Here is a 144179-nt window from a genome sequence, read left to right as displayed (position 1 = left end):
ATTCATGAGTAAAAGATACACAAAAGTTCTGAGTGTCAGAATTTTTTCAGTGTTTAGATACAATATTGAGTATACTGATGATAATGGTCATAGATATTTTTCATAAAGGACCATTAAATTCCCCAAGTTTCCCACCAAGGATTTTTGGATCACATTGTCTATGCACAAGCTAATTAACATATTTTCAAAATAGTGGGCATCCATAAGACCTAGAACAAGGAGCTAATTTTCTAACGTGTAAAATAATGCAAAACCAATACGAGTATGCACAATTATAATTCTTAAATATGCTGAAGAGGTGGAATGAATTATGAATTCTACTAGAGCAATAATGAGCAGTCCAAAAATGTATTAAGCAAACCTAGTATGTAAACTATTAAAATAGGTGCTATATGGAATTAAAGTAACAAATAGAAAATGTGTTTCTCTTGTAATTTTAAAAAATTTCAGGCTGGCCTTGAACTAAAGATCTTCTTTCCTCAGCCTCCCAAATTTTCAAAAAAGGGACATCAACCACCGATATCTAATTTCCCAAGATATTTTCCATATATTTGTATATACTAAATATGCAGAAGAGAATTTTAAAATAATCACCAAAAATAAAACCAGTATGTTTATTCCTACCAATACACTTGAATCTTTTAACATTGAAATTAAAAATTGTATCTTCTCTTGACAAGTAAATGCTTCAAATTATTGACATACTTATAGTAAAATTACTGTTATAATGAGCACACCAAAACAAAATTTGGCTTGGCAAAATAAAGTGGTTTATTTCATATTTTGTTCTTTTGCCACATGCCTGATATGATCAAAGAATGTCCATCCATGCAAATATCATGTTTAAAAGAGTCACTTTAAAGTGATATTTACATATATATGTATGGATACACATAAACATAGACATTACATTTATATATATTTTGCTATGTTGAGTCATACAAAATTAGCTGTAATGTTACAGAAGCTCCTGTGAATAACCACTAGTTTCTCCTTCCCAAACGAGTACTAATACCATAGCATTATAGTCTGGATGATAACTTCTGACCATGCGGGACCAGTAATGTCTTCTGTGTTCAAATACAAATATACACTGACTCATGATGTTTCAGCTGGAATGTGCACATCTTGCTTTTGGATTTTATTTCCAAATGTTTCTGAGTTTGTTTTTGTCCTAAAGATAGCTCCTAAGACCCATGTCTTCATTGATTAACTTTAACAATTCCTTGTTTCCCTCCTAGCCCTTTCAAAATAGGGGCCTCATTTTCTAAATATAGTAGCTGGCTCTACCTTACTACCAGGCTGTTTCCCAAATCTAACCACTCTATGACTCTTTGCTAACTCTATTGTTTCTCTTGGATCACCATTCTGCAGTGCCATTGTAGCAGCTAGGGAAGGGTATTCATTTAAAAACAAAAAAAAACAAACAAAAAAACAAACACTTCCTAGGTGAAATTGATCAGACGAAATAATACCGCCAAAAATAAGCAGAAAGTGATGAACTAAAGATTAAAATCTGCATGGAAAATACAATGAGGGGTTCATGCACATTTATGACAGTACCAAGATAAAAATACAAAATGGAACCACAGCTCTAATTATAACACACCCTCTAGAGGTAAGAAAGGAAGATTTCCTGGGGCATTTGTATTAAGTTTTTCTTCCATTTTTTTTTTTATTAGACATGTTAGAAATCTAGTTGCTGAGCAGAAAAAACCATGGCATGAAATGGATATAGCATACTTGAGCACTCACAGAAGGTAGAACAGTCTAAAAGTGTCTGGATGATGTGTTATTTCTGATAGAAGAAGTGAGAAAGAAACTAACGTTTTATAGTGCTTATTAAGCCAAGTACCACAAGCAAACTGCCACATCCTTCCTAGGTTTTCTTTTGTGGCAAAACCTTCCTCACATAAGGAAAAAAACACTGAACACTCTCCAGTCTTGCTACTGTGGCAAGCCCATGGAATCAGATAGTAATTTCCTGGGCTTTCCCTCAGGGGAGAAACACAAAGGCCCACCCTTCTGCTTTGAACCTTGTCATATTACGAAATGAAACCTGACTAAGGACAAAATAATCACAGAAATAGTAAGCCATCCAGCTACCAGCACTGACCTAGGGATTCGTTATCACTGCATTATTGTTCTTCAAGAAAAGTAATCTCCCTTGAGCAGCAGTCACTTTCAGTTGAGCGGTTTTGGCAGTCATATGCATCCTACCTGAGAACTGTACCACGCAAGTGCAGTAAGCAGTATCCACCCATTTTTAGAAATGAGGAAAGTAGGGCTCAGAAAGAGATTGCTCCCTGGTGTCACTCATACCTGTAAGCCTAGCTACCCTGAAGGCTGAGTTCCCAATGATCATGTTTCAAAGGTCCCCTGGGGAAAAGTCCAACAGACTTGCTCCCTAAAATAACCAGCAAAAAGTAGGGTTAGAAGTGTGACTCAAGTGGTACAGTGCCAGCTAAGCATATAGCTTGATTAATCACAAGGCCCTTAGCCCAAAACTATACTGGGGGGAAGGGGGGGAGAGAGAAATGGATTCCATATCCCAAAGCTTTTAAGTACTGAGCCAGTTTTAAATCTATGTTCCTATGTACAGAATAGCTTTGCATCTCCCATCCTCATTCCTTTTCTGCCATTCTGCCTCATCACACAGCTCCCCATTCACCAAGTATTTGTGGGCTAAATTAGAATCTTAACCTTGCTGGAAGAGTATAGGCTGACAGCTATGATTTTTTGATGGTGTTGTTCTAAGACTATGGAAAACAGAACAACTGAGGATTCATCATAAAGACAATTTGAGACACCTGTTTAAAAAATGGAAATGATTTCAGATGTAATTCTTTTAGAATAAGAATATATGCTTTGGACATAGATATTCGCAGTTATAATTGGATGTGAGTTCATAAATAGAATATTGGCATTGTAAATACTCCTTGGGAACTATGTGAGTGGAGTTTTGCTACATTTCCATCTTCATGAGAACTCTGTCTCCTGGTCCTCAATCCTAAGATGCCCACAAATCTAAAAGTTAATGGGGTGATTTCAACATCTGTTTCTGGCAAACAATGAATATTTTAGCTCTTCTTTAACACACAGAATTTCTCTAAAATCAGTGGGAACAAAAACAGCCAGGCAAAGAATGAACTCAGGGCCTGGGCACTGTCCCTTGAGCCTCTTTGTGCTCAAGGGTATACTGTACCACTTGAGCCACAGTGCTACTTTTGGCATTTTCTGTGATTAATTGGAGATAAGAATCTCACAAACTTTCCTTCCCTAGGCTGGCTTCAAACACAAATCCTCAGATCTCAGCCTCCTCAGTATCTAGGATTATAGGCATGAGCCACCAGTGACTGGCTTCAATTATATTTTTAAAGAGAGTTTCCTCAACAATTTCTATGAGGCCCTGGAAAGAAGGACCCATCTATTTGTCTTCTTAATGGTGAACCTTTCTGTAGATGAAATTTGAAAGCAAGGTTTAACCTTTCCTTTGTTCTCTTGGATGAAGCAACCATTAGCCTGAGTCCCCGAGCTTTTTGATCTGCTTCAGCAAAGTTCTCATTGCATAGTCACGCTCTGTGAGAATTTTTTTCCTAAATATTCTTTCTCATGTTGTCTTGGTTAACTAATCTGAACTGATGTGTCAATCACATAAGCATCTGTCTCATGTACCAAGCAGCCATAGGAAGTTTGGTGGTATGTCTGGAAAATGTAAAAACTGGGAAGTAAACAGGAAAAATACATTAGTATAAGTGCATTTTTAAATAAGAAATGGAACATTTGGAAAACAGTGGTTTAAGAAGAATCTTAATCAATGGGCAATGTAACGTGTACTAATCATGCCAGTCCCATGTGGGAGGTTGAGTTCAGGGGGATGGATCATAATTCTAGGCCAGTCATTAGCTCAAGCAGTAGGGCACCTGCCTAAAAAATGCAAAGGCCTGAGTTCAAAATCTAGTACTACCAACAACAGCCACAGTGGCAACAACAACGAAACTCCACAATAATGTTATTCTTATGCACTCACTTTAACACACACAAAAAACAACCTAGAAGGAAAACCAAATAAATTCACTCCATCACCATTGTTTTCTAGTCCAAGCCACCAGCTTCCGCTGCCAGCCATTCACACTACCTCCTCTCATTCTATTCAGAACTGCAGCTTAAATTCTCAAAAAAAAAAATGAAATTAAATCAATACTTTATTCTGCTCCAGGGTTCACCAATTGCTATCCTATCCACTGAAGAAAAAGGTTAAAGTTGTGACAATGTTTTTGACACCATTGTCTTCTTTCTTACCTGATTCCCTTTCTGTTCACAGCTAATACCCTCCCATGCCTTTCTGGCCATGCAAGCTTCCTCCTGTCCCCAGAGAACCACCAGGCACAACCTTCCCTCCTTCAATAAAATGTTTATCAGTAGTATCTGGTAAAGACTCCAGTTAGAATGTCCACAACTCTCCATTTCCTAAATACCCCTTTCCAATGCTCTGTCATCCTTTCTTTATTTTTGACTCCATAGAAAACATAACACGTTTTATTTGTTTGAATTGGTTGTTATTTGTCACTTTTCTTCTCACAGAACTATAAACTCTACATGGCTAGAGTTTTGTCTCTCTGTTGTATATATTTTGTTAATGCTGCATCAAAAATGTGGAACATGTTAATGTGTGGTAGAGAGAACCAACTGCTGTATATAGTGAGTAAGACTATTTTGAATATTATAAATCCAATTGAGCTACTAGAGGAATTTAGCCATATAGTGGTTTTGATGGACATCAGAAGAGCAGAAAAATCATCCATTGGAACCCAATCAATATTCAGAAATGTAAGAAACTAATACTAAACTATTGTTTGAACCATAAAGAGAAAAAACATTTGGGAATTTTTAGAAAAGATAATTAGAAAAACACATTGGAATGAGAATGAAATACTATAAAAAAGAAAAAAATGAGGGGCCAGAAATGTGGCTTACTGCTTGCCTCGTATTCATGAAGCCCCGAGTTTGATTCCTCAGTACCACATATACAGAAAAAGCCAGAAGTAGCACTGTGGCTCAAGTGGGTAGAGTGCTAGCCTTGAGCAAAAAGAAACCAGGGACAGCACTCGGGCCCTGAGGTCAAGCTCCATGACTAGAGAAAAAGAAAAAAAGTGGCTCAGGTAAATGAATAGGAATAAGAAGTTTGAGTTGCTGCACATGCTGGCAGTATGGTGCTAGCCATACCCCTAAGACCTGCCACGTTTTTTCACTCTGTCTCCATCTCCATGGAGAGGCTCAAAATGTATATTGTACACTTTATCTTTTTTTTAATTAAATTTTTATTGTCAAACTGAGGTACAGAGAGGTGACAGTTTCATACGTTAGGCATTGGATACATTTGTTGTACTGCTTGTTACCTCCTCCCTCATTCCCCTCTCCAACCTCCCACCTCCCGCCCCCCCCATGAGTTGTTCAGTTCATTTACACCAAACAGTTTTGCAAATATTGCTTTTGTAGTCATTTATCTTTTTACCCTGTGTCTCTCGATTTCGGTATTCCCTTTCTCTTTCCTAGTTCTAATACCAGTACATACGGCTTCCAATGTACTCAGATAAGATACAGAGATAGTGCAGGCACAACCACAGGAAGGGGATACAAGAGGATCATCAATAAGAGAAGCTACGGTTAAACATCACATGTTGAAAGTAATTACAATAGTGATTTAGCAGTCGTTTCCATAACATGGAGTTGATTTCACTTAGCATTATCTTATGTGTTCATAAGGGCTATTGGGCTGTTGTGATCCTCTACTGTGACTAGCCTAAACCTGTGCTAATTCTTCCCTATGAGAGAGACCATAGAGTCCATGTTTCTGTGGATCTGGCTCACTTCACTGAGTATAATTTTTTCCAAGTTCTTCCATTTCTTTTCGAATGGGGCATGTCATTCTTTCTGATAGAGGCATAAAAATCCATTGTGTATATGTACCACATTTTCCTGATCCATTCGTCTACTGAGGGGCATCTGGGTTGGTTCCAGATTCTAGATATGAAAAATTGTGCTGCAATGAACATTGTTGTGCTGGTGGCTTTAGTGTGTTCGTGTTTGTGGTCTTTTGGGTAGATGCCCAAAAGTGGGGCTGATGGGTCACGGGAAAGCTTGATGTTTAGCCTTCTGGGGAACCTCCATACTGCTTTCCAGAGTGGCTGAACCAGTTTATAGTCCCACCAACAATGAAGTACAGTTCCCTTTTGGCCACATGCTCTCCAGCATTTGTTATTGTTAGTCTTCTTGATAAAGGACATTCTTACTGGGGAGAGATGGAATCTCAATGTTGTTTTGATTTACATTTCTTTTATGGCCAGTGATGTAGAGCACTTTTTCATATGTCTCTTGGCCACTCTCTTTTCCTCATCAGAGCAGTCTCTTTTTAAGTCTTTAGCCCACTTGTTGAGAAGGCTATTGGTTCTTTGCGGTTTTGTTTTGGAGGAATGTAAATTTTTTTAGTTCTGCATATATTTTAGATATGAGGCCTTTGTCCATTGAATGGCCAGTAAATATCTTCTCCCAGTCTGTGGGCTATCTGTTTCATAGTGTCTTGATTTCTAGGTCTTTGATCCATTTGGAATTGATTTTGGTGCCGGGTATATATAAGGATATATAAGGATCTAGTTTTAGTTTGTTGCAGGTGTTGAACCAGTTTTGCCAGCACCATTTGCTAAAGAGGCTATCTTTCTTCCATCCTATTTTTTTACCTCCTCTATCAAAGATTAATTAGGGTTGTGGGTTCATTTCTGGGTCTTCAATTCTGTTCCATTGATCTTCAGGCCTGTTCAGGTGCCAATACCAAGCTGTTTTTATTACTATAGCTTTATAATACAGCTTGAAGTTGGGTATTGTAATTCTTCCAGCATTGTTCTTTCTGCTTAGGATTGTTTTTGCTATTCTGGGTCTTTTATTGTTCCATATGAATTTCTGGATTCCTTCCTCTATTTCATTAAAAAATTGTGTTGGGATATTAGTGGGCATTGCATTGAATTTGTAGATAGCCTTTGGCAATATTGCCGTTTTGATTATATTAATCCTCCCAATCCAGGAGCATAGGAGGTTTTTTCATTTCCTTAGTTCTGCCTTAATTTTGCTTTTCATGTTTTCAAAGTTCTCATCATAGAGGTCTTTCACTTCTTAAGTTAAGGTTATTCCTAGGTATTTTATGTTTTTTGAGGCTATTGCAAAAGGAGTTGCTTTCCTGATTTCAGCCTCAGTGTTCGGGTCATTAGCATATAGAAAGGCCTTTGATTTTTGAGGGTTTATTTTATATCCTGCAACTTTGCCAAAGTTTAGGATCAGTTCTAGAAGCTTGGGAGTAGAGTCTATGGGGTTCTTTAGGTATAGGATCATGTCATCTGCAAAGAGAAAAAGTTTAACTTCATCTTTTCCTATTTGGATCCTCTTTATACGTTTTTCTTGCCTAATTGCTCTGGCTAGGAATTCTAGTACTATGTTGAAGAGAAGGGGAGAGAGCGGACATCCCTGTCTTGCTCCTGATTTTAAAGGGAATACCTTTAGTTTTTCACCATTTAGAATTATGCTAGCTGTTGGTTTGTCATAGATTGCCTTTATTATATTCAGGAGTGTTCGCTGAAATCCCAATATTTCCAGGGCTTTTAGCATAAATGGGTGCTGGATTTTGTCGAACGCCTTTTCTGCATCCAGAGATATAACCATGTGGTTCTTTACCTTGCTCTGGTTGATGTGGTGGATTACATTAAATGACTTGCATATATTGAACCAACTTTGCATCCTTGGGATGAATCCAGTTTGATCCTGGTGTATGATTTTTTTGATGACCTGTTGAAGTCAATTGGCCAACATTTTGTTGAGAATTTTTGCATCTCTGTTCATCAGGGATATCGGTCTATAGTTCTCTTTCCATGATGAGTCCTTGCCTGGTTTTGGGATAAGGGTTATACTGGCGTCATAGAAAGTGTCTGGTAGTGAACTTTCTCTTTCTATTTCCTTGAAGAGTTTGAGAAATATTGGTGTGAGTTTTGTTTTGAAGGCCTTGTAGAATTCTGCTGTAAATTCGTCTGGACCGGGGCTTTTCTTGGATGGGAGATCACTTATTGCCATTTCTATTTCAATGCTGGATATGGGTCTGTTCAGAAGGTTTAAATCTTCATGGTTGAGTTTGGGGATATGAATATTTTCTAGGAAATCATCTATTTCTTCCAGGTTTTCGCATTTGTTGGCATAAAGGTTTGCAAAATAGTCCCTTCTTGTGTTTGGAATTTTGGTTGTTTCTGTGGTGATGTTACCTGTTTCATCTCTGATCTTGTTTATTTGGGTGTGCTGCCTTCATTTTTTGGTCAGGTTTGCTAGGGGTCTGTATATCTTGTTAATTTTTCCAAGAACCAACTCTTTGTTTTGTTGATTCTTTCAATTTTTTTTTTGCCTCTAATTCATTTAATTCTGATTTGATTTTAATTATTTGCTTCCATCGAACTTGGGGTGAGGTTTGGCTTGTTGTTCTCTTTCGAGGAGATTAAGGTGCTTCCTTAAGTTGTTGAGTTGCTGTTTCTCCAGTTTGTTGGTGTAAGCACTCAGAGTTATAATTTTCTTCTGAGTACTGCCTTTGCTGTGTCCCAAAGGATCTGGTACTTTGTGTACTCATCTTGGTTGAATTCCATACACATATGAATTTCTGTTCTAATTGTTCAATGACCCACTTATGGTTCAGCAGTGTGTTGTTTAGTCTCCATGTATTATAGGATTTTCTGCGATGGCTGTTTAAGTTAAGCTCTAATTTTATTCCATTGTGGTCTGAGAGAATGCAGGGAATGATTTTCATACTTCTGAATCTGTACAGATTTTCTTTGTGCCCTAAGATGTGATCTATTTTGGAGAATGTTCCATGTGCTGCCGAAAACAATGTGTATTCTGTTGTTGCTGGATGGAATATTCTGTAGATATCGGTTAAGTCTAGCTGGTCTATGCAGTTGTTTAGTTCTGTGGTTTCATTGTTCAGTTTTTGGCGTGTTGATCTTTCCAGAGGTGACAGTGGAATGTTAAAGTCCCCAACTATCAATGTGTTTGGGTCTATGAGTGTTTTTAGAGTCAGTAGTGTTTATTTGATGAAGTTGGGTACTCCTGTATTTGGTGTGTAGATTTTTAGGATGGTTATATCCTCCTGTGGGAGATATCCTTTTATTAGAATGTAATAACCTTCTTTGTCTTTTCTTACCATTTTTAATTTGAAGTCAATTTTATCCTATACTAGGATTGCAATACCAGCCTGCTTATGGGGGCCATTTGCTTGATAGATTTTATTACAGACTTTCACTTTTAGAAGATGTTTACTTTTGCCGGATAGATGTGCCTCTTGGAGGCAGCAGAAAGATGGATCTTGATTTTCGATCCAACTTCTGAGCCTATGTCATTTGATTGGAGAATTATGTTGAGAGTTAGGATTGAGAGATGATCATTTGGTCCTTTAATTATATCTATCTTGTTAAAAGCTGTGTCTTCCCATTTCTTGATCTAATATTCTGGTTTACTATTTAGGGTTCATTTCTCTGTCTGCATTGGGATCTTGATTATTTTCCCTGTATAGTACATCTTTGTGGATTTTCTGTAAAGCTGTAAAGTCTGTAAAGTTTGGTGGAGATGTATTGTTTCAGTTTTGTTCTTAATGTGGAAGGCTTTTTTTTTTTTTTTTTTTTTTTTTTACCTTCGGCTATGAAGGAGAGTTTAGCTGGGTACAGTATTCTTGCTTGGTAGTTATTTTTATTTAGGGTTTGGTATACCTCATTGCAGTCTCTCCTTGCTTTCATGGTCTCTGCTGAGAAGTCTGGGGTAATTCTGATTGCTTTTCCTTTATATGTAATTTTTTTCTTCTCCCTAACAGCTTTAAGGATTCTTTCCTTAGACTCTATTGATCCTGTTTTGATTACAATGTGTCGGTGGGATGTCCTATTCTGGTCTGGTCGGTTTGTGGTTCTAAATGCTTCTTGTATCTGTATAGACCTATTCTTCTGGATATTTGGGAAGTTTTCGGCTAATATTCTGTTAAATAATTTGCCTATTTCTTTAATTTCTTTCTCCAGGTTTTCCTCAATACCTATTATCCTTAAATTGGGCTTTCTGATTGTGTCTTGGAGCTCCTGTAGCGATCTGTTTTGTTGATTGGATTGGGTTTGTATTGGTTTTTTTATCTTTCTTCAGCTCCTGAGATTAGATCCTCTGCTTCAGCTAGTGGGGACTGTAGGCTGGCTACTTGATTTTGAATCTCTTTCCTTCTGATTGGTCTTTCCTGATGATTTTCATGTCATCTCTTAGGTCCTGCATGGAATTCTTTACTTCATTAACTTCATTAATTTGGTTTTGAGTGCTGTCTCTCAAATCTTTTAGCTGGGTAGCTATCTTTTCACTTGACTCTTGAAGTTCATTTATCTTTCTATTTGTGGAGGCCAGGAAATTCTCCATTAATTTTTGCTTTGCCTCCTCATGCTCTAGAATAGTTACTGAAGAGATTCAAACTTTTCATTTATCATATGTATCAGTAGACTTTGTAGAGCATTTTGAGGGTTCTCTTCTATGTCTTTGATTGACTGCTCTGCTTCCTGCTTGTTTTGAGTGGCAGATGAGACTCCATTGTTTGCCATCTTTCTTGTGTTTCTTCTGCCCATTTGGATTGGGAATGACAATCTACAAGCACCTGTGAGCACCATTTAAAACCCAAAGCAGACCTTACCAAGCACTGTTGTGTAAATCTTAGAAGCTCACAATTATAAACAGATACCTAGTATACCTATATATAATATTAAAATTGGTGTTCCTAAAGAATACAATTTTGATATAACTACCAATCCTGCGCCCTGCATTCAGTAGTTACAACCCTATGAGCAATTTTTGTTCATATATTAAGTTCTTTTTGGAGGCTGGCTTTGTGTTTGAACCCCTTGATTCACTCGGATGGAGCAGGGATACCCTCTGTCCAATAACCTGGAGTCAGTGGAATCTGGAGTTCCTGGAAGTAAGTCAGGAGGGTAAGTTAGAGGTAGTAAAGAGAATAGAGTAAAATATATGGGGGGGGGGTGATGATTTTGGTTTAGTTTCAGTGATGTGGAAATGTGGAGAAGAGCAGAATCTGTAAAAAAAAAGGTTAAAATGATAGACAATGGAGAGTTAGCAGAGAAGAGTGGAGGTGTTATTCCCAGGAAAGTAATTCTTAAAGAAAGAGAATGTGAAGAGAGGAATAAAGAAAAAATACTGGAAGACAAATGCACAAAACAGAGAAAAATTATTTTAAAAAGAGGAAAAAAAAACCAAAATGAACAACCAAAAAAAATAAATAAAAACAAACAGGTAAAAATGGAAAATAAAAAACTAATGACGTTTCAGAAATGGAAAAAAAAAAGCTTAAAAAATGTTTGAAAAAGAAAAAGGAGTCCTCCTTGTTTGGGTGGGCTTTCTACAGTCTCTGGTTTCCTTGGGATGGTCTGCAGTCTATTTTGCTGCTTGGCTGGTTTGACTTGCTTTCAGTTTTCAGGGTGTGGATCTGCTTTGACCCTTCTCCCCTGTTAGTGAAATCCTGGGTCTCTGTGGTTCACATAGTTTGCAAGTAAGACTTGGGTGTCCTTTGTAGATGGGGCACATGCACAGTTTGGGGAACTGTGGCTCCTCCCGTCTGCTGTGGGGCCTCTGCCTTTAACACCTGGCTTTGAATAGGCTGTGGACTCAGCAGGGCGGGGCGCCTCTGGCCTGGTTTACCAGGCTGAGAGTAGCTTGCCTGGGGGAGGTTCCTCCCTCCTGGGCGGGGTGGCCTCCTGGGCAGAGCTGGCTCTTGGATTCAGCTCCGTTTCAGGCTGGGAATTGGGATTCCTCTGTGGTGGGACTGTTTATCAGTCTCTGGAACTGTTTGTTCTCCTGTCTAGTTGTTCTGTGCCACCGGTAGCTGCTTGCCGCTTTCGCTTTTAATTTCGAAATTCCAGCAGGCAGGGCGGGGCACCTCTGGCTGAGCCGTAGCCCAGGATGTGCCTCCTGCCTGGGCAGGGGTCCTTTTCCTTGGCAGAGCTGGCTCTCACTGATTGGTCCCTCTTGTCCTTTTCAAAGATGGCCGCTTTGTCTTCACTTTCCCCAGGCCCGCTTTAGTTCCAGTCTGGTCTGAACCTATGCCAGTGTCAATGATGGCACTTTGCTCTGGCGGTGGGGGAAGGGCTACCTTCCAGGAGCTGCTCTGTGGGCACAAATGAGAATGTCTTTCGTGGGGTACTTAAGCTTTCTCTGCGATTTCGGCTAGTCCGTGCTCAGCCTGAGATCCACGTGTGTCTGCCGCTATCTGGAAGATTTCTCCCTGGTCGCCACTGTGTGCCTTAGGTGTGCAGAGAGCAGGGCACTGTTCCAGTCCCAGCACTGGCATGGTGGCATGACACCACCTGGAGCACAAATCTGTGTTTTCAGGCCAGCAAAGTAGATTTTTTCTTCCTGGCCAGAATCCCTATACTGTTGTAACTTACTTGGGCTGTCTTTCTAGGAGTAAGGTTTTCTCTGGAATGGTAAAACTGTGATGTCGGAGGGAGCTTAGCTAGGGCTCTGCTGCTCCTCTGCTGTCTTCCCAGAGGTCCTATACTTTATCTTACTTTGGAGTTCTAGTGATCTAACTGTACCCTTCTAGCTCATGGGCCATCACATCATCATTCAAGGATCAGGGAAGTCATCACATCACATTACCCTTTTAGATGCCAAGTGAACACTGGGTTCTACTTCCTACCAAATGTTGTACAATGAGAAACTCCTTGCCAAAAACCAAAACATTGCAAAAATATTTAAGTCCACTTTGAACTCATAACTGTGTATAGAATGTGATTGTAGATTGCTTTCATTTGTTTTCTCTATTGCTCTCTAAATTTTCCTAGTGATATAAATACTCATATTAGCTTACTTAATGACTTCTGCTAGAGGAAATTAACACTATTAACCACTTAAGTTAATGAAATGTTAGCTACACTTCTAATTTCCCCATGGGGCAGACTGATTTGTGACCTATCAGTACAAATACATTTGCATGAGATATGAATGAATTGAGAGGTCTTCAATGATATATCTGACTTCTTTAGTGAAAACTTTCAGCCAAAAGCTAGCATGACATCTGCTTTACAGAAAATTCCCATAATAAAATGAAGAGTGTCAATGGAAAGCAGATGATCATCTAATTGATTGTTCACTCTATTCCCCATAGAGAATGAGTCATGCATAATTTTAATCTAGAGTTCAAATTTATTACACAAGTATTTTTGTTTGGTGTGGGAATGATCCAAAGATGGGAACTACAAGCCTTCTCATCCTAGAGGCTCATTTGCAAAGTAACTTTTCAACATCTCCATCAGACAATTTCAAGTCTGATCTAGCCCTGAGACCTATTCAACTTTCAAGTCTTGTCAGTGAGAAGTTAAGCAAGTCTTGGATTTGACTTATTGGAAGTATGAGTTATCTAGTGAGGCAAACAACATGGATAGGAAATCCCTAGGAGAAGACCATAAACATGAAAATACAGGCATCCTCTAAAACAGCCAGCATCAACTTCTACACCTTGTGAGTGAGGCTGTCTTAGGTATTCCCTTCCTTGCTTTCTTCTTTCTTTTCTTCCTTCCTTCCTTCCTTCCTTCCTTCCTTCCTTCCTTCCTTCTTTCCTTCCTTCCTTCTTTCCTTTGCTCCTTCTTTTTTCCTTCCTTCCTCTCTCTTTCTTTGTTTCTTCATCTTTTCCCTCCCTTCCTTTTCCTTCCTTCTTTCCTTCCTTCCTTCCTTCCATCTTTCTTACTCTCTTTCCCTCACTGTCTCATTTTCTTTCTATCCTCTCTCTCTCTCTTTTATTTTTCCTCATTCTTTCTCTCCCTCTCTAAATCTTAGTCAGGACACAACACAAGATATGACCTCTTTACTGTATTTCATAAAGCAAGTTTTGTATTCATTATTTCCATTAGTTCCCTGGTTTATTTACACTTTCTTTGATTACTTTTAAAGCTTGAATAGTTATGTTAAAAAAGTAAACTAAAGTAACCTACTCACTTTAGTGAGGTAGCATCTTAGGAATTAAGGTTTGTATTTGAAGTGAATTTTTGTTCTCATACCTAGATGATCTTATTATCAACTCACCAACAAATTATCAGTACACAGCAACTACATACTAGTTCTGGAACAGGAAATGTGAAACGTTAGAAATATTAATTGTGATTCTCTACTAAAAGGCCTAACATTATTCAAAGGAGAAAAGACCTAACCAGGTTATGATAATATTTAAGATAAAAAGTGCCCAGCTTTAGACTCTACCCTGCCACATTAGACAAAAATTATTCAATGCCTCAGTTTCCTCTTCTACATTTGTTCCAAAAATCTGTGTATAGTACTTCAGAACAATCCTAGCATATAATAAATATGTATTATACATATAATAAATACATACTATTCCCTTATTGCTGTTATATGCTTTTAACCATTGAAAAGTAAAATTCTCCTGAGTAATTTGGGCTTAGTACTTTACATCTCAGTGTCTTCATCTGTGAAAAGATAGATTTCTACAAATGTCCTTTAGTGCTAAAACTCAATTTTATATATGAGTTTAAAAGGAAAACACAGGAAATAGTATCTAAGGCAGTTGGTATTACTCAGGATCTGTATTGTTAAAATAGAGGAAATTTAAACCCTATGCAAATTACAAAGATGCTCTCTTTTCAAACATTTTTTCTTTTAAAGAAAAACAGTTACACAAAAAAGTTTAATGAAAGAACTGAAATTTATGTGATTTTTATGTTGGCATGAGTGATTTGGGATGAAATGAATTAAGTCCTGAACATAACATGATTAGTGATTATATTGAGTTAAATTAGCAATCTAGTGACTTGCTTATCTAATGGAGACTTTTGTCTCTTAAGAAATACACCTATAATATTTGAACATAATTTTTTAGAACATAAGATAATATGCATCCGATGCTGGTAGCTCATACCTGTAATCCTAGCTACTGGGGATGCTGAGATCTGAGGATTGTGGCTTAAAGGCAGCTGGGGCAGGAAAGCTCATGAAACTCATCTGCAATTAACCACCAGAAAACTGAAAGTGGATCTGTAGCTCAAGTGGTTGAGCGCTAGACTTGAGCAGAAGAAGCTAAGGGGCAATACCCAAGACCTTAGAGGGAAAACAAAACAAGATGAAATGCTATAGATTTCTTAGTTACTCCAAATTATAATTTTTAATGTTATTATATTAAACAAATTTATAGAAACTGCCACTAATTAAATGGACATCTTAAAAAGTGACCTATCAAGGGCTGGGAATGTGGCTTAGTGGTAGAGTACTTTCCTAGCATACATGAAGCCCTGGGTTAGATTTTTCAGTACCACATACACAGAAAAAGCCAGAAGTGGTGCTTTGGCTCAAGTAGTTGAGTGCTAGCCTTGAGCAAAAGAAGCTCAGGGACAGTGCCCAGGCCCTGAGTTCAAGCCCCAGGACTGGCAAAACAAACAAAACAAAACAAAAAACTAGTGACCTATCAAAATAGCTGTATTTACATACTGGCTTATTGGTTCAAGTTGTTCTGTGGCAAATTCATCTTAAAGAGGGAATTACAAGTTTACACAGTCCATTAACTCTCATTCATTATGTACTTTTAAGAAACGTTTTCAGTCCTTGGTGATATTATTGCTGTCATTAATCTTGGTCTCACTAAATGAATAAGTATTCCTTGCCAGTACCTGCTTTGTTATAAATATGTCTACTGAACAAAGAGTCATTGTTCATAACTACTTGACAAAATCGTTTTTATTTTTTTACCTGACATTGTTTGCTTTTATATGAATAGTCTACCTTCCCTGATAACTGTTCATTTTGAGGAATGGGAAAGGGAAGGTGGGTAATATTTACTTCACTGTATGTTCAAATTGAGCAATGGTATGTTACCATTGTAAATTATCAGAGAGGTTTTCAGGAAACAATATAAATGAATCACAGATTGATGAATAAACAACTCTTGTGAGCTCAAAGCCAGAGGATTGTAGCCAGGCATTCTAAGTTATAAGAGAAGTCTTTGAAGTTTTTCTATCCTGGTAAGCTGTTGAATCATATTTTATCATAGGAGCAATGTGTTTTGATCAGATGATTGCTCTATTTTATCAAAGGTTTGAAAGAAATAAGAACCATGGGAAAATATATAAGGAATTTATTCAAAATAAATTAAACAATAAAAAAACTCACACAAGAGCTATGAGTCTGTACAAATAAGTTAATATGAAACACTTTACTTCTCTTTAAAAGAAAAATCAAACAAATTTAAAGCAAATCTTTGAAGGAAAACTGAGAAATTAAATTTTACTTCTAGAATCATGCAGCATTGTTTGTCAAAGGCGTTCTAAGATTTAAGAATTATATCCTCTAACTTTAAAGCATCATTTGTAAAAATTGTTTTAAATATTGAGAGTAGCATTTGTATACATTTTGGGCTTAGTCAATTAGAATAATACAAAAATATCTGTAACTATTCCAGGCACCAGAATCTCATGCCTATAATTCTAGGTAATCAGAAGACAAAAATCTGAGAGTTGTGCTTCAGAGCCAGCCTAAGCAGACAAATCAAAAGACTATTATCTTCATTTAGCCAGAAAAATCCAGCATGGCTTAAATGGCACAGTAATAGCTGTCAGCAAACTATGAGCAAAAAAGCCAACTCCCAGTGTGAGGCCCTGATTTCAAGCCCCAATACCAGCAAATACATATATACATAATTCCATATAATATGGACATATTTTTAAATGATAGAACAGTAGCTTTAAAAATACCTCTAAATTTATGATGAAAATAGACTGTTTTATAATAGCACTATGGACTGTTAGCCACATGACTGTGAAGTTCTCTTATTTCAATTTTTTAAGGATATCTACCACGTTATGTAGGCAAACAGATCAATGTAACCAGTTTTACTTTTTTAAATTATATGTAAATTATTTTAGAATATTGTTCACTAGTAAATCTAACTATAATATTCTAACTATAGTTATTTTCTGAAAATCTTCTGAAGTAGTTTGATTTTACTAGAAATGAAAGCAGAAACATTTTGAATTTCCTTAAGGAGCAAAAACAATAACATTCAGATCAATAAATGTTAATTATATAAGAAAAATGTGATATTGATTCTTTAAGGTTGTCTCCATTTGCTGGGTTGTTTAGATAGCTCTTCTTGCTCAATCAATCTGAAACAGTTCTGCTACTTTGCTGGAGTAAAGTTCAGCCTATATCTATCTTGAGCCTATAGCAATACTCTTTACTTGGCTTTTAAAAAAAGAATCAATAGTCTCTAATTTGTTAAACCTGGGAGAAGCAGCTTTGACAGTAAAACATCTTTATTATGGTAGATTGTTTAGGCTATAGAAGCAAAAATAAAACAACTCTAGTTTAACTCTACAAAAACTTTGGTAAGACATCAGTACATCAATACGCCATCTGGCTTGAAAGCGATTATCTATGAAATAGACTTCCAGAAACACCACTACTCATGTTCAGAAGTGAGTGAACATGGCAAAACATATGAAGCAGTTCTCACCATGGTGCTTTGCAAGGTTTTAATCTAATCTCAAGAAAGAGTCCAGCTTACACTTCCATTTCACAAATATTTGCTGAGCCTAGGCATTCAATATTTGTTGAACAGGGAAGCCAGTGCCCTGCTTTGACAAAAATTCAAAAAACTTTATTTAACTTTGGGTAAAACATTTAATAAACCTGGACTTCAATTTTTTCATCTACAAAATAAAGAGGTTAGATCTAATAATATCAAAAACTTGAAAATCCTGTAATTTTCTGTATAGTATAGTAGGTTAACCTTTGCTTTAAACTTCTACCCTTCACGAATCATGTAGAAACTGAAAATGAAGCTGAGATTCCATTTGATGAAAGGTTCATTAGCCATTGAAAGAAAGAATGTGTTCAGGGCAGGTAGTGGTACAGGGAGGAGGCATAGGTTAGGGGGTAGGACGTCCTTGAGTGGGGTTTTGACACATACATATCATGTGATTTAGTGCAGTTACTTTGCCTTTTTGAGCTTTAGTTTCATCATTAAATGGGGGCAGTAATTGCATTTATCTTATACAGTTGTAAAGAAGTTTCAGTGGGATTAGCTGTTCTTATTCTAGATAAAGACACAAGGAAAGATTTCAGTTGTTTAAAATTAAATTCATGTACTGAATTCATGAAAGTTACATACTTTAATAAATAGCAACCACCTCACAGGATTTATATATAAATAAATATCTGTGTCTCATCTGCAGCAGTATCTTACATAAAATATGTAAAGTAATAAACAGTGGACCCAACTACTACCTAATACAAAGTAATTTCAGTAACTCAAAAATTGTGAAATGGGAAAAAAATGAAAAAGTGTTGAGCTTCATACATACCAGGTTTATATATTTAATTGTACAGTTTTTCAAAGTAAATATTCAGGACAAGAATTTATAGCCTTTAGAAACATACATAACATGTGGAATATATTAAATAGGAATATATTAAATAATTGTTTGTGTTTACTGCTTTAAAAATGCTGTTTTGACAAAATTGGAGCAATCTTCCTTGGCTTCTATTTAAATCTTAATTTTGGTATATAAAGACATCATTCATAGGGTAGTAAATTTTTATCTGATAAGCTTAAAGGAGAAAATTGTTTCTCACAACACAGCTACAACACTGTCACACATATGACATAGTAGCTTAATGGATTAAAGGACAGTTAATTATTATAGCTTAATAAAATAAAACTCATTGGAATGGAAAGCTATTCTCATTCAATTAATTCATTTAATCAATTGAATCCCCAGTAGAACAGAAATGAGTAAGTGGCAAGCACTTCTTCCATGAAAATTCTCTGTAGCCACTATAGAAATCATTATCACTAAGAAAATTCATTTTGTCTAAAATTGGAGTTCCAAGTGTATCAAATTATTGTCTAAATCACTGTTATCTGTGAACCATCATGTGAGGTAATGAGAGCAGCTGAGTATTAAACTCAATTAGTATATCTTCGGAGGATGTATGTGCTATTGAAGTGGGTTCATAACTTACACTTGTTTATAAGTAGGTTTGACATTGCTTTTTTTTTAAAAAAAAAGTCTTCATGTGACTTCTATATGAAATACTTTGTTTAACTATATATGACCTGTTGGCTAATTATCTCAGGAAAAATCTTACGAGGAATTGCTACAGGTGCACAAATAGATACAGACATTCAAAGGGATAACAAACAACTGCTGCATCTACAAGTTTTTTTTAAATCATTTTTATTTCTTTATGTCTCCATATATGCTTTATAATGTCCAGTAGACAATATGCAGCCACATGAATAGTCAAAACCAGGAATTCATCTATGTGTAATCTCTTCCTTTTCCCATGCTAAGCAAATTAACCTGCTGAGGTGTTTTTTTTTAATGGCACAATTGGAGAGAATTTTTACCTTTAGGAAGGTAGAATAATAAAGATTAGATTTACTCTCCTACTTGAAACTGCTTTGTACAAAAATCCCTGACCCCCCCTCCCCCAAGAAACACCTCCCCCAAACAAACAAACAAAATCCAACAATAATTGTTAGGCATTGCATATCGCTCTGGATACCAGTGCAGTACAGTGATCTTTGAGGGAGGGCCAGATGAGCCTATGGCTTTTTCCTCTTGTGGCCTAGAATAAATTTAAAGCTGCTGTTGTCTTGGCAGATAGAAGCAGAAGTCTGCAGAATGCAAGCCAATTGAGTTATAATAATAGTCACCTATAGAGAATAAAAGACAACAATAAAAGAAATTTGTCAAGATTTCTCTTCAAGTTATTAGCTCAGGGTTAATCATCTTCTAACAGGAAATTTACTCAGTATTATGGATAATACCATCCTATAGGAGCAGATGGACAAACCCTTGGTACTTATGTAAGACCTAGGAAAGTTTGGGTCTCCATTAGCCAATTATAAAACTTCATCACTCACTCTTTATCAGGTAATTATAGGGTCTTGCTAGGACAGTGATACAAAACCAGATCTGGAGTAAAGAAACATTTGATCCTGCCTCACAAAGCTGTGAAGCAAATCTTTGAGCTTCAAACTATTTGCAAATTCTTTGAGCTTCAAACTATTTGCAAACCCCTTAACTAAACCCTAGAACAAGACATAGACAAATTTATAGGACTACAAAACACATCTACCAACCACAAGTTAAAATTCAACATTCCTGGAACCCAATAAAAACTATCAGCTATGCAAACAAGGGGAAATAATTAAGAACATGAGGAAATATCAGTCATAAAATAAAGCCAGAAGTCACACAGAAGGACATTAAATCTGTTACTATAACTTCTTCATAGAGTTATATAATGTTATGTATGCTTATGAAACTAGATAAAGACAAGGTGTGTTAAATCATATATATATATATGTATACACACATACACACACACGAAAGGGGATCTAGCTTAAAGATTTGAAAATGTAAAATGGCAGTGTCTTTCTTAGATACAATCATCTAGTTAAACAGCAACTTAGACACTGTACAAGAAAAGATTAGTGACTTGAGTCCTAACAATAAAAAGTATCCAAAATTAAACACAGAGCACTAAACTGTTGTTGGGAACATACACATTCCATATATACATAGTAGAACTATTTGCAATAGCCAAAATGTAGACTCAATCTAAATCCATGCTAATCTTGCATACACAAAGACACACATACACCCCATACACACATAATGGAACATTGTTCAGCCATAAAGGAGAATAAAATTATGATATTTGCAGGAAAATGAGTACAATTATAGACAATCAAATTAAGTAAAGTAAGCCAGATAAAGTAAACTATCACATGTTCTCTCTCATATGAAGAATATAGTCCTCAAAATAATGGACAAGAATTCAAAACGTTCTGTTTGCCAGGTAACATCTAGGTGAAGGAGGATGAAAGAAGAAGGTATGGAGGAAGGGTGAATATAATCAAAGATTTTTTACACAGGTATGAAAACAAAACAATAAAATCAGTTGAAATTGTTACAGGAGGGGAGGGGGAGCAAAGGAAGTGATAGTAGCCATGTGTTTGAGAAGGACATATTGTATGCATATGAGAAAACACCACCGTGGAACCTCTGTGTATGACTAGGCTTATAAAAGTGGTGGGGGGAGGGCACAGACTGAAAATAAATGAGTAGAATACCAGAAAGGTGTGGGACAATTTCAAGCAACCTAACATATGTTAAATTGGGTCCTTGAGTGGAGAGAAGGCGGAGTGAAAAAGTATCTGAAGAAGTCATGGTCTAGAGATTAAAAGTATAAATCATTAGATCTCAGAAGGTCAGCATATCTCAGATACAAGAAACACCAGGACAAAAATAGTACACCAAAACCAAAAAGTTTAAAAGGGAAAAGTCTTAAAGCAATTGCAGGCAGAATAAACATCTTGCTTACAAGGAATAGAAAGAAATAAAACAATATATTTTTTGTTGTTAGAAATATTAAGAGCCAGAATATGGTAGGAAAATAAGAAGAGTGACATCACATTTACATAGATTTGAAGAGTCCAGAAAATAATATTGTAAGTATAAAAAGCATTGAATGCTAACTATTCAGGAGACTGCTGTCTCTGGATCAGCTCATTCAGTCCTGAGACTTTAAGCTTCAATTCACCAGCAAAAAAAAAAAAAAAAATGAGAACTGGAGCTGTAGCTCAAGTGGTAGAGCACCATCCCAGAGCTAACATGCTAAGGGACAATGCCCAGGCCATGAATTCAAGTTCCAGTAGCAGCACAGAATTATTTTCAAACTATCTTAAAAAAATCTACTTGACTAAAGAAAAAGCAGTATATTAATATGGTGAGGCTTAAAGCACATATAATTAAGTTGAAAATATGCTTTTGTAAAGTTCATATATAAGAAACTGACTTAAAGGTAGATGATAAGATAAAAATATAAGCAATAAACATAGAAGTCATCATTACAAAACAAAGCAGTAGAAGATTATATTTAACGTTAACAAATGAGATAAAATAGTGAGGATATATATGCATAGATCTATACATACATACATATATATATATAGAGAGAGAGAGAGAATGAAGTTTTATACTCATGAAACAGTTTTCAAATAACATATAAGTCCTGTCTATTACTTACCTCATGTGCATAAGTCAAGTCATTTCAAGGAATGTCTAGTTTAACATAGGTATGTTTAGCATACCTATCTTGTAAGAAGTCAGAAGTCTTTTTCTCCTTCTAGCTGCCTCCATAGAAGTGCAGCCTTTACAGGAATCCTGTATGTGCAATGCTAAGTGAGTGAAATCACTATCTCCTTTTCCCAATAGTCTGTCTTCTGTAGCAGCCTAGCTCAACAGCAACAGACATTGCCTTTCTTCTTCATTAAGCTCAGTCAGCACTTGCACACTTCCTGTGTGTTTCAGAAGTACTATATATTTCTATGAATGGATAGATGTCCAGTACCCACCCAGGCTTCTAGTTCATCCTCCAGAGAATCTGCTTCTTGACTGCTTTATCGGAAGCATCTGTGCTTCCCAGGCCAACTTTTACAGAATCAGACACAATTTTTTTCCTGGTTTCTTTGGGGCACACAAATCTGTTTTCCAGACTAGTGTTTTTATGTGGATTTTAATTTTTTATTTGATAATCTAGTGATAAGCCATTTTTGTGATCTTCTATACAGCAGCCATTTGACCAGCAAGATATTTGCCTACAGGACCAAGGCTGTTACAGGGGTAAGAGGAGGGGGGAAAAAGGAGCTATAATATGTTCAAATATCATTTGCTTCCTAGAAGTAGCTTTGAATCTGCTCTAATACACATGGCAAAGTCAGTTACCCCCTTAGCTTTCACTATTACAAGCAATAAATTAGTTATCATATATCATATGCCTAAGAACCTAAATGCCACATGGAAGTTCTGCCAGGTGGCATTGGAGATGTGTGTTAACACAGACAAGGAGAGATTGGGACACAACTTGCATGTTCCTGTGATACCATATCATTTGCAGTGACCCTGAATTTCCCTGGAAGATACAGTTGGACTGATTCAACCTAGAAAAACTAGAGGTGATCTGTTTTATTGTTGAGTTATAGCTCAGTTGTGAACAGCTTCATGAAACAATTTCTGACCGTGACAGTTGGAAATGACTTTTTTTTTTGCATGTTTCTCATAGTGCTTATCATACACTGACTTGTAGTATAGTCCTTTACATAGACTTCACATTGTGGTATTGTGGAAGCCAATGGAACGATGTTACTTAGTTATTCTTCTGTGTTTCCCACATGGCTTAGTAGGGCTCAGAGGAAGCTGGTTCTGACATGTGTGATGAGATCACTCCTGCACTGCTCCAGAGGCTCCAGTTATCAGACTCCCTTAATCTCAGAGGGAATTCAGTTATGTATTGTCTTCTCATTTGGGGGAAAACAAGGAATCCATACATTTATAATCAAGGGAGTGAAGGTATGGCTCAGTTGGTAGAGAGCTAGCCAGTGAGCACAAGTGTCAGGTACTGAGTTTCAGTTACGATCTTGGACCTAAAAAAGAAAAGAAAAGAAGCCAATGAAAAGAATAAACCTCTAGTGGTAGTTGTCAATTAGTAGTGATATGGAAAAATCATTTGAGGGCCAAAAAATTGTTGGATTTGTGCTAGTGTAAAGCATGGGGCCACAGTTCTACCCAAACCTTTGTGATTTTCAAGCTTTATTCCCAGTCACTACTACAGTGTCTACCTCCCCTATACCTCACTCCTTTCTGATTTGATCACCATTCACTGAATTGACACACAAACCTTCTGTTGGCTAGCTTATCTTTGGAGGATGTGTGAGCATAAGTGAATAAAGTCAGTGGTGTTGCTGAAGAGACAAGAGAGTGGACTGGAAGAATTATCAAATATATTGCGCACAGCATGAGAAGTACTGTGAAAATTTTGTAAGAAACCATAAAAAATATTCTTCACATACATCTAGTGAAAAAATGATCACTTTGACCAAATTTTGCAGCTAGGAGTGAAAGGTAGTGGGGAAACAATGCCAAATACAAATAGTGTTTTTTGTTTTGTTTTTGCCAGTCCTGGGGCTTGAACTCAGGTCATGGGCACTGTCCCTGAGCTTCATTTTGCTCAAGGCTAGCACTCTACCAGTTGTGCCACAGTGCCATTACTGGATTTTTCTGTTTATGTGGTGCCGAGGAATCAAACCCAGGGCTTCATGAATGGAAGGCAAGCACTCTACCACTAGGCCACATTCTCAGCCCAACAAGCCACATTCCCAATGCACAATTAGTGTTTTTAATTAACAAAAGCAGAAGTCATGCATATTTTTTTCATAGAGATTAAGAAGTCTGGGATCATAGTCACCAGTTCTGTGTCTGGAAATTCTGTCTGTGGACTGTGGTTTCGAAGTTACAGATGACATTCTACTCTAAAGTGGCCTCAGACTTCTGAGCACAGCAACATAGTAAAGTAAGCAAAATTGTCTTCTGTGCACTCCCCCTTTATTATGAAGCCCTTTCCAGTATTTATAGGTAGTTGTCTTTCTGAACTAGCCCTCCTTTGGTTCAGTTCTCTGCTCCAAGTGGCAGAAAAGAAACCACTAATGCGTTCTAAAAATGAAACTTCTCTGAGAATTTGTAACCACTGCAAAGGTAGTAACTCAATACAGTAAATAGTAACACATGATTGATGGGGATATTTCAATTACTGTGGCTCCGGACTAATGAATCATTTTGGTAACTTTACTATTTGGGAAGCAAGTTGAACCATTTGAATTGTCAAACTTCCTGCCTTCCCATCTCAAGTGGCATTGGTGAGCACTTCAGAGACAGTAGAAAAACACTCCTCCACTGTCTGGCTACATGTGAGGAAATGCACGACCCCAGATTGTATCCCATGTTAACTTAAAGGTTGAAATGTTGCTGGTGGTGAAGCAAGATGATTAGAAGTTTCAAAGGTGGTTCTTCCTCAGGAAGAACTGAGGCTGCTGCTGACCTTGCTGCTGACCTTATTGCTTTCTCCCAGTAGGTATTGCCTGAGTGGACTTTTGGCACCCGGATATGAAGAAATCATATAATCAATTAAGTAATCAATCAACAAATATATAAAGAACTTCTGCCATTTGCAGTTTGCTCTGAGGCAAACTGTACATGAGACCCAGGGCTAATTTATGAAGCAATATTCTTGCCTTTAAGTAATGAAAGATAACTATCAGAGAAGGAATGCACATGATATTTGCTACAGGAGTCAGAAGAAAAAGCAACTCCCATGACTGAAAAATCTATTGTTCCATCATTCACTATTATTAAGGTGCTAATGAATAACACAACAGGAGAAAAATAGAATCCTTTTATTGAATATTTTCTTTGTACTGGGCAGTCGTGTTGAAGTATTTATACACATAATATATACTTGACTAAATGGCACATGATAAATTCTCAGTAGTGTTACTTATTTTTCTTACTTTTATGTGTGTCATGCCATACCCTTTCAATAACTTCCATATTATCTACCCTATTAGAGTTGAGAAAACAGAGGCAAACCAAGGTTATTTATTTTAAAAAGAAGTAAGAAAAATCACATACAGTGACTCCAGAGTTGATAAAACTGGTAAGTCAAGGCAAAAATAGGAGATGAAAGGATAGACTGGGGGAGCGGTAGAAGTTGCTGAACAGTGATGACAAAGTCCATACCTTGTTCAGGAGGTTGAAGACTTTACATGAGTAAAAAAAAATTAGGATAGAAAAAAACAACTATGAGGTATATGACTAGAAATATCAGAACAAGTTGTGATACGATTTAAACCTTAAGAGTAAGATATATTAAGGGAATTTCAGCTTCATCTTCTAGATTTCTGGAGAGTCAATAATTCTTTATTTATCCATCTCCCCTCCAATAATATGTAATAAAGTTTGTGATGATAGAGCTCGGGATACTATCAGGGTCAATTTATCCATTAGGCATACTAGTTATAGCGTATAGAGTCCATGGTAGATGCTTTAATTTTGAACATGCATGGTGATGCATGATGCTAGCTCAAATACTGCAGAGACTGAGAAAGAAGGATTATGACTTCAAGGCCAGCCTGAGTTAGAGTAAGAATCTGTCTCAACATAACTGAATGAATGATTAATAATAAATAATAAAGTTTAATTTGAATGAGGAGAAAAAAATAGATTAATAGATAAAAATGCATGGATCTTGATTTATACTCATCTTTATACCAACAGTATCACATAATTTATTATTTTTTCTCTTTAAGGGGGGGACAGGGTATAAGTGCTTATGTCCCACAAAAGTCATGCTACAGACCTAGTATTTTGCTGAATCATCTTCAGAAGTGACTAGGCATAAATCAAATAAGGAACTACTGATATCATTATGTATGAGATACTACAGACTTTGCCTAATTTTGTGGCCATGATAGTATAAAGAAAAACAAAGATATTACAAATAAAGAGCTCAGAAAATCTAACTACCTCTGGATGAACAGATGTATGATAGAGGTGGAGTTAGGACTCGCAGCTTGACTCAAGACAAATTCCATGCATGTAGTTTCTATGTGTTCCAATATTTCTTAAAATAACAGAACCGATACATTTTTCAAAGTCCATAATGCTGAAGAAAGGAAACGCTAAAGCTACAGCCTAGATAGTATTTAATTAACTTAAAAGGAAAAACAATCAAAACTGACAAATCTGAAACAAGCCCAGGAGAAAATTTTAGGATTCAAATCAGAATAAAGTAACCTACAAACAGAAACTACCCATGAGGTGGATAGTGTAATTATTAATTTAAAATGAATAATGAGGTTGCAAAACAACCACATCAGTCCTGTATAGGGTAGCTGGTTGGGATGCTTATGTCCAGGATATAAACCATATGATAATAGTTTTAAACACCGTGTGGAGAATATTCTGTGCCATGATGGGTTCAGATAGGTGTCAAGTAAGACAAGTAAAATTACAACATGATCTTGATGATGACCAAAAAAAAGTGCTGCAGAATTTTTATTTTCTTCTTTTTTTTTTTTTTGCCAGTCCCGAGGCTTGAACTCAGGGCACTGTCCCTGAGCTGCTTTTACTCAAGGTTAGCATTCTACCACTTGACCCACAGCACTACTTCTTGCTTTTTCTGTTTATGTGGTCCTGAGGAATCAGACTCAGGGCTTTGTGCATGCTAGGCAAGCACTGTACCACTAACATTCCCAGCCTAGCAGGGTTTTTTTTTTGTTTGTTTGTTTTTTTGCCAGTCCCGGGGCTTGGACTCAGGGCCTGAGCACTATCTCTGGCTTCTTTTTGCTCAAGGCTAGCACTCTGCCACTTGAGCCACAGTGCCACTTCTGTCCTTTTCTATATATGTGGTGCTGAGGAATCGAACCCAGGGCTTCATGTACACGAGGCAAGTACTTTTTGCCACTAGGCCATTTTCCCAACCCTCAGAATTTTTTTGACTTGGCTTTCAACGCACACATAACAGTGAATAAAGATTGAGAGAGGAAATGGTTCAACACAGAAATCCTATTTCCTCTTATAATTTAGCATCTACAATTCCAGCCTTGCTTGGCAGCTTTCTGTGCATGGACTTGTCAGCCAGTATACTTTGCCTTTCAAACTTCAGAATCTAATCAGAGCTCCCATCAGGACAGAGAGACTTGCAAGGAATCAGACATATATGATTTCTAAGAAAACTTACATAAGCTACTTGTAATATCAATCCCAGGTTTTCCTTTGCAAATCTGTAAGAACAAGAGGATTTCCATTGAACAGGTGTTGAAGCCATAAATTAAGTACAAATTTCTAGAAATAAAAACACAATCACTGAATTTTAAAGTTCTTAGAAATAACGTACATTTGCAAAAAACAAGCAAACACATATACATGCATACATAGATACTGGGTCAAAGAACAAATCAGACAGAGCCAAAGACAACATTAATGATGTGAGCAATAAAATCCAAATAAATAGAGAAAACAAAGAGATAAGAAGTATTGCTAGAGAATTTAAGAGCCATGATGGATACTGCCAAAACTCAATAAGCCAAGAATTTGAGGAGTGGCTTCATAAATTGGCTACAGATTTCCTAACAAAATTTTTGACATAAAGTTTTTTCCAATACTGTTATTGGCCAAGTTCCTAGATAAGGTTCAAGATATAAAGAAAATTCTGCAGTCTCACTAGGATTCCAAACAGTACATAGATGAAAAGATTTTCTTTTCAGTGACTAAGATAAAAATCCCATATATTTCATTTCCCAAATTCATTTGTGTGTCCTTTGGTACATGGGATATATAGTAGTTTTGAGTATATTCTCAGCTTCTTGTAGACACTTGGAGAGGTTATTGTTCCTTTGTTTTATATTTTAAGAAGAAGAAAAGGAAATGCTAGTACACTAATCCTAAACATACCTGGCTGGCTGCAAAATAATTCTTAAACCAAATGCTAGCAGAGGTGAACATAAGGAAGCGCTCAACTTTTTCAGCCTAAGTTACTAACAGCATTACTGAAGGCTACCAAAGGGAATTTCTAAGACCAACAAACACTGAAAGGGTATTAAAATGTTCAGAATGAAGTGATGACAAGCTTAGTTCTAAGTATCTGGAAAAGAGTTTAATTATCTGAGACTCTCTTAAGGAAGATCAAATCTTCTGTCCTGAGAACATGAACTGAATCAGAAAAACAGATCAAGAAAGATGAGCAAAAAAATAAGAAAAAAAGAACTTGGAATTAAAATTAAACCAGAGAAACAAAAAATGCAAATGTAAAGACTGTAAAGACTGAGTCTAAAGCAATATTTGAGCACATCCTATATATAAAATAGATAAAATAACCTTTATTCTCCTCATGCTGAATTTAATTTCACTAAAAGGGCATTTTTATTTTTATTGTTTTGAAATATTAACAACAAACTCTTTCCACAATAATCCCCACAGTTATTTGACTCCTCTCTATATCTTCTTAAAATGTTTCATTTTCGGCACAAAATGTAAACTCATTTGTGCCAGAACAAACCATTCCTGTACAGATGTCTGAAAAAAATCTAATTAATGTGGCCTAGCAATAGAGGTTTATCTGAGCTTTTCCATATTCTGAGAATAGAGAAATGAACCAAAGACAAAGTGCCCTTATTGTAGATTATGTAAGGCAGGATGAACATCATATGAATAATTACATTAAGGAAATGTAAAGTAACAATTCTTGCTATGAAGTAGAAAGAGCAGGGCCAAGGAGAGAAAGGTCTTAAAGACATGGGAGCTGGTTTCTATTTCATATAGGATAGTCAAAATATCCTTTTTATAACAACCAATAGAGTAGTCATCAAAATAGAGATTTTATGAATGGTGCATATTGAGATGCAAGCTTGCATTTTATTTTTAGATTTTTAAAATAAATTTTATCACAAAGATGATATATAGAGAGGTTACAGTTACATAAGTCAGCTAATGAGTACATTTCCTTTAGAACAATGACACCCTCTCCCTCTTTCTCTCCCAATTTTTCCCCTTCTGAATCCCTCCACTCCTCACCTAAGTTGTATACTTCATTTCCAAAATAGTGTCTAGTGGGTTTCACTGCTGAATTGGTTCACCCTTTGCCCCACTGTTTCTGTGCTTCCCTTTCCCCAAGCAAATCAGATAAACTTATATACAAGACAAAGGACACAGAAATTAAAAAAAAAGAACAAGAATCTATGCTCTTATCAGAAAGGATGATATTGCCCCATTTGTTTATAAATTTGAAGAGTAGTCAGATTTCACTTTCTTCTGTGGTCATCTCATGGTGTTCTTTTTGCTGTTGACCTGAAATGCTACTGTCATAAGGACATTCCAGCTTTGTGAACTTACAACATAAGTAATGCACCCTTTCTCTTTATTTTCCTTTTATGCAATAATAAATGTATTTTATTTAGTAGTTGCCCAGGCATTCGCTACATTTTCCAGCCTTTCTTGCAGAGATGGGTAGATATATGTCTATGATCTTCCAAAGAAATAAAGAGGCTGAATGTCTTTTCCCCATTTTAGCCAATTTCACATCAAGTTGCAAACCTCAGTGACTCCTTTTCTGCTGTCTAAAAGGGGACAGAAGAGGGTGAGCTTGGGAGAAACTGTTGAAGATAGCAGAGCCTATGCCAGCCTAGGATCCTTTGCAGTGTAAAGAAACTTACAATGCCCATCCTGTGAGGAAACACAGAATATGCATTCTGTGTTGGATTTCAAAGAGAAAGAAGATTGTTGCTATAGTCATTTTACCTTAAACATACACACCACTATGTAATGTATTTGTTTAACTACTAACCAAAGAAAAATAACATTAATCTTTAATCGGAGTAGAATTGTCAGTCTTTAAGCAAAAGTGCTCACAAAATACACATAAATCATATTGCAAAAAACAGAATTTTTTTCCTTGATAATTATTTGTTGATTTATTAAGGTAATTAAGTTCATTCAATGAACAGGTACTAATTATTCCCAGTGATCAGATCAGGCTCTAGATTCTGGCCATAAACAATCAGATAGAAAAGCATAGTCCATAAATAACTTGCTATCTCTGTGATCAAATGGCTCAAAGTTCTGTGATGAAGCTATAGATAAGCAAATTCTAACACATGTCACCTGTCTAAAGGAGAACACATAAAAAGCACTTAGAGCAATCATTGAAACTGCAAATAAAAGGAAGTACTTGAAATGTATGTATAAACAAACAAAAAATCTTCAATCGATTATGTATATGTAGACTTAAAATAAATAAATGAAGTTTCTGGAAAAAATCAATTATGAATACTTAATAAAGGAAAGTAGTTCTCATGAGTTCAAACTGGCATGGAAAACAAAGTAATGTGAGAGAAAAGGTGGCAGTATTGTTTTGTATGGCATGATAATTAGTAAGTCAGTGGGATTAAATTTAATCAGGAAACCTGATTAGCCCGAGGAAGACTGGACAGTCAGGTGATCAAACACTGATTCTGTTCTTGGGGGCCTTCAGAGCCTGGGCAAAAGCCCTTGTGGGCAAATTTCATCTGCCTTAAGGTAAGAGGTCAGAATAAGTGATAGCCTTGTCTAAAGAGGATGCAATGAAAACTTTAGGAAGCCTAAAAAAAGTACACAATAATAGCCACTTGGAATATACAACTGAATCTTCAAAACAGCTACAATGCTAGTCCCACTTTACAGAAGAGTAAATAGATCCTGTGAAAGGAAGTGTCCAAGATCAGACCAGTAAATGGGAGAAGTGAATTCAGTTTGACCCTCTGATGCCTACATTCTTCCATTTGAGTCTCTTACTTTGTTTTCAAAAAACAGTTTCTTGTGGGAACTGGTTAGTCCAGCTATGTGAGGTTGAACAGAAACCTCATTTAATCTCTCCCTTCTCTTCTGTAGAATAAGTATCTACTGCATAGTTATATTCTATAAAATAGAAAATAACTGAGCATGGGGTCTCATCCTGTAATGCTATTTCAAAGGTCATAAAGTTCATGTTCAAGGCCAGCCTAGACCAAAGAGTCCATGAGATTCCCATCTGAACAAACAAAAAGCTAAGCATAAAACCAAGCACCTGTGCCTCATGCCTATAATCGTAGCTACTCAGGGGGCTGAAATCTGAAGATTCTAGTTTGAAGCCAGCTCAGGGAAGTAAAGATCGTGGGACTCTTATCTCCAATTAATCACAGAAAAAGCCAGCACTGTGAGCACTGTGGCTCAAGTGGTAGAGTGCTAGCTTCTAGCAAAAAGGAACTCAGAGACAGTGGGCATGCCCAGAGTTCAAGACCCAGGATCAGCAAAAAAAAGCGGAGCATGTTGTATGTCTGTAATCCCAGCCACAGAAGAGAAAAGAAACAGGGGAACATGGTCCTGAGCAAAAAGGCAAGCCTCATTGGAAAAAAATAAAAATAAAGCAAAAAGTGGTAGGGATGTTTCAAGTAGCAGAGGACCCACTTGGCAAGTACAAGTCCTAAATTCAAACCTAAAAATTGCCCAAATAAAAATATGTAGAACAGCTGGGAATATGGCCTAGTGGCAAGAGTGCTTGCCTCATATACATGAAGCCCTGGGTTCAATTCCTCAGCACCACATATATACATAAAGGCCAGAAGTGGCACTGTGGCTCAAGTGGCAGAGTGCTAGCCTTGAGCAAAAAGAAGACAGGACCAGTGCTCAGGCCCTGAGTTCAAGCCCCAGGACTGGCAAAAAAACTAATAATAATAATAAATAAATAAATATGTAGAATAATCCTGACATAAAGTAGATTTACACTACACATTACCTACTCTTGGCTGTTAATATAGAATAGATATTTCCATGAGTTTAAGGCCTTAATGATTAATACTTAATTTTCAAAAACATTTTCATTGTGATGTGTTACTCTGCATAATAAAAAGCAGAAACTGGAACTCATTATCTAAGAAGCTGGAAATATTTTTAAAGATGATTTTAGTGTCCAAGTAAAATATTGTGAAACTATAAAGCACAGATGTGTGAGAATGAGTTGCTGAACACTTACACGTTTGTCTTTAAACATTTGAACATCACATGGCATTTGGAGTGTATTACAGTCATGCTTCTTCTTTTTTTTTAAACTGCACTTTTTCATGGGATTTAAAGCTTTGATAAGATTAATTCTGAGCTTATTTTCCTGTGTTAACTGGCCAACAGAATCAAAATCCTAAATCAAAGCCAGCATTGATTCTGTTGTTTATATTTCTTAACTATTCTATCTTTTTGTGTGTCCTCATAACTCATCTTTTCCATTGTTATTTAACAATTTCAAGCCTCAACTCTTTCCCACCTCTCCCATTTCTCCTACTGCAAATACCCACATCTGTTCATCTTGTGTCTGGACACTGTTCATTGCTCTTTGTAGCTTTCATCATAGTCTATACATGCGATTCCCTAGAAGAAGTCATAGGCCTGATGTGTTGCACAACTCACATTAAAAAAACACCAATCATTTGTCAGCCTTAAATTCCCAAAGTTAAGATGTCAGCTAAAGACTATGTGTTTGCCTTTTGGCATTTAGTAGTAACACTAAGTCTGTCTTCTTATCCTAAGAGAGCTAATAGTAAAATGGAACAGCATTAATCATACAATGACCATAGGTAGAAATAGAATTTTCTTGATTGTCAGCAGTAAAGGAATCATTCCAGTGCTGGGAATATGGCCTACTGGGAAGAATGCTTGCCTTGTATACAAGAATCCCTGGGTTTGATTCCCAGCACCATATATATATAGAAAATGGCCAGAAGTTGGCTCAAGGCAGAGCAAAAAGAAGCCAGGGACAGTGCTCTCGCCCAAAGTCCAAGGCCCAGGACTGGAAAAAAAAAAAAAAAAAAAAAAAAAAACAGGAGTCACTCTTCTAGACTAAGAATTGTGTGTTTTATTTCTACGTCTCATTCTTCTTGCCTCTTTGTGTTCTGAAGCTGTAAATATATATTACCAAATGCCCATGATCACAGTAAGATCTAAGAGAATCATAAAATTCAGCAACTCATAGAAGTTTTTTATTTGGTTCTTGACTTAAAGTCACATTAACAAAACTAACTTACAGCAACTAATTTTGTTTCTAAGAGTTTATAACATTTATAAGCCAATAGCTTAATCCTGTGTATAAACACAAATAAAATAGGTACATATGCTCATACACATGTGTGAGTATTCATATCAAATTCATGTCCCAAACTACTCAAATATCTATTAACAATGGAACTCATAAATAGTCTTAAAAATATTGCACAATGGAATGCTATGTCACCATGAGAAGAAACAAACAACTATATACACACAAACACAATGAGCACGAATCTTGCAAACATAATGTTGAGAGTAAGATGCCAGACACAAGTAATGATTTCACTTACATAAAGCTCAGAAAGAGATACAACTGATCTGTGGCATTACACTAGCCCATAGTTTCCTTTGGTGGGCAGTGGCGCCATGTAAGGGGGCAGTGAGGTATATTCTGAAGTTCTACTAATTTTCTTTGAGTTCCAGATTAAATGGAAGTATTCAATTTGTGAAATTGTGGCAATTCCTCATTATCTATCCTCATATTTTGTGTGTATACTTTTTAATGTCAATTTTGTTTTAGTAAAATTCCAAAGATGTATAATGGTACATAATGTAAACTGTATATGTGTGCATATATGTATATGCTTATATATATGGTTCTATATTATATGTTATAATATACAATATATGGTATATATTGTGTGTGATTGGAAATGGACTGTGCCTGCTCCTCACCCATGGAGTCATATCTCTTGCCCTTTTTATGCACTGGTTATTTTTTAGATAGGGTCTCGCTTCCTGCCCAGGCATGGACCTTTCTCCATGCCTGGACCACTCCCTACTTGCCTAATTTGGGAACCTGGATATAACGGGAAACCAGGCATGCCACCATACTTAGCTGAGATGGAATCTGGTGGACTTTTCTACCCTGGCTCCTCTTGAACCCATGATCCTCCTCTTCTCAGCCTCCTGAGTAGTTAGGATTGGAAGATAGAAGCCACCGGTAGCTTATTTTGACTAGCAATTTTGAAGAACGGAATCCTACATTTCAAAGTTTACATTTCTAACATCCTAAAAGGTTCTCACAGACCAGCCTCTTTTGCCCCTTCTATCTTTCCATCTTCCTTCTCCTACCATTTGGGTGGAATATTTGTTTATATATTTATAAGAGCAGCACATTGTTGTTACATGTTAACTCATTTAGAAGGTGAGCACCCAACAGGCAGCAGTAAATATTTCTGATTTTTCTGTGCCAGGAGACCTTAAATGTAGGCAGGAGATGTGTGTGTGTGTGTGTGTGTGTGTGTGTGTGTGTGTATGTAAGAATACATCCACACTAGATGGATATCCAACTCCATTTTCCTATTGGTACATTTCAAAAATGTCCATAACCACCTTTGCATGCTTCACTCAAGATTGGGGAGGGAGAAGGCTGAGGTGGAGTGGGAAGAAACAGGGAGTTCAACCTACTGCTATTAAAATGTCATCGTTTTTGCTGGGGTCTTGAAAGCCTCCAGCGCTTGCTCCATTTGCTCCTCTGTGAAGGCATCTCTGGCGCTCCTCTCTGTCAGCTCCTCTGGTTCACTGGCTGCCTAATGTTTCTCCTGGAAGTGATCTCTTCATCTCTTATTACTGTCAAAATACTATACACACCCCCTCCTGGTTTGTTTCCTCAGGAGTTGTGATTGTCTTCCCATGGTCCATAGCAATCTGTGCAGCACTGTGGAAGTTTCTCCTTGGGTGACTTTTCATAGAATTTCATCTGTGTACCTCACAGGCAGTCCCCATGCCCTTTATCTTGTGCATAGCAGCTGGTGAAGTATCTGGGTTTTGTTATCAACCACTGTTAGGAGATGACTAGCTGAGCACAGTTGGAAGGCAGGTCATTAAGCTTTGATGAGCAGAATTGGCTGGGCTTCAAGGATTTAATGGTTTTCTCTTGCCATTTACTTTTGATTTTGACACTAGTGAAGAGGGTGGAGCCTCTGTGGACAAGCATGCAATGACAGTATTTTTTGGTCTTCACTCAGATTACATGGTTCTTGATTTAATTAATTACTTGTCCAGACAAGAATTGTTTGTACTGATGGTGGTGACTCTTGAGTTGATTCTATACCTTGACAAAGTGCTGAGAGCTTTTTTTCTGCTTGACTCTAATGTAGGTTTGTTTAATGATATGATAAACATTTGAGCTTACCATGGAATTTGTAAGCACTTCGAAAATAATTGCATAGAAAAAAAGGCTTAGTGAAATTTTACAGTGGAATGGTAATCTCAGTATCTTCTTTCACTCCAGCCTAAAGTTTATTATTTGAAATTAATATAAGGCCTTTATATACAGCAGACCAATTCATTTAGTTCCCCAATATGGGATTAAATAATATGCATTTATTTCATACTAGTGCTCAGAAAATCTAGATTTTCCTAAAGCTTGGCAATGGCCATTGAAAAAAAGCTTTTCATTTCTAATTAATTCTCCCCCTTGGTTTGATTGTAATCGTGAGGCACTTATTAAGCATTCTGAAAGTTGCATTTCACGTAATTCTCCTAATGAAAATATAAGGAAGGCAGTATTATCCCTCTTTGGAAGAAACTCAGCCTCAGCTCAGGGACAAATTTGTTCAAGACCACACAAGAAATAATTAGTAAATCTGTGATTCAAGCATCGGTCTCCTAGTGACAAAGCTAGAGTCTGTTGCCGCATTTTATCTTTTACAATTAGTGTAGTAAGTTGAGTGAAAAAGGGTAACTTTCTAATGAGCCTCTATCACTAGAATTAGTTTGCTGCTTCAATGTTTAATAGGTTTGGAGGATTCAAAAATTTAATTTTTTCATTCTAGGTATGGTATGGTAAGCCTGTAATGTGAGGCTTGGAAGATCAGGTATTCAGGGGTGGTGGCCTTCCTCGGTCTCCATCACAGTGAATAGCTGGTGTGGTGATGGTAATGTGGAGTTATACAGAGGAAGATCACAGTTAATCAGACTAGGAAGGAAAAAGAGAAACTTATCTTAAGAATAGCCAACATAAAAAGACTGGTTGAGTGGCTCATGTAGGAGAACATCTGCGTAGCAAGTGTGAGGCCAAACACTGCCAAAAAATTTAATTTTTCCTTCCTCTTCAAACTTTCAAAGCAACACCATTTTCAGCATGCTAATAATATCTGAAATTATTTTTTTATTTTATCTGCCTTTTGTTGCAAATCTGTTTTTACTTTTTCTCTTCAAATATCAAGGTGTAGTCATTTGCCTAAGGATCTTCTGAAATGTTTAAGACTGTTGGGTTAGTATTATCATGAACACTGCAGTTTGTACTAATAATTAGACTGTAATTCTAAATTATACTATGCTTTTCCCTTTGATGATCATTCCATAATTGTACTCGGGTTGCTATTTCCTATGTAGTCATTTATATATTTATATAAGACCTTTGTCTATAAATGTAGTAAAACTGTTTCTCTGAAAAATGTAGTCCCACCATATGGTTTGATGAAGATCAATACACCTGTTCTCCTTCATAGCACATGGTGAGACTATTTATTTGCCATTGTTTGAAATCAGATGTGGCCATGTAACTACCATTGGTCAGTGACAGCAAGTACAATGGCCATGTAGTCCCACCAAGATCCAGAAACCATTTATATTAGATGACTAGGATACAGTATCCATCTGATCCACATGAGTCTAGGAAGAGGGACTAGCAGGATTATAGTCATCTCCCAGCATTCATTCAATACGCATTCATTAGTTCTAACTACACCAATTGTTAGTTAGCTTCATTATTACATGCCTACAAGAATGAATATTTTATCCTGCTTGGAGTATAAACTTGGAGTATAGTGATCATATTAAATTTTGGTGCTTAGATATAAATGGGAATTACATTTCTTTGCTAATAGACATCCTTAAAAAAGCTAAGGGTGCTGTTATGTTTTGTTCTTTTTCAAAGCTTTCTAGAAAGCAGATCTAAAGCTTCAGCTGCCTTTTTGACCATGACATGAATTTTGGGCCATATGCATCATTCTGTAGTACAAAAATAAAAATAACAAGATAAAAGGATCCTAGGTCCCTAACAATGTGAAACATCCATGCTGTTCTGGAAAGCTTACTCTGACTTTATTTTATATGTATGAGAATTACAGCTGTAACTTACTATTTTTGAGATTTACTATTCCATATATGTTGGGGTCCAGCCGTTGGACTTGACGGGGATGGGCATTGGGAGCGCTCCCAAGACGCGGCCCTTCCCCCAGCCCTGGGGAGTGCGGAAGCAGGCCACCATTCTCTGGGTCCAGAACCAGAAGAATCGGCTTTGCAAACAGCCCCCAAACTTTCTCGCCAGCCCATGCGACCCCAGTCTCCCCCGGCCTGGCGCTTTCCGAGTGATGTTAGCTCATGAGGGGGTCATATGGCAAGCTCGTAGCCCCCCACCCTAATAAATCAGATTGCTCACGAAGCGTCTCCGAGGTCCGCGTACGCCTGGCTTTCTTCACGGGTAAGGAGGGAGGTAAAGCAATCTTGTACGACCGCATGCACCTGAGGTCTTTCCTGGGCCCCCCACTCCACCCTGGCCTTACCTGAGGGTCCGGTGACCAGGGGAGAGGGTGAGAAAGGGAGTTGTTAGAAGCATAGCAGAGCCTTGATCCTCGCGCCAGGGGAGGCGACGGGAGCCCGGCACATATATATGTACACATACACATATATATATTATCTCATGTATGTGTGTGTCACTATTTTTGAGATCTACTATCTCATATTTGGAAAAGTAGCATCTCTGCTTAAAATTATTTGCAACCCAAAAGTCTGTCACTAACTAGTAACGCCCACTGGAGGCAATATCCTTCCTAAGTCTGGACATTTCTCCTCCCTCTCTAAGAGATGCTTACAGGTTTTGTAGCTTGCTGTAGGTTATATATCTTCTGGGGTGGGATGTTACTCCAGTGCATGCCAGCCAGTTTTCTAAAACTATAGTCTGCATTTTCCAAGTCACTTGCCAGATCATCTACTTTAAAGACAACACTGGTCAGCACCATGTCAAGAGTTTATGAAGGATTGCCAGCTTCACTCAAAAGCAGCTGGAGTAATGCAAAGTCACCAAAGACCTATGAGCGTTTCATAAAGGAACTTCGATTCAGCGAAGGAGCACATTTTTTTTTTTTTGGCCAGTCCTGGGCCTTGGACTCAGGGCCTGAGCACTGTCCCTGGCTTCCTTTTGCTCAAGGCTAACACTCTGCCACTTGAGTCACAGCGCCACTTCTGGCAGTTTTCTGTATATGTGGTGCTGGGGAATCGAACCCAGGGCCTCATGTATATGAGGCAAGCTCTCTTGCCACTAGGCCATACCCCCAGCCCAGGAGCACATTTATATTTGGCCCTCATTTATATATTACCAGTTCATAGTCATCAGCTTGAACAGACACATTGCTCTTATGGTACTCTATAATCATCACCTCTTCTACAATTTTGCGATTGATAGGGGATTTTGAGTCCACAGAGTTCCACATCTAGAGTTTATATTTCAGAAATGTGCATCTTAGAAAGCCAGAATGACACATTAAGAACCATCCAACTGTGCTCAGACTAAATCCAAGGGCCCCCAAACTATCAGCCACCTTTCTCTAGGTTATGCTCCCAAAGCCTATTCCAGATTACATTCCTCTATTTGAATTTTAATCCTAACTCTACAAAATGTAGTCAATGTTCAGAGAGATCTTTCAAGTTGAACCCAGTATGTGTGCTCCTTCCAGTCTTATCTCACTATTTCTCTCCAACAAGTTTGTAAATGTCTCCCTTGATGTTTTCCTCTGAACTCTTGAAATAAAGGATTTTCTTCCTTTTCATGGACATCTATAATTCCTCTCAGTGAATTGCTTCTCTTCTGATTATAAATATACATGTCTTTCCTATCTTCTATAACCTATACCTTTTGATGTTTTAAATAAAATATACTGCACCACTTGAGCTTTCAAATTCTTTTTCTGAGAAGCTTTGTTCTGAGATGTTTACTCTAGTCTTTTGTGGCCTTACTAATTCCACTCTATACTTGTCATTCTACAACTCCTCTTTTCTCCTTGTCTCTTTTACAGTTGAAATGAAATATTCTCATATACCGAGTGACTAGCATATTGCCTCAAGTAATTCACTGTCTTGGAATTATCATGAATAAATAGTCACAACAATCATGAAAACTATTAGAAAATTTGGCTCCGCATTAAATATTCTTTTTTTTTTTTTTTGGCCAGTCCTGGGCCTTGGACTCCGGGCCTGAGCACTGTCCCTGGCTTCTTCCCGCTCAAGGCTAGCACTCCGCCACTTGAGCCACAGCGCCGCTTCTGGCCGTTTTCTGTATATGTGGTGCTGGGGAATCGAACCTAGGGCCTCGTGTATCTGAGGCAGGCACTCTTGCCACTAGGCTATATCCCCAGCCCCGCATTAAATATTCTTAATTGGGAAAAGGGACTACATACAAGCACATACAAAGAAGAAGCTTAATAGCTTCAGTTACATGCTCACTATGCAGGAGGCTTGTGTCGAAACCCTTTGTATGGCATTGCCTAATTTAATAATAATCATACAGTTCATCCTCAAGGTGAAACCCTTTATGCATTTTTTATTTTTTTTTTGGCCAGTCCTGGGGCTTGGACTCAGGGCCTGAACACTGTCCCTGGCTTCTTCTTGCTCAAGGCTAGCACTCTGCCACTTGAGCCACAGCGCCACTTCTGGCCATTTTCTGTATATGTGGTGCTGGGGAATTGAACCCAGGGCCTCACGTATATAAGGCAAGCACTCTTGCCACTAGGCCATATCCCCAGCCACCCTTTATGCATTTTCAAGAACTTCTTCACAGGAGCTTTATGAGATAAGCATTTCATTAACCTAACAAGGACATAGAGGGGAACTATAGTTCTGTATTCAGAAAGCAGTGCCTAGTTGAGTGAGGATCTGAGCCTCAGTGTTCTGATAATAACATCTTAACATTTCATGCCATGCTGTCTACTTAACACCCCGGTTGCCCAAGTATGATGAGCACTCTAAAAATATATTCTAACTCTCACCCAGTGGATCATTTACTCAAACATCTTCTTTTCAGCTTGAATGGGTTGTGACTGAATTTTTTTTTTTTTTTTTTTTTTTTTTTTGGCCAGTCCTGGGCCTTGGACTCAGGGCCTGAGCACTGTCCCTGGCTTCTTTTTGCTCAAGGCTAACACTCTGCCACTTGAGCCACAGCGCCACTTCTGGCCGTTTTCTGTATATGTGGTGCTGGGGAATCGAACCCAGGGCCTCATGTATACGAGGCAAGCTCTCTCGCCACTAGGCCATATACCCAGCCCCGAATTTTTAAAAATAAATATTTGTTCATAGGTTTCATAGAAGGCATTTGAAAATTAGAAAAAAAATTGAAACTCATAAACATGTTATATATGCTGAAATGATACAAGATCTAACCAATCATTAGTATTTTAACAGAAAATTTTCAGACAGTTATTTTGTGACAGTCCTCATGAGAGAATAGAACATGATCTAGCATGTTGAGTTTTGAGATATTGGTAAGGATTAGAGAATCTCTAAAGGTTAAAAATGGAGGAGAGAAAAGCAAGATTGATGGTTTCATCCAGAAAAGAGAAAAAGGGAAGATTAGACATTTGGATAAATTAGAAACAATTTGAATTTGCCCTTATCAAACTATTTTTGCTGCTTAACTATTTCATTGTCATCCAATAATAACTGTTTGATTATATTCCTTTTATTTTAGATTACATATTTTATTTAGGTTGTACCGTTGGGACAAATACTTTCTTTTCCTAGTTCTAGCTGTTTTTAGTAATATTATTTACAAATATAATTTAAACAAAGTTCTTTTTCCTGAAGAACCTGAGAAAATAATTTCCAATTACATAGTATAAACTCAACAGTGAAAGCTTTGTCCAATATATATTTTGCTTTAACAATTACATTTATTACTGTCACAACACAGAGTCTTAATGCTTCATATCCTGAATGATAGCCAATCTTTAATTCTTACTCAGTGTCTGCTAACCATGTACAATTTAAGCTTCTAATAAAAAAACAGTTGAAGCAATTCTTTACATAAGGGAGCTGATGTTACTTGCTTTGTAAAGATACTGAATATCGTTTGTGATTGATTTTGATTGTATAAGGCTTTCAAATAATTTTTGCTTCTCAATTGAGTATGATTCTAAATGTGTAATTAGACATGAATTCTATATTTCTCTTGACAGTTCAATGCTTCTGAAATTCTGAACCTAGGTAAAGCATGGCTCAAATCATAAATCTCCTTAATCTGCATGACATATACTGAAAGTGGAAAGTATTAAGTCAACAGTAGTAAATTCCATATATTTGGGAGAATGATTTTTATTAAGCACTTCTGTAATCCACAGCAATTTGTAGTTGTATAAGAATTTACTTCATGGGCTGTAGGAAGTAGAACTTTCTGTAGAAATTTCACTAAGTCAACAGCCTTAGTAAGGCTAAGATTAGATACTAGATAAACAGTTTTTCAACCACTGCAGTTAGATAAAGGAAGTTAAATCTATTTCAGAGGGATTTTAACTTTTATTTTGTAAGGCACTGTCAAGGAAACAGAGTATTTAGAAAACAAGTAGCAGGAGGTCCAAATATGTCCTTTCCTGCCTGAGAAGCATCAAGCCAAAGCCCCATTAACCAAGAAAGTAAATGTCAAGTCGTCTAATATTGATTATTGTATCATTTAGGAGAGACTAGCTACAAGTATCACTAGGCCAAAGTAGAGTGGTCGAAACAGATAGAGACTCACCTGTTTTACATGGAAAATTCAAGCAGTAGCCATGCAAACCTGTGAGGCATCTCACTGAACTCCACAAGGACCATCCATATCATATTAGCCTTTCTCTTCCTTTTTATGGCATCATTATCATGAAATATCCATGTAGATTGAGGATTTTTGCTTAGTCTTTGGGCATAAGCAGAGGAGCTATACCAACTGAGAATGTTTTGTATTTTGGTAATACAGAGATCAAAATTTCTTCCAAAATTTCATGCCTTCTTTTCATCATCCTGGTCAAAACTGGGCCACACAAGCCTAAGAGACGTTACTGTGAGACTATAGAGGACGGAGGACAGGAGTAATATTAGTGTAATTCCTGTCAGAACTGTGATGGGCACCTGCTTGCTCTATAGAACCATCCTTGGCATGATAGTCAAACTCTTCGCATTTCTGTTAGAAGGAAAGAAGAGAGCTTGGATAGGTAGGTAATTGATAGATTATGCCTTAATTTGCCATTATTTTTGGGTTGAAATCCCATTGCTTTGCAAACTTTAATATTTCACTTGTGTACCAGATCCGTGTGAAATAGAAATCAACTTAATATGTATTTGGTAAATATGGTTCTAATATGTTTCATATTTAAGCAACTATAAGATTCAAAGAGTTTTTTTTAATATACTGTTCAGTTATTTTTCAGATGCAAGTATAAAACAAACATCTATAGTATCTGCTTCTGTTGTGGATAAGCCAAAAGCTATTAAATCAGTCCCACTTTGGAATTATAAATTCCTTTGGAGAGAAGAAAAGGTTCTCCAGTGTATGAGAGATAAATTCCAATCGGAAATTCTTGGTAAAGACAATACATCATCTTCATGATCAGGGAAAGACTTTAAAGACTTTCAGAAGTAGGATACCAATCCAAAAACTATTGAACATAACACTGTAAAGATCAAGTCCCACTCTTTGGTGCAAATAAGAAAGACATAGGCCAAAGAGAGAAGATTAGGCATGTTGCCCGAGGTTGCACAATTTTTAGGGGAGGTAGACTGAGACCTCACACCTCCTCTTATCTAGTATGCTTTAATCTCTATCCCTCTGAGCCAGAGACAGTGCAACAATTTGGAAAAAGGAAAGAATAAGGAGTTGTTCTAGCTCCTAGGAAGAAGAGAACAGACTGGAAGTGAGAGAAATTCCCTAGAGTGTGTGACCTTCTGGCCTGGAGAAAAGAAACAGAGCCAAGGAATTTTTATGCTGCAAATGAAAAGATAATGCAATGTTTGGTTTTATATAACAAGAAAGCCTTTAATTTCTGAATTTGTTATCTCTTTCCCTGGCTGTTTCTTCCCATGCTTATTTATTTATTTATTTATTTATTTATTTATTTTCTCAGCATCTATTTTCTAACTGGTACAATGGGGCATAAACTATTGTGTTTTTATAGAAGCTAGTTTTGAAAATATACTACTAGATTTTACATGTGAGCCGAATGCTGCTAGCTTCTCTTCTAGGGTTAGAATGAATTTCTTCATGTCTTAGAATAAAGCAAGAGGCTTTTATTTAGGGACTGTGATTGTCAACACCTATTCCTAAGCATTTGAACCATATATATTGTCATGAGACAGTGGGATAAACAAATCATGACAATTTTCAGGTTTAATTAGCAACATTAAATTTCCTACAAAAAACTACCCAACCACCTAGATTATTAAGGAGAATGGTGAATCACCTGCTTACACTTTTAGTATGTCTACCCTTCAAAGTTTAAAAAATATTCTTTAAATTGAATATTCATGTTAAATGCATTATGCATGGAACACTACTAAATATTTAAACTGGTGTATGTGAGAGACTATTACTTGATAGAATTGTATCCCAATAGCATATGAATTGCTAAAATCAGCACCAGTTTTAATCTGGAGTAGAAAAGGTCAATTAGGAGATACAAAGGATTATTTATAGATCTATTGTGAAAATGACAATTTATTAGGAGATAAATAAAGAGGAAGATATCCCTTCACAAATATTGTACACCACTTAAACCTTTCCATCCTTAAAATAATAAAATGAGGGTTTTAAAAAATATTATCTCTAGTTTGCTTGAGTAGAAACAAGTCAAACTTTTTTTTAACAGGGTCACATTTTAATTCCTGAATTTTATAGTTTAGTATTAATATCACCACATGTATACAAATGGCATAAAACAAGTACAGTGGTATTTTTAATACAAAATAAACATCTGTTTTATGGAAAAAACTATAGTTCATATCTACACAGACAGCCCCTCTCTTCCAAACAATAGTCAAAATTAAAATTAACTACAAGATTTCCAAATAGGGGAAACTGCTTCAGTTTAAGCTACTCTAGGAAAATGGACCCATAACACATTACAAAAGGTGCTCTATAGACTATAACTGGAGTTACTATTTTTTAGATTTTTTTCCCAATGTGCATTGTTAATTATAGTTTGTGGACAATTTTTTTTTAATAACAGCATGATCTTAGCTCATTTTAGTTGTGTAAGAAAACAAACAAGGCTTCCCAAGTCAAACTTTTCTAAGATTACACAATTGTTTGGTAGTGAAGCCAAGATTTGAACCATTTCTTATGAATACATAATTTACTTCATCAGTTCCACCGCCCAGACAGTGCCTTCTCTTGCTCTTCTCTTCTTTCCACTGGTCCCTTTCTTTATCTCAAATAGTTCTCCTTCTAGTTGCATATCATTTAAAAAAACTTCTAGGTTCCACATACAAGAGAAAACATGCAATATACGTCTCTTTGAATCTGGCTTATTCTGATTAACCAGTTCCATCTATATTTCTGAAGATTATATATTTTCATTCTTCTTAATAGCGGAAGAAAACTCCATTGTTTATACATACCAGATTTCCCTTGTCTGTTCATCTGTTGACTGGCACTTAGACTGATTCTATAGTATGCCTACTGAGGATTGTGCTGCACTAAGTATGGGTGTGCAGATGGCCGCTAAGATTCCTTCAGGTAATATACTCAGGAATGGTATCGCTAGCTGATTTTTTAGGACTTTCCATACTGATCTCCATGGCAGCTGGACTGACATCCTGGTAATGTCAGAAGCCTATTCTTCATGACAACATAGCTAATGACCCAATGTATGAAATTCCTTTCTTCTTGTAGGAGAAATCATTGTAGGAGAAATCTTCATCCTGATATCCAGACAGAAATAACTTATTGAAGTCATCCTGAGAAACTCTATGTTTAAATTTAAAGACTACTCTGGGTATGTCTTCTTATTCTAGCAATCTTGTCACAATATTCATCATCAAATGTCTGATCCTTCTCTTACCAGATCTAAAATCTACTCCATGTGTGTATCAAAATCAAACCAACTTGCTACCTTCACATTGACTTTCTTTTATTTTGCATTTAATTCATATGATATTATGATATATAGAGATCTTTGTTGATAGTTCTTGGCTTATAACACCTTCTCCAAAGTAAGCCACAGAAACTTTAATTTCCCCCTACCCTTCTAACTTGGAGTTAGCCATAAGGATATTCTCTAATCTACTTAGTTTGGTGATAAATCATAAAGCATCCAGCCTTATATCCTAGAAGATTCTTCTCCCAATCACAAACAATTTGAAGAGGCAAATCTTCCTGGGTCCTTCTTTCTCAATCTGCTAGTATTACATCACACTCTTTTTGTCCAGTCACATTTTTATATGAATCGCCCAAGCTCAAATCAGAAACTGTCTTCCAGGGACAGCCCTTTTACATAGTTGAACATGTGGTGACTGACAGGAAAGTCCTGTCAGTCAAAGTGAGCAAGGACTGATCCAAATTCCTGGATCATAGAATATTCCAACTCCACAGAAAGAGGAGATCCTGAATCAGGACCTTTCAAGACTTCACTTTCTATATTTCTTCAACTGGCTATTTAATTGTATCCTTTAATAAAATAGCCAAGTGTAAGCAAATGTTTCCCAAAATTGCATGTTCCATTTTAGCAAATGAATGGAGACTTAAGAACTCAATTTGCAGTGAACTGGTCAGAAGTTCCAAAGGACTTGAGCCTGGTGCTTGGTGTCTGATGTGAGAACAGTCTTGTGTGATGGAGTACTCAGCCTGTGGAATCTGGTTCTCTCTGCAGGTGGTAGCATTTGAATTGGATTGAATCAGCGGTCACCCTGTTTGTAGCCACCACAGATTTCCTGTATATCTTGAGATGACAAAAGCAAACATATAGGAGAAATTGTGCTTCATGTGTAAATAGTTTTTCTTTACTTTGCTATTGTTATGAAGTAATTGCTCTAAATCCTAGGCATGATATAAAAAACAAAATACAATTTCAAACAGATTGTTCACATTATACTAAGCACTATAGTTAATCTAGAAATGCTTTAGGGAATATGCTAGAAAACATGCCTAACTGATATGCACATAGTATGTCATTGTATAAAACGGTCTGGAGATCCTGTGGGTTTGGGAATCTGCAGGGCTCCAGAACTAACCGTGGACGCGACTAGGGGATTACTATATGTGATTTTTACCAACTGTATCTTGATAAAAAGAAAAACTAAATTCAAAAGATATATTCACTACCTTTGGTTATGGTCATAGAAACTGCCATTATGTATGATTAGTGCTATGCTAGAGACATAAAAAATATTCTCAGAGTAATATAAAATGACTGAAAGCTTAGTTTCTAATGTCAGACAGATTTGGATTTGAATAACTTCCTGACTGTATTCTTTCATAGAGCTGCTGCAAAAATGATTGCAATTTGGGAGACATAGAATAGAAGAACTGTATTCTCTCAGATTGGCAAGCCAGACATTGAAATTGAAGAGAATTATCTGTGGTCTATTCCTTCTTCTCAGAATTCTCAGAATGAATCTGACCCATGAGTCTCCCCTAGTTTCTGGTGAGTTTAGCAATTTATGGTCTATAAATACATCATTTCAGTTTTTACCCTCACCATCATTTGTCCTTCTTTTCTTCACATGGATTTTTTTTACAGATTGTAGTCACTGGTTTTAGGCTCAACAATTCTCTGTGACCTCATCTCAAACAATTATTCCTGCTAAAACTCTATTGCCAAATAAAATCATATTTGATATAGACGTGACTTTTTGTGTGTACCATGTAACCCAATATATTCACTTATCAGTTAGTTTTATGAGTTAAAACAAGAAAATAACTTCTATATACCTCATCTGTGGAATGGGGTTCATAATGGTAGCTATAGTAGCTACCCTTTAAGTTGTTGAGATGTTTCAAGAAAACATATTAACTTTGTTCTTGGCACAAAATAATCGTTGAATAAACACTCATGCTCACTAGTAGTAGTTCTGAGAGTTGTAGTCCGGTTCTTTCTTGTAATAATTCTTGCTTTGCTCCCCAAATATTAGTTTGAGAAGTGTTCCAATTTTTTCAAACTCTGTGCTATCTACCCAGTTAAATAGTTAAGATTGCTTTTAAAACTTTGCAGCAGAACATTGTTGCAAGCTAGAAAAAAAAAACTATCTAAGGAGTGTTGGTGTGCCAAGTATTTTATTATCAAAAATATGATGGTCACAGTCCAAGAACGTCTGCTATTGAAAACTAGTGGCTTAACTTTGATCTTTTGAGGATGTTCACAGTCCAGAGAAACAGGGGAATCTGTGGGGAGCAAGATTTGTAGTAATATTTATTTTCTATTAAGTAAAGTAGAAATAAAAAGGGTTTCAATTCTCTACTCCTTCTCTCTGACTGCAGCTGCAAAGGCATGGGTGGTGTAAGACTCTTCTGCCAGGCACACTTGTTTCTGGGCAGCTGCTCCTGCTCTAAGTGTTATTGCTGGAGACATTTAGAATTCTTCGGCTTGAAGAGCTGAGGCTGCACTGTCCCCCTAAAGATGCTACTCAACCGCCTAGCAGGTACAGCTGGAAGTGCAGTTTTCACAGTGCCAATGCCTAAAAGAGACACACCACAAGGATGGCCTGCCAGCTGCACCATGCCCCAACCCTAGGCATCAAGATGAAATCTGCATCTCCCTTTTGGGGAACAGAGGCCTGTCATTGACACTGAGTACTGTCTTGGTTTACCCATTGGTAGAGGATCCCTACATGCCGTTGTGCATAGTGTGTGCCATTGGGCTAAGTGATCTTTTTTTTTTTTTGCCACTCCTGGCCCTTGGACTCAGGGCCTGAGCACTGTCCCTGGCTTCTTTTTGCTCAAGGCTAGTACTCTGCCACTTGAGCCACAGTGCCACTTGTGGCTGTTTTCTATATATATAGTGCTGGGGAATTGAACCCAGGGCTTCATGTATACGAGGTGAGCACTCTTGACACTAGGCCGTATTCCCAGCCCCGGGCTAAGTGATCTTGATGCCATAGGCAATACTGACTGTAACATGATAATATTACTTAGTGCCACAAGCCACAGTATGCTGGAGAAAGAATTGGGAAGAGATTAATCCAAGGCATTCAGGATGCCATTGAGGAAGGAGGGGCACTCAGGACTGGAGGACAAACAGTGGTTAGCCCGAAGATTGTCATCAATGGAGTTGGCACTGTGGTATGTTAAGCAAATGAAACCATCATGCCTGACCCTGCAATGTTGAGAATGGGCTGATGTTAATTAAACTCTTTCAAGCCCAAGTTGCCCATCAATGCATGTCTGCATCATCTTGTGAGATAGATAACAATAAAGACAATGTTCTTCAGTAAAGGGGTAGAGATGGCTTATCAGGGAGCCTTGTTCAAAGTGACTACTCTAAGCAGAAACAGTAATAAATTCAGCATGTACTTAATTCTTGGGCAGCTATAGTTATCACAAGCTTTGGCCTTTGAGGACTTTCTCAGAACCTTGTAAAACAAGAGAAAGCCCACTGATTGGGAGAAGATCTTTACCGGCCATACAATCGACAAAGGCCTCATATCTAAAATATATGCAGAACTAAAAAAAGATAAATTCCTCCAAAACAAATCCTCATAGAACCCACAGCCCCCTCAACATGGGCTAAAGACCTAAAAAGAGACTTCTCTGAAGAGGAAATGAGAATGGCCAATAGACACAGGAAGAAGTGCTCTACATCACTGGCCATAAAAGAAATGAAAATCAAAACAATATTGAGATTCTACCTCACCCCAGTAAGTAAGGAAAACCAACAATAGCAAATGCTGGAGGGGATGTGGCCAAAAGGGAATCTTACTACATTGTTGGTGGGAATGTAAACTGTTCAGCCACTCTGGAAAGCATTATAGAAATTCCTCAGATGATTAAACATAGTGCTCCACTATGACCCAACAGCCCCACTCTTGGGCATCTAGCCAAAAGATTACAAGCAAGAACACACTAAAGCCACCAGGAAAATAATGTTCATCATAGCACAATTTGTCATTGCTAAAATACTAATCCAGCTGCCCTCAGTAGATGAGTGGATCAGGAAAATGTGGTACATATACACAATGGAATTTTATGCTTCTATCAGAAAGAATGACATTGCCCCATTCATAAGGAAATAGAAAGACTTGGAAAAATTATACTAAGTGAAGTGATCCAGACCCAAAGAAACATGGACTCTATGGTTTCCCTCATAGGGATTAATTAGTACAGGATTAGGCTAGTCATAGCAGAAGATCACAAGAGCCCAATAGCTCTGCCCTTATGAGGCACATAAGATGATGCTAAGTAAAATGAACTCCAAGTTATGGAAACGAGTGTTAGATCACTGTTGTAATTACTTTCAACATGCCATGTGAAACTGTAGCTTTTTTCTCTTTGTTCCTCTTGTATCCCCTTCCTGTGGTTGTGCCCCTGCTATCATTGTATCTCATCTGAGTACCCCGGATACTGTATATACTTGTATTAGAACTAGGGAAGGGAAAGGGAATACCAAAATCTAGAGACAAAGGATAAAAAGACAAATGACTCCAAAAGCAATACTTATAAAACCATTTGGTGTAATTCAACTGAACAACTCATGGAGGGAGGGAGGGGGAGAAGGGAAGTGAGGGAGAAGGTAACAAATTGTACAAGAAATGTACCCATTGCCTTAGGAACAAAACTGTAACCCCTCTGTACATCACTTTGACAATAAATAAATAATTATTCATTAAAAAAATATCCTTTGTCATTCACCGTCTGTCAATCACTAGCAAGATGGCTGTCATCTTGACAGTAAACAAGGTTGGATTAAATGGCCAGGAGATAGACTGGAGTCCTTCTAGCAACTGAAGGGGTTTGATGATTTGTTTACCAACAAACAACTTGCTTTTATTCTGCCATCCAATCTTCCATGTGTGAAGAATATGGTCAGGTGTGGTGTGTTTGCATTTTGAAACAGGGGAAAAGGACTGCCCAGATCACTGATTCTGTCTCATGGAGCTCACACTACTATTGCTCTTGGTCCTTGTTGGGGTCCAGCCTTTGGACTTGATGGGGGATGGGCATTGGGAGCGCTCCCGAGATGCCGCCCTTCCTCCAGCCCTGGTGAATGCAGAAGCAGGCCACAATTCTCTGGGTCCGGAACTTGATTCCCATGCCAGGGGAGGCGAACCGAGCAGGACAGGTCCTGACAATTTCATTGCCTCCTGTATGACTAGATCATGAAATGGAATAGTAGAAGCTGTTGTAATTTTACAACCTTTGTATACAATCACAGATGATTTTTCAAATTGACTTTAAGAAATAGTCAACAAAGGAAGCATACATAAAGTTGCCAGGTGCCCATTCTAGACTCTTTGAATCAGTTGATGTGCCTCTAGGTACATTCCCAGGCCAGAAGTCAAGTTTTGAACTTTTGGAGAAATGTTTGATCATCTGCTGGGTCAATGTGGAGCAGAAAATCTTTTATTTTCTCATTTCAAAGAAAGATGAAGACTGTTTTTCTTTGCATTACTTTGCCTGTCCCCCAGGCCCCCCCCCTTTTTTTTTTGCTTTGGAGTAAACTTATTCATTAAAACTATATAGTGCCAATGTCATTCTTTCTGATAGAGGCATAAAATTCCATTGTGTATATGTACCACATTTTCCTGATCCATTCATCTTCTGAGGGGCATATGGGTTGGTTCCATATTTTAGCTACGACAAAGTATGCTGCAATGGGGGCTGGGGGCTTGCCTAGTGGCAAGAGTGCCTGCCTCGTATACACGAGGCCCTAGGTTCGATTCCCCAGCACCACATATACAGAAAACGGCCAGAAGCGGCGCTGTGGCTCAAGTGGCAGAGTGCTAGCCTTGAGCAGGAAGAAGCCAGGGACAGTGCTCAGGCCCTGAGTCCAAGGCCCAGGACTGGCCAAAAAAAAAAAAAAAAAAAAGTATGCTGCAATGAACATTGTTGTTCTGGTGGCTTTAGTGTGTTCTTGTTTGTGGTCTTTTGGGTAGATGCCCAAAAGTTGGGCTGCTGGGTCATAGGGGAGCTCTATGTTTAGCCTTCTGAGGAATCTCCATACCGCTTTCCAGGGTGGCTGAACCAGTTTACATTCCTACCAACAATAAAGTAGGGTTCCCTTTTGGCCACATCCCCTCCTACATTTATTATTGTTAGTTTTATTGATGTGGGACATTCTTACTGGGGTGAGATGGAATTTCAATGGTGTTTGAGTTGCATTTCTTTTATGGCCAGTGATGTAGTGCACTTTTTCTTATGTCTCTTCCCCATTCTCTTTTCCTCATCAGAGAAGTCTCTTTTTAAGTCTTTAGCCTACTTGTTGAGGGGGCTATTGGTTTTCTGTGGTTTTGTTTTGGAGGAATGTAATTTTTTTAGTTCTGCATATATTTTAGATATGAGGTCTTTGTCCAGTATATGGCCGGTAAGGATCTTTTCCCAATCTGTGGGCTTTCTGTTCATCTTGCGAGCTATGTCCTTTGCCGTGCAGAAGCTCTGCAGTTTGATGCAGTCCATTTGCCCATCCTTTCTTTGATTTGTAGCCTTTCTGGGTCTTTGTTAAGGAAGTTCCGTCCTGTGCCAAGTGTACCCAAGTGTTTCTCCTACTCCTTTTAGAGTTTTCAGGGTATCTGTTTAATTTCGAGGTCTTTGATCCATTTGGAATTAATTTTGGTGCAGGGTGATATATAAGGATCTAGTTTTAGTTTGTTGCAGGTGTTGAACCAGTTTTGCCAGCACCATTTGTTAAATAGGCTATCATTCTTCCAACTATTGTTTTAGCTCCTTTATCAAAAATTAAGTAGGCATAGTTGTGTGGGTTTATTTCTGGAACTTCAATTCTGTTCCATTGGTCTTTAGGTCTGTTCCGGTGCTAAAACCAAGCTGTTTATGCCTCTATGAGAAAGAATGACATTGCTCCATTTGTAAGGAAATGGAAGGACTTGGAAAAAATTATACTAAGTGAAGTGAGCCAGACTCAAAGAAACATGGACTCTATGATCTCCCTCTTAGAGAATAATTAACACAGGTTTAGGCTAGTCACAGCAGAGGATCACAAGGGCCCAATAACGCTACCCATAAGAACAAACACATAAGATGATGCTAAATGAAATGAAATCCATGTTATGGGAACAACTGTTTTATCACTGTTGTAACTACTTTTAGCATGCTATGTGAAACTGCAGCTTCTATTGTTGATGATCCTCCTGTATCCCCTTCCTCTGGTTGTACCTGCACTATCACTGTATCTTTTCTGAGTACATTGGAAACTGTGTATACTGGTATTAGAACTAGAAAAGTGAAAGGGAATACCAAAATTGAGAGACACAGGATAAAAAGACAAAGACTACAAAAGCAATGCTTGCAAAAGCATTTGGTGTAAACCAACTGAACAATTCATGGGGGGAGAGGGAAAAGGGGAAGGGGGTGTGGGGAATGAGGGAGGAGGTAACAAACAGTACAAGAAATGTATCCAATACCTAACATATGAAACTATAACCTCTCTGTTCATCAGTTTGACAATAAAAAAAACTATATAGCACCAAAAACTTACATAAGGAAAAATGTAGATCAGGGTAAATTATTTTGAATCAATACTGTTAACAAATCTACACTGTCGAGAGAGAGAAAGAGGTCCTCATTTGAATTGTCTTTAGTCTAGGCTCTTTTCTACTCTAGGCAGCTTTTTAATTCCTGGAAAATGAAGACTTGAAATCTCCTCTTTTAATGTTCTTTCTTACTCTAACCCCACCCAGGACTAGGAGAGGCAGAGCAAGTGCAGTCAAGGCCATGGTAGTCATTATGATGTTTAAACTTGTGCTGAAAATTCCTGATGATTTAACTATAAAGAGTAATTCCTTGCTATGAAAGAAAATGTACTTTGTTGGGAATAACTTAATATTTAAAACTTGGACAAATATCTTTAACTCCTCTCGTGAACTTCAGTTGATGAAAACAAGAACTCTTTCAGTCATTGTTCTCACGGTGATTACCTAGTAGCTAACAAGCTTCAAGTAATAAAAAATCTATAAATCAACCTATAATGTCTGAAAGTTATATTCTGATGGAAAAAAGAACGGACAAAGATAGGGAAATGAGGAGACAGGCATACTCTCTTATATAGGCTGAATGGAGTCTTATGTGGGATACTTAGGCATGGAAGGAAGCAAAGGTCTGGCTCTTCATATATCTGGGGGAGGACATTTCTATAGAAAGAACAAGATCAAATGCTCTGAGATGAAGGTTATAATGTGGTTCAAGTAGTTGTGTACTTGCCTTGCAAGTGCAAGACTCTGAGTTCAAACCCCAGGACCATCAAATACAGAGATGAAGCATCTAGAGTTTTCTGGAAACATCATTGCCTAAGAAGAGACTTTGAGAGCATCTTTGGAGGCTGATGGTGGGAGAAGTGTAGTGAACTAAGAGACATTACATTAAAAATGATTGAGGCCTGCTGAAGGGTATCCTGTGTTATTGCATGACAGGTACTTTCTGACTATGATAAGTACAATGGGAAGTAATCATAAGGTTAAGAGTTAAGAGAGTGATCATGTATGTGTTTTGAACTTTTATTGGGTGCATAGCATTCATAGATCCTAGATCATTTAAGAAAAATTATGTCCATAGTACAGTACACTATTTATACTATATGATACAGATGCAGTAAGAAAAAATTATGGAAGATTGACAATAGGTTGAATGTGTTATATTAAAACAAAACAAGAAGAGTTCAGATAAAATACATTTAAATAAATATTACTCAAATAGGGCTGGGTGTACAGCACAATGGTAGAGTGCTTTTCCAGTGTTGATGACCAGCACCATATTAGAATAAATATTTAAAAGAAATTGGAACTGAAAGTGTGGTCAAGTGGCCTTGAGCAAAAATGCCAAGAAAGAATGAGGCCCTGACTTCAAGGTACTCGTACTAAATAAATAAATAAATAAATAAATAAATAAATAAATAAATTCAAAATTAGTTGGAGCTAATTGGTTAGATTGTTTTAAGCAACTATTTCATTAGTACTCACTGTGTTTTAGGCTGCCCACAGAATGGCCATAGTTAGTTAGTGTAGTATGACTGGATTTATTTCACATACATGGTATATCTAAAGAAATACTGTTAATAATTTGAAAAATAATGAAGCCGACTCAAAGAGATAAGGAAGTTGCTTAAAGTTACATAATTGTTAGCAAGCAGAGCCACTATTTTAATTGAGACTTCTCTTTTTCTAGAGTGCATGCTCTTATGAATCATATTAATAATTTATTTTTGAAGCATATTCTACTCAGTTTTTCTTTTATTCACTCATTGTTCAGTATAATTAGAATATTCCTCTTGCCATTTTATATATTTGAGAAATACATTCCTCTGGTTCCTGGGTTCAAAATAGATGTTATGAGGATATACCTCCCACTAGAAAATTATTAGTTTTTTCATTTATCTATACTGCCTCTACTTCTTTAAATATAAAACATGAAATTTTAAAATCTTAATATGCTCATGGCTTGCAAGTGTTTGGTTTAACCAACTACTAAGTGATCACAAATTTGTTGAGACATGTATGTACTAAATATGATCTGAAAAGATATATCTTCATTTCATAAAAGCATAAAACTAAATTGATACAGACAGCAATGTATAAGACAAAGAAAGGAAAGAAAGCCAAATAAACTTACACAAATAAAAAACAATATAAAGAAGATAAAAAAAAGTCCGTTCTTAGGTTTCAAAATAAGCCAGGCACAAAAAGAAAAGAATTCTCACAAAATAAATATAGCAACATAACATTCCCAACAATACCAACTATTCTACATGAAGCTTATTTTCTTAAAAATTCAATGTTAATAAAAGCCTGCAAATCCAGCCATTTCTCATGGTGCTATGTTGAACATCAGCCTTGACAAATTATCACATAAATATCCATAGTCAAACACATTTGGCCCGTGAATCTAAATCAAATCATGTTTTTGAAGGATGTATGTTATTTCCTACTACAAATTTGCAATTTCATTGAATCTTTAGACAATTCAAAGTTTCACTGAACTTATTCTATGCCACTAATTGTTTGGTATCTGAAAAGCTGTATTCATAAGTTCAGCTAGAAAATATTTATAAGCCGTATGGTGCCAGGCATTGGCAAAAGTCCTTCCCTGGACATGTACTGGAGGGAATAAGCCACACAACTGCTTCCCTCCCACATAATCCCTATGGTTCACTGGCACTGGATGACCGTCCTGGGAACTCTTTACTGTGGCCTGTATGAGTGCCAAAAGCCTGAGAAAGCTTGCTGGGTTGTTCTCATTCAAACATTGAGCTTGCTGGGTTCTTATTCAAGCATCTTTAGACACACTTCCTTCTTGCTCAGCAAAACTGCTAATTGGCACAGGAAACATCCCAGCTTTGTCCATTTTCTATAGAAGTTGGAAACCTTTCTACCTGACTATGCTGACAGAATTACATTTTCAATAGTATGAATGCCCCAGACATTTCAATGACAACTTTGAGAACAAAATAACACATATAATTCAGCTGGTTAGTCCTAAACAGGCTCTTGACACAATATAAATCATTAGAGGCAAGAATTCTTAGAAACTAGAGGCTAAACATAAATGGATGTTTGGGATATATTCATTTAAATTTGAGGGAAGCTACACATAGTTTCGTTCTGTTTCTCTCCTCTGACCTTACTTGGCCTTTATAATAATATATGTTTACTTTGTTTGTTACTTATTCTAACCAAGAAGGGCCATTGTACTTGGTTTCCAAAGAATGTTTTTCCATCACCTCAAGAAAGCTTGTTGCACTGCCAAGAATAAAGAAAAGTGTCCTTGTACTTATTGTTGACCAAGAGCCCAAGTTTCACATATATCTGAAGGTGAAGACAGTAAAAGCCTATAATCTGTATTTTTCTATGTCCTTCTTGATTTTCATAGACTGGTGCCAAGCAACAAGGGAAAAAAGGAAGTGTAATTTTTAGTGAAAGCATTTCATTTAGATTAGGTGTGTAAATTATTGAAAACTTTTGAAGGTCAATATAAATTTTCAATGTTTACACACAACTACTCACAAATAGCTGTCTTAAGTTATTTGCCTATACCTTTCTATCTTTGAATTAATGTAGATGCCTAAAGTTGTATCTGAGGCATTGCAAGCTTTCAATAAAGAATACTGATACTCTTAGTGATCTTATTGCGTGCTGTACAAGTCCATCAATATGATCAAAGCACATACTCCATTCAGAAATAGCTTTTAAAGATAGAAGATTATTGATATTTTGCTCTTTTTTCTATTTGCCTATTCTAAGTTTTTGTACTGTTCACTGAAAACCACATAGCAATTCATTATGTTATATCCTGTGCTAAAACCATCGTGCTAACACAGTAACTAACTAGATAGCTAATTATGTGTGAAAAACCCTAATCATTGCTGCTTTTCAGTTATAAGAAGCTCTAGTTTCCAGTGTGAAAAATTATTTAATTCACTGAAACTCTATGTGCCCACAGTATGCCTGGAACTATAATAAATACTTCAATAGGTACAAAAGAAGTCTCCTGGAGACTTTCTAATTCTTGCTGAGTTGTTTTGTGGCATTAACTTTGCAGAGATGGCTTCACAGGGTAATATGTTCTACCCCTCCACCTGCACTTTACAGATTTATTCATTTGAGAAGCTATACTAAAAACCATTTTCAGGAGCACACTGAGTCCAGGAAGTCAGTGGGATTCAGAAGAAATAAAATGATAGATATAACAAGAATTGACAGTTACAGAAGTAAATCAAATTACAGATGGGGATTTCATGTGTGACAAAATTGTTATTTTAAACCTGTGTGTGTGAGGGAAAGATCAAAAGTTTAATAGACAAGAGCAAGACAGCTGGCTGTCCGTGTGGATAAAGACCAAGCTGAGTCTGTAGCGTAGAAGCCAAATAAATCCTTGACAAAACAGTAACTTAATTATAACATCAACACTAAGAATAATAAAAGAAGCTATAAAATTAGGGGGAAAAGTGATCAATTGTAATTGAAATTTATGTGTAAGCAATCCTTGCTTACACAACATCTATGTTTTATATAGGGGAAAAATAGAAGAGTTGACTACAGCAAAGACTGCATACAGAAAATTTATATAAACAGGACTATACTGCAGCAATTTTCTAGAAGACATAAAAAAAAAAGAAAAACATGTTTGTTGTGCATGTAATAATGGGCTAATTTACTAGACAAATAAACAATATAAACCAACAAAATAATATTGCTTTGCTTCTGAATGAAAAATTAGGAAAAACTATACAGTCCACAAAGAATCATAAGTAGCCAATAATCATTTATTTCATAATTATGTACTAAAAACATATGCCTGTCATGCTCAACGTATACATGCAAGTCATGTAGGCATTAAGGAATTTGAACTACTAAAGAAGATAAAAGTAAAGTATATGGGAGCTGGGTACTAGTGGTTCACTCCTGTAATCCTAGCTACTCAGGAAGGTGAAAACTGGAGGATCAAAGCTAGAAGCCAATTCAAAAAGAAAAGTCTTCAGATTCTACCTCCAATCAACTATCAAAACATTGAACTGAAGGTATGCTTCAAATAGTAGAGTGCCTGCCATGAGCAGAAAAGCTAAGTGATAGTGTGAGGCCTTGAATTGAAGCTCTGGAAAATGGATGGGGAACGCGTAGCATGTAAAGATTCAGAACTGACCATTGGAATTAATTACACTGAAAATGTAAAAGAGTAGTTTCAAGAGTAATATAAGTGAAAATCTGATTGGGTTCAACATAGATTCCATGTGGAGAATCTAGTAATCCAGGTCTAACAGTGTTAATTGATAAATGTTATTAATCCTCAAGATATGGACCTGTCTCCCAGCCACATCTCTAAAACAAGTATTTCTTGATTTCAAAACATCTTTCTAAATTGGAGTTTTATATGTATGAGTTTTTCCAGTGTTTTAATTTTCATATATTTTTTCTTGGCCTTTTTGTTATCCATCTCATAGGAGCCTGTAATATGTCTGCCATGAGGTTGCAAGACTTTTTTTTTAACACAAAGCATATTGTGACACAAAAATCTCTTTAAAATGCAACCTTTCAAGTATTTAAAATGTTCTGTCAACAACAGAAACCAGGAAAGAAAGCATATGGCAGGTACAAAATTCTCAAGTAATTGAGTGCAAGTACCATGGGGAATGATTTTTGTCCAATGAGATTATGGACTTAATTGATTAAGACACACACTCTATTTCTACATGTTTTGACAAGAAGAAAAATGAAAAAAAAACACCTCAACCTGTTTGCAGCTGTTCTGTGGAAAACATGAAAGGAAAGAAAAGATAATTTACAAACTGCAATAAAATATGTGCAAAATATATTTCTAGCAATAAAGTTGTATAGAAAATATACAGAGAACTCCTAAAATGTAACAGCTAAAAAGAAAAACCCAATTTAAAAGTGGACAAAAGATTTGAATGGAAAAACTCAGCAAAGAAGATGTACAGATGGCAAATAAGCATATGAAAAGATGCTCAATATAGTAATAAAACAGCTCAGTACTGGCATGAGAACAAGTCTGAGTACCAATGGAATAGAACTGAAGACCCAGAAATGAATCTGCATACCTATGGCCACATAATCATTGATAAGGGAGACAAAAACACAGGATAGAAGAACGACATCCTCTTCAACAAAGAGTGCTGGCTGAATTGACTATACACATGCAGAAAACTGAAGTTAGATCCTTATATATCACTCTGCACCAGAATCAATTCCAAATGGATCAAATACCTCAATGAAAAACCAGATACCCTGAAAAGATTACAGGGATGGGATAGAGGAAACACCAAGGCTCCTTGCCACAGGTCAAAACTCCCTAAGTAAAGACCCAGAAACACAATAAGTCAAAGAAAGGCTGGATAAATGAAATTGCATCAAACTGCAGAGTTTCTGCATGGCAAAGGACATAGCTAAAACGATAAACAGAAAGCCCCCCAAAATGGGAGATGATCTTTATTAAATATGCAGCAGACAGTTGCCTCATATCTAAAATTTACTTATCAGTCAAAATATTACCCTCCTCCTCGAAAACAAATCCTCAAACCAACAACAACCCCATGATAAGTGGGCTAAAAACTTAAAGCGAGACTTTTCCAAAGAAGAAATAAGAATGGCCAATAGACACATGAAGAAAGGTTCAACATCTCTGGCCATAAAAGATATGCAAATCAAAGCAAGATTGAGATCCCTCCTCACCCCTGTTAGAATGGCCATTATCAAGAAAACTAATAATAACAGATGTTGACAGGGATGTGGCCAAAAGGGAATGCTACTACACTGTTGGTGGGAGTGTAAACTTGTTCAACCACCCTGGAAGGCAGTATGGAGTTTCCTCAAAAGACTAAAAATAGAACTTATCCATGACCTAGCAATTCCACTTGTAGGCCTTTCCCAAATGGCCATAAACAAGGCCATACTAGAGCTACCAGCACAAAAATGTTCATTGTAGCCTTATCAACCATAGCTAAGTTACGGAATCAACCCAGATGCCCCTCAGTGGATGGATGGAGCAAGAAAATGTATTATATATATGCAACTGAATTCTATGCTTCCATTAGAAAGAATGGCATTACCCCATTCGTCCAGAAATGGAAAGAACTGGGGAAAATTACATGCTGAATTAAGCCAGACCCAAAGTAACATAGACTGCAAGGTTTCCCTTATTTGTAATAACTAGAATATGTCTAGGATAATCTTTGGAGAGGACCACAGTGGCTCAATAGCTATGGGTATATGATCATATAAAATGATGTTTATAGAAATGAACTCCAAGGAATGGAAACGAGAGGTCGTTTTTTAAAAAAAATTGTACCATTTGCAGTTATTTCTTTTTTCTTTCTCCCCCCACCTTTTGGGTCATTCCCTGATGTGACTGTTTTTTTTTCTTCCTTTGTTTTGTGTATAAGTTTATCTGATTTGGGGAAGCAAAGGGGAAATCACAAAAAACGGTGGGATAAAGGGTGAACCAATTCAACAGTGATACTCACTAGAGACTATGTTAACAACGAAATTTACAACTTGGGGGGGGGCAGGAGGGGAAAATGGAGAAAATGAAAGAAAAGAAAACACTGTTTAAAAAGAAATGTACTCATTTCCTTACTTATGTAACTGTAACCCCTCTGTATATCACCTTTACAATACAATTTAAATAAAGAAAAGAAAAGAAACCTGAGAATGTGGCTTAGCAGTAGAGTGCTTGCCTAGCATGCATTAAGCCCTGGGTTTGATTCCTCAGCACCACATAAACAGAAAAGGCCAGAAGTGCACTGTGGCTCAAGAGGTAGAGTGGTAGCCTTGAGCAAAAAGAAGCCTGGGAGCATGCTCAGGCCTGAGTACAAGCCCCAGGATTGGCAAAATTTAATTAATTAATTAATTGAAGCATTATTTGTTATGTGGGATTTGGAAACTGAAAAATTAATGATATAGTATAATTCACCATCAAAATGGCTAAAAACCTACCAACAATAGAAAACAACAACAATAACATTTGCTGGCAAAGATTAGGATCAGTATTACTTTCATTCATTGCTGCTGGAAATGCAAAATGGCACAGCCACTTTGAAAGACAGCTTTACTGTCACTTAGAAATCTAAACATAGTCTTGCCATACAAGCTGCCATTGTTGTTGTAGGTATTTTTCTAAATGATTTAAAAAGTATGTCCACACAACAACTTAAACATCAATACTTAAAACAGTTTCATCAGTATTTATTTATTTTTTCCAGTCCTGGGCCTTGGACTCAGGGCCTGAGCACTGTCCCTGGCTTCTTTTTGCTCAAGGCTAGCACTCTGCTGGGGAATTGAACCCGGGGCTTCATGTATACTCTTGCCACCAGGACATATTCCCAGCCCCATCGGTATTCATTTAAAACTGGAACCAATCATGATATCCTTCATTAGGTGACTGGATAAAAAAACTTCGATATATCCATATAATGGAATATTATTTAATGATAAAGAGAAATGAGCTGCCAAGGAACAAAGACAGATGTATCTCGAATACATATTATAAAATAGGGGAAAACATTTTGAAAAAGTTACTATTAATTTTTTTAATTTCATAATATTCTAGCAGAGGTAAAATCTATAAAGATTTAAAAAATATTCTGGAGTTTCCAGAGTTTCAGGGGAGGAAATAATGAATAATTATAGCCAATTAAACACATTTGTATTATGATACAATAGTAGCTAAGACACATGCATTTTTCAAGCCATGTATTGGGAAGCATAAAATCCATTATGCACAGTTCCTGGCTCCATTAGTGGAGATAAATGGAGTTGTTTGTAAATGTGTGTCATTGGTCCTCTACAGCCTGAGGTCCCACATCCATGAATACAAACAACTTTGGATCAAAAAATATTAAAAAGACTATACTAAACACAGACTTTTTTCTTGTTAATTTCTCATAATACACAAACATTTTTAAATGTTCTAGAGAAGATTTAAAATACAGGAGAGGAAGCAGAGGTTTGTATGTAAATACTACTGACATCTTGTATAAAAGACTTGGGTATCTGGGGATTTGAGTATCAGTGAGGGATTCTGGGACAAATCATATGATAGCAAAGAATGGCTAGTCTGTGTTCCATTTTTCCTAACAAGGGGAATTTTCTGTTTGGGCCAGATTTTAATAACACCAGAATCACCACTTACAGTTTTACACATATAAAACTTGATTGTAAGAGTTTTTCACAAACAGGCTTCAGTGTATTTCGATCCTTGTCTCTCCCCCATTTCCCATCTTCCCTGATGCCAGGTCCAGAGGACAAGTTTGCATCATGAAGCCTTGTCTGACCATGTACTTTTGGGTCATGTCACTCTTGGGAGTTGGCACAGGGGTCAGTACAAGTGTTTTGGGAGTCAATCCCCTCATCAGAATGGCTACTGACAAATGAAAGTGGCTGGAAATTTACAAAAGTGTATTGCTAGGACGCCTCAGAGGAATTATAAAGAACTTGGCAAGGGGAAGAGAGAGAGAGAGAGAGAGAGAGAGGCCTTGACATTTATGTTTCTTTAAAAAAATTATTGTCAAGGTGATGTACAGAGGGGTTACAGTTACATATGTAAGGTAGTGAGTACATTTCTTGTCCAACTTGTTACCTCCATCCTTTTGGAGTTGTACAATTAGTTTACAACATATTGTTGTATTGGTTTGATTTTTACCCTTTGTCTCGCCATTTTGATGTTCCTCTTCCCTTCCCTAATTCAGACAAACATATATACAATACCCAGGCTACCAAAATAAATACAGTGACAATAGGGGCTTAAAGCACAGTGAAGATAACAAAAGAAATTATATGAGAAAAAAAATGAGTCTAAACTGGGTGCTAGTGGCTCATGCTTGTAATCCAAGCTACTCAAGAGGCTGAGATCTGAGGATTACAGTTCAAAGCCAGCCGGCGCAGGGAAGTCCATGAGACTCTTATCTCCAATTAACCACTGAAAAGTCAGAAGTAGAATGATAGCTCCAATGATAGAGTGCTACTCTTGAGCAATAAGACTCAAGGACAGTGCCCAGGTCCTAAAACAAGCACATGCTTGCACGTGCTTGCATGCATGCACACATGTACACATACACACATATTATACCTATACTGACTATATATAAACTTTTTGGTCCTTTTCATTATTCCCTAAACAACACTGTATAGTGACTCTTCATGTATCATTCACAATAAATTTCAGGCATTTGTTTGAAAATAATATGAAATAGGAATGGGTAAGTGGACATAAATGGTAGATAAGAGTACTCAGGAATAAAGTAGGAAAGGTTGGTAACATTTGTAAGGGAATTCATTATATTGTCCTGTCCTGTCTACTGTTGTATGAAGATATTTCAAAATGTCCTTGGTGTGTTTTAAGAAATTAGTTTCCTCAGCCAATGAGATAAGTGAGAATGTCTTAGTAAAAGTCTGTTTCAATGTAACTCCACAAATGGTAATTTTCACTAAATTCGATGCATATACAGGCACAAATGTTGTCTGTGGTGTAATTGAGAAGACTATTAGCGATCTATAAAGGAAAAAAAAGAGTCTTGTGAGCCACACTTGTGGAGCTCAGATTTCATCCTGAGAATAATTTAAACATGATTTAAAGATTTTACCCAGAGAAAAGCACCCCCAGATCTCTCCACAGTAGTGTGATCAACTCATTGAAAACTGACTGAAGGACTGTGGTCAGCTAGGAGGCTGTTGGAATCATCTAGGTTTATATTGGTTAAAGTCTGAAACAGTTTTAGGTAAGGCAGATGATAGAGAAAGGATCAGCAAACTATTCTAAAAGGAAATGGTGGGTGACTACTCATGGTGTTTTAGAGCCGGGATATGTGGTCTCAAGAATTTGGAAAACAGTATGGAGGTTTCTCAAAAAGCTCAATATAGACCTACCCTATGACCCAGCCATACCACTCCTAGGCATCTATCCGGAACAACAGGTCTGAAGATATCAAAAAGACATCTGCACTTCCATGTTTATCGTGGCACAATTCACAATAGCCAAAATATGGAAACACCCAGATGCCCCTCCACAGATGAATGGATCTAAAAAATATGGTACCTATACACAATGGAATACTACATAGCGATTAGGAATGGTGAAATATTGTTATTCGCAGGGAAATGGTCAGAACTTGAACAAATAATGTTGAGTGAGACAAGCCTAGAACACAGAAAACAAAGGGGCATGATCTCCCTGATATATGACTGTTAAGAAAGGGTGACGGAGACAGTAGAAACCAGGTCTGTGAAACCAAAACCTGCTTGTCAAATGGTATTTCCCACAGGATTGGGGCAGCGACCCAACAGTATGTAACTAAAACCAAACAACTACTCAACATACAAAGGTCAAAAATTGACCTCTCAGTGGAATACAATAGACCAAAAGCTATGTATGTACTTCATATAAGACTACTGTCGACATATTGTCTAATATCGACATTACATTTAAAGCCCTAGGTGAATTTTCTTGGGCTTGGCCACGTGGATACTGTATATGTTCTTTATACATTGTGTATTGTATATATGTCTACCTGACCTAGGGAAGGGAAAGAAAAACAGGGTGTAAGATATCACAAGAAATGTACACACTGCCCTACTATTTAACTGTACCCTTTTTACACAACACCTTGTCAAAAAATTTGTGTTCAATTAATAAATAAATTTAAAAAAAAATCAAAAATCAAGTGGGGGCTACCAGGATGGTTATGTACTTCTGAAACCATAATGGTTATTCTTCTTGTTATTTCTTTTTCCAGGAGTAAACATTGCTGTGTACAGTGAGAATACTATCTGTATCCAGTTTACCTACTTGAGGAAGGCCTACTCTGATGTCTATGTCTCTGTATATCTATTGATACAAACCATGCTAAGGATGCACCTTTTCTATTTGATAGAAGCTGGGAATAATATAATTTCGTTCCTTGAACCATCAACATTTGTTTCATTCTTATAATTGTTAGCCTGAAAACAACACCTTTGAGTTTCTTCTGTTCTGTACCTGTTTCTCCTTCTTGTGTCCTAAGCACATTACCTGGAAAGCAGTAACTTCAATATACCTCTTTTTTTTGTGGTGGGGGGGGAGAGGTAATACTAGGGTTTGAATTCATGGCCTCATGTTTGATGGGCAGGTATTCTACGACTTGAACCATGCCCCTCAGCAGGTTATTAAAAATATAGAGAATATTGTGTTATTTCACCTTTATCTTCCATGAGTAAATCTGCATGTTTTAGTGACTGATATACATATTTATTCTACTTAAATAATCTTTTGATGATTTACAGATACTTTTGCCGCCATACGTCAACAAAAAATAGAGTACTGGGGAAAGTTACCATAATAAAATTAATTTTTATCTTCATAAATGTTCATCAATGCTGGGAACATGTGTGACAACTTTAAGAGATCAAATGACAGGGCAACTTTACGAGAGTGCATAAAATTCTTTATTTAGAACAATAAAGTATATGTATATATAATGTAATTTCAAATTCAAACCTGTATAAAAAGGGTCAGGACATATACCTACTTTAAAAAGTACACATACAGTATATACACATACACATCACATTTTACAACCTTTTTATTTAATTAAACTTCAGTCATAATAAAACTATTTAGAATAGTGTTGACATACATCTACATTACAATATCCAAACTCCAATCTATGACTGAACTAGCAGTATATCTGTGCATCCATCTAAACGTCAAATACTTTTCAAGTCCATTGACTTATAAAACAGTGGCAAGTGGACCTTACAATCACACATTAATCCTTACAATATAGGAGAATAGACTACTTTGATTGAAAAATTATATTGAAAAAGTCTTGTAGCTTGGAAATCAAGTGAATGAAAATACTATGGTTCATAGTTTTAAACAACTGTTATCTTAATTTTATTTTCAGAAACATAATAAGAAAGCAGTTGGAAATGGCAGTTACACATTAACAATGCTTGGGAAACATTTGAAGATTATGAATGTCCATTTTCAAATGGATCAGTTCTAAAACAACATCTTGTTATGACATGAAAGTACCATGATTTTACCTGTACAGAGGCATCACAAGACTAGTTAACAGAAAGCAGTAACACCATGAATTGTGCGAGCAAACTCCTTAAGTAAATTTTAATCCAAATGGATATATGTTGAAACCAGTTGCAAAAAGTGATAATATTTCCAACAATATTAATCTGTTCAAAAATAAGTTGGCTTACTTTAAAATTCTTTCTCCCCTTTTCCAATTTTATCTGTAATTTATGAACTACCCTTTCATAAATTGGTCATAAACTATCCTTTGGCACTAGAAAACTGTGTGTCTCATATCTTCTGCTTTGAGTGTTCAATAAAATTAGAACATTTACATGCCCCACTTTGGTGCCTTTCCAAATGTCATGCACAGCTTATGACATTGGTTCCTGACTAAAATGCACTACTAGTTTTTATTCTTCAGAGGTGATCCCGAACATTTATTTAAACTGAGGTAAAAGCCATCTCTTGTGCAAATGGTCCAATTCACTGTACTTGAGACTAAATTTCACTTTTACTAATGGACTCTATTTACATTAGAAACAAAACATCAAGGATTTTTTATGGTCAAGTTGTTTATGCAGAGATCAAAGTTGGATGCTTTGTATGGGGCAATTTCGAGTCTATTTTATCTATTTGTCAGTCACATAGCAACAAGGGCTCATCTCTAAGGAGTGACCCCCTGAATTGCTACACACGTGAATATAAAATTGAGATCCAAGGTGGGACTTGCGGGAGAGGGTGTCATTTGTCAGATGTTGGCAGTGTAGATTCTTCTAGGTTTTGCTAGTAGTCTTGCTCAGCATCCATCCCACTAAGCTAAATTGCCTTTTGAAAGAATATGTTTCTGAAAGCAATAGGTAAAGAATGTCTAGAAGATTCATAACAAGATTAAACCTTGAAATCAAAGTCAACTGCAGAAACACATTGGGAAATAGCCGGAAATTCAGAAAGGACTTTCTGTTTATGTACTACTCAACAGAGTGTCTCAAAAGTATGCTAATGCTCACTGGAAATTTGTTTTAGTTCCTACCAAAAGCAAGTACTTCACTATGGACACAAACTTTTTCATATTAATAATTTTCATGTGTGTAGTCTTTTTTATGTGTATAGGTTACTTGTGCCATTATCTTACTGAAAAAATCAAATTATATATGACTCCTTAAAAATGGCAGTGTGTCAGACCCATTCAGTTATAATAAAATACCCAGAACTTCTTCAATGCCACTGGGTAGTCCCTATTATTAATCACAGAGCTAGTTTTGTGATGAACTTTGTTTCTACCAAAGAGGTACAAAGTTTTCAATATAATTTAGAATCTTCAGACTTCTGAGTTCATTTTAATTAAAAGGCAATTTTGAAACATTACAAAAGAGAACAACCAGATATATAGCATCAATTTAAAAGGTTATTTCATGGTTTATCATCCCTTAATTGATGTAAAAAGATACTATAAACACATAACGAATTAAAATAAGCAGATACATATTTTTCAGTCTGGAAATGGATATGACATAGTTACTCTCGAAGCAGCTAGTGTCCAAAGAAATGTTCAGCATTTTTCTATTGTTCATATACTTTATTGAAGCTTCATGTCTCAAACACACACACACACACACACACACACACACACACATACACACACAAGAAAAAAAAAACCTAGCAAACCATGTAACTCCCAATGAACTAACATACTTAATAGGCAGAACACATCTCCCTTTCCTACTGTGTCAAATTTTATAACCTGTTTAATTTGTTACTTAGTGCTATTAAGACCAAGTCCTTGAGTGTTAAAACACAACTCTGAGAACAATAGGGTATTTACTGTACTTCCAAGTTCAGTAAATAGCCTTTTCATAGGCCTTAACAAATTGAAACCACTGCATAAATAAATCAAGAAGTATTAATATTCATAATCTCTACACACTTACACATATGACTCATGTTAACCTATGCCTATGTTCTTCCATACAAGCATTGCCACACACTCAGATAGGTCCTTTCAGAAATTAAAATGATCGCTTAATTTTATTAAAAATCATGATGTGTTTGAGAGTTTGAACACGTTGATAAAGCTCCTCTCTGCCCAGGACTGTATCTTAGAGAAAATGTTGATGCCTGAGGAACCACAGCACTTTAGAGAGGAAAAGGACCATAGAAATCACATCTGCTCTCTTTGGTATAAAAAGAGCAAAGGCCACATATGGGAGGTGTACTTGGATTAGCTTTGAATATAAACTAAAATCCAACTATACTAGAACTTCTTGGATTTTTTTTTTAATCAACAAAAAGGTAACAGTTTTCATGCCATATTTGAAAAAGTACACTGAAAAATGTCTTATAGGTAGAGTGCATGGTTAATGATGTCTCAGGATGAAGTCAAAATGAAAAGTTTTAGATTATTTTATATATTTGTTCATGACATGGTCAAAATGCTTTCAAAGTGAGAAGCAAAGAAAAGTTGTTCTTTGACTGGCTAGGTGTTCATTTGATTATAAAAAATGGTATGGGGAATTCACCTCCGGTCTTATAGAGTCTAGCTTAAAAGCATGATGTCCATCTTAGAAATTCCTGTCAAATTGACTCAATATGGCAAATGCTGTCACACATTTTAGATAGCAAACGGACATGCATAACTACATAAAGCTCTCTTTTCATTTTTAATTCATAAACCTTAATGAATATAGACTGCCTGATTTTGTTTTAAATAAATGGTTCCTTTAAACAGATACTGGTGGTTATACTATAAATAACTAAAGTCTCCTGATTCTTTGCATTCTTATAAAAATCCAAGTAACCTAGTTTCCAACACCCATTACAGCATGTGGGTTCAGTTTTCTAACCTTAGACACTAAATATCATCTTTTTTTTTTAACTCTCTCCCATGATGGAAATTAAATTTGGGACCTTCATAGATTCAGCATTCTCTCTCAAGTCCAATTTCCTGAACTCTATAATAGTTCTAGAATATAAAGATGTCCTATTATGGTTTGCAAACATGATGTATATACTCTAAAGTGGTCAAGGAGAAATGCCAACTTCACCAGTGGAGCCAAATGTCCCTGGAGCACATTCTTCTGCTGGCCAGTGTTTATAGCTCAATCCTGAGATGACTCTTTTGAGAGTCTTCCCTATATCAAATCATTACATTTCCAATTCAGTACTGTATCCCCTGCCTGGGTAAAACCAACTAGCCATGTTCCTTGTTCTAGTGAGATATGGCTGTTCATGGTCTACACCAGGACGATTCCAAAATCAAACTCCTCTCCTTAATCAGCAACTAGACAGCTGATCTGCCAGCTCCACACCAAGTTCTTATTTCTCTCCACCCCATGATGCTATAGAGTTTTTTATTTAAAAATTGTTTTCTAGATCCCTTTGAGAAAAAAGTCATTCCCCCCACTATGCAGGCTGAAATCTACTTGCAGAGACCAGGCTAACTACAGGCTGCAGGCTGTAAATGAAGTGTAAAGCATTGTGGCTTTTCAGCACTTAGACATTTCAGGAGCCATGCAAATGTGTGTGTGTGTGTGTGTGTGTGTGTGTGTGTGTGTGTGTGTGTGTGTGTACTGGGAAAATGGGTTTTTTCTCCCATCATGACTTGCAAGTCTTGGAAGAGACCAGAGGATACCCCCCACCCCCACCAGGTCCTTCAAACAGAGTCCTGCTCCTTGCAAATTCTTCTTTATAGATGATTAATTTCAGGCCAGTTTCACAGTAAAACACTCTGTTCCAATTTCAGAATCATCCATATAATGTCATGGGTAGCAAGAACAGATAAAGATGAGGTCTGTCACTTCAGACAGAATAGGAATTTGTCTTAACGCTGCTTCATTTATGAAGCAAACATGAACTGTTACCAGCCTAGAGAGAAAAGGAAAAAATAGAGAGACAAAGAGATTATGGTAGGTCCACTTTCTACCTTCTTTTCATTCTCAATAGCTGAATTCATCCTGAAACAGATTTACATGTAGACTCTGCTTATCCTAAATGAGCTAGGTATTTTCTTTCTTTTTTTTTTTTTTGGCCAGTCCTGGGCCTTGGACTCAGGGCCTGAGCACTGTCCCTGGCTTCTTCCCGCTCAAGGCTAGCACTCTGCCACTTGAGCCACAGCGCCACTTCTGGCCGTTTTCTGTATATGTGGTGCTGGGGAATCGAACCTAGGGCCTCGTGTATCTGAGGCAGGCACTCTTGCCACTAGGCTATATCCCCAGCCCTATTTTCTTTCTTAGTTGTGATGATCAGCCTATGTCTGTGATCTCCCTGGAAACACGGAACAGCTCAGATGGTTTTTCTGAAGGCCCATTTTCTGACTCCTCTCATTAGAATGTAAGCGCCCCGAAGAAGCTTCGAACCCCAGTATCACCAAGGAAGGGTGGGGAGGATGGAGAATAAAGCATAGCAATAATAAACAAGCAAATAGGAATGGCTGAAAGAAAAGGGTTCTGTTTTCGAATCATGACTAATTTGAAATTATTGGCTTATTTATACGTAGAAAAACAAGATTAAATATAGAATAAAATAAGCTTGAAGGCTGACAACTGTTTTTCCATAGGGAAAAAAAATGACAATTTTTATAATGATGTCCTCATGTAATACCATCTACTGTAATAAGCAAGATGAGTATTGTTTGATCCCTCATTATACTGTGATGTGTCACTTAGTGATAGGAAAACATCTGAGAAATGAGTCTCTGGGTGATTCTATTGGGTAAACTTTATCAAGTACCTTCCCAAACCTAAATGACACAGCTTGCTCCCCACCTAGACCATATTATAGTCATATGAGACCATTGTGGCACATGTAGTACACTGGTGACTGAAACATAGCTATGTATCATGGGACTGTATATGATGAAAAATAGGGGTGGAATGACATTCACTAACTCACCTAGGATCCTATAACTAGTTAAGTTGTAAAGCCAAGGTTTGCACTCAGGTCTCACCTGTTCTATTCCTTTACATTGAGGGGTTGCTCAGAAACAAAATTCTCAAGCTTCTGAATTTTTTAGGAAGTACCTCATCAACTGTTAGAGACCTGGACAATGAGTAACTTGACCATTCCAAAATGTTATGCATCCAAATGTGCAAGCTTCACTTGAGGTGGTCCTTATTGTAATTCTAAGGTCAATTTATATCATAGCTCAAATTTATAGGGAAATTTTAGTTTGTGTGGTTTTTTTTCCAAAATAGTTTTCCTTTTTTATCCCCCTCTCTTCATGCCCAACTGACATAAGAATTATTTTCTACACTTACCATGTTCTATTAAGTCAAGAAAATAGTAAGTCTTAAGATTTTATAAATTGCTCTCAAATTGCAAATTTGTGGTTTTTAGCCCAACTCTTCTCTGCAATTCCAGTTCACATATTTGGTCACTGATCAAACTTAAAAATTTTATTATATTTTAAATTATTTTCCATGTGTCTTATTTCTTTTTTTTTTTCTATAAGCGATTTGAGGACACCACTCAGTGGTGTGAAGTTTTTGTGCCACTAATATACCTACAAGAGTTTACTAGAATCACATTTTAAAAAAAGAATAAAGAGCAATATTTCCCCATAATACTCTAACATAAGTGAAGCTTCTAATGTAACTTATTTCTATTTTATTTCTTTCATTTAAGCTGTGCCACACACAACCCAACACAAAGTGTTATACAACACAAAGGTAGTTGGCACCAGATAAAGCACAAAGCACATTTTTAACTTTTCCTGTAAATGTTGTCATGTTTAGTGTTGAACAAACCTTGATATACATTATTTTCTTAGAAGCAACGTTTTAATTTTTTCTTGTTCATTATTTAATTCCTTTCAACATTTTCTCTTATGGTAGTATACCTTTTTCATGTTTTTATTTTTTTTCCAAATTATAGACTATTTCCTTTGGAGAGTTAAGTATTGTGCATATTTTCTATGCTTCTCTTCCAATATTGGTCATGATTTAATTTGCTTTAGATGAACCTTCCATTGTAGGATAGAATCCATGCCAGAGACTAGATCAGTTCTCTTCTTTACCCTTTGCTGTTAAGCAAGAAAGTGATTGTAATCCAATTTACATATATATGTATATATATATATATATGCATATATGTCCTCATGTAATACCATCTCATGTAATAAGCAAGATGAGTATTTCTACCTTGGTACTTTTTTGTTTTATTTATTCCTCTTTTATTTTTAGGATATCTTCTTATACCATATTATATTTTGTACAACAAAACCTTTCCCTCTCAAAAAAGAATATACTTCTTAGAGAGGTGTTAGCTGTATGATTTAGTTCTATTTTCTTTTTTAGTATGGGGAGTTGAACCTAGGGCCTTATACATGCTAGGCAAGTAGCTACCACTGAGCTATTTCCTCAGCTATTTATTATTATTACTATTATTAATCTATCATGAGAGTCTTGCTAAGTTTTTCAGACTGGCCTTGAGCTTTCAATCCTCCTGTCTCAGCCCCCCAAATAGCTACAATTACTAGTATGTACTGCCCCATCTAGTCCTTTGCAGGGCTCTATGTACTCATATGTATACTCAAAATTGTATTTTCATCTCTATTGACTTTATACTATTGCAATTCTTACACTATTGCAATTCTCTGAGTAAGACTGTTTATTCTGATTTGAGGACAATCTTAATGAATCATCTCTTCATTTATTCAACAAATATTTATCCCATTGCTTATAGGTGCAAAGTATAAGTAAGGTAGTTGGACTGCTTTCAAAAATTAAATTAAATGCAGGGCTGGGATGTAACTCAGTAGCAAAGCACTTGCCTAGCAAGTGCAACATCCTAGGTTTGATCCCCAGTACCAAAAAAGAAAAGACAAAAAAAATTAAATACAGAATAAGCACTGTCCTCTTAGAACTCATAGTTTCTATACTCATATATAACTAAACATGGTAATGCCCTACCAGGTTTATATAAAATGTAGTTAGAGGACCACAAATAGAGATTAGTTTAATGGGAAGTTGGATTTGGGAGACGGTGGTAGCTGCACTGAGTCTTGCCAAGACTTTGCAGAAGTGATAAATGAGGTTTTCTAGGAAGGAGAATTAGTCACTGACTTCGTCATTCATCAGCTATCCCACCATCTAGCTCACAATGACTGCTCAATGATTTCATTTCTGAACTATTCTGGGCTTCTTTTTTCTGTCTTATTTGACTCATCTTATGTATAAGTAATATTTCATACTTTTGTAATATTAAATTAATGGTAGGCTTCCTATGTGACCATAAGCCACTTGGCTATCCCATTGACCAGAACTAGCAAATTAAACACATTCACATATACAGAGATACATTGTAAAAAAAAAATTCTTTTGCTTTCTGAAGAACTCTCATCACTTTCACTTTTATTTAGGCCTTATTCACTCACTTAGTCTCTCATTCAACAAACATTTATTAAAAGTCAACATTGCCGTAGCAATAAGTTCCATGTTGGGGATACAGCAGGAACCAGACAATCCAAGCTCCTGTATTTGCATGTTACCCAGCTAGTAGAAATATTCGTAAGCTGTTTGACTATAGTTGCTTTAAAATGCCAACTTTTCCCCTCCTAAACAAGTATCCTGGGTTTCCCCATCTTAATCCGTTCTCCAAATGTCACAAGACAAATACCACAACTAAAACCACAGGATTGAAGACTTGTGTGCCAAAACAAGATCCCAGCTATACAACCCTGAGCCAACAATCAGGTTATTTCTTGAGTTTTTTAGATGCAATTAATATTTAATGCATGCTTTGTGGATGCCTAACATGAGGGAATTAAATGGCAGCAAGGGAAGCAACATGAAGGCTTGTGTTGATGTTAAGGCAGGAGAAATAAGTTTCTAGGAATAAAAACGATGTCAGTGTGGGAAGTATTATTCCAGAAAATAAAAAGAGTTAAATGCAGCTCTACCCATTTACCTTTATTGGACAGGAAAACTGAGCTTAGTTAGAAGCCAGAATAGAAACAGAAAAGAGAAGTTTTACAAGTGTTCCAGACATGATAAAGAACCAGGTGAAGGAATGATTTCATCATGACGTGTCAGGTTATCAAGAAATCTTTTTCTTTTAAATACCAACAAAAGTGAATTGCTACAGCAAGAGGCAAAAGACTCTATGACCCAGGTTCCCTAGGGAAGTTTCAATCTGGAGATAATTTTAGAATCTGGGACAGAAATGAATGCTGGGATGACAGTGACCTATTAGAAAAAGGGAGAAATTGTATCAGTAGTAAATGAAGACAGTAAATGACCTTCAAATATTAGTGCGCACAGAAAGAATTGTGGGCTTAGTTAGGAGAAGGAACCTTCCTACCCGTCTATGTTAAGTACAACCGGGACTCAAGGAGCAGCTCGAAAACTGAAAACCAGGAAGCAGAAGTAAGAATAGGGAGAGCATGACTCTGGAGAGAATCAGATTAATCCCCTTCTGGGTTTCTCCAACAGGTCTGAGCTCATGAACGCCTGTCTTTTCTGGTTAGGTCTTACTCTCCTTTCTCTCACTGTCCTTCTCAAACCACACAGTTACTGCAAGTATCTGTCACTAGTTTATACATTCACCAAGTCCCCTCTCTACACTGTGAGGAGCGCTTCTCAGGAAAGTAGTACTTTGGCCTTCGCAATTTTACTCCCATGCTTTTAAAGATACTCTGATGTTTTCCTCCTTTTCCTTCAAATGGCAGAGAAACATTTTGGTTTTCTACTTTTCAGCATCTACCAAGTCGAGTACTATGTTCTTGTGATAGTCACACCTAAAACTAACTTGATTTTAGTCACTTTTATTCACTTAACATTTATTTTCCTTCTAGTTCTTTCTATTTCTTTCATTTTCCAACCTCAAAAATCATACCAAATTAAAAAAGAACCATTAATTCTTTATATAGATCTCACTCAAGATGAATCCACTAATCAGGAGTAACCCTGGCTTGTTTTTCAAAACTTGAGAATAAGCTAAGCAGATAGGCACCTTTTAATTATGTAACAGCTTCAGTTAACATTCTGTCATCTACTTGATTCAGGACATAAAAATGAAGTTTGTTACTAAAATTTGGCCTTCTAAGATATTATGTAGTTCTTACTATTTCAGCTTGACTTCTAAAAAAACTTACCAATGTATGAAGGTAACAGTGTTGATACAAGCCACAGTTACACTTCTTGAAACTCTCTGTCTTTTTCTTGCAACATACTGAAAAACAAGAGAAATGCTGATTTGCTTTTGGACAGAGATTTTCAAGTACACTATGGTTTAGACATTGTATAAGGCTGGGTTTTTGTTTCCTGTAAATATGGTAGCAAAAGTGTATTAAATTGAGTTGAAGCTTACCTTCATTGTCTTTCTAAGTCGTTAAAAAATTCTCTCTGTATGTACTAAAATGCTTGTATGCATTTAGTGTGTGTATATTTATATAGACAGGCATGACAGGAAAGAAACAACACATTAAAAAGGATAACCAAATTTAAATGAAAACTTTAGTGCTGGGGTAAGGTGGTGTAAGGTGGACAAGTTATCTCTTGAGCTCTAGTAAACTGAAAATTATCTTCAAACAATGTATTTAGCTTTGAAGAAAATAGCATATTGAAGGCAGTGAAAACCAGAATGAAGTAAAAAATGTATTACTGATAGAAGAGAAAGCATTTTTGAGAAGGAAATGACTTTGTGTTCAAAGGTTAAAGGAGGGCTATAGCAGAGATTACATTTAAAAAGGCTAAATAATAGACGCTGGCAGTAACTCAGCCAACAGTTATACAGACATGGCTAAAGATGACTTGTGCCAAACATAAGGAATTAGATGTCTTCATAATAGTGTAGAAAGAGAGGGAAGCAAATCTACTTTCAGAGACACAGATGTGAAGGTATTTGACACAGTGATCTAGGACTGAAGAAACAGTCAAAGGTCAGAATATGAAATTTGGGATACACTGTTTGGGAGCTGTATCATAAGTGACCAATGTTCTTAAAGCATTAAGAAAATTCACATGTACAATACAAGCAACAGCACTGTCAAACCTACTTATGGACATTTAGCAAAGTAAAATACCTTATCTCATTATCCTCTTCATTAATCTGTATATTTTCAGCTGCTCTTGTAAGATTTGGTTGTTTCTTCTGTGAAAAGAGAATAATGGTTCATGTTGCGAAAATGGCTGGTCTAGTCTTTAAGACGTTAGCTTAAATCTTCAATGTCATTTCACTCCAACACGTTTTTCTCAGCATACAAAACAGTTTTGCAATAAAAAGACTATGAAAAGCACATGTGTTATCAACTCCACATTTTGAAGATGTTGGGGATGAAAAAGTAAAAAGGAAACTGTCAATTTTAAACAGCAATTAAATTCAAGACATTTCTAAAAGCTGAGTCACAATGATTTAGCACATTAAAAAAATGTAAGACAGGCTTCACCAGAACAAAAGAAGAGAAATTCAAAATAGCAGTAATACAAATGGTATCTCTATTTGGCTTTTAAGTACCTCACATGGTTTTCAGCAGATTTTCTTCCTTTTTATAGTTAATTCAGTGCTATTAAATGTTGGATGTGCATTTTCTGGGTTATCGCCAAAGCATAATGCTAAAAATTGCTAAAGCAAAATTCTCTGATAGCATAATGAAAAATGGTGGAAACTTTTCTAATATTGTAATTTTGTTGAGACTAAAAGTTAAAGTAAATGTCATTGTTTTCTCACCTGGATCTTGTCTTGGAAAGTGGAAATTTGTTAAGTGTACAGGTGTATATAGCATGAACTAATAAGTATGTGAAGTTGATCAAGAGTAGAAAAAAATACTAACCAGAATAGCCGAACTCACCTTCCAGTACAAAGCTCCAAAAGCAAAGCCAATTACAAGAGAGAAAAATGCTGGCAAGGCCATGGCTGCCCATTGTAGATCAGAGTCTCCAGTGGAATTGTCAGCCTTGCCTGCAATGGAAGAAAGAGTACAGTGAATGAGCCTCAGAGGCTTTCCTCTTACTCTGTGTTTGTTCCCAACTGTTCCATAATGTATTCTTGGCCTAAATCTGCTCAACATATTGCAAAAGGCTGATTTTTCTGCTGAGTATTATTTGTACAAGGCAATAAATCTACATAATTTCCAGAAAATGAATACATGGTTAAAAAACAACAACTCACAGATAGAACAATAGGACTTGGTAAAGATTCATGCATGTGGGGGCTGGGAATATGGCCTAGGGGCAAGAGTGCTTGCCTCATATACATGAGGCCCTGGGTTCAATTCCCCAGCACAACATATACAGAAAATGGCCAGAAGTGGCGCTGTGGCTCAAGTGGCAGAGTGCTAGCCTTGAGCAAAAAGAAGCCAGGGACAGTGCTCAGGCCCTGAGTACAAGCCCAGGACTGGCCAAAAAATAAAAAATAAACAAAAAAAAAGATTCATGCATGTACAGCATGGATTTGGCATATTCCTGGAGTGGTAGAACACGATTTCTACTATCAAACAAATCTCTCTTTTATGTATTTGTCTTCTAATATCTTTTGACTTTTGCATTCTGAACATCTTGACACCCTCCCACCCAATTTTAAAGATAGCACTAATAATCTGGATCAGGGCCATTTGCATTCATGCAGGTTTGGCCTTATACAAATATTAAATTAGTGTGCACTTCAGGTATAGTACTTTCAGGTGCCCCATACTTAGAATCCTGCTTTCTTGTTTCTTCATCTCTCCAATACACAATTATTAGATACCAGGTAGTGCAAACAACTGTTCTGTGAAATATGAATCTAAAACTCTTACTTTGTACATGAGAATGCTTGACATTGTTTCATGCTAAAAGATAGCTATAGGCACCAGTTTCATTGTACCCTAGTGAAGTCTAAATGAACAATTTTGTGAGCAAGAAACAATTGGAATTGGCTTTCAATACCAAAATGACCCAAATTAAACAAAATATATTTCCTTCAAGAGTCTCTTCTAACATGAAACTTAAGAGCTGAGGCCTGGCTCAGGTGGTACAGTGCCAGCAAAGCAAGCCACCAAATGAACATGAGGTCCTGAGTCCAAACCCCAAAACCACCCTCCACCAAACAAAAAGGAAAAAGAAACAACAAAGGTATGGAAGAACCAACACGGAATTATTTAAACAGCTTTCTAGGTGTCTCTGTACAAAGAGCAAACTTTGTTTCTTGGAAACATTGATGAATATTTGACATTTTGCAAAAGTTAAATTTATAGGTTTTTTGAAGAAATTATTATTTGCCAACAATAATCTGCTCAAGGTAAAGGGACTGCTTTTGTCTAATCTTACCAGACGATTTGGCTTACAGGATGGTGTACAATTAACTATTTAAAATCAAGCATACCTAAAGTGGCTGTCAGGAAAGGACATATATACTGAGTATGCATCAACATTCACAAGGGAAAAGTAAACTCACAGATTTACCATAAGAAATATGAAACAGATATGATCTACTATAGTAAGAAGAGAAATTGTACATACTCCCAACATATGTAAACAAGGATTTCCTAATTCTGTGAATCCTATGTTTCCCAAGAGAATCTAAGTGTGTGTGTGTGTGTGTGTGTGTGTGTGTGTGTGTGTGTGTGTTGGAAGGGAGGTAATAGCAAAGGAAGAAGATTATAAAAAGGCAAGGTTTAGAAAACGAGCTATGGAAAATATGGTCATCACTTACATAATCATGTATTTTCATATATAGAATATGTATAATATATTATATATATTTAACAATTACATGGAGCGGTCAGAGGTATCCCAAAGTCATAAAAGTGCTATCTTTTAAAAAATAGATTTGGAGTTATAAGCAATCTCTATTATTTTAGGAATTTAATCAAAAGTTGTAAATGAATAAATTGGCTGTTGATGTTTGTATTCTTTTTGATGGATAACTTGTTAGGTGATTTGACTCTCACAGTCCATAAGGCTTGCGCATTGTCACTACTTTTTGACTGTCTCACGATTATGAGAACAGACTAGTAAAGGTCTGGAATCTAAGATTCAGCAGCAGCCCTCATGCAGGAGAAAGGAAGGGACAAGGAAAGAGACTGCCCTGAACGTCACCTTCTACAGAGGCTAATGTTACATCTGTTGACATACACTTTCAAATGATGTGTGGAAAACAGAACCTGAAGGAATTCCAATGCTCTCACTACAAGAAGGATCCAGAGACGGTGTTTTAGGACTTGGCTAGGATTGTAGAGTTGGGTTATTTGAAAAGGGAAGGGAGTTGTGTAAAGAACTACCACAAATCCCCAGACAAGTCTCCTTAAGCTACTGAACAAATAAGCTTGTACACACACAAGGAATTATCCCAAAACCTGGGAGGAACACAACTCCCAGGAAGCAATGACCTTAGCAGACACCCATGGAGAGAGCTGTCAAAGAAATTCTCACAAGCAAGATGGTTGATATTTTTTCAGCACTCTTGAAATGTCACAAAAATTCTATGCCTCAAGAGTAAGGCTATGCTCTCCCTGTCCCCAAGTAAATTAAGAAACAAGACATGAGAAAAAGCACAGCTCATCTACCAGTAAGTAAACCTCTAACCTTTAAGATCAAACAACAAAATTATCACATTTCAAATACACAGATGGTAAATACTGACATACAGACATACAAAACTGAAAATGTCCTTGCTATTCTATACAGCCAGCTCATGTACTTCCAAATTTAGAGCTCCACTCGGGAGTCAGTGGCATACATCTGCAATCCTAGCTACTCAGGAAGCTGAAATCTGAAGATCACAGTTCAAATCTGGCTCAGTCAGGAAAGGCTCTACAACTTTTATCTCCTATTATATACAAAAAAGCTGGAAATAGAGCTGTGGCTCAAAGAGTAGAGCAGAAAATTTCAGAGGCAGCACGTACCCAGATCCTGAGTTCAAGCCTCAGAATCAACATATGCGCACATACAAAAAGTAAAAAAATAAAATAAGACCTCCATTTCATCCAGGTACAAAATATATTTTAAATCAACAATGATAGATGTCTAAATCATATTCCTAAAATTAATGTCATACCTTATTTTAAATAATCTTTGCATGATCTCAAATTCCAGGGAAACCCCATTCTACAAACCATCTATTGACTTCTCATGAAGTCCAAGAGAAATAAGAGTAATAGAACAGTATTAACAGTATTAATTTATAAATTTCCTTTCAAGCCCATGCAATACTCCTATAGTGGCTAATTGGAGCCATGCATGCATTCATCAGGCATATGTACTTACTATTACTGTTACTGCTGTCATTCCTAAGGGAGCTGGCTGCAACAGGGGGTAACATAAATGGTTTTGTGACACTGACTCTGGAATCTAAATAGAAAGCAATAATGTGTCAGTGATATTTGGTGATTTATATGAATCACAGAGTCCCCCAAAAGGTGAAGTGCATTCTGGGTGCAGAAGTCTGGATTATTCACATTCTATTTACTTCATACAGTCCTGGTCCTCTTTTTTTTTTTTTTTCTTTTTAAGAAATTCACCACAGTCGCCTGGCAGAACAGACTTATTGCATACATGTGCTAATCAATGTAAATAACAACAAGATGGTAATTTGTATTTACAAAATGAAAGTGACGGAGTGAAAATTTTAAGACAGTGCCAGAAAAGAAAGGAGAGAACCAGGTTTACATCCTCAAGGAAAAGATGGGAGAAGGGAACATTAAGAAGAATATAACTCTCATAACTAGCAAATAGGAGATAAGTAACAAGATGGCCAATCATCTCATATTGTTTCTCCACACATTCTTTCTAAAAATGATTGAGCATTGCATTGAATGGTGCACAGGCTGTCTACAATATACTTCCTTTTATGCTACTGATATTTGCTCTTTTTTTAACCTGGAAAGACTGGTTTCTTTCTAGAACTACACTTATATTTGATTCATACATGCATTCTTACAGATATAAAACTCAACCTTGGTATTTGCATTTAAGTTGGATATGCTTAGATGCTTTACCTCTCTCAGGACTCAGAGTTGAAGAAACTGCACAGTCACTAGTTTCAGATGCCACCATAAAGTCCTTAAAGGCATCAATGGATCTATTAAAAATCCTAAAGAATTCCTCTGGTGTAAAGAGCCTGGGTTCTGGCCTCCTAGACGATTTTTTTACACCCTAGGGGAAAAAAGGCAAAACAGTAAAAAAATTATATTTTTCAAATACAATTTGAAATCAAGATAAAGACGTTCATCAAAGACTCAAGTATGTCAATTCCAAGAAAATACTTTTAGACAGCTGAGTTTGTGTGCAGAATTTGAATTGCAGGATAAGGCCAACTGGGTAATGGGATGCCTCAGGTTGGTTTGGAAATTAACAACCCTGAGAGATCTTTTTAAAAGAGATTTCCATTAAACTATTTAAAGAGATGCTCATGAAATTATGTGCACTGCTTTTAAAATGATCCCTCCATAACACATCTTCACAAATTCAAAATTTGAAATATGTCATGATACTAAGTATTGGTAAGGATATGGAGTAAAGGGGACTCTGATTTAGCAATGCATGTTGTTACTTTGGATATTATATAGAAAAGTCAGACATGTCTAGAAATCCCATTCTTAGCAAATATTCTAGTGGAAATTTTCTAATGTACATTGTAAAACATAGAAAATATTTTTATCAGCAAAGTCTGTATCCTTTACATCACCAGAAGACTATCTTAATAAATAGTGGTATACTGGGTTAATTGAATGCTCTATAAGCAGAAAACATTATTATAGATATATATGAAGTTGGTACACTTTTTAAACAATGCTAAGTGAAAGAAACTCATTACAAAAAATAAGAATAGTTTGATTAATTTATAGACAATTCATAAAATCAAATCATGCTGTATTTTAGGGACCCATAAATGGAGAGCTATAAAGTATAATAAATAATAATGAACACCAACATATAACTTATGATGTGGTAATCTATGTACTTTATATACATTAACTCAATCTCTAATACAACTGATAAATACCACCTGCAATCTCCTGGGTTCTAGCCAACATGCTAGAAAATAAAAAGTGTTACTTCTTTGCAAATCTCTGCCCAATATTATTTAGCTCACCTTTAAAACCTCAATGCATGTATTATGTCCTTTGAGACAACGTATGACACATCCTACCTTTTTGTGATCTCTACTAGTGCCCCTAGCACACCACTGTGATAGTAATATGAGATAAAAGAGATGTTAACATGAAGATGTCATTAATTTCAAGATATATCCTGACTCCAGAAATTAGAAAGTGAAGAAAAACAGAAATAGCATAGTATTTCGATCATTAATATAGAAGGAATTCCAAGTCTGACAGTTGGGGCTGATGGTGGGTCTTAAAGAGTAGGTGAGCGTTGGAGTAGGTAGAATTCAGGAATTACGATAACAATTCACTTTTAGAATTTTGAATTTTTAAAAAAGGAACACTTTTGGGTTTAGAATTCTAGTAGTTCAGTAGACAAAACTTTGGCCATTTGAGCTCTCCACCAGTTAGTCTCACAAGCTCTAGTCTATTATAGAAGTACTGTAAACACCAATGTCTATATTTGTTAACATTTATTTTGTCAGGCATATTATCAATCACTCTTCACAAATCCACTAATATCAGTCTTAAGCAGATGGATTCTGTTTCTATTCCTATTTTAGTCATTAAAAGTGTGAGGCACAGAGAAGTTAGATAAGCAAAGATAATTAGCAACAGATCTAGAATTTGAGCCAATACCTTAATGTTTAATATCTTAAGTTATGGGATAAACTGGCTATTCAATGTGCTTAGAAGACAAAATAATGTCTCATGTACATTCTGACATTGGTAATGAGCAATTTTACAATGACTTTGAGGTCATTCCTATGAGAAGATTATATTGTAGATAACAAAACAAGTAAAAGAGTTTCATTATAGAGAACTTTCTGTCTAAAAACATTTAAACTTAATAGTAAGGCTCTATGGACTTCATCCACACATAAAATTAAAATAAAGACAAAGGCAGAACTGTTTTCTGTATTGCAGTGTAAGGAAACTTTATTTTTATAGTAATTACAATATTGAAATCTGAACATACATTATTTAGTATTGCAATATGATTACAAGCATTTATTTTCTGGGCATATCTTCAACTGTTTTTAAATTCTGATTTTACAGTTGGAAAAAACCCAAAGTGATCCATTTATCATCAACTAAGATTTTTAAAGAATAACAAAAAACTATGCCTGTTAGCACATTTACCTTAGCTGGGTTTTCTTCCATGCATTCCACGAGATCGTCCACTATTTTCCCAAGTTTGTCTATAATTGAATAATTACTCAAGCCTTCAGAAATATTGGAAAACTTGTCCAGCAGATTTGTTAAGCTAACTGACAATTGTTTTACCATCTCACGTAACCAGCAATGGCTTGGCTGGAAGAAATTGAGAGAAGAAAAAGCATCTGTTTTAATAAGTGGGATAAACATAAAGTGCTCCTCAAAGTCATCAATATTTCAGTCATTGACTGCAGAGCAATGGATTTCTTTAGAGAACAACAGGGAAATTCTTGTTTTGTTCAACTCAGATCTACTATTCAGTTTCAAATGGACAGACGCATGACGATCAGAGTAAGCTGTGGATGTTGCAGGCTATGCTCTTCCCTGGAACAAAAGTAAACCAATATAGAACCAACACCAAGTTAGGGTATATTTATAAGAGAAAGAATATTTCTACAAGATTTTTATTATGAAACTCAAAAATGTAATAATAATTATTTTTTGCATCAAATTTTCCACACTATAAATATTGAAAGTCGTCAAATAGATAGATGATAGACAGATAAATATAAAGTTTAAATCTACTTAACTATTTAAAGAGATGCTCATTAAAGTATTCACACTGATATTAAAAAGATCCCTCCATAACACATATTCACAAATCCCAAATTTTAAATGTTTGATGATACTAAATATTGGTAAGGATACGGACAGAATGAACTCATTTAGTAATGAATGAGAAAAAAAAGTGGAATTTGTTTCTTGGGGCTAATAGTGTGCCTTATTGCCTTTTCCCTCCCCTCCATTCCTCTTCATTGATGTCTTCTCCCTTGCCCACGCTCCTTGTCCTCCCTGTCCTGCTCCTCCTCTCACTCCCTCCTCTCGCTAGCTCCCTGCCTCCCTCCCTCTCTTCTTCCTTTCTTCTTCCCTTTCCCCCACCATCCCTCCCTCCTTTCCTTTCTTCCCCTTTTTCTTTCCTTTCTTCATTTTGTCTGTGTGTGTTGGTACTAGGGCATTAACTGGGCACTGACCTTTAACTCATTTGGTCAAGGCTAGCTCGCTCCACTTGAGCCACAACTCTACTTTTGGCTTTTTGCTGCTTAATTTCCTGCCAGGCTGGCTTCAAATGGCAATTATCAGAGCTCGGCCTCTGCATAGTTAGGAGTGTAGGTTTGAGCCAGGGATACCAGGACTTTTCTGGTTGTTTCTCAAAATCAGCATTCTCTATCATCAGAAGGAATACTTAATAACTGTTGCCATATAAAATGAGTGAACCAGCAAACATCATTTCTCTACTTACCAGCACAATATCTCTGTGGGAAAAGTCAAGTAATTTATTTATTCCAAATTATACAAAATTCTACTTTATATTCACTTAACAGAACAGTTTAATATACAGTCAAAAACAACACTGGTTTACCTAAGAATATGTAAGTCCAATTCCTGAAAGCAGCAAATACCATTAAAACTTTTAAGATTGTTGCCCCTGGCTTTAGGGAAGGCAGATAAACAAAACTCCAGATGAGAATGAAGTTAATTAGCCATTTCCAGTCATCATAACTATGTTCTCAAAAACTATGTGTTTCCAAAGAATGTTGAGAATGTATTCTTTCTTTTGTTAAATAACCACTCATCTCAAACACCTACAAGTTTATACTTGTATCATTAATAATTTGCTTTCAAAACTATCATCTTTCTCTGGGTATTGAATTGTTCTACATGTTTCTCTCTTATTAGGTAGTAATAATTTCTTTTAGGTAGTCAGCCCTGTGAGTTAGAGTTGATAAGACATGAAACACAGCACATACTGTTACTACTATGTGAGTACTATCTACGTGGTAGTATCATAGCCTTCAGCAATTAGGTCATTCAGTAGTGAGTGTGCAAATTTTTCTGGCAATTTGACTCCATATATTAATCTCTAATTCTTCGTTCAACAATTCAAATTTTCTTGCCTGTCTTCTTAGATCTTTTGTTAAAAACTCAAATCATATTACCTCGTTTTGAATTAGTGCATTCTTTTTGTTGTGGTGATTGTTGCCTTAATATGAATGGGTTCCATCTATCAATTAGTAAGTTAATCAGTCATTTATTTATTTAGGTTTGTGGTTAAGCAGAAAGTATTTTATTTGTTTATTATTTTCAAACTGGGGAATTCTGGAGTACTTGCTGTCATTTCTGTTTTACTCTATTTTCAACTGAAGGTTGTTTACATCATTTTATGTTCTAGTTCCTGTTTAGCTATAAAAAATCAACTGCCCACAATTACACATAACTAAACCAACAGCCTGAATAATGTTTAGGATTTTTTTTGTTTGTTTATTTCTAGCAAAACTTTCAACTCTAATCCTGTGGCCTCTCAAAATTAAATCATAGAAATTCTATAATTGAATCCCTTGCTAACGTCTATGCATTTAAACATATGAACACTTTGCTCACAGCTGATACATTTTTTCTATACTCTTGAAAAACTATATTCCTAAAGTCCTTACCCTACATATTTTATTCAAAATCCAGTGTTGCATGTGACATAATTCTTTTAGGGGAGAGAACAAAAAATTATACCTTCAAATTTCCATCTGTTCAATTGTTTAAGCAAATATATAGTAAATAGCTTTTTTTTTTGGTTGTAGTAAAGACAAAACAAAAGAAAACAAATTATATTAGATGTCAGCTTTTACTGACCTACCTGCTCTGAGAGGAAACCATTTTTGGCTAGAATGTCAAGCAGGTTTGGATTTATTTTTAATTGAAGATAGTGATTTGCAAAGAGAACAAAACACAATGAACTATTTCATTACAGAGGTGATAGGAGGTCTTGCTATTTTTCAGCACTCCCAAGATTATGATTATGAAATAACCCATTCAATGTCAAACTCACAAGTAAGATATTTCTTTTGCCCTAACAAATGGCATTATCGCTGCTTCTTATCCTTCAGAAACCATTTCAAACTCTGTTTAAAATAAATATTAACTCACAACATTTATTAGAAGAACATGATATAATGTTCTCTCTTTCACCAGAAGAAATGGTAGGAATCATTAAAGTTAACAGTCACACAAAATGTTATAGAAATATAAAGAATAAGCTTTTAAATTTCTAAAGTACATATAAGTTTATTTTATTCATCCATAATTATAATTACCAAAAGAAGTCTACTTTCAGTGGAAAATCTTGTCTGGATTTTTCCTTGTTTCTCTATGCATGTAATTACTTACTTTTTATCTTCTATCTTATATTACATGGATTTATTAGAGCAGCCCTGGCTAAGACTACTGAATTAGTATGGAGTTTTAATTTCTATACATTTATAATTTGTGTTATTCTAGAATGGTAACTGACCATGACACTGCTAGCAAACCACTACCACTGATGATTTCATTGGGATCTTAAAGTAGCACCGGCACTAAATCCTTGATTTCTATAAATAAATAAAACATACCATGAAAAGCAAATATGATTGTAAAGCTACGTTAATTTTCTGAAGGGATCAATGAAAGTAGCCCTGTATATCCTAACCTCAAGCATCAGTTTCATAAAGATGATATATACATTCCATTGAAGACCTAGCTGAACTAACTGTACTAAACACGTCTTAGGGACTTGTTTTGTCCTATCTATTCCCAGCCTCTTTCAAGGAACTGTAGAATTTCACACATCACTTCTCATTAATATTAGCTGCAGGCAGGGTCTCTAGGTATAGCCACAGATTTATCGAAGTAAAAGCTAAAAGTTGACAAAGCACATTTGGTAGCTGTTATCAAGATAACCTATTATTTATTTATTTATTTATTTATTTATTTATGGAGCTACAGTTGGTTTCAATTGGTGAAAAGTTCTCTTTGGAAGGAGCTAAAGAGAAATTCCAATCAGAGCTTCTGAAGAAAAGCCCTAGCTTGTAAACCTTGAATGATATTCATAAGGAGCAGTCACCCAGCCTCTAATCTAACTAATCTAATTGTCAACAGCAATCTAATTCTGTGGGCAGAGAAATCTAAAACTTCCTATAAAAGCACTTTGGAGAACATTTTGTGCTCACATTGCTGGCAGAGATTTTTCTCGTTGGGAAGAACTAGATTTTGTAATGAATTATTTTAGTCTTCTCCCTCAACAATTCATTTGGAGCTTCAGTGTTCACTTTATTCCTCCAACATGGCATTTTCTCATTTGAATTAAAGTCATGTAGAACCCTCATCTAATTAAAATGGTAATCAATCCAAGCACTATAAATACATGTTATTTCCCAGGGCAAAGCTATAAATGGCCTCAGAGGCAAACCTAAGATAGCTACTAAAGAACACCAGGAAGTGGTGAGGCTAGTAATGATTGATGGACAGGAGACCCAGTTCTAGTTCCAACTCTGCCAACTCACATTGTGATTTCAAGCAAGTCACTTGGCAATTTTGGACTTCAGTTTCTCCATCTCATCCAATACAGCTGCCTATCTAACACATGCTTGTCAATGTGGGAATCACCTCCTATTTGGTACTAATTATGGCTCATGTGACTGAGGGGTTATTCCAACTTTACTGCAGTTTCATTTTATTTAAAAATCAAGTCAGGCACCAGCACCTCATGCCTGTACTCCTAACTATTCAGGAGGTTAAGAGCTAAGAATTATGGTTCAAAGCCAGCCTGAGTAGGAAAGTCCATGAGCCTCTTATACCAAATAAACTACTCAGGAAAAGCTGTAAGTGGGAACGTGGCTCAAGTGGTAGAGAACTAGCCTTGAGCAATCAATTCTTGATTTGGTGACTGAATAAAACTTGGGGAAACTCAGGTATATGAATCTGAATTTTTCTATAGTATATTTTCTGAAGATCGAGGTGTAGAATAAATCTTTCTTTTTAAATTATTATCTTCAAATAGCTGTAAAAGAGGTTTCTACTTAACATGTCTTTATTTGTACAATGCATCTTGAATGGAGTTATACTCTACATCATTTCCCTCCAGTCTCCCGTCTATTCCATCTCCATCCAGCTCCTCAAATTTTCTTAGAATAAGTATTTCTGATAAAATTTAATGTCTGTACTGCAAGGTCTAAAATGCACAGTGAATTCTGAATATTAAAGCATGCAAAATATTGTATTTATATATTAATTAGGAGGTAAATTATTGTACTTTGGATTTATTGAACTAAATAAAATTCATTGTTACACTAATTCTACCTGCTCCTTTCAAGGTTATTTTGTTTTGTTTTGCTCTTGTTTTTGTTTGTTGTGCCAGTCCTGGGGCTTGAACTCAAGAACTGAGCATTGTCCCTGAGGCTTTTTGCTCAAGCCTAGTGCTCTACCACTTGAGCCACAAATCCACTTATGTCTCTACTGGTACTTCATTGGAAATAAGAGATTTGTGGACTCTGCTGCCCAGGCTGTCTTTGAACCACAATCTTCATGTCTTAGCCTCCTGAGTAGATAGGATTAGATTAGCCACTGGCACAAAGCTAAGATTTTTGTTTTTAATATGGCTATACAACAATTAAAGATTCCAAATGTTTTGCATTACATTTCTGACAGATAATTATGGTGAAGATGTTGAATGAAATCTCAATACACTTTTTATTATGATGGATCCCAGTCCTGTTATTTAAGTATGCAAAAGAGCTATTTAAAATAGTGTTTGATGTCATAGTTTATCTCTTTCATGCTGTTATTTTTTTAATGAAATACTTTCTTACTATACAGGAGATAGAAGTAGACAAGTAGATAAGTTAGTCTTGTCTACCTGGCTGAGTTCTTTTCATATTGTAAGTACTTTGTATTGTAAGAATGGACTCTCAGGATCCATACTAAATTTGGCTGTTTATATAGACAGATTTCTTGTGGGCACTAATGACTGCATTACAGTAAGCACTTTGTCTAGATGGGCCAATAAAAAAAGTCCTTGCCCCCAAACTGACAGTGCTAATAGGAACTGTGATTTTTCTCTGAGCAGGGCTAAAACTCAAGTACTCAAGTTCCAGATACTGGGAAGTTACATTCCACCAATGACTGAAACAAAGGAACAACCTAGACAAATAGAAGAAAAGTCTGCAGAGATTCAGAGATAAGGAAGGGAAACATGACAGTTTTCTAGACACATTTCTAGTTCTCGCCTGAGCCTTAGCTACATCCCCACCCTATGTGGCATGCTATTCTTAAGCATCCTTGGAATAATGGACTTCCTTTCCCTCTTCCCTTTTATTCCTCTTTATATCCCCTTCTTTGCTTCCTTTTTCCTTCCTTCCTCCCTTCCTCCTTCCCTCTCTCTCTTTCTTTGCTTCCTTCCTTCCTTAAGCTTGAGTGCATTATTGTCAACAATCTTAGGAGTTTAAACTAATAAGACGGGCTTTTTCAAGACTTGAAATCTGGCATCTTTCTCAATATAGTTAAATGTTTTCTGGCAAGGAAGTTTTAAGTAACTACTATAAACATTAGATTGTCTAGTGGATGGTAAGAAAACAGAAAAGAGTGAAAGATTTCATCCTGTTCTTTTAATAGTTACCATAAAAAGAAAAGGAAAATACAGCAACAATACAATAGTGATAGCTGGACCAGTACCAGTACCAAAAGGTGATGCAGAAGGATCACAAGCCTGAGGCCATCCTGGGCTACACAGCAAGATCCTGTCTCAATAAATAATAATTATTATTATTATTATTATTATTATAACAACAACAATAATAATAGGCTTATATGCCATATCTCAGGCATTTTTGTCTTATTTTGCTCAATAGTTTGGGACCAATTCATAACACATACAATATTAAGTTTCTGTGTAAGCCATATTGCTCTGTTCAAAACAAATATTTTCATTGGCTGGAAATATGGCCTAGTGGCAAGAGTGCTTGCCTCGTATACATCAAGCCCTGGGTTTGATTCCTCAACACCACATATATAAAAAAAGGCCAGAAGTGGTGCTGTGGGTCAAGTGGGACAGCACTCAGACCCTGAATGCAAGCCCCAGGACTGGCAAAAAAGTATATATTTTTTCTAGGCAAATTCTGTAGAAATTCTGAGATAACAAATGGGAAAGTAAGGTTTCCACATCAGGACAATGCCAGTGTTGCCGACCACTGTGTCCCCAGCACCATGCAGAAAGCTCAGAACAGGTTATGTTTCTGTCCCTTTCCCCTGGTCATATAACACAGAGAGAAAGAAAGCACAGTGTGGAAGAGTAGAAAATAGTCTTGAGGAAAGAAGGGCTCCTAAACTGACCTAAGAGATGATCCCTCCAGGTTCAGCTCCCAATTATGCCATGATCCTCTGAGTGGAATCGAGGTAAGTGGTAGGAAGACAAAGGATATCTCTGGCAAGGGGAAGCAGTACTCAGTATAGCACTGGAGTTGAAAGTAACATGATCATTTCAGGAGGTGGTGATGCATCTGGCTGGGTGGCACTTTCGTGCCTGGGAATGGCTATTCAGATGAACTGGTTAGGGTTAGACAAGATGGTGGAGAATCAGCAGTAGCAGGGTCAGGAATATGGCTTTCAATAAATGGAAACGGTGAGATGGTTCTTAAATGACTCAAGATGCATTGGACTTACAAATTGACATGTTGAATTGGAAACTCCTTTGTACAACGACATATACATAATTTAATAAAAAACAAAGAGTAGCAGAAGATTCTCAAAAGTTTGATTTCTCAAAATTATGCAATTGCATTGAAGCTATTCTTCATCGAATGCACAGATTAGGAAAAGAAATAACAGTAATAAGGTCCCAGTGCAGATGTCATGTGATCTATTAAAGGTACTCAGCTTATCATGGTAACCTTGTGAACGCTATTCAGTTCGAATGTGAATCTCCCAGAACTAACTAGCAATTGCACTCCAGGGAACTTCCCCCATCACATATACAAAAGTGTGTCTCTGTATGTATGTCTGTGTCTATGTGTGTGTGGTATACGTGTGTGTATATATACTTTTCTTCTTTTTTGAGAAGGAGTTTTGCTTTGTAGCCCAGCCTGGCATCAAACTCAAGATCTTCCTACCTGAGTCTCAAGAGTTCTGGGATTACAGGCAAGCACCAGCACACCTAGCATCAATAAATATTTATTGTCTACCATCCATTAGACATTGAGTATATGAGACCGAAAAACAATGTAATACCCAGCCATTTGAAGCTTATAAGTTAGGGAAGATGATCAGTTTACTAATTCCACAAATTGACTCTAAGGAATGAAAGGAATAACTAAATGGAGTGGCTACTGGAAAAATTTGGTTTTATCAATGAGCAGAGGAAAGGCTTCAGTAATGAATGGAGATTGACACCTAAAAAGTCATCTAGACTAAAGAGACAATCAGAATTCCAGGCAACATACAGAAATCTCTGAAAGATATAGACCTAGCTGTTCAACATCTTGAGCCTTAAATGAAGTGTAAATCAAAACCACACTGAAGATTTCATCTCACTCCAGTCAGAATGGCTATTAAGAAAACAAACAACAACAAATGTTATTCAAGAAGTTGGTGAGGGGTCATACACTGTTGGTAGGAAAACAGTCAGTGAAACCACTATGGAAATGAGTATGGAAATTCCTTAAAAAACTAAAATTACACCCGCAATACTGTAATTGGGCATATACCAAAAGAATGTAAATCAATATACAAGACACCTGCATAGTTTTGTTTATTGCAGAACTATTTATTCCCAATGGCCAAACTGTGAAATCATCTGAAATGTCCAAAAAACAAAACAAAAAATAAATAAATGGTTGAGGAAATATGGAATATGATGTGTGTGGAGAATATATATGTATGTGTGAAATTATGTTACATAAAATTATTATATATTATATGCACACATATGAAACTCACTATTTGTTTATAGTGCACGGTGTGAATGTATCAGAATATCACAGTGAAAACCCCTTATATTACAAATGTGTTCCATTCAAAAGATAGACACAGAGAGAGAGAGAGAGAGAGAGAGAGTCAGAGAAAGGGAGAAATTGAGCCCAATTGGCAGTGAAGTACAGATACAGATAAAGTCATACAAGAAGAGAGAGTGGCTGCAGAGAGCATGTGAGGATGAGAGAGTAGGAAAGGATTTAGAAATGTACCAGACCACAAGAGTCCTGGAGGCCTTGTTGCAAGAGCTGCTCTTCCTCTTTCTGAAGAACTAGGGGTCATTCAATGTGAGTGAAGAAGAGATGGTAGAATGGACAAATGCATTATTATTTTTAGCTACTTTATCTACTCAATAAAAGTCAAAATGTGGAATCATCAATCCTGGAATAGCAAGGGGGAAGAGAATGGCTCCAAAGCAGAGGGACCAGAAAAAAGAAAGCAGAGATAAACCAGAAGGGAAATTGTTCATCCTGAAGGAGCAATGCAGCTGAGAGAGGACAAGAAGGTATTAATATTTTTAAAAAAAAGGATATAGTGTGCTTTGAATGTTCTTGTAACTTTTTTGTACACTTACTTGTTCCTTATTTAAATTTATGGATTTATTTTCCAATTAAAAGTTAAATTAAACTGTGTACATATAGTTGTTTTTAATGAAAAGCTTCTCGCTCAGACAAGCAGCTCATCATTTATATAACATTAGGGGCATTAGAAAGAAAGCAGATTCATTTGCAGTGCAGTTTAGCAACTGTATTTCTATTCTTTCCAAAATAACATGTCTGAGTAAATAAAAAGGACCAGAAATGTTCAAGTGTTTTCACAGTTAGGAAGTTCAAGGCAATCCTCACCATTTGGCAATATTATAGTTTGGAAGATTTTAAAAATAGAATTGGTGATTATCTTTGGGTTTAAACACAAAGCTGTTGATCACAACCTACTATTTGTGAGAGAAAGAAAGAAGAAGAGGAGAATCTACAGGTCATTTTATAAGAATACCCTTAGCAGTACATAATCTATCTTTAAAAGAAAAGTGAAAAACAAACTGTATCCTATTTCAGAGCTTTCTTTTACCCATGCCCCAGGCAGAATTTTATTGCTTTGGCCCCAGGGAATCTTTTTGGCACCCATTCTCCCTCCACCTTCCATTGTTTAGAGACAAAAGATAAAGCAGCTGGGACTCTGACCACTGACAAATAATCACAGTCCTCTGCACTGGGCAACTTCTCTGGTGTTGGCAGTAACTAACTTTTTTTTTTTTTTTTAATGAAGGTAAAACAAAGGGTGAGACCCCAGTTTCTGCCCAAAGCCCTAGGCAAGGGCTTGTTTTCCTTGCCAACAGTGATGGCCAAGAACAATGTTTCTCCAGTAGTTCCAGGATGGAATGCCAAGATCAAATAATAGCAGACTTCTCTCAATTACAGAAACATGCACAAAGTATGTGGCAATAAGTCAGCTCTCTGTTTACAAGATCAGCCCTTGCTATCACCAGCCGATACTGAAATTTATGTCTTAGCACACCATCTATGATTATACCAGCACAAAATAATGCACTTAGTTAATTTCAGTGTAACACTTGTTTTGCATGGAGCAGCAGGATTGTTTTGAGCAAGTTCCACAATCACCAGGCTCAAAGCTGAAGTGGGAGCAGGCCCCAGTCTTAATTGTTCTTCCACGTTCTCTGCATTGTAATTATTTAGATCCCTACTTTCTGCAACCTAGCAGTCCAAGTCAGGTGGCCTGGGGGTTTCTTTTGAAGTCTTTCACTTTCTACTTGTTAACCTTGGGCAAAATTCTGATGTAAATCTCAGTGTGACTCATAAAATAAGCATAAAAATAGCCAATTTACCTAATTCACAGGCTATTCCTAATTCACCCTAATTGGGGGGGGGGGAGCAAATACTGAAATAATTTTGCAAAATGGAAAAGTATTATAAAAAGGGCCATGTAATTTCCCTTTCCCATAGTTATCATAAAAATTTAAAATTTTATAAGGGCATCCTCCACTAACTCATCTGTGTGTCTGTATTTTTTAAAGCATTCCAGCTAGGGGTCAGCTCTGCTGTTTCTCTTAACCAAATACTTGCTGTCTGAGTGATCAAATTTGATCATTTCCTATAATTTTACACTTCTATTTCCAGAGAAGCTAGGCTTTAAGATGACCACTGCAACATGAAGATACATATTCTCAGGTAGCTAATGCTAAAATGCTTACTAATTAAATTAAATACAGTCTAGTCAATCTCTTGAAACAATATTGGTATAAAAGCCTTTGTAATCTTTGAAAGGCATTATACAGAGTGCAGTGATGTGCTTCAACTGGCAATAACTTTGATCGGTGGATCCACAGTAAAATTCCTCAAAATCTAAAACTGTCGATACAAAGTTGATCAGCATTAATAAGTAGTTTGGAAATAACGGAAACCTTGAGAGTTGCAGAGATGAAAATACCATGGCTTCAAATTTACTCTGAAGAATAATAATATTTAAAATAGATCAACATAGAACAAAATGTTATAAGTATGTTGGAAACATAGACAAGTTGCACAGTGGGTATCTACAGCACCATAACATTAACATTGTTAAATATGAAGAAAATTGGATGTCAGGCATATGAGTGTAAGCTCTGGTACAACTATAAGATCATTTAGGGCTACAGTGCATCTGTCTGCTATACACAACTCCAGGTGGCTCTGTCCACAGCCTAACATCTGAAAACATGAAATGTAAAACTTCTAGCTCAGGATAACTGTGACAACTAAGAAACACTTCAAACATTTACAATTAATGACGCTCTAGGGTAAACAATGACTAGCTACATCTCTCCTGTAAGCTACTAAAATGAAATTTAGAAATGTACAGTACATACCAAAACGTCCATCTCGGTGACATAGTTGAGGGTGATCATATAGTCTTTTGGAAGATTTGCAACCTACAGGGGCCAAAAATAAATACATAAATTCCTCAAGAACATTTGTACACATTAATTATTCATATTATTTATCCTCTTTTTCTGTTTGTCGTCAAAGGCACCCTCCAAAAAATAAAGTAACTGATAATACAAAACTTTAGAATCCCAAATTCAGTTGTGATTGGATAAGTACAATCTACCAAGTTTTGAAACATGATATGAATTTCAACTTCCATCTGTAGTCGTGGCATTCCTTTCCAAGACTATTTTCCAACATGTTTCTGCATAGAGTTAGTAATAAAGAATGCCTTTCTTGTCAGCGATTCTTAAAATAGAGACCTGGAAATAATGTGTTGGCATTATCAGGGAATCTCCTAGAGATGTAGGCTTTCTGGCTAGACAGAATCTTGGTTAGCAATGCAGTGATTTTTCATTGATAACTCGAGAATTATTGTTTTATGTTTATCCTAAGTTACTGGAACCTCAAAAGATAAAAAAAAAAGATACAAATATACATACTTGTGAGGAGCTACTGTTTATAAGACAGATACTTGTTAAATTCTGCAATATAAATTAATTCATTTATACCTTGTTCTGGGCACTTGAGGTACTTCACATGTTTGCCTAGCTTCTTTTACAATGCTAAAGTGTCTAACTTGGGTTATTCTGCCATAAGTAAATAAGCAGCAGATACAGAACCAGGATTTTAGAACCAATCTAAACTCTCTGCCTCTTGGTTTCCCTTCTTTGTAAGATGGAGATCCAGTTACCTATGCTAAATAATTACTTAATAGTGAAGTGAATGCACCAACATGTTGAAAATAGTCAACTCATGTTCTTTACTGGGAACTCTACAGACCACATGATTTCAAAGCATATAATCTCTTCAGCCAGTCTCTAAAATATTCAGCTTCCCTAAAGAAAGCTAAGATCATTTGCATGTTTGCAGGCCTAGATCATCTCCATAAGCCTTCCATAACAGAAGCCATATGCTGCTTCTTTGTCTTGCCAACAGCTTTTAGAATATGACAAAACATTGGTGAGAAAAGATATCAGGAAAAGGCATAAGTAGTCAGAGTCAGACTGCTGAGATAGTAATGAGGTCCTGCTATACTCCTGCAGCCTTCCTGGAAGTGCTATCACCTCACATTCATCTCCACTTGAGTGAAACAACTTAGCTAGGTTTTCCTTCCTCAATCTATATCATGACAAAATAGTTAACATGTCTAAAATGGTCAAATGTTTACTATGTGCTCTAAGCACTGTGCTTGTTAATGACATACGCAATCCTCAATGTGTAATTACATATATATTTATTTATAGATATGATATATATATATTTGTTCAAAGAATCCAAAGAAAGTTTACAAGGATATCTGAACAGAATACTGAATTCTCGCCCTTTATCCATTAGAGGGATATATATTCACATTAAGCTGACTTACTAAATTTCTAGTGGGACTGAAAAATAATACTATTTTTGAAAACTACTTTAGCATTTAGAACCCTCATGAGATCTATCTTATTAAACTCTTATAAATGAGGACAAGAGGGAGGCTCAGAGGGGTTTGCTGGCATCTGCAGTGTCACAGGCATCCGGACAACTATTGGATGTAGGAAGCAATTTCTAGCTCTGTGCTGGTGCTGTACTGTGACCTCCAAATCAGTGTCTCTCTTATGACCTTCCTTCCCAATTATACTTCAAAGGGAACTTAGAAAGTAAAATTGATGATAGTTATACCCACTTCAAGAATTAGTCTGTTACTTTCTAAGTACCTATTGAATATTGAGTAGCATTCAGAACATGCAAATAACCTTGCAATATATCCAGTGTCATTGTTGTAAATTGATCACTGTGGAAAGTTTTATGAGTAGAATGACTCTTGGGCCTGGAATATAAACATTCCATATAGGCACAGATTTAATGTTGATGCTAAAAGCACAGATTCTGGAGATAAAAATGCTTAGATTGGATGCTGGCCCTGCCACCTGCTAACTCAGGTCTGAGGCAAGTTACTTCAGCTACATTAACTTTAATTTCTACATGTGTAAAATGGAAATTAGTGCAGAGCCTCCTTAATGGTTTGATAAGGACTCAATTCATGCAAAATGCTAAGTACTTGTGCATGGTATGAATGAATCTGAATCCCTCTGATTATTAAATGCAACTAAGTAAAGCTTTCTATAGAGAGAAGAATCAGGTAAAAGCAATAGACAGCTCATGGTATATCAGAGACCAGATAGATAAGTTGTAAGAAATATGTCGGAAAAGCCATGCCATGAAGGCTGAGCTATGGCAGCGCAAACAGTGGTAGGAAAAAAGGAAGGAACAATTCTACAACTGAACCCTACTGTTGCCTGCAGTACATCACATTATCTCTCTGGATCATGTCTGTAAAATAAGGGGAGTGAACTAGATAATTATAAAAGATTCACTCTGACTTAGCTGCTTCCTGAGAGCAGTGATGTAACAGTGTGGTTGTCAAGGAAAGGACATGGCAGTTAATTTACTCTGATTGATCTGGAAGAAAATACATTGATCTGAGGAGAGAATAGAGACAAGCAGAAGGTTGGAAAATGGAATCTTTTGAAACAACAGGAACTAGTGTAGATTCTAGAGCGTTATCTTAGTGATATGTTTAAATACCTATGTAACTAATGGTACACATTGGGTTAACAAATCGGTTTTACTAAAATAAGTTCAGTGGCAACCTTCCATTTAATTGATGGACAATATTACCAAAGATCAAATTAATTTAACAAGCTTTGATCTGAAGTTTGATCTGAAGGACATTAGAATAGTAGAACATTATAGAATGACACTATAAAACAAGTCACTAATGACAGGCTGTTTGTGGGTTTGCTCTTTTCTTTGGATGTTCTGAAGACTGAGCATATTCAGTAAGACTGGGGAAAATACTGCATAGAGAACAGTGTTCAGAAATGCTGGAAAGTCAGCCAAGAAAAAAATCTTGGCGAGCCAAACTGGCATTGATTGCATACCATACCCTGCAGGTATTTGGGATCAGGGGGAAAGGGGGAAAAAAAAACAACTCAAAGTCAGAATACTTAACTCCCCCTGTACATCAGTGATCTAAAATCTTTGGGTCCCATGAACAAAAACGTCACTGAACTCTCTAAATCAAGAGATTATTGTTCCTGCATCTAACACATGAATGACTTTTCTCAAGTGTAAGTCTGCTGTAAGAGCCATTTGTAGATATGGTCTAGCCCTTGTTCCTACCTCTTAGCATGTGAAACACTGCTGTCTTGGGACTCTGCAATAAGAAGCATTACAGATAAGGTCCTTCAATCTTGGACTTGCTCTGTGAGCTAACATATATCTCTTTATAACTTAGTTTGGGGTATTTTGATATTAGCCACAGGAATCAGACTAAGGGTTATAAGTAGCACCAATGGAGCTTCAATAATGTGGAAGCTTCACAAGATAAGACAAAGGAAGGTAACTACTACTCAAGAAAAGAAACTCAACTGACTACTGTGGTAAGCATAAATGATAACTGACACTTTCATTTCTGGTTGTTGAGAATAGAGTAACTATTATGAACTGATTTCTTATGTTCCAAAGATAGAGTTATTGGTTCAAACCTGTACTCAGCATTGTATATATCCCGAGTGATAAAAATCCCACATCAGTTTGCTGATCACTAGATTTCTAGCTTCCCAAAGGTAAACATAATAATGACCTCATAGAATTGTAAAAACCAAAGGAGAGGATCCCTCAATGCGCTCTGCGTGGTGGTGCCTGGGTAGTTGTACCATAACCATAGATTTAAAAGCCAGAGAAAATGAGATATAACACCTAATTGGTTTATTCCATAAAATGAGGACTCTTGTTTATTAAGGAAGACATGCTTGGCAATGTTCAAGCTACCTAGGCAGCTTTTTTTTTTAAATCTGAACTTTTACTTTTAACAGACCTCTGTCTTTTATTTAAATACATAACTCAAAATGTAACTTTGAATTAAACAATGTCAACCAACTACAAAGAGCAGAAATTAAAAGGCTAACTATTACAAACTATTAAAAGTGAATTACTTAAAATCTATTCATTTATCAAACAATTGCTCTTCAGGGTCCAACAATCTATGTGGGACCTTTCCTTTTAAACAGAAAGCATGAGTAGATAATTCACCCAAAAAACAAGGAGATTTAGAGACTATACACCTTCAAATTCCATGATAATTCAAATTTTAAAAATACTATTTGTGGAAGAATGAGATCAGAATTTATCAAAACTGCCCATTGGAAGTATTCACATCTGTTATCTGATGATATATTCTGATTATGACCATCCCAAGGGTCATGCATTACTTTGATCAATTTAGGAGAAGGATGTACTATAGACTAGGAAATCCTGGACTTCTTTGTTTAAATTCTGTCCTACTGGTGGAAGTAATTGGAAAGGAAGTAATTTCACTTTTACTAGATAAGGAAGGGACAGCTATCAATTATGACAAAAAGTTTTTGGAGAAAGACACACCAGTTAAGGATAAAAATAGTTTTCAAAACCAAGAAAGTGATATTTAATTCAATTGCTGCAATTAAAGAAAACCCTATCACAAATGAAAGGAAGGACTACTGAGGAGAATGAAGTTGAACTTCTCTGGCATCTGATTCCTCCTTACACACACACTTGACAAATACTAAAAGTTGTATCCTAACTATCCATGGATAATTTTGTTTTATATTTGATTCATCCTCTTCCCAGATACTTGACTCTTTCCCTAGGTAGAGCTGGGTTTGCCATTTAAAACAAGTCTTGCAACATTTTTTAGAGACAAAGCAAAATGTTCTGCAAATAGATGAACTATTATGCTAAGTAAACATGCCAGAAGGATTTCAAATAAAAACCATGGGGACCATGGGGGCAGTACAAAATGTCCAAGAAGAAATTTTTTTAAAATGTAAAGCCATAAATCATGTGATTCAGTGGCATGGGAATCTCGCCAAGGCACAAAGTTAAGATTTGGGCACACAGTGCAAGTTGCTACCTAACTCAATGCAGGGGCAGAACTGGTACGGAAAGCAAAGGGTCTCAGCTGGAGAAATGGCTGTGAGCACAAGGCAAAACATATTATCAGCTCACTTTCTCACCTTCAGATAAAATATAGCAAGGTTACATCTGCCAGGTAAAAATCTTCTTTTCTATATAATCAACTTAAATGGTGGCATTACTGATTGATTCCAAGAGGAGAGACATGACAAAATACTATGAAATAAAAATACTTTAAAGCTGGGAAGGACTTCAAAGCTCTCCAAATAATTCTCTTATGTAAGGTCAGAGGCTTCTCTGAGAAGTGATGAAAGCTATACATCCTCTCCTCAGAAATGGACACAATGGACTTTAGGCACCATTCAGAGTGCCATGGGCAAGTGTTTGAAGTTTACAAATCCTGGGTAAAGAACTATTGATCATGTCCATGTTCCTCATTTCAAAAACTAGGAAACTGAATCCCTCAAAAGGTTCCATAATCTATCCCAGGTCAGTCAGTCAGGAAATAATACAGCTGGTGTTCAACCAAGTGACCCTGGCTTCCGTCAAGATGCTTTGACCTACCAGTCTTCAGAGAGATGTTGAGACTACCCATAAATCCAACAGATACCGTGGGGTTTGAATTAGTGTAGTTAATGAGTTAGAATAGTTAATAGTTAGCTTCTTTTCAAACAGGAACAACAAAGATAAAAACCACTACCAGCTTATGGCCTAAGCAGCTCTAAAACTTCAAAGCAAATTACTGTCTTGTGTGATTTTAGTCTTAAGCACTGAAGTTGCTATAGCTCATCTCTTCAAACTGAGGTTGGGCATCTTCACAGTGGAGCCCTCACAACTGTACTTGAAATTAGCTCAGATTATATCCAACCAAGCCTGGTAAAGCAATAGCTTTCAAGCATTCTTTCTCAAGCCCAAATCTTAAGCCAAGACTCATTTGCAAACTCAGATATATAAACAAAAGCCAAAGGGCTTTTGCTGGATTCCAAAAGCCAGTCTGAAAACCACTGCTCCTGAGGACATAGAACTGGTAAAGGACAGGGAGCTGGGTTTTACCACTCTTGAGCTTCAGTTTATTTATTTATCTACAAAATACTTTATTTATATAATCTCTAACTTCCATCTCCAGTATCCCGTGATCCTACAAATATCTTCAGGGATACTAACAGGATAAATGGCTAAAATGAGGAAGACAGTACCGTACAGGTTCTGTTTAATATTTACAATGATTCCATAAGATTGAGTACTATTAATCTACTATAACTAATAAAGAAACAGGCCCCAAAAGATTATGAGATAGTAGCTTGTAAAAAAAAGCATATCTACCTTTTGTTATTATCTATAGTACAAAATTGTGAAGTGAGAACTGAGACTTAGAAAGGTCAAAGAGCTGAGTTTTTAACTGCAATCTCCCAGATTCAAAAATCCATTCATTTAATCCATATACATAATGGCACAGATTGAATGCTAATGTTATACGATAAAATCTTATAAAGGCCATCAGTTTATATGCTGTTATCATGGTGTTAGTGATATGTATTTGTTGTATGTAAGGATTTTTCATATTTTTCTATTTCTTCCTCTAAAAAATATAAGCTATCAATTGTGTAAGTATGCAATTATAAATGATTTTCTTGGCCCTATCATTTATTAACTTGATCTGCTTTCAAGTTTCTTATTTAAAAATGTTATCCAAAGAAAACACATTAATTTCATGTAGAGAAATTCTTGAAATTAATTGTGTCCCCTGAGACAAGAGTTGGAAAGAGCAAAACCTTTTTCCTTCAGGTTAGTGATTTGACATCTGCCTTTAGCATGAAGAACTATATCCTACTGTCAATATTAATAAATATTCATTTCTGGGTATACTTTCTTTTTTATTTTATTAATGCTTCTTATTATTCTTACTATATCAGCTGTTGGATAACAGGCTGATTACAAGCAGATGGTTAAAGACAAGAACAGAAAATCTTGGAATGTGCTTATAATAATTATGCCACTTGCAAATATTGGCTTGTCATTTCATAGGAAATGGTATTTATTAAGTTATATTTCTTCAACACTCCAAAAATAATAACATCTACAAGGAATTTCTCTTAAGTTCCATGTACAGTATGGATGCAATATACATTGTCTGCAGTAAGATATACCATCACCTTCCATCCATACTTCAAGGCCCACCTATATAAAATCAGTTCTCTGGGATCAGGGCTCTTGTCCCAGCCATTTCAACTCCCTAGGTTTTACAAAAGCACATCCAGGACAGCCATAACTTCCCAGTGACCCACTTTAATAAGACTTGGGAGTTGGGAGTTCGAATTAACCTGACATATGTATGAATCTATTCAATATGAATATAATGAGCCAGAATAAGAATTGAAACTAAATGAAAGCCAAGACATATTATGGCCTCTAAGCTTATGGCAGAATATAACAAGTCTCCTTTCTTCCTTATTCTTCCATCACCTGCACAACTAGCCAACATTCAAATAACTAAGCATTACTTAACTGGCTATTTTGGACAATGACATTATAAAATTTCCTCAAGCCATGTTTGTCTTCAAATAATATACCTTAGTATGTAACATCATCCTTAGACTGTGTGAGTTGGGATGGATGCATTTTGGATGTTTTATCCTCTTTCTGATTTGAATCTTCAAAGAAGCAGGCAGAGAAGCTAGGCAAGGAAGCTGGTGATAACCACCAGGAACCAAGATAAAAAGGCTTTTGCTGAGATCGGAACTCAGACATGACAAGTACATTCACTTATGGAGCAATCCAGCACCCCACCTATGACAGTCTCTATGCTGAGACAAAGGAAAACCTGCCATGTTTTCAGGCTGGTGAGATAAGTAGGAAGGCCTGGAGAGAAGACATACACAGGAGGATCCCACTCAAGAGATACTGGGGAGCAAGCCTCCAGCATCTCTTCCAGGATCCATCACTGATTATGACTGAGAATAGCAAAAAGTCAGTTACTACAGTGCTGCTTAATGGGCTGACTTTACCAACCCATCCTCCATGACCCTAGATGTGTATTTGCTCGCTGGAAATCCTTCAGAATAACTACATGACTGATTCTTTTCCTAGGACAAGAAAATGCTAACCCCTGACAAACAATGATAACTACTGAGAAGCAGTTCTTACTTACCAGTTTTGTGATGTCTTTTACATTATCTGTCACAGGATTCCAGCAGATCTCTTTAGTTTTGACAAGAGGATTAAATAGGAGCAGTTGAAGATAAATGCAAGTGATAATCCAAGTCTAAATAAAAACAGAGAAATTTCTTAGTGCCCATCTGTTAAAATCTGTAATCGCACAAACAGCCCATATCTTAGGACTTACGTGCAAATGATCAATATATTATACTTTTTTTTTAAAAGCTATTGGCTTAAATTTAATTAAATGCTAAGCATTCAAATTATTCTCACCAATCAATGAAATAAAACTTCTAGTCAAAATCTTGTTTGAATTATTCTTTCAATTATATTACTGTTAACTTGTGCTGAGAGCTTTCTAGAGCCAATTTCCTAATGGCAATTAGGAGTGAACTTGTAGCAACATGTGAAGGAATTATCACTTAGAGTGCTTTCTAAAATCTAGGGAATGCATAAGATTCCTACCTTAAGGCACTAAAAGAAACCTCATTCTACTTTAAATGCAGACTGTTTGGCAAGTAGTGGCATAACCCCCACCCCCAAAGGTGCTTTAATCCAACCTACAATAGCACACCAAGCTAAAGTGAGGGAGGGGAATATATTTTTAGATCTAAGACAGAATTTAATTATCTAATTTCTGAGACAGTAAAATAATTATTATGTGCATTTTTAGTCTTTTAATAGGGGAAAATATTTCTTAAGCCAATAGGGAGATATTTTTGAAACACTCCCCCACATACTTCCCCCTCCATGAAAAGAATTTCTACCATGTATTATAATTATTTTTATGCACAATTAAATTTTTCCTTGTTATATTACTTTATAGCAATTTGAGAATCTAGGCATCTGATTTAAAAAAATTAGTATCTGTGTAACATGCAAGAAAGCTTTGCACATAAGAAGAGTCTTTAGTTTTTATTTGCTGGATAAATTTGCAGCCAAGGTAAAAATATATTTTAATGGTCAAATACAATAGCCATTTATTGAACATGTATCATGAGTCAAGGACTGAGGTGGATACTAGGGAAACAAAGATGATAAAGACGCCCTTGAAACTCACAGACAGGTAAATAAATAACAACCATACCCTGTGATAAATGTTTTAGGAGCACAGAGTAGAAAGCAATTAATCAATTAAACTTAACAGGGAGACACCATGGCAGGATAACAGCTCCAAGCAATGCCAGAAAGGTAAAATGTGGCTCTGGCTAGATATAAGAGGACCAGGAAAAATTTTTAAGCAATGATAAAGAAAGAATGGAAATTCCAGAGGGAAAAATATACAGCATAAGCAAAAAACATGGAATGAGGTTTTTAATTGCATAAGGTTTCTTTTTATGAGCTAACATTCAGGAGCAGCATTTTATAACACAAAAACACAGATGTACAATGGCTAGAGTCATTTATGTAGCTTGTCATATGTTAAATAGATCTAACTTATTATTTTCAATTACTATATACACATGGAGTAAGTATCACGTTGGACCACATGTTGATTATTATTTTCTAAACTTCTCTAACATTATAATACTACCTCTGTGGATAGAGTGGATTACAATCTCTTATCCTTTTGCCCATGTCATCTATTTTAGCAGTATTCTTGCTTCATTTGTAAGGCTATACTCAGCATGTTGGGAATCATAATCCTTGTTATACTATATCCTTTGAACCATGATTTTGTACAAATTAATTCATTGGATAAATCCCTCTTTCTGGGTAATTCCAACAAAGAAATTTCTCCAATAATACTCTTTCCATACATGTACAAATATAATTTATCAAGTTCTGGGTTATTTAATATTGTCATTTCCTAAAAGTATTTCTCAATAACTTTCTTTTCTGCTAGGACTTGAAGACCCCTAACTGGTAATCTTAATAATATTAATAGTTATTGTAACTATTATTCTTACTACGGACATTATATTATTGTTGTCATCACTGTATCTAGGAAGTATGAAGGAATTTGTTCATGTCACAAATATTTACTTACCACCTACTATGTGCCACTCACTGCTCTAGCTGTTAAGACTACATAATGAATAAAAAGGTAAAATCTCTACCCTCATGAGGTTTACCTTCTCATAAAGAAAGATAAACCATAAACAAACATGAAAGTAGGTTACCTAGTATGTCACAAAGTGTTCCGGGCTATGGAAAAAGTAACATTCACTTCAGGCAAGAGCACAGGGATTATAATGACCACTTTACCTCTGAGCAGTAGTGATTTAGGCTCACATTGACCTTCACTCTAACAAGACACCAAAACAAACACCCAGCAGCAAGTACAGTGCAGCCAAATTTCACTGTGCTTCTCTTCATCTCAGTGCTCGCAATCTTTATGCAGGATAGTGGCAGCAATGCATTCATCAGTGTCAATTTTCTATCTCTGAGGATTTTAACTTGTAGAAATGAAGCATTTTAAACTAAGGTGGATACTTTCAGTACTTAGACATAATGTCACTGCACACTGAATGGACTATAAGATATTCCAAATGTAACTTTTCTATGCACTAGGGAAACAAAAAAGAATTGTAACATTTAATTGTGATATTTGCTTTATTATCTCAATGATCTGGAATTGAACCTACACTATCTCCAAGGTTGTTTTGTACTGAGTTTTATAAAAAAGATTCAAGATAGGCAAAAAAAAAAAAAAAAAGTGTAGCAGAGCAGATGTCTCAGCTTCCACACTGTCTATAATGTCTGCAAATCACTACACATTTGTGATGTGTGATCCCAGTGTGTGTAGAAAGGGAAGATGGCAAATAGGCAGGACCAGTAGCTACTTCAAGGGGATGTGGTAAGCTCCCATTCATATTCCAGAGCAGCTACCATCAGAACTACTACCACCTTCAATACTGCATTTTTGTCCTTGCTCTGCTGCCTACTAATTTCAGCTGGAGTCTCTTGGTTGAATTATAAGTATGCTGAGCTGAAGAGCTCAGGGACAGCGCCCAGGCCCAAAGTTCACAAAACTCACAACTGACAAAAATAAATAATAATAAGTATGCTGTATATATTTATTGAGTTTTTGATGCAAGGAGGATTACAGGAGGGATTATATGCCAAATAATCTCTAAGTCAAACAACAAGGCCTCAGAGCTAGTCTGAGACCCAGGACTATGCAGAACAGCTGGATATTTTAAATAAGATCACTGGAGGCTGCCTCATTGAGAAGCAATATTTCATCAAAGATTGGATGCAGCTAAGAAGGTGACCCACATAGACAAAAGGGGAGCCTGCAGACAGAAAAGCTGCTGCCAAAAGTCTATGTAAGGTGGCCCTAAAGTCTATGTGAGGAATGGTCTTTATTTAAAGAACAGCAAACCCTGGAGTAGCCAGTCATTTGTGTTTATGTGGAAATACCAAGAGAATTGGAGATACTGTTCTAACATTGCCAAATCACATTTACCGTAATTGTTCACATCGGACTTCATGAGTTTGTTCCAGCCATAAAAGAAGGAAGAAGAAGAGGAGGAGGAAGCAAAAGAGGAGGAGGAGGAGCAGCAGCAGCAGCAGCAGGAGCAAAAATAAACCAGCAAGCAGAAGATGATGATGGAGAGGCCAGATCGAGGAGGGTCCTGCAGCCCACTGGCAACTTTGTGACTTTCACTATGAATCAAACAGGATAGAAAGCTCTACAGATTTGGGCCTAGGAGTTAAGTTTTGAGGAGGTAAGTTTTGAAATGTTTTTGTCATATCCTTGTGATTGACTCCAGATCAGGGCATTTAAATCTGAATTTTGGAAAAGGGTTGGGCTGGAGATATAAATATAAAGCTTTCAATACATACATAGAATACATAGAATTTGAAAGAAAAATAGAGAAATTACCCAAGATAATGACTCTAAGTCCCAGGCAGGGAAGGTTGGGGCTGGAGGACTGAGGGTTGGGGGAGGAACAAAGAACTGAGCAGCTGGCTGGTCCAACAATGTTTATTAAGTGCTCATCTCAAAAATAAGTTGAAGGTAGTGGAACATGGCTGCATTAATCTCATCTATTCAAGAAGCAGAAATAGGAAAACTGTAGTCCAAGACAGACCCTGGGAAAATAAAACCTAAAGACTCTCTGAAAAATAGAGCTAGGTCACAGCTCAAGTAGAAGAACATTTGTGTAGTGAGGACATGGCCTAAGTTCAAACCAGAAAATCAAATACAAATGATGGCCAGCAGGTTATGACTATTGTGTCTGTAATCCTGGTGCTCAGATGACTGAGGCAGGATGATCTCTAGGCAAGCCTGGGCTCAGTAATGACACACTGTCACAGAAAGCAAAGCTAATGTCTGCAATTTGGCCACTGAGTTTTGCCACAAGGAGGTCACTGGTGACATTAACAAGAGTGTAATATGAACAAGGGAATATCTGATGTGGGGAAAAAAATCAACCAAAAATAATGACTCAAACAATGAATATGAATCTCTTTTTAAAGAGTTTTATTTGAGATAGTAGAAATACCAGGATCTCTGTTTGCTTTTAGATGATCCAGTAGGAGGGAGTAACTGGTGATAGAGGTCAGAAAAGGAAATTGCTGGAGCACCTCCCTTGAGTAGAGAAGAAGTGAGAAATAAGACCCAGTTCTCAAAGTAGAGAGCCTGGCTTTACACAGGCAAGTAGACAGACAATCAATACTAGAAAGCAGGATATTGGAACCTAAGTGCAGGCACAGGCTTTTGTTTGGGGAAATTTTCTGAATACTGCAGGGAACAAAGCTAATTTTTTGAACACTTAGCATGTGTCAAGCATCTTGCAAACCTAAGAACAAGCAGAATGTATTTCTTTCACATATCCCAATTTGCATAACTGAACACATAAGAAAGTGAGGTGCACAATGACTTGGAGACTTCAGAGGAGAGGAATCAGGATATAAACTCAAGCCTGCCAATTATAATTCCTGTCCTTTAAACTTCCCCATACTGTCCCAGCACTCCCAAAAATCTGTCAGATCATTTGTGAGGACTTTAATGGCATATCTCTAGAACTTTAATAATTTTGCAAATACCAAACATATGGGGATATGTTTGTTCCATATTCCACGCACAGCTGAATATTCTGCATTATTTAGATGATCATATTTTTTAGTATATGTCCTTTGATAGTTTCTTAAAATGTATCAACACAGATTGCTAGAACAATTGCAAAATAATCGCCACTTGGAAAGCCTTTATCTTTTGCTGTCAGTGAAATGCAAATGTCTGTAAGGACATAATTTTGCTCATTTTATAGTAATCTACTTGGTGAAGGCTAAAATTAAATCTTTACTAACTTAATACTACTCAAATATCAGTGAAAAATCTATATTCCTTGAAGGACTTTATTTTAAAGCCATTATAAATGAAGTCATGTTTTAACATATTATGTATACTTTGATAGCAGTAAGGAATATTTTCCCTTTGTAAAATTCAACAAATCATTCTAGCAAAGCTAAGTAGTAGGATAGAGAAGCTGGCAAATTAGAAACCCAAAAGTCTGCATGACAGTAGTAAAACCATCAGTATTCTCAGGAAAGGACAAAAATACAAGACTCTCTTCTTTATACAGAAAATTTTCAGTATTAAATATTCTATAGAGAAAAGTTTCTCATATATAGGTATATACTTCCCTGATTTGTTAAGCAGTAAGTGGGACTCTTAAATTTTTATTCCTTTGATGAGTGAAGTTCATAAAATAAAAGAAAGGCACTAGCTGTATCACTGTGACTATCTGCCCCAAATACAGTCGTTTCAAACTACTAGACTTGTTTCAATGACTTTTTAATTTTCTATTTTAGATATTCTTTGCTTCTTATCCTCTGTTCCCTCCCAACCTGTTGGGTCATTACTTATGCCATATCCTTATTTTCAGCATACCTATTTCCAGCCTCTAGAAGGTTGTTTGATGGGGAGCATAGCACATGTTCCAACCATTATGAGAGTACCACAATGGACACAAAGATGCCCACATCTTAGTCTTAGAACTTGTGAATACATTGCTGAAAAGAGCAAAAAGGACTTTGCAGACTGGTGAATTGAAATACCAAGAGATGATGAAGTTGTCTTAGATTTATGGGCTTAATCTTTTAACTTGAACCCTTAGAAAAGCAAGAATCTTTTCTCAACTTTGGTCAGAGAGATGCAATGATGGAAAAAAGGTTAGAGATTTAATGAAATAAGAATGACTCAGCTAGTTGGTGTGGAAAGAGCAGGGGATGGACCAGGAAGTCAAGGAATGAATATGGTTTCTAGAGTGCTTTGGAAAAGAATACTGTTCCACGTGCTCTTTGACTTGGCCCGTTTTAGCCTCATGATTTCCAAAACATTTGGGTTATGTTAAGTCACTGAAACTGTGGAAATATCTTAGAGCCATCAGAGAACACACTTGGTGAATGAATTAATAAGTACGGGGTATAGTGTGGTGGTGATTAAACTATTTTTGGTTAAGGAAAGTAAGCCACCTCTGCCAGAATTCCAGGCTCCAAACCCTATTTTAAACAACAACAACAAGAAACTCTCAGCTTTTGTTCTGTGTGTTTGTTCATGCCTCTGAGTAAGATTATGCTTAAACAAAGGTTTCCAAGGACCAGAAAGGAAATATGCTTTTAGAAACCATGGATCGAATATGGGTCCAGAAAACCATGGAGCACCTCACTGTGTGACCTGTCACAGTGAGTTCACCCCTCCTGCATATCCATTTATCAGCCCATGAAAGCAGAGTAGAAAAGTTTTGGTCTCACTCATCTCTTGAACTAGGGCTGAGAATCAAATGGAAACCTATTTGAACCACAGGTGCAAATGCACTCATTGGTTTGTCTGGTTTATCAGCTAGAAACCATCTGGAAAACCAGGCAGACAAGAACGTTAGAAATGTTTGCATAAAAGTCAGAGAGAGGATTTTTATATAGTAAATCATCTATGAACAAAGACTTTGACCTTTATTTTTAAATTGATAGGGAAAAGCTTATTACATACAGCATACTTTTGAAGTACATATGGAATAAGGATGACCTTTGTACATGGCTATTGGGACAGTGATTTGGGGTTGAGTTGCCTTTGTTAATTCATTTCTTACTTTTCAACTGTGTTGAGGGTAGCCATAGTTAATAGGCAACTGACTTCCAATTGAGTGTGTGGTACTAACATAATAACAAAGTATTAATCTGTTTTCTTTCTCTTCCTTTCTCCAAGTTCTGACTCCGTCAAGGGCATACAGGTGCTAGGCTGCGTGGGTGTGTGTACAGGCCAGGCATGCACACGCCAAAGGGGAGATATGGTGTTGAAGCAGAATGTCCCTTCTTTGTGACTCTTGTTCTAAATTGTATCTTTGCAACTTGGGTAATCATCTTGCTGATTTTTTTCTGCAACATTTTTTGCATCTGTATGATATTTTTCTTTGGCTACTTTGTTTTAGAATCATACAACTATTCTCTCTAGGTCACGCTCATTGTGTGACCACCTCTCATTTCAAGATAAACTTTCATTGCACAGACACATTAAACTAATCTTATTTAAAGCCATTCTCTCTTTTGCTTAAAAAATATGGACCAGAAAAGTATGGACCAAAAAGATCCCATACATAGTCCTTACAAAACACAAAATTTCCAGTAAGCCTCTCATTGCTAAAAGTTGTTTTCAAATGATGTGCAAGATGTGGAGAAAACAGTAAAGAGAAATCTACTTGTGCTGTTGGGACCAAACCATGTGCTATGCTAGAAATTGTCCTGGTACAGAGAAGGAATAGTGGTTAAATTACACTCCACTGAAAATGACAGCTAGCAAGGTCCACTAGAACTTTAACAGTAACAGTCAGAACTAGGAAATTATTCCAAAGGAAAGGGGAAGACTTAGAAGATGCAAATAGAGTCCCTAAAAGCGAAGTCTCATTTTGGTTGAGAACAAACACCAGTAGATTCTAGTGGACTAGGGAGCTGACTACTGATTCCTGCTGGTCACAGAACCTTCTGTGCAGTAATAAGCTACAGGCCAGGAAGGGGAGCTGCAAAGCCTCCTAAAGCACACTGTTTACATTTGCATTCTGAAGCCTGTCCTAACACACATTGCACTACAGACTCCTTGCCACAACAGAAATGAATATACACTTAACCCATTAAAGTCAGCTGAACTTGAGGCTGTTCAAAATAGCAGAACATCCTAATGTTTTCACCTTGGAAAAGAAAAGAGACCAAAACCACAACAAAAAGAGATTATTCTCTTCTACATACATAAAAGGCAGTTTTAAATATATATGATAGCACGGTCCATGCTACAGACTTCACAAAGTCATAGAGGTAGTGTGGTTCTTTCTCTTTGTGCACAGACCTAAGAAAATGGTACTAGAACTGCCCTGGACAAAACAGCAGCTGCTGCCAACATCAACATTCATATTCTCTTAAATCTTGCATGCCCACTATGGAAGCAGGCAGTGTTCTTGTAGCCCAGATGTGCTTTGAAAGAAAGCCAACTGGCTTAGCCACCTAGAAAAGTAAGGAACCAAAACACAGGTAGAGCAATTAGTCCTGAGTTCAGGTCTTTTGAGGTTTTATGAGCCCTATTCTTCACAAATATTCTTTCTTTTTTCTGGTCCTGGGACTCTAACTCTAGGCCTGAGCAGTGTCCCTAAACTCCTTTTTTTCCTCAGGACTAGCACTCTACCACTTGAACCACAGTGGCATTTCGGCTTTTACTGTGGCTAATTAGAGATAAGAGTCTCATGGGTTTTCCTGCCTAGCTAGCTTTGAACTGTGATCCTCAGATTTCAGCCTCCTGACTAGCTTGGATTACAGGCATTAGCCATTAGTACCAAACTCACAAATATTCTTGGGGCAAACCAACAACAGGATTCTCATTTGGTGAATAGTTACTTAGATCTCTCTCTCTCTCTCTCTCTCTCTCTCTCTCTCTCTCTCTGTGTGTGTGTGTGTGTGTGTGTGTGTGTGCCCGCTCTTCCCCAGACTCTCTCTTGTTAAGGACCGTACCCAGGGCCTTGAACAGCATTCTGAGTAAGTACTCTACCACCCTACCCCACTGAATTCTGTATGACATTTTTCACTTCTTTTTTTGGGGGGAGGGGGGTGTGGGGGAAGCCAGTCCTATGCCTTGAATTCAGGGACTAGGTACTGTCCCTGAGCTTTTGAGCCCCATTTCTAGCTTTTTGATACTTAAGTGGAAATAAGATTCTAATGGATTTTTTCAGACCTCCTGGATTTGAATTGCAATTTTCAGATCTCAGCCTCCTGAATAGTTAGGATTATAGGAGTGAAATTTATCATTAAACATTACAAAGAAAATACTAAGCCATCCTTCCTAAATTGATTTCTTCTCTCATTTCTGTCCAATAATCTCAAAGGGACAAAAGGAAACATTTCACAGATTTGTTTTTAGAGCTTTACTAACGTAAGGAAAATAGCAGTCATTAATATTATAGCTATGTGGAAAACCAACTTGAAGTCCAAACTGGCCTGTTAAATTCTTGAAATTAAGTGTGCTCAAACTCTCCTACCATTGTCCATCTTTTTGTGAAGATGCAAAATAAAAATATTTTAAAGTACAGATGATGACTAAAATAGCATGGTGAACATATTCTTACATGAAAACTGAGCCTTCCAGAAAGGAATGGCTTCATATGAAAGACAGACAAATAAATGGCTTGAATTAAATATGGAAATGTGAAGATTAAGCAACTTCTTTATGAATACTCTGCAAGGAAATCTCTGAGTTAGGTTTAAACCAAGACCTAAACCATGCTGAAAAGGAAAATAGTGTAACAATTTAAGATAATAAAACTGAATTCTCTCTTATTTAGTGAACTATTCCATTTTATGTAAAATGTCTAGGCTGTGTAAGGCTATTTATTAGTGCCTTTGAGTCAGTTTCTAATCAAAACTATAATATTAATCCATTAGGCTAAAATAAACAAGTTGCAGATAAGTCAACTACAGACAAATCAAACTACTAAACCATAGCTTACTTTTTTTTTTAACATAGCCGAAGGAAGGAAGAAAGCCAGACTTTAAAGTGATAAGCTGTTCCTGCTGATAAAAAAAAAAAAAGTAAAACTAGGAGCATTTGGACTTTTAGTAACATCCCCAAAGTCAAATTTTCAACACATATAAATGAACTACTAGGTAAACAGATACAATACAGAGAAGATGTGTGGATTGCCTGAGGAAGCCGAAGCTGGCAGAGAACACCATGGGGTAGAATTTTGCTGTCATTTTTAATAGAGACATCAAAATAGGAAAAACATTTGTACCAGCAGTACTCAGCAATCCATTATTTCCTTCATAACAATAGTCTAAAAATTAGGTTATTAGCTACCTATAAATATTGATCTTTATGAGTTATACTATAGCGCAGGTGGAAAAGGTTGCCTCACGCAAAATCCACTTTAGTGAGGTGCTAGTCATTTATTCTAAGCAATTTTAGGAAGATGATAATATACAACTGAACTGTTCTAGAACACTGATGAATGCTAGTTATGTTCTGTTGTTGTCTCTTTTTTTTTTTTTTTTTTTTTTTTTGGCCAGTTCTGGGACTTGGACTTAGGGCCTGAGCACTGTCCCTGGCTTCTTTTTGCTCAAGGCTAGCACTCTGCCACTTGAGTCACAGCGCCACTTCTGGCCATTTTCTATATATGTGGTGCTGGGGAATTGAACCCAGGGCCTCATGTATACGGGGCAAGCACTCTTGCCACTAGGCCATATCCCCAGCCCTGTTGTTGTCTCTTTTTACTGTCTATATTTTCAAAGAAATAAAAGGAACAGGGTCCCAATATTGATTATAATATGGAACTAGAGTAAAAGAAACTCCAGTTCTGAACTCTACATAGCCAACCTAAGCATTTTAAGGACATTGGTTTTTTTTGAATGGCATTGTTCATTCACTCGTAGGCTACCTGTTTGTTTTTTCTTAAAATCGAACCATTCTGACATAAAATCTCTGAGAGTTACAGCTATCTAAAAGCAACTACAGAAACATAACTTGAAATTTAAAATTCCCCAAATTTGTGACTTGACTTGTTTCTGAAAGTATGATCTCATGCAAATCCTTTTGAAAATCCTTCAAAAATCTACAGTTTTGTTTTGTTTTGTTTCTTGTTTTCAACTCCAAACAGTTTAGGGCTGGAAAAATAGTATAGGTTCCTGGAGGCATCATATGCCATGTGCCAAATCTGAAGCTGACTGCCTCAATTTCCTAGCTTATGTTTCTCTCCCAGGGATGTAATTAGATATGCAATGTATGATCAGATCAACCATTTGCAGTCTGACAAGTTTGGTTTCACTGAGCCTTTTTGTTAAAAAATAAAATAAAAACCACATAATCTCAAGAAGGAGTTCAACCAACCTCTAAAAAAAAAAAAGTTCCACCTGGGTTTTGCATGACTAAGTCTTTATAACTCTGCCTTCACTGCTTCTAAAAAATAATCTGAGATGATGGAGTTAAAGACATGAGCTCAAAGAACATTCACTGTCTTGATCATTTTCTCTATCCCATCAGATGACAAGTCTGATCTGCAAAGGTCACAGAACTAGCTTTCCATATTATGCAATGTGTGCTGAACACACCATTTGACTTTTGCTGAGTTGAATAAATTGGAAGTGTCCCTCCTCCCTTCACAGTAGGTGCCCCCAAGTAAAGCAAGGAGAGTCAGCTCTCTTATATTTAGAGAAAAGTGTAATCATTTGAGGTTCGGTTGAGATACAGTGCCCACCCCTGAGTCACAGATGACCCAAATTTTTGAGGGTTCATCTCAGAATGGAACAATTTTAACACATCCTCCAATGCAATTTCACTCTGTGGTACAATATTTTAGGTAGGCCAGGGGTGCTATGTGGTTAGGAAAAACACAGAATAAAAAGAAAATGTCTAAAAAGGTATTCAAGGCAGAATTTCATTCTAGACTACCTACTAGATGCTTCTGGCTCAGTGTAAAAAAGAAATTTTGTCTAGCAACTGTCAAGGATGCAGAGCATTGGTTCTTTAAAATTCCACTGCATTTTTCCCCCTAACATATCCTATCCTGGTGGCAGCTGGAAAGAAAACACTCTACTTCCCAGACACCCCTGAAGTTTGCTGGGAGTTCATCAGATCCAACTCTTAAGATTTTATGTGGGAAGGAAAGAAGAGGCTGAATGCTTACATGTATTTTGCTGGTTTGTGTAGCATCAGTGTAGCAGGACTTTGTAGGTACTTTCTAGCACTGGCTGCAAACATTTTATGGGCTGCAGTGGACTTCACTGGTTTCTGAGTACTGGGAATATTCTGCATCTCAGCCTAGAGCCAGGCCTCCTAGCCCTTTCCAGTGATTTTTCTAAATCATCAGATTCACTTGATTTTATTCCTTTTTGTTTGAAAACAGCTGTTGTGGATTACAGTGTCTTTGAGTAAACCCTCTACAAAACTAAGAGGAAAAGAGTTATTTAAGCACTTATTTCTCACAAAGGTTGGGATAAATTTTTCCTAGACATGTTCTGTTTGTGATTCACAGTTCATATGGTCCAATCAGAATGGCTTCATGCTTGCTAGGCAAGGACTCTACCACTTCAGCCATTCCTTCAGCTTAAAAAAGCAAGTCTTAATTAGCCGTTCATAAGCATTTTAATGCAAGACTAGCACGGAAACACAGAATTGACTGGGTTCGGCATGCCCAGGACATGTTCCTGTTGTAACAGTATACTTCAGCTTCAGTTACACAGACATGCCCTGGATTTGCTCCCTTAATCCAGTCATGTTTGAAATGGAGAATATCAGCAAACGTAAGACCTGCATTCAAATCCTGCTTGTGTCACATACTTGATGCATCCCTAGACCTCTCTGGGCTCCAGTTTTCCCTGGTAATATCACCTCTTTAAATTTTTGAAAAGATTAGATAAGCCCTGGCCGGTGGATGGCCAGATTAGATTAAGCACCTACAAGTGGACTGCCACATAGAGAGATCATTACATGACTGCTAATACTAGTTATTATTTTAGTAGTAGCATTAAATCTCTTAAATGTTGATTCTAAAAGCTGTACTGACAGGGAAGGACATGATGTTTATGGTCTGCCCCTCTTAGATTAGTATCAAAACAGGAAGATGATAAAAAGAGCTTGTGAAACTGCCCCAGGTCTTGGATTTAGATCAGCTCTCCCAGAGGAGGCAAGCTCCTTTCCACCTGGTGTAAAAGTGAGGCTGTTTGTTTGGGCAATGGCTGAATGTTAACCTAAGTAGCAGACTTTCAAAAGTCAGCTTCAGCTTCAGAAATAAATCCAAGACAGCTTTGGAAAACAGTGTATTTTCTCATTTCTTCTTTTGCTGAAAAATATGGGGTAGGAGTACCTGTTTTACAATAGGTCTGTCCAAACTTTCATCTCCATTTTGCCCCATGCTAGTATTGTGCCTTCAGAAAGTTATTGAATCTGTCTTTGTTTCAGTTTCCTCCTCTGCAACAGGGGTGTAATAAAAGAAACTATTTAATATGTTTATTGAGGATTAAATAGAATTACACACTAAGGTGCTTGTATTAATTACCTTAAAATGTCTTGAAAATGTTACCACTGTGATCATTTTCAGCCCTATTGTGAACAAGCATTCCCTGTAACGTCATTCCCAACTTGAAGGATGAAGCTTCAAGCTCCTAATCTTGGTATCAATCCTTGATTCTTTCCATTCCCCTGCTTCCCCCTCATATGGTTATATTTTCTACCAGAAAAAAAGAAAAACATCAAAACATTCACTTTTCTTCATCATGTCTTGGACCACTATAGCTTCTGCCGAACTCCATCAGAAGTTTTCCCTGGAGGACTGACTATGAAAACCCTGTGAATGGCACTTGATACTCACACTATTACATGATAATACTAGTGATATAAAACACCATGTAAAAGGCATTGAAATATTCCAATGCCTTTCCACTACTCTCCTGATAAAACCTGAACTCCTGAGGCAGCCTTGTGTAGCACAAATTATCCCATTTCTATGCCTGTGTCTTACCAAGTCTTTTCTCCCTACCATGTTCTAGCCATACTGGCCTCTTTTATGTTCCACAAATGGCTGAAAAATACTTATGCTTCAAGTCTTGTTCTGGATGCTGAAGGCAAGTTCTCGTCATTCGGAGTGCAGTTTGACCATCACCTCAGGAGGTAAGAAGCCTCACATATGCTAGCACATCACAGCTTTATTTCCATTAAATCAATTTCATTCTCAAAACTTACCTTGACAACCTAACGAGTTGATTCATCATCTGTAACTCTTGATAGGAATAGGAATAGCACCAGAAAGAGGATTTGCCCACTATTTATATAGGATTTTCCACATCTGTGGATTGCATGCATCGCTCATTGATTCTATTGTAACTAGAGATGAGTCATCTCCAAAAAGAGCTCATGTGCTGAAGCCTTGGTCCCACAGCAGTGTTCGAAGCACAGTTATGGAGATTGGAACTTCATCAATGGAGTGACTCAATGATGAATGCTTGGCTCAATGGCTACTAGGCAGCAGAGCCTAATGGAAGAAGCAGGTTACTGGCAGCATGTCTTCGATGGGTGTATCTTCTCACTCTCTGTGTCTTTCCCTATCTCTGCCTACCTGTCACTCTCTCTTTTTCTCTTTCTCTCAGATCTTCTTGGCTATCATGAAATGAACAGCTTTCCTTAGTTCTGCCCCTTACTGTAATGTACTAACCCACCTCAGAACCAAGTGACTATAGGAAGCTTGACTTAAAATAAATCCTCAGTTAAATTGTTTGATTAGGTATTTTGTCACAGTGACAGAAAAGTAACTATTATAATTACTAAATTCCTTATAAATGTTCTATAATTAAACCTCTTCCATACAGTAGAGACTATGGTTAGTGGCTTCTACTGAGAATATAATATGGCAGAGATGAAGTTTGGATAACATACAATTCCCTCAACAGATGATGTCCATATTTACATAATAGAGTTACAATATCTCTAGCCAGTTTTGCTTATCTGGCTCCTGCACTGGAGTATAAACCCCTTAAAGCAGGGTTTTCAACCAAGAGTGGTTAGAGCAGTGCTTGGAATAGAGAAAAATCCTAGTAAATATTTTCAGAATGAAGGAAGGGTAATTAGGAGAGTTTTGTATCAGTTAGATATAAACCATTATCATACTTCTTATACTTGGGTCTATAATCCACTAAACACTAATGACTAGTTAACCCATTAGCTAAAAGCTTCTCAGATTTGTTAATTTTCTTTTTGCCTTTAATATTTCTCTACATCTCTGCATGTATATGGAAAAATAAGATATAATACCAAGAGTAGAGTGTAAACTCTGCAAAGAACAGAGACAATGTAATTGTTTTGCTTGCTACCACTGGAGATATCCCTCCATTGCTCACTTTTTGCTGGTTAATTTGCTCGTTAAGTGTCTCACAGACTTTTCTGCTCCAACTGGCTTTGAACCATGATTCTCAAATCTCAATCTCCTGAATAGCTAGGGATTATAGATGTGAGGCACTAGTGCCCTCTTCCAAATGACATTAGGAATAAGCAAACACTAGAAAGTGTCTCTCTTGAAAGACAGTGCCAAGCATGGTAAGCATGATCTTTTATTAGATCACTAGAGGATTATTTAAAAACACTCAAAACAAAGCAAAACCCAAAGGCAGATGGGCTTGGAACATAAATACTGACCTATAGTAAAGTGAAAATCTCAGAGGTCTAAAATTCCCTGCAACTATAAATTTCTTCCTATTACCCCACAGAGCTATGATCAATAACTATTTCTACAGCAGACATTGGTTTAAAACATTGTTCTTGGTGATTCTGCTCAGAAAATCCACACAGGGAATAAGATTTCACTTAGGAACAGACACATCCAAAAGTAAAGATGCAGGTTAAGTTTTTAAATGCTAATCTTTTCTCTTCTCAAAGCTTTAGTTGACTGATCTGACATCCCTACTAGAACAAGCAAAGAGGAGCCACTGAACTAAATTCTTTTTTTGTGTGTGTGTAGCCATATCCACTGCTACTATACTTAAAATGTAACACCAGATACCCTTTATCCAATGTCACAGCACAGTGCTGATGCTCCCTTCTCCTTTAAGGTGTTTATAAAACACAACATAGCATGCCAATAGCATTCATGAGCTGACTCAAAGACATCTCATCCCTCACAACAGAAAACAGTTTGCATGATTGCCAGTTCATTGCGAATAAGCATGACTAAATACCAATTTTTATTATGATTTTCCACCATGAGGCCTATGGATATTGCTTAGTATTCTCTTTAATGTGACTCTAAAAGAGATTGTATTCATGAAGGCAAGAGAGATGTATAACAGAAATTATAAAGTAGAGATGGTGTTTCAGAGTATCAAAAGCATTAACACTGTACACTGGTGGTAGTAGTAGTAGTAGTATTAATAGTAAAGGTTCTGAGTAAATGTATCTTGTTTTTCTGTTCTGAAACTCATCTTTATTGAAGGGTTTGATAAGTTTACCAGTTAATCTTCCAAGTTTAAAATACAAATGAAGAATATAGAGAATGTAGCCCAAGATCTCAAATCCTTACACTCAATAATACAGGGGGGAGGGGAACAAAAGAAAGGAACTTTCTCTTCTTAGAGGCAAGAAAGATGGTAAGTGGGTAACTATCTCAGATAATCCTTTGGGTTTCTTTTCAAAGCAGCTGTTGCACTGAGAAATCAAAAGAGGATGGAGGAAGAAATGTAAACAGACGACTGTTTGGAAAGCAAAGAGATTCTTTCACCATATGGCAGAGGCTGGGAGTCTGCTTCCTGAGGAAATGGAGAGAGGGCCTTGTGAGTAGATCATCCAGCTAAATGAAATTAAAAAGATATGCCTCAGCTGCTGTATATTTGAAGTGCCAAATCTGTACACATCGCTTTGCATAACTATATCATTGCTCAATTTTGGGTGGTATGTTATTTCCTCTCTGTGTGTCCTTTGTGGAAATTTTTAACACAAATGGAGGCTTTCCTCCTTGTGGCACAATTTTACAAAACTTAAAAAGCATGACTGGTTGTTAGTTTTCTACTGTTAAGAACCTTAATTAAGCGACATAAAAGGAAAGACTGTCCATGCTACCAAGTTGCATTTTAAATCTTTAGAACTTTGAAAATGTGGCATCAAATTTTCCCCAACATGAACTTTTAATGTACAGAAATATCTCTGCACTGTTCCTTGAGAACAGTCTATTATGCAATAGTTTTTGTATCATCGGGACTCATTAAAAAGCTGTCTTCTATTGTTTTGTTTAGCTTTGTTTCTCTTGTATGCCCTTCCTGTGGTTATACCCCTGCTACCACTATATCTCATCCAAATACCGTGGATACTGTTTATATAGGTATTAGAACTGGGGAAGGGAAAGGGAATATCAAAATTGAGAGACAAAGGACAAAAAGACAAACCATTCCAAAAGCAATACTTACAAAACTATTTGGTGTAAACCAACTGCACAACTCTTGGGTGGAGAGGGAAAAAGGGAAGGGGGGGGAATGAGGGAGAGGTAACAAGTTGAACAAGAAATGTACTCACTGTCTTACATATGAATCTGTAACCCCTCTGTACCACACTTTGACAATAAAGAAAAAAGTTTAATAAAAAGAACACATGAAATTTGAAAATATCACTTTTTATGTAGTCCTCTTCCAACTTTCCTCACCTACCCTTAAATAATCTAGCCTTAAATTCTGAATGTAATTCTTACCATATCTGTCATCTGCTCATAAATATCATACAAATAGAAACATCCAAAACTGGTTTCACTCTCAGAGTTCTGTATTTTGACATTATTTAGACAGATTACATATATCAGTACACTGGCTACCTACTAACCGATACAGAATGGTGAGAAAAAAATTAGAGAAAGCACCTTGAATATGGATGAGATAGAAAAAAATGAATTTTCTATACTATGTCAATTATTATATGTCAAGGCATTTTATCTAGGCATGTCTACTAAAAAGAAAAAAGGGACTCACAACATGTCAGGTTTGAAGACTGACAGTTGTAACATGCTGAGCAGTCTTCTCAACCTCTCTGAGCCCCACATTGTTCTTCCATTAAAAAGGATAACCACACCACCACTCTTACAGATGGGGGAAGGAAAAGTATTTAACACATTTAGCTCACAGGTCAATATTTCTTTCACAAAATGAGCATTGTTTTTTGTCCAAAAATCCTTTCTGGCTCCAAAACCCTCCAGATAATTGGAATTACAAGCTCCAGCAGGTACTAACCATGCAAACTATTATGCTATTTCCCTAAAGAAAGAATGACAAGCAACTACTTCACTCTCTTCCTTTTTTCAAAGACAATTCTACATTTCTACTCTTCTACTATAGTGGCTACACTTATTTTTCTGTCTAAAGAGAATTTTGTGTGTACCTTGTGTGTATGCCTCTGCAAGGGACAATTATACACAGATTCACAGGTGTCTTTTATCGATATCAATACAGAGTGGTGATATTCTAAATTGCTTCCTACCTTCCTTCCACCTCACACTTTTCAGTGTAACCATATGTCATCTGAGGCTAGCTGGCATAAAAGTATTAAATGATCTGATTCCCACTTGGAGTGTTGATAGCTAGGTGTTTTTCCCTTCAAAGGGACACCTGCTATGATTCATTAACATCATTGTTTAGTTCAGATTATCTTGACTATGATTTTGGTGCTGTGTCACCAGCTACACACAGGGAATTATTTCAGTATAATGATAGGAGATGCGATTTTTAGAAGTGAATATCGGGAAATGGGGAAAATGTCAGAGATGGTTTCACACAGGGCTTCCTCGAAGAACTGTCTGAGCCAGGCAAACAAAGCCTGTGTGCTAAATCTCTGGTTATAATTAGGTGATATGGAAATAAAACTGACTCATGGAGTGGTAGAGATGAGTAGAAACCAGACCACAGTGGGCCTTGCAGGGTGTGCTGAGGGTTTGTACTCCACCCTGAAGGTAATGCAAAATTAGTGAAGGACTTGAGCCAGAGGAGTGACATGGTCAGACTACCCTTCATAATTCTAGATAAACTGTAAAATTAGCCATCCTTGTGCTGCATAATGCAAATGGCATCTTCACAATGACAAAAACCACATAGCAATACCAGGTACAAGGACCTGACTGTCCCTAAGGACATGGGTCTCCTGTGCTGTCAGCAAATTCTTGATGTGATTTTCCTGCCTTCTTCCAGAAATGATAGGACAATACATCCTTTCAGGGAAAGGTGCAAGCCTATGGGCCACTTTTAAATCTATTTCTGCTCCTAAGCCATTTGCGCTTACTGCAAATATTACAAGTTTTTACAATGTTTCTGCCTAGGTCTTCTCCTTCAGGCCTTGCAAGAATGGACATACGTCCTCTCCTCACACCCCCCCGTACCCACACCCCTTTCCATATCTAAAAGATTTCACATCTGTTTCAACTTTGTTGAAATTTTTGTTAGAGCCCTCTGTATTACTGAACCCAAAGCTACTTCACATATTCTCAGTTTGTTATATTAAACATTAGGGTATCAATAGTAAAAAAATTCAGCAAGCTTTTAGATTCCAAAAGGTTAGAAAACAGGAGCTGTTTTCTCTCTTTTACAAGCTTTTTCAATAAGTCAGCACTCCATTGAAGGTACATAACAGTTTAATGAACTGTCAAAGAAAGGAATGCTTGTTTACCTGAAGTGTCATTCGCTGATAAAAGTAACTTGTGTCTAGTTTGATTAATACAAAACCTACAAGAAGGTTAACCTGGACAACCAAGCTCTAAACTCTTATAAATAGAAGCATTAACAAGTGGTGGGGGGGTGGGTGAGTGAGGCCCTAGCAATCCCCAGCACTAAAAAGGTATTGGCAAGAAAATAAAATCTGAATTCATAATGGGACCATCTACAAATTGTTGGTCCTATGCACTTATTAAATTAATACTCAAATTAAAAATACCACCCTGGAATTGAAAAAAAATACATTTCTTTCATGCAATAAACACTGGCATAGGTTTTCTGATATCTATCAGAACACTGGCCCTTATCATACATTTGCTCATTTAATGCTCAAAAGTATAAATGAGAAAATCAGAGTAGTAGAAGAATTAAGTAAAAAAAATGACACGGTTTGAAGAGAGATCTCCAACTCTGTGAATCTGGGAAGCTATTAACAATCATACTATACCAAAGGTAGTTGTAGACCCATTTTGGAAGACACTCATAAACATCATGGTTTCAAATACTTTGAGTTTAAAATGTGTCATTCTGGGCTTAGAAAACAATGGCCCTAGGCCCTGAATTGGACAGTACCATTTGTAGGGTACTGCACTGCTCATTACTGTCTCTCCTGATTCACACAACGACTCACTTCTGAGGTAGCCCAACTATTCATCAGCACCTCTGCCCAACTTGCCTCCCATGTCTCCATCACCTTGCTTTGCTTCTCAGAGAGAACAGCCTTTATATGATTGTCACTTATTCTACAAATGGAATAAACTCATTCAAAGCAGATAGACTAAGGCATGTTGATCTATTTGCCAACACAAGCCACCTCTTGAAGATGACAGAAGTTAACATTTATTGAGCATTTTAATCAATTACCTATTTCCTTATATTAACTCATTAATCCCATTTTCTACCAACTGTGAACTACTATACTTACTGCCCCTTATTCAGATGAGGATAGAGAGGCCTAGAAAAACAAAATACATCACAGACCACAGGCCTGATGAAGAATAGAGCTAGGGTTTAGGCTTCATTCTAACACAAAGGCTAGTGTTTCTTTCTAGTCTATATGTAGCCAGGAAGTCAAACTCTTTTCACAACATAATTTGGTGGCTAACAGTATAGCAGGAAACATGGAGGGAGGTTAAGGAAAGGTTAAGTAAAGTTAAATACATTGCCTAAGATCCCATCACTTGCTAGAGTCAAAAGCCAGAGGTTAAATCTAGGTACTTTTTGACACAAAAGCTATGCTATTCTCATTCTTCCTCCAAAATTAGCTGGATTTCTTTGCATGGCAAAAAGAAAGAGAACAAGGGAACGAGAGAGGGAAAGGGAGAGAAGGAGAGAAAGAGAGAGAGGGAGGGAGGGAGGAAGGAAGGAAGAAAGAAAGAAAGAAAGAAAGAAAGAAAGAAAGAAAGAAAGAAAGAAAGAAAGAAAGAAAGAAAGAAAGGAAGGAAGGAAGGAAGGAAGGAAGGAAGGAAGGAAGGAAGGAAGGAAGGAAGGAAGGAAGGAAGGAAGGAAAGAAGGAAGGAATGAAGGAAGGAAGGAAGGAAGAAAGAAGAAAGAAAGAAAGAAAGAAAGAAAGAAAGAAAGAAAGAAAGAAAGAAAGAAAGAAAGAAAGAAAGAAAGATAGATATGCATCTACCAGATAGAAGAACTACAGGAACAATCACTGAAAAACAATGTAGAAAGAACCTATGTTCTGTCCTTCCCAATTCCAGGCATGGTAGAATGGGGGCTCAATAGTCAGACTCCTTGTTCATGAGCTAGTCCCACCACTGATTAGCTCTTTGACCTTGGGCACATGACAGAAAGTAACTGTGCCTCAGGCAGACTCTTTTAAGATTATAATTATGAACACTTCAACCGGCTTTTGTTAAAATAAAACACTTAAGTATTGAGGACTAATGGGAATTTGTAGATAGGATTATTTGGAAAGAGTATTCCATCTCTCCCTTTCACTCTCACAACAGAGAGTTTGCAATTCAAGTCATGGTCTTTAAGAAGGAATCATCACTATTGGGAAACATACCACTATAATTTGTTTCATGTTAATAATAGCTTTAGAGATTGATTTAGTACTTTCCTTGTGTCAAGCTGAACTCTGTGTGTGTATGTGTGCGTGTGTGTGTGTGTGTGTACACATGTGGATTACATCATTTCACCTACCTAACCATATTTGAGAAATGTACAATTGTGTACAATTGTTCACCCTATCTGGCAGATGAGAAAATGGACACACAGATGTTGTATGCTTGGTGAATCAAAGTAGACCATCTCCCTGAAGCCTGGTTATCTGAGCCTGTGTCCATGTTGCATCACATTGTGCTGCTAATGAGAAAGTTTCAAAATGCTGCTGGTGGTAAAGATGCTCCAACAGTCATTTGCTAAAAAAAAAAAAAAATTGTAACACTAATACACAAAATAATTTTTCACTATGAAAGCAATTGGATGGATAAGAAACTATTAAACAAAGACCATCCATAAATGGCTTGTGGATTTAAAACCTAGATTTAGTCATAAAGATATGATTACTGGCTTTCTCGCTGGGTACCAGTGGTTCATGCCTATGATCCTAGCTATTTACGAAGCTGAAATATGAAAAACTGAACTTTTAGGACTGGTCAGCCAGAAAACTAGACTTCATCTGAAAAGTAAATAGCAGGGAGACGGAGGGATAGGAAGGAGCTGCTGCATCAGGGGTTGAATGAGCTTCGAATCACTGTGACAAAACACCTGAGCTAACCAAGTTCTAAGGAAGGTTTCAGCTCATAGTGTCAGAGGGCAAAGTTCATGGTTGCTTGGTACCATTGCTCTGAACCTGGGGTGACATACTGCTGTACAAGGAGGTGGCAGCATGTAGCAAAGGAATCCGTTTTATCTCATGATGGTTAGGAAGCAAAATGAGAAAGGAAAAAGAGGGGCTGGGCACCAATATTCCCTATATAGACATACCCCCAATGAACCAATCTCCCTCTACACTTCCAATAGTGTTACCAACTAGGAGTAAAGCCTTTCACATAAAGCCCTCTGGAAGACTTTCAAGACCCTGAGTACCGCAGGGGTTGTATGTATATGCATGTGTGTAAATAGGGGAATATCATATTGCATTAACTAACAGGCTTGGCTTTAAATCTAAGCTGTTCAACTTCCTTGAATTCTTTTTTTTTTTCACTTATGGGCAACTCTTCTTAATCTCTCTGAACTTTAGTTTCCTTACTAATTAAAAAAAGATGAACAGAATAAAAGCATGTCGTGATAATACATAATTCACAATATTTTTTGCTAGAATTAGGTCAGATAAACCTGTATGGTCTGTGATACAGTGTTCCACTCTTGATTAGAAATCAACAGATAAACTCAGTAATACTAAATAAGCAATAAAGAAATTATCTTGATTTTCTGATTTGTTTATTCAACAAGTTACTCGTTCACTTCTTTTTTAAATAGCTTGTCTTTTGCCTATTTTGCATAAATGGTCCTTCTCCTTTAAAGTGCAAAAAGATGAAGACAAAATTGGAAAAAGGATTTTTTTGGACGAAACATTTTTTGACTTACTAAGATGGTATTAAAGAACGTACATAACAAAAAATCAGGTTAAACTATTAGTTTAACTATTAGTTTAAATTATTCATTAAGCTATTAGTCTGTGAGGATTACTTTTATTAATCTGTGCAGTCAAGCCTTACATTCAAAGTCAGGAATGACTAACAATGAATTGATATTTTACAGCATAGATATTTGCAGTTAGTTTTCTGTGGTTTGTTATTCTAGCAAAGAAATTGTTGTCTACTAATTGCCAATGGCTGTGACATTTGACAGTCTACCCCATTACACCAGTGCCTATCAATAGAAACTTACTCCTCTGCCCATTTTAAAGATCTGAAGAGAGAAGTTCAAAAAGGAAAATGTACTGAACATACAGCTAGCAAGAGGGAAAGTCAGTATGATATTTCATCTGTAACACTGTACAACATTTTCTCTCCACTCATATGACCTGAGTAATAAATGAGTTACATATTTACTGAAAATTAATGCTGAAGATGGCAAATTAAATAACCTTTGCAGTCTTCAATGGAATACATTTGCATATGCAATAGACTAGGTAGTTGTTAAATTCTGCTGTTTAAAAGAAGAAAAGCTTGCAAAAAAAATAAATCCATAGCTCATAACAGAATCAAGTGTGTGTTGATTTCACAATATCCCATGTGTATCTGCTGGGTATCTGCTCTGCTAGGCAACTGAAATGAAAATTTTCTTGTCCAAGTCCTATTATTGGCAACTCTTTCACCATGTAAATTGCATTTCATTTTTACTTAGTGGTCTTATAAACAGAATGTGTACTTCTGCATACTGAACAAGCCATGGTAATACACTGCTATACCAGCTCTTTGGGTGACAACTTGGCCATAAACATCTGGACTTGACATAGGGAAAATTTTATCTTAGTTTTCTCATCTTTGAGATGGGATTAAAAAATACTACCCCCCCCCCACAAGAAAAGCTTAATGAATTAATCATCCTGGAGCTGCTTTCTACTAAATGCTATTTTGGAATAATTTTAGTTTGATTTTATAAAACAATGATGGAAACTTTAAAATAGCTGCAAATTTAAATGTCAAACACTTGACATGCATTACAGCAAATTTCATTCAAGTTGAATTATTTATATGTGACATTTATAGAGAAGTATAAACATTAAGTGGTCAAATTAGCTCTAAATTTAAGTCTGGTGGTTTAATGTTTTTAAATGTAAATAAATATGTAAATGCTAAGGACTTAGAACAAGACTTCATATTATAAACATTAGCTTTAAAAGTGCATTGTTATAAGAAGCTTTTGCTAATTTTAAAATTGAAAATTTCAAGTTAAATGTGAATATACATAAATCAATCTGGCTCAATGCCCTAACATAATTTTCTTTTAAAACTCATGATTTGAATGGAAAGGAAGCAATCCAAGGCTGAGAAGACAGTTCAATGGTAGAGCATGTGAATAATATTTGCAAGGCCCTAAGTTCAATTCCGAGCATCTCTCTCTCTCTCTCTCTCTCTCTCTCTCTCTCTCTCTCCTTTCCCTCTCTCCCTCTCTTTCTCTCTCTCACATACACACACATGGACAAAGTGGGGTGGGAAGAATTGTGTGTATGTGTGTATAGGTGTGCATGTTTGTATGTGTGTGTGTGAGAGAGAGAGAGAAAGAGAGAGAGAGAGAGTACTGGAGCCTGAGCTCAGGGTGTAGGCACTGTCTTGAGCTTTTCACTGAAGTTTTCTACCACTTGATCCACACCTATACTTCCTACTTAATGGATGAGAAGTGTCTCATGGACTTTCCTTCCCAGGTGCACTTCAGACCATGATCATCCCATCTTAGCCTCCTGTGTAGCTAGGATTATGGGCTTGAGCCACCAGTGCCAGATCCATTATTTTCTAAGCATTGTTAAGACATAGATTATGCTGGCTTTGACACCACATCATAAGCATGTACTACAGATTTTAATCACTTCCCTGGGAAGGAGTTAAAGATTTCTTTGAAAAAAAATATGTTTTGGACTAATGGCATAGCTCAAGTGGCAAGGTACCTGTCTAGCAAGTGCAAGGCCCTAAGTTCAAAACTCAAGTACAGTTTAAAACACACACACACACACACACACACACACACACACACACACACGCAAAACAAAACTTTTATGATTTGTTACCAAAGCAATATACTATATAAATCTTATTTTGTAATTTGCTATATCTTCACATAGTTAATTTCATCCAAATGTTATACTAATAACCTTGCTTCATTAATCATGGATGTTTTCAACCTCTTTTTATTTTGTCAGTCACGGAGCTTGGACTCTGGGCTCTGTCTTTGAGCTCTTCAGCTCAAGGTTAGTGTTCTACCACAGCACCACTTCTGATTTTCTGGTGGTTAACTGGAGATAAGAGTCTCATGGACTTCACTGACCAGGATGGCTTTGAAGTGGGATCTCAGATCTCAGCCTCCAAAGCAGTTAGAATTACAGGCAGGAGTCACGGGCACCAGGCTGTTTCTAACCTCTTTGTCAACCCTGTATTTCCATTCCATTGCAAACTGCCTGGAAGAGAAGCCAAAAGCATCAGCCATCCCCCTGTCTTGTGCTAACTTATCTTTTTAAGGAAGAGCAGAAAGACATAAGTGTTGGGATGCCTGACAATCTCTCGGTAGGAGCTACAGAACACAGCACCTCTCTAAACCACCAGATATCTGGACTAAGGAATCACAGAGGTTTCAGTTGATCATAAAAAACGGAATTCCCTGTCAGGTGCTGAGGCTCACTCCGGTAATCCTAGTTATGCAGGAGGCTGAGAACTATGGATCATGGTTCAAGGCCAGCCTGAGCAGAAAAGTCTTTGAGATTCTTACTTCCAACAAACATTCCAAAAAAGACAGAAGTGTGCTATGGTTCAAGAAGTAGAGCACTAGCCTTGAGCAGAAGCAGCTCAGAGACAGTGCCCAGGGCCTGAGTTCAAGTCCTAGGACTGGCAAAAATTAAAAATAAACATAAAAAATGGAAACCCCTGATATGTCTTCTATTTTAGAAATGTTAAATTGCCCATTTACACTGAAGCATAAATAATGATTCTTTGCATGATTGCTCAGGTTTGTTTTTACAGGCCTTAGGATTTCTAGATCACATTAGAAACCATTTAAGATGAGAACATTGCTACCTTTCCTTCTCTGTGCTTTTCCACCAAACGTTCTGTAGTGAATATCAACTTTAACAGTCAGGATACCCACATGGAGAGTGATGCTCTCTGCAGTGATCTTAGAAATCAAGGAACTGGTGCACTGTCAGGAAGCAGTTATTTAGGGGAGCATGGAGAAAGGGATCCCACACAGCAGAAAACTCATTTAGCACAGGGGAGCCCCTAGAGGTTTCTTCACAAAAAGTCAGCCACTATTCAGTGGTGACACAGAGACAAGCTGCTGCATGAACACATAAAGACACATTTAGAGGAAACAGCCAATGATGAGATGTGACTGAGCCCTGGAGTTCCGTAAAGGCACTGAAATGGAAAGGTCATTTGCTTCAGGGATTTTACATCGAGGTAAAAAAGAGGCATGAGTTAGAAGCAGCCACAAGGCTTTTGTTCTAAAGATGAACTTCTGTTGCTGGAAAGACAACACACAAATGCATTTACAAGGCAAAATACAAAGCCTCCTCCCCACCCATGCAGGGTGCCCTCTCCTCCCAGGTTCACATAGGCACACAATCCTGCACTGACCATGCCCTTTTTGCAGAGATGTCCAAACTAGCTTTGTCAAGGGAATACAGGGGCTGACAGGGTCTACTGTCATCTTTTCACACCCTTAGAGAGCAAAGACATTGTTTGCAAGGCAACTGGGGAGGATATTTCAGCTAAGTGCTAGGAGCACAGAGAAAGCCACCTCATCCCTCTCCCAAACACAACCATGCTCTAATTCACAGCCGTAAAAAGCCTTAAGGCCACAGCTAACTACAAGTGTACAATGTAGAATTCCTGCATCCCGGGAACCAAATGCTCATTACTGATATGGAGTGGGAGGGAGGAGTAAGAGTCAGTAGTATAGGGCTGGAGTATTGTTTCAATTCTAAACTTTGCTTTAAGGAGCGGTGAGCAATATTTGGCTAGCACTTTGAAAAGAATATTATTGTGGTTTCCATGGCTCAACTTTTGGCGGAATGTGTGGTTTCTAGGCTGAGGGAAGGTCCAGCTGGTCTGTGGATATTGTCACGTCAACATAAGGAAAGGACAGCATGGCCTCTGACACCAGGAAAGGCTGCTGCTGGCCTCCAGGCTAGCTGCCCCTCTCAGCTGAGGATGAGAGGTGGGCACGCGATCTTCCAACGTTTGGTCCTAGAGCCTGGCAAAAGCCAAGGTAAGCAGAGATTTGACAAGGTGTGAAGCATAGGAACTATTCCTTCCTCTTTCCAGCTGCTGACTCCAGCTACTGCCTCTCATCTTCACTGTCTTCTCAGGAATAGAACATGAGTATGACTCAACAGCTAGGATTCAGTGACCAGCTCAAGGTCGCACACCTGTCAGGCTGTATGTAGTAGCACCAAGTTCGGAACTGTTTTATTCCATTCTTACTGATCTTTCTACCACAACTTCAGATTTCTGGGTTTCTTTACTCATTGTAATCTCATGAACAAATGTGTTGGAGACTTCAGGGGCAGAGAAAACAAAGAAGCATTACCTTGTATAAACTCATCTCTTGAAGCTATCTCCTTCGTCTTAGGACTTTTCCCCACTCACAGAACTTATATTAGGAGAGCAAAAGTTAAGGGCTTCTTCCAGTATAAGAACAATTGTGTGTGTGTGTGTGTGTGTGTGTGTGTGTGTGTGTGTGTGTGTGTGTGATGGGTCTGGAAGGGCCTGGGCACTGTCTCTGAGCTCGTTTGCTCAAGGCTATCGCTTTGAGCCACAGCACCACTTCCAATTTTCTGGTGGTTAATTAGAAATAAGAGTCTCAAGGATTTTCCTGCCCAGGCTGGCTTTGAACCACAATCTTCTCATCTCAGCCTTCTGAGTAGCTAGAATAACAGGTATGAGACACTGGCAGCTGGGTATAAATACCATTTTGTTTTTTTGTCAGTTGTGGAGCTTGAACTCAGGGCCTAGGCTCTTTCAATCAAGGCTAGCTCTCTATCACAGTGAGCCACAGGACTATTTCTGGGTTTTTGCTGGTTAATTGGAGATAAGAGTCAAAAACTCTCCTTCATGGACTGGCTTTGAACCACCATCTTCAGATCTCAGCATTATGAGTAACTCGGATTACAGGGATGAGCCACTGGCACCCAGCTATAAATACCATTCTTTTACAGAAAAATAACAAGCAGCTGGTAAAATAGTGAAAAGTGGAACAGTGTAAATTTAAATCATCTTGGTTTCCCCCCATTGGCTGGTTAGAATCATAAAACAATGGTGAAAATATGCATTCATACTAAAGCAATGGCCACATAAATCTCAAAACTAAAGGAAGCTTAGGGCACATGGGGATTCACGTCTGTAAATCCAGCTCTGGGGAGACTGAAGCAGAAGAACAAGATTTTGAGTTCAAAATAAGCCTTGGTTCCATCATAAGACCATCTCTCTTTCAAAAAAATAAAGAAAAATCCAATGTTCATTCATCTGGCCTTAACATTTTTAGAAAGAAAGAATGTTAGAACTGACAGACATTTACAAGTCACCCAGTCCTGCTTTTCTTATTTCTTTACTGAGCAATAGATTCAAGGAGGTCCAAATAATTTCCCAAAGTCATACAAGTCAGTATCCAGGTTAATGAAAGAACTCAAGTTGCCAAATACCCAAGCCAATGTGGCAGCCTAGAAAAGCAGTAAGATGTAACCAAAGGCCACAACCAGAGCCACATCAGGAATAGCTTTCTTTCTGATGACACACATTGTGATTAAAAAAAAAAAAGAAGCAAGAGGACTAATTACAAGAAAATCCATGTTCTTTTCTGGACCAACAGAAATAGGTAGGGATAGGATAATGACAACCCTTGCAAACTCAGCCTCCCTGTAAACAGTATTTAGAATGCTCCAAATTAAGAGAAAAAGCACACACACACCTTGCTGCCACCTGTAAATCAGAAATCTCTACTCAATGGTTTCCATGAAACAAAGTCCATACAAAACAACTCTGAAATCGGCACATTATAAAAGTATCTTAGTGTCCTCAATTTGTTTTTATAAATTTTCTGACTCCACAGGTGACTAAGACCAAAAGCAGAATTTCTGCAGTTGCTCATGATTCATGTACTAGAAAAGATGAAAAGATCACTGCTTAGAGATTTATATCCAAATGCCTTATTCTGATTTACAAAGGGAACATTAAGGTAATTGAGAAGAAGAGGAAAAACAGCCTTAAACTTGGATAATAAAAAAACCAAAATGTCACTGCATGTTGCTTGGTAGAGACAAGACACCCTGCAGAAATGAATGTATGGCCTCACTCAGAAAAGCAAGTGTGAAGACATGAGGGAGAAGAAGCTGACCAAGTCCTGTCACTCTAAAATAAACCATCACTAGTGCTCATAAAGAACTTAGAAAGCAAATGTAGAAATAGGAAGCTAAGACAGAGACAAGATGTCCGTTTTCTGTTTCTGTTTCCTATACCAATTGTCTTGTTCATTTTCACTTTTCAAAGTTAACTTCACATCACTAATGCCTACAATATCACCTTTTGTCTCTGCACATTTCTAATTGAACATGTACTATTGACAATAATTATGTATCAGACTACATGAGGATGGATGGATCCTGATTTCAAAAACACTTGGGCTCTTGCTTTGCTCATGGAACATCATTTACTTGAAATAGCTCAGCTTTTCTCTGCCTTACAAAAGTGAATGGGTAGATAATCTCTCTTCTCAGGAGCAAATAAACTCAGACTGTACCAAAGGAAACCATTGTGTTAGGCCAGAGTGTTACATAAAATACCTTTCAGTCCTCACTACTATCATCTGAGAAAAATCTTTGCAACTATTTTATAAACATCATACAGATCATAAAACAGAAATCCAAAGAAACATGGACTATATGGTCTTCCTTATAGGGAATAATTAGTACAGGTTTAGGCAAGTCACAGCAAAGATCACAGGAAACCAATAGCTATACCCTTATGAACACATAAGATAGTGCTAAGTGAAATGAACTCCATGTTATGGAAACGATTGTTATATCACAGTTGTAACTACTTTCAATGTGCCATATGTAACTGTAGCCTCTATTATTGATGATATTCCTGTATCACCTTCCTGTGGTTGTACCTACACTATCTCTGTATCTTATCTGAGCATATTGGAAACCGGGTATACGGGTATTAGAACTAGGAAATTGGAAGGGAATACCAAAATCAAGAGACACAGGGTAAAAAAAAAAGACAAACAACTACAAATCAATACTTACAAACTCTTTGGTGAAAATGAACTGAACAACTGAACAACTCATGGCGGGGGGAGGGAAAGGGGGAGGGGGGAGGGGGGAATGAGGGACGAGGTAACAAACAGTACAAGAAATGTATCCAATGCCTAATGTATGAAACTTTAATCTCTCTGTAATTCAGTTCGATAATAAATATAAATATAAATATATATAACAGAAATCTTAAAAAGTGGAACCATTTGCTAAAAAGGTCATTTGCTTCACAAGTAGTAAAACTGGTATTGGAATAAAAGTCTTTAGAGATTGAAGTCTAGAATCCTTCCACTAGCCATACCTTAGTGCTCTCCCAAAAAGGAAAGGGAAAGGAAAATGCAAGAAATCACCAAGAGTGAAATACAAGGTATTTGAGCAGAGGTTGTCTTTCAAGCTATTTAAAGTGGTGGTAAAATTTCAATCACCTACCTATCATTAAAGAACAAATGTTACTCACAACTTGCCATCTACAGATCTTGCTATCTACCATTAGACATAAATAAAATTTAGCAATTTTAATTGGTTTGGCAGACTTTCAGATTTCCATATGGTTATTTTCCTTGTTTTATGTTAAATGTAATTGACTTAGCACTTGAATTGTAAAGTGTTGGCAGAATCTATCATTTAAAAGCTACATAAATTAGGATGAATCGAGGCACACATTTCAAAGTGAGTGATCTTAAGGACAAGACTTTAAAAGGCTCTTTTCATGAATATGTTGATTTTTTTTCTACAAAGTAGACTTATATCATTGCCTATGTGACCAAATTCTTAGATGAAAAAAGAAAATGGCATTCTCTTTGGAACAGTGAAAGCAAAATATTCTATTTGCTTTTTCCTTGAAAGCATCAGTGTACATAAAATGGCCTTTTCTAAATTCATAAGATGAATTTTCAGAAACTGACCAGGATCATGAAACCTATACAGAAACTCACATATTAGTAACTATGGCCTTGAGTATAAGTAGCTGACTGCATTTTGAATCAAATATTCGCTGATGCCAAAACATGGTGTCCCAATTGTTATTTCTATATCAGAGTACTGTGTATTTTTAAACAAAAGGGTATACAATGAAAGGCATACTTTTTCTAAGCCAAAGGCACAGTTCTTTAGAAAGTAAAATCACACAATATGCAAAGAGAAATATTTTTAAAAGATGCAAAATACTTTCATTTCTTCAGACTTACAACAAAATATGCAGTCACATTGCTCCTCATGATTATTGCCTGGTAATTGTTTTCCAAATTCTGAAGTCTATCACATATGCTAAGTAAATGAAACAACCATTCACCAAGCCCCAAGTGGCTGTTGATGGAATTTTCACACTTATTTAGCTTGATTGAAAGGCCAGAATGACAGTGTTCCCATAATTTTTGGAGAGCTGTGATATTCAAATTAAAATTCTTTAAAATATTATTATTACATTTTTTTCTTACATATGTGATAAGCATATTGAACCCCTTGGCTTATAATGACTCTCTGAGATTTAGGTCACGTTTAGAGGGGAATATGTGAATGATTGAACAGTAGCTATTCCTCCCTGGCATAGACAATATTATATTTAAAATAAGAATTTTAAAACACACACTGAATTCTACTTCTTAGAGTCCAATGTCTTTGTACTATCTCCATCCATCCAGAGTTGCACAGAAAATGTCTTGGCAACTTTTGGTTTAGAAAGAAAATCTAATCCCTTCATTTATTACCATGGATTAATTTATTGATTTGGTGCTATTTCCAGGATCCTCATTTTGCAGTGACAGGAATGTGGAATCGCTGGCAGTATCCTTAAAGGAAACCTTGAAGGTCATTAGATCCTGAGCAATGAATGCCTTCATTCAACAAGAGCCTGCCCTTTTTCGCCTGTAAGCCCCTTTAACATCAGCAAACTGTCTCAAAGGGCCTGCACTTTAACTTGGTCTGCACAGGTCACATTTCTAAAATACTTCGCTTGCTTCAAATGTCTCTGGTCGGCAGCATTGAGTCATTAATGCCACAGCCACAGTGTTTCAGGCTAGACTGACCTCTTTCTAGTTTTCAATGGAATTATTCCATGTAATCCTATTTACATGGCCATTTAATCAAAGAGAGAAAGCAGATTACAGAAGCTCACATTCATTTTGCACAGAGGGTGTAAGGATCATCCAACTCATTGACCCTAAGAGTGGCTTGATAGTCATTGCCCTGCTTTGGAGTGTTGGACCTTAACCTGATCTGTCTCCAGTTCTCTTGTTTAAACAAGGTATTGGGCTCTCTTCCTGAACCTAAGGCTCCCCTCCTCCAGATCTCTCCACCACTACTCATTCCAGCAGATGCTACTATACAAAGGAATAAGTTCCCCGCCCTTGTTTATCATTCTGCAAAGCAGAAAGCACGTACAGATCAAGCCACCGCAATGCAACTTTTCTTTGTTGCAAGAATCTTTCATATTGGTGTGGGAACTGTGGTGAGCCCAGGTGTGGTGACCCTCTGGTGCCTCGCCTGAAAACTAACCTGCTTCCAAAGAGTGGAGCCAGGTCCTCCAGGGCACTTCCGATCTCACACAGTCTGGGAGAGGACTACAGAGAATACTTTTAATCCAGGCAATATTCCTTCCCCACACACGAATGGAAAGGTTTTTATTTTTCTTATTTCTTCATCTCCACGCCTAGTTAGTTCTTTCTAATACAATGCCACCGATGTCATTCCTCAAAGCATTCTTCTTTTTTTTTTTTTCAAGACACCAGGATGCCTTCGTTCTAAACCGACGATTTGTACAAACCCTCAGTTTTCCTCCCTCCCCATTCCCCATCCCACCAGCGATTGCAATCCCCCGTGGAACCTATGGGCGGTAAGGGCAGCCTTCCCAAACCCGGGCAGATAACACAGAACAATTCCCATTCTGAAAGGAAGAAGTGAGAAAGAAGACACGACCATCGCCGGTGGTGAAAAGAACTGTGCATGCGGGGTACCTGGGAGGCTCTTCCTAAATGAGAAGCCAGCTTCTTGTTTCCAGGAAGAAACGAATCTAATTGTGTCCCTGGAGGAGTGCTTTACCCACGGTGCTTTATAGATGGGCACAATTTGGTAACAGTGGGTATTATCTCAATAACTATCATTCCAGGTGCACATATAAAAAAAAAACACAAAAAAAAACAGAAAGAACTTTTGTCTCTTGGTAGTGGAAGGCGGTGTGAATGCACGGTGGAGGTGTTACTCCATCTAGAGCTCGGAGAGGGCCCACCCAGAGCTACAAACTAGGCACCCGCCTAAGGGAAGCCAAGTTTCCCAGCTAGGGGAGTTTCCCCCGCCGCCCCGCCGAGCGCAGCCTCAAAGAGCCCGGGTTTGGCTGGGCTCCTGCAGCTGCTACCCGCGTCCGCACTACGTCCCGCGCCCACCTGGGGACCGCACGAATCAATCTGGGTGCCGGAGCAAGAGAGGGTGGCATGTTTCACAATCGCCTGGAATCCACGAGAAGATTTCTCCCGTACAAAGACCTGCTTTTCCCACGATAACTTAGAACTCCCTGGCCAAAGAGCCCCAACTGACAGCTCCAAACTTGAAGGGCAGCGGTTCCAAAGTTGTCACCGGCTCCCAACGCACACTCCCCCCCCTCCTCTCCCCAGCTCAGCCGGCGGGCCGGCGTGGACTGCACACCACGCCTGCCTCCCCCGCGCCCTCGGTGGCTCACCCGGCGGGCGCAGCCCCGCGGCTGCCGGGACGTTGCCCGGGGCGCAAATTTTATTGGAAAGACTTATAGCTTCCCCCGGGCGTGCCCTTACTCACTTGTGTCTTCTTCATAAGGAAAGGCAGCGCTGCGATCCAGCCCAGGCAACGGTGTGGCGACTCCGTTTAGCTGTTCTGGAGCTCCAGCATATTGCACGAGCGGCGGCGGCGGCAGATAGTCCAAGCATTGGGTAGCTCCGAGCGCAGCGCCCTGTCCACGGCCCCGTGCTCTCCGCGGCGCTCCCGGACCCAGCGCGAGGCAGCGAATAAAGCCGCGGCCGCCGCTCCGCCAGCGCTTTTATACCGCGCCCTCCCGCCCGCCCGCTCCGGACACGCCTCCTTCCCTTCCGGAGCCCCGGGGAGCCGCGATGCGGACGGGGCGAGGCGGGGGACCCGGGAAGGCGGTCGGACTGCGGTGAATACCCCCAGAAGTTGGAACGGTTGGGCCTTGGGTGTCCATTACCCCTTTCTCCTTTGCCAGAGGGGCCTGGGCGCGCACGGGCGGTGGGCTAGCACGCGGGCGCAGGGGCGCCTTGGGCGAAGCTTAGCAACCTGCAGTCGCCGCTCCCGCAGCGCGCTGGGCGCGGCGAGTCCCAGGTCGGCCTCCGAGCTCGCTCGGTGCTCTGCGCTCCGCCGGGGCTCACCCAGCACCGCCCGGGGACAGAAGCGGAGCTGGTATTGCATGCTCAGGTGGTGCGGACGAGGAGTTCGCTTGGTCCTGAGCAGAGATTTCACCCCGCCCTGCTTTGGAGAGAGTCAGAGACAGAGACAGAGACAGAGAGAAAAAGTTTAATAGGATCTACATAGCTAGGTTATTCCCTTGGAACAATTGTTTCCATGAAAGAGGAATCTTTACTCTTCAAGGAATTATTGGTCAGGTTTAAGTGTTGTTAAGAGAGATGCTATTTACAGAAGGTTTTATTGTTGTGGCTTTAAAAACTAAAGTTGAAAGAAAATAAAACCTGATTGATTATTAAACGTGCAGGTCGTCAACACAGCTAGGGTTTTGCATGCTCTACTTTTGTTAGGGCAGCTTTAAAAGTCTGAAAGTGCTAAAGTATTAATAGCAGCTAACAACAGTATATAAAGCTCTTAGTTATTCTGGACACAGCCTAGTGCAAAGAACTTCACATTAAATTATCTCATTAGATGTTTTCTTTGGATCTATTGTATAGATCTTATATGTGTATGTACATATATACACAAAGACATATTTATGTATACATACCATATTATAGTATTACAGTATGTACTATATAGTATACATGTGTATGTAAGCATATATGACTGTATGCATATACTATATATCTGCATGTATGTAAATATGTCCCATTTTAAGGTATAAAACTCTACCTTCAAGAAGTTAATTTGCGGGCAGGGAATATGGCTCAGTGCTAGTGTACTTGCCTAATATACATGAAGCCCTGGGTTCAATTCCTCAGTACCACATAAACAAAAAGAAAAAAGAACCAAAAAACAAAGTTAATTTGCCAAAACAACAACCACAACTCCATAGATGGCAGAGCTCCAATTTAAATCAGGAACCTTGGTTGTATTGTCCTTAAAATTTTTTCAAGCTAAAACTGGTTTTCCAAAATGCTTTAATATTTATTCTAGTAACAGAATATTACAATGCATTGAATTATTTTTATCGACAAAAATGTTAACTAGATTTTAATCTTGTATATCAGCAAGCATGATATACAAATTTAAGAATTGATTATTTTCTTAGGAGTCAGAGTTCAAATTGGCCTTAATTAGTTCAGTTGTCTTTGTTTAAAATATATATGCTAAACCTTTAGCCATAGCAGGAAAAACTAGGTAAATGTTGCGGCTTGCTATGATTGTTTCCTATGGCTGCTGTAAAAACTTAGCACATATTAAGTGGTGTCAAACAAGACAAATGTATCTTAGAGTTGGAGGTCAAAAGTCCAGAATGGCTCTCACTGGGCTAATATCAGCTGTTGGCAAGACTGCATTCCTTTCTGAGGCTCAGGGAGAATTTGTTTCCTTGACTTTCCCAGCTTCTAGAAGCTGTCAGCATTCCTTGGCTTACAGTGGTCTTGGCATCCTTTAAATCCTTCAGCCAAACCACTTCCTCCTCTTCTGCCTCCCTATTGCATTCACTCCTAAGGATTTTGGTGGTTACACAGGACCTGACTGGTAGCACCATTTCGAACAGGAGTAGAATAAAGGTTGAAAACAGCAGGCAGTGTGACCTTTTAGAAAATCATTAAACTAAATCATAGACTCTTCTCTGGTAATTCTACTTCCACTCAGGCAGACACCCTTGGCTATCATGTTGCTTTGCTAGATTCTTCCAGATAGTTTCAGCCAATGCTCCTAAAGTTTAGTTATTTTGTCTAATGGGAAGTGAATCAATTTTAAAGACAGTTGGTTCTATTTTAAATTCTATTCCAGGCTGTAAGATCTTGCCTCAAAATTCTGGCAATGAGACATCCATAATTATAAAGAGATGGTTTGGGGTGGTACACAGATGAACTTGATCATTTGTCAAATTAGTATGTACTTTTAAAAAGTCTAATTTAAAAACACCGAAGCATAATATTTAAGTTGACAGTTGTTTAAAACATTGTCGTCTATTAATTACTCATGTGAAGAATTACCCATATGAAGAATTAGTGTAAAAATAAAATGAGATAGCCTTAGCATAGCAATTTTTTGTAAGAGTCAAGTATTTGCAGGGAGGTAATTTCTTCCAGCATTATTAAAATATATTTCAAAAAAAACTTGTACACATTTGGCATGTGGAACATGATATTAACTATAACATATCTAGCCTCAAACATTTGTCTTTTTGGAGGGAAGATGAGAACATTCAAAATCTACTTTCATAGTGCTTTTATGCATACATTATCTTTAATGATAGTTGCTATGCTGTACAACCAATCTTCAGAATTTATTCCTATGAAACTAAATGAACTTTTCTCTCCCAACAACAACAAAAAGTTTATTGTCAATTTATATTCTATGTAATATGTAACAGTAAGTAAACATTACTGAACCCTGGGAACCATAGACTATACTAATTTTATGTAGTAAGTGAAAAAGAATAGCCTAATAAGTTGGGCAGGATTTAAAGAAACCAGATAGTGAAGCTATCTAAAATTCACTTTAATTTCTTGTTATTCATATGCTGTATTTATCTTCCACTGCATCCTCTTCTTCCTTCTCTTCTTTCTCTACTCAGTCATCTTTGTCTTCTCCTCCTTTGCAATTCATTACCAATCTGTATCTCTACCTACAATAACACTGTTACTTACTTTCTTGCCTATAATTCTTAGTTCATTTTCTGTTGTTATAACGAAGTTCTTGAGAGTGAGTAGTTGATAAAGAATCCATGTTTATTTAACTCATTATCCTAGAGCCTAGGCAGTATAAGAACATGGCACTGGCATCTTCTTGAATGGGTTGAGAACCTCATGCTGCATCATAACATGGTGGACAGCATCACATGCCTGAACCACAGGGAGCCCAAGGGCAGACATAACAGAGCTGCTTCCATGATAACCCATGAGTCTATACGAGGAGTAATGTATTTATGAGGGTTTAGTGGTCAGGGCCCAGTCCCTCCCCAAGGTTCCACTTTCCAACACTACTGCTTTGAGGACCAGATGTTCACCCATGAGTTCCAGGGGAGATATACAAACACCGTGGCAACTCACACTCCTTCATAGCAATTTTGGTGTGTAATTAGGTTACTTCCAGTTAAGTCGAAGGCACATAAAAAGATATCAAAGGGATTATAAAAACCTTACATGAAAATCAACTGTAGTAGGTAAGCTCCAGGAGGTCAGAAATGAGTTATAAAGAACAGCCCCCCTGCTTTTGGGACAGTACTGTTGCCTTGAACTCAGGACACTGAGCTTGTTCGGCAGGCATACTTCCTTTTGAGCCATATTCTTCTGAAAGAGCAGATCTTTCAATCTGACTTTTGAGAGCTGCCATAAGCCAGTATTCAGTCCTTGAGCAGAAAAGAACCGGTGAGCTACTTAAAAGTTAATATGTTAATGTATGCCTATAAATCCTTCTAAGGCAGTATGATTCCAAATTCCAGGTCAGCCTGGACTATGTAGTGAGATCCTATTTCAAAATAAACCAAATAAAGTCCAAAAGTTAACATGAGTCTGGACTATGTTCCAGATAAACAGGAAGCATGGGGATACTTCCAAGAAGTAGTAGGCTTCCATCCTTCAGAATTCAGCAATGAGACACTTTGGGTTGAAGGTGTTCTTGTGATTAACTAGTTTTGCAGATTCTTTATGCTTGTTGATTTTTGGTGCTTTCTTAAAAGTTAATGTATTGGATACTGGTCACAGCTAGGAACCTGGATCAAAGAAACTTGCTGGGGAAGCTGTTTCTTAGAGGGGAGAGCACAAGGAGTGTGATGGAGGGAGTACCGTATTGATATGTAGCAATGAAATCCCCAACCCATTATAACTGCTACAGGACACAGAGAGAGAGAGAGAGAGAGAGAGAGAGAGAGAGAGAGAGAGAGAGAGGAAGAGAGACAGACAGAGAGAGACAGAGACAGAGACAGAGAGAGAAAGAGAAATCATCTATAGGAGAGAACTTTCTTGGTTGCCTTTTAAAGGCGTTGTTAGAAGACAAGTTGAAGATAAGTTTGATTTAGTGAGTAAAATTTGCATTATGTGTGCAAGAAATATATTCATTCCAACTTTGTACCTATCCTCTTTACACACACACACACACACACACACACACACACACACACACTGTTTTCATTATCCTTAAAAAAAAATGCTGGGCTGGGGATATAGCCTAGTGGCAAGAGTGCCTGCCTCGGATACACGAGGCCCTAGGTTCGATTCCCCAGCACCACATATACAGAAAACGGCCAGAAGCGGCGCTGTGGCTCAAGTGGCAGAGTGCTAGCCTTGAGCGGGAAGAAGCCAGGGACAGTGCTCAGGCCCTGAGTCCAAGGCCCAGGACTGGCCAAAAAAAAAATAAATAAATAAATAAATGCTACCCAAACTGAAACTACCTTTGTCTAACAAAAATAGACCAAGGGAAACCATCTCTTCCTGATTTTGGATGACTAGGGTAGGGGAAAAGGAGAATAATAAGAATCACTCCTTGATTATGTAACTTTGCCTGCTAAAATCTCTTTGGTGACTTGCCATTGTTCTTGAGGTAAAGTATCTTAACAAAGAAAACAAATTCTAAAGTTTTTTATAATTTGCTGCAGTGTTTATAGCTCCTGAAGCACATCCATTGTGCTATCCACCGCCTCCGAAGTAACTATATTGGACTTCTCCACTTTTCCTTTTTGAAATCTTTCTTCCTGTGTTCACATTGTTCTTTGAGCATGGAGTAGCTTTCCCTATGTTTTCTGCCTGAAATCTCCTTTTCATTACTGAAAGCATGGTTCAAATATCACTTCCTCTTTGAAGCAGAATAGTTGCTCATTCCTTACAGCCTCAACTAGGCTTACTGTTAATGGGGAAATTAATTTGTAATACATGAGCTTCTACTTAGTGAAGGAGAAAGGGATGCTGCCCAGAAACTTCTAAGCAAAAGAATAAAATAGGTCATGAGCATTTCATGGGATTGCTTAGAGAGAGAAAATGCATGTAGAGTTTAATCAAAATTAACTATTTTGGTATTGTTCTGTTTTTAGATTTTTAAAAATTTTATTGTAAAGGTGATATAGAGAGAGGTCACCATTACATAAGTCAGGTAGTGAGTACATTTCCTTTGAAACAATATCACCCCCTCCCTCATTCTCTCTCAGTTTTCCCCTCTCAGCTTCCCTGTCCCCCAAGTTATATAGTTCATTTCCAACATAGTGTCTAGTGAGTTTTACTGCTGAATTTGTATCATTCTTTATGAGCCTGGGTTTAGAAGTTTTGTTTTTCCATTTTTAATTTATTTTATTTATTTCTATTATTTTAATGTATCTTTTATTTATTTCTAATAAAAAGAATAATGTTTATTTTATTAAACTAAAGTTGAATTTGGGTAAAATTTTAATTATACAGCTAATCTGAAGCTAAAGAACTTGAGACCATAGATGAGCTAATGTATGACCCAATGAAAGGTAGAACTTGTATCTCCAGACCTGACTCATGGAATATGTTCCACTTCATCCAGAAGCAGTATTCCCATGGAAGTATTCTAACCTTGAAGAAAAAGAAGTAAACATTATTGTTTTGAGAGGGCTCACAATCTCTGTTTGCCCAGGTTATCCTTCTCAGTCTTCAGGCAAGTGCTACCACAGCCACTATTTGTTTGTTTGTTTGTTGATCTATTTACTTATGGAGGTGTCAGGATCTCTCACTTATTAGTCAAGGCTGACCTCAAAAGATTCTTCTGTCTTAGTTTCTTGAGTGCTTGAATTACCAGCATGAACCACCATGCTTGTAATGATTTTATGGGTGATATTTTTTTAATGAAATGGTGATGGTATAGAAAATGCTCTCTAGGAATGAAAAACATGAAATTTATTTTTCTAAATGAAATGTGTATTACAGGAATATGCTTCTCTATATTATATATTCTCTAAATAAAAAAGAAATGTGGATACATGTGTTGCACACGCTCATGTCTTGTAATA

General features: G+C 37.1%; 1 protein-coding gene across 4 annotated transcripts; it reads right to left on the bottom strand.

Moving 5' to 3' along the window:
• Positions 1–34860: 34860 nt before the first annotated feature.
• Positions 34861–137850, bottom strand: Kitlg (KIT ligand). Of its 4 annotated transcripts, none has more exons than XM_048358541.1 (10): positions 137642–137838; positions 103292–103405; positions 95085–95147; positions 83375–83545; positions 81125–81281; positions 80394–80477; positions 77000–77109; positions 76235–76302; positions 75305–75381; positions 34861–35500 (listed from the first exon to the last, which is right to left on the bottom strand). In XM_048358541.1, exons 1-9 carry the CDS (start codon positions 137654–137656, stop codon positions 75342–75344), a joined length of 822 nt encoding a protein of 273 aa, XP_048214498.1. In that variant the 5' UTR covers positions 137657–137838; the 3' UTR covers positions 34861–35500; positions 75305–75341. The 4 variants fall into 4 exon arrangements, with proteins under 4 accessions (XP_048214498.1, XP_048214479.1, XP_048214509.1 ...); XM_048358522.1 differs by lacking the exon at positions 34861–35500 and adding an exon at positions 65613–70077 and having other exon boundaries at positions 137642–137850; XM_048358532.1 differs by lacking the exon at positions 34861–35500 and adding an exon at positions 74258–74396.
• Between the last annotated feature and the right edge of the window lie 6329 nt (positions 137851–144179).

The sequence above is a fragment of the Perognathus longimembris genome, chromosome 1, assembly GCF_023159225.1.
Source record: "Perognathus longimembris pacificus isolate PPM17 chromosome 1, ASM2315922v1, whole genome shotgun sequence".
Taxonomy (NCBI): domain Eukaryota; kingdom Metazoa; phylum Chordata; class Mammalia; order Rodentia; family Heteromyidae; genus Perognathus; species Perognathus longimembris.
Note: the sequence above shows the minus strand (reverse complement) of the source record. Positions and strands in the feature narration are given on the sequence as shown.

Coding starts and splice junctions, on each gene's coding strand:
- Kitlg (XM_048358522.1), bottom strand. Junction 81,282..83,374: donor TGGAAGAAAACCCAGCTAAG/GTAAATGTGCTA, acceptor TTTTTCCCCTAG/GGTGTAAAAAAATCGTCTAG. Junction 80,478..81,124: donor AACTCTGAGTCCTGAGAGAG/GTAAAGCATCTA, acceptor CTTTCTATTTAG/ATTCCAGAGTCAGTGTCACA.